Below are 144,179 nucleotides of genomic sequence, written 5' to 3'. Positions count from 1 at the left end.
AGAGTCTCCGAGTTGTGTCTTCACGGAGAGCGTCATTGGCATCGCCGGACGGTTCATGGACGGCTGGTTCGAGGGTTAGGCTCTCGTTGTCACGAGGCCCTTGATCCCCAATCTGGCATGCCCAGCTTCCTAAGGTGTATCTTGAGCTAGTCGCGTGGTCGGCCGCGGAGGTGACGGGCAATTGACTCATCTATCAAGAGTTTTGCCATCAAAGGTAGAAGAGGAGTATTAGAGGGAATGTGTCTCAAAGGTTGAGAGATCCCCTCCGTCTAGCACCAAAATGGTGTCGCTCGTTTTCGAACAACTATTTAGAAACCTCAAACGGTTCAACACAAGGCCTGACCGAGTATTCGGTTTGGGCTTGAGCATGTCGGAGTTGGTATCCCAAGTCGTCCATTAGCTTGAATGTTGGTAGTATTCGTTGGAACACCTGAAATAAGAGAAAAAAACACGTGAACTACAAAAGGGAACATAGGGGGTGCCTCTGTTTACCTCTCCAACGCTCAACATTAGGAGGATTGAGGTGTAGTATAGAGGTGTTTAGAGGTTCGTCGCTCACGTTGAGTGAAACGAGTGAGTTAGGATCTCAGCAGCGTTTTAGGTAGTCAAGGACGAGGAGAAATTGGTTACCATTTGGTGAGGGCTGAGCCTTGTATTTATAATGATGGGTTGGATCCTTGGAGGAGGCCATGAGGACGAGAGGCCAGGACACCGGGAGGGCGAGAGGCCGGGAGGGTGAGAGGTCAGGAGGCCATGAGGCCGAGAAGATAGGAGGCCGGGAGGCCGAGAGGATAGGAGGCCGAGAGGCCAAGAGGCTAGGAGGCCGGGAGGCCGAGAGGCCAGGAGGCTGTGAGGCCGGGAGGCTATGAGGCCGGGAGACCGAGAGGCCAGGAGACCGATCGGGAACCGTGGTCGATCGAGCCGGACGGGAGAAGGCCGGACGGACCTTGGCCGGTCGGGAGATGGCCGGACGGACCTTGGCCGGCAGGGAGATGGCAAGACGAGCCTTGGCCGACTGAGAGAAGGCCGAACGGGCCTTGGCCGGCCAGGAGACGGCCGGACGAACTTTTTCTGGCCAAGAGATGGTCGCACGGGAGAAGGCCGAACAGGGCCATGGCTGGCCGGGAGCCGAGAGATATTGTGACGGTCTTACCCTTTTTGGTTCGGGACGGGCCAACAACACCTGGCCCGCGCCTGCGACGTTGTTGAAATCTTTGCCCTGTCAGTCGTTGACGGGCCGACAACAGTTTGATTCAGAAGCAGCCATTGCATGGATATAGGAAACAGGGTCATCCATGTAAGAGACGGTTATGAGAGTGTCCCCGTAAGACATGTACCTGTCAGGCTTCTAAGAAGCCCTCCCACTACATCAAAGTACTACCTGACAAGATTCTAATGAGTTAGGTTGTGTTTCAGTTGGGGTAAGAACAGTTCTTACGAATGAGGTAGAAGCATCATCACCCAACTTTTCTTCAAGCTCAATTTTGCTTCTAGGTTTTACATCTTCATAAAGTCCTCCTCAAGGAAATAGCGTTCGTGCTAACAAATGTTTTGTTGTCCTCAGGATTATAGAATGTGAAACCTTTGGTTTCCTTCGGATATCCAACAAACAAACAATATTCTGAACTACTAGCCAACTTGCTAGTCTTTTGCCTTAGCACATATGCAGGGCAACCCCAAAGTTTTATGTGGCCTAGATTTACTTTACGACCAATCCATCGTTCATAAGGAGTACCGGAAACCGTTTCAGACGGGACTTGGTTCAGAATGTAAGCTGCTATTTCGAGGGCATATCCCCAAAAAGGAAAGAGGGAGTGATGAGTAATGTTGGAATTGATCTAGGGTCTAAGAAAAAGTTTAACGCTTCAGTAAGCGGCGGAATTTAAAAAAAAATTCTTTTAACTAGTAACACGTTTTTACTAACCTAGAAAAAGAGCCAGCACATGTAAATAAAAACTATTATGAGCATAAAAGATAACTAACCTTTTAGAAGGTTGAACGTTGAGAAGCTTTTGGAAAGTTGCAACGTTCGTCTCCCCCTTCGAAGCACATCTCTCTTCTTTCGTCGGCAACTCGAGCAACCACGAAAGTTTCTATCACTAAATCACTCGAGAGAAAAGGAATAAGTGAGTGGAGACTTTTAAACACGACGACTCAAGAACAAGTCTTAGAGTCGAAGAGCTAAAAGACTAGGTCAAATGTGGACCTAGGTGCCAAAAAAAACGAAATTGACTAGAGGAGTCGGCCAAGCTAGAGAGAGAAGCTCTCAAATCTCTTAAACTTGGATGATGAAATGAGGAGAATAAGGCTCCTATTTATAGGAGAGGTCTCACCTTTAATAAGGTAGTTTCCTCTTCTATAGAATATCACATATTCATGAGCAAATATTGCCTTATTCCCTCATGAGTCACACGGCCAAGGCAGCCTTCTTGAAGGCTTGGATTTGTTTCCTTTTTTGTTCCTTGCCTTGCCTTTGACTCTCTTGGCCGAAATTCCCTTATGCATGCATGGGAAATTTGTTTCCTCTTTTTCTTTTGGCAAGTATCTTGATACATTTATGCACAAAATATTCTCTCTTTTCCCTTGGGTAGTAGGCGCCCAACATCATCTAGAAAAGGCTTCTAGAAGCTTTTCCATTTGTTCATGACAACATGAAAAAGGCCCATTAAGAATTTTCAATAAAATTCTTATGAAATGAAATTAATCCACAAGGCCCAATAAAATTCTTATAAAACTAATATTGGCCGAGTGATGCATGACATCAAATGACCATGTCAAAAAATTTATTGACATTCATTTCATCCTATGTCTCAAAAGACAAAAATACCCTTTTGACAATATTCGTAAAACTTGTTTCGTTTTTGTTTTGACTTAGCTTCTAGTTTAACTTTTCCTACTCGATGTGATTTATGACAGTGACCTCATGGATCCAAATGAACAAAGCTTGAGCTAAACACTTGGACTCAAAAGTTCACAAACCTGTTCCAAGTTTAGCTTAATGTCAACTGACTCCACTAAAGAGTTGACACTGAAAATCTCTCTGTTCAAATGAATTTATTTTCTACTCAAGAATTCAACCAGATTATAATGAGCGGATCCACTGAATATTATCTATGTTTACCCTTCATGAATATCATCAGCTAGTCGGGATTTCGAAATTACCATTTTACCCTTCTAGCTTTTATTTCCTCAATTCCTTTGTCGCTTGTGAATAAGTTAGAAACAATGTATTGACGAGGAGTTAACAAGTCACATTGTTTCATCCAAAAGAGTCAGGACTCAATTTGGACACTGGCCAGTTCATTTATTCACGTTCCAAGGAACAAAGCATGAGGTGATATACATTGCATTTCAACAATCTTGTACATGAATTACATATCTATGAGAACTTCACAAAGTTACTCACGACATTCACACAACTTAGTACTTCACCAATAGGCCCTGTTCAGAATCACATAGTGAGTCCGAACTCTGACTTTCTCAAATGAGAATACGTAAGTTGTGAAATGGCATGTCTCATTTCAGGATTAAGGTAAGCACGATGCAATTCATACGTAGTGACTTCGAGACATAAGAGGTTAAATGGTTTGTTCTTATTTTGTCTCTAGAAGTGCACGGGTCAATTCAGTACCTTCGGAAGATACCTAGAAGAACTATAGAGTCTCCAACTCTCAATGTCCCATAACCAGACATCATAGATTCTCCTAACAATCGTACTCAGGTCAATAGTCCTTTGACCCTTAGATTGCGAATTTATCGTTTTAAGCAAACTACGAAGAGTTTGTTCATGCAAATCTACATTTGTCTCTTCATAAGTTGTTATGTTTGTTTATGGACTAAAGAATAATGTTTTATCATAAAGCTTCAAACAGACAAGGAAGACTGGATGAACGTTTCAACTTTTAATTAATGAATAAGCAATTACAAGCAAGAGTCTTCGTGAGAGTTTATTACATCAAATGTACAAAATAATGACTACAACTCTTCTTGTGGGCACCATTGACAACAAGTAACTCATCATTAATCATACATCTCCATTGGAGTTCGGTTCCTTCTCTCTGACATTCCGTTTTGTTGAGGTGTGCCAGGTGCTGTAAGCTAAGAAGCGATACCTTTTTCTTTAAGAAAGTCATCGAACTTTCAATACATATACTCACCACCTCAATCAGATTAAAGATTTTTGATCTGTTTTCCAGTTTGCTTTTCCACCAAAGCCCAAAAGACCTTAAATACGTCAAATGTCTCGGATTTTTGTTTGAGTAAATAGACAAAACCATATCTTAAGTAATCATCGGTGAAGATAACGAAGTATTCGTATCCTCCCCGTGCCTGTATACTGAGAAGACCACATACATCAGAATGTACGAGTTCCAACAACTCAGTGGCTCTTCGACCCTTAGCAGAGAAAGGTCGTTTAGTCATTTTTCCTTGTGTACAAGATTGACAAGTAGGCACTGAACCTATTGCAGAGGCTTGGAGTGGACCGTCCCTCATCTGAAGGAGAAGTCACATTCCTCTAAGCTTTTGCTTTGAGGTGGGCAGGACAGTTCCTGCGCCAGTGTCCGGGCTCATTGTAGTGGTGGCATTTGTCGTTAGACTTGTCCACCTTGATTTCTCAGGGCTTCTTCTTCTTTTGAACCTTGCCTTGGTTCTTCTTCTTGGCCTTGTATGGTCTCTTCTTAGATCCAGAGGTCTAGGCTTTGTGCTCAGTAGCATGTGCCTCTCCATGGTTCTTCTTTCTCTTAGTGAGACCTTCAACAGTCTGAAGCTCCTTCATAAGCTCTGCAACAGTGTACTCTAGCTTCTTCATGGAGTAGTTCAACTTGAAGGTATCGAAAGATTCGGGGAGAGTTTCCAAGATCATATCTATTTTGGTCTCCTCGTCAATCTCAGATCCTAGGATTTCCATCTCATTCAGGTAACTAATGATCAGCATCATATGGTCCCTGATAGGAGTCCAAGCCTTCATACGACAGTTCATAAACTGTCGAACTACTTGCTGTCTGGCCTGACGCCCTTGCCCTCCAAACATCTCATGGAGAGTGTAGAGAATGTCGGCGGCTGTCTCAATATCAAGATGTTGATGCTGGAGCATATTGTTCATAAATGCTAAAATATAGCATCTCGCAATCTCATCGGAACGGAGCCAGGCCGTCAAGGCGTCTTTTTCCTCTTGAGTCGACTCATCATTCGTTTGAGGACGACATGGGTTGGTGAGTACCCACTTGTGCTTGTCAACGGTAAGGACGATGTCGAGGTTACATTTTCAATCAACGTAGTTTTAGCCTTCGAGTTTATCTGAGGAAAGGATGGTTGAGAGACATCGTGCTGAAGTTAAGTTGAAACAAGTTTATGATTAGTATTTTGGTTTAGGATTTAAGTTTGTTTAAGCTTTTAGCATGCACAAGACATGAAAAATCCAAAGGTGTTATGAACGAACTGACACTTTACTCCTTCGACGGAAGGCCGCAAAGAGTCTCATTTCATAAGTAAATTACTCGTCATTAATGCATAACCAAGATGTCAATACATCAAATATGACTAGCCACCTTGTAAAAAAGTTTGATCACTCAGATCCTTTCGCATGGCCTCGAGGGGGGATTACTAGGGATTGAGCCTAAGTGTGTAACCAACCACTTAGTCCAAGAGATCGACTTTGAACAACAATCCACCGATGGGAGGTGTTGTCTAAGTGTGTAACCCTCTCACTTAGTTTTTAGAGTTGGAACATCATCTCTTATAGGTTCGGAAACACATTTCCTAGCGTATAGAGAGATAGAGTGGAATTCTAGAAATTGAATCTTAGATCGTCATGTTTGAGATTACACATCTTCTTGCATCCTTTTTCGACTGGTCTACGAGGAGACCTCCCACTTAAATTTTCAAGAGCAAATAGATTTTGAACATAAGTGATAGAGATATAGTTTTGAAATTTTTTTGAAAACATATTTGATTTAGATGACAAAACATTTTCAAGTTTGAAAGTGAAGCAATTTTTCAAAATTCAAACTAGATTTTGTAAAATCTCAATTTCAAGTAAATATTCAAAAATCAAACATTTTCAATCTTACACATTATGTTTATAATACTTAGAAAAACATTTTTTCTCAAGTAAATTTTTCCATTTGAGTTCTAGAACTCTTGGAGTGGGATCTGGGATTCGGAATCAAAAAAATGTTAGAAATCCTCGAATCCCGGGCACGAACACCTCGGAGTAAAAATACCATATACGGGGATTCCAATGTCCCATTGAGCTAATTCCAACTGTTTTGGAAAGTAGACTCACATGCCTTTAATTTGGTTCAAGAACCATTAAATCTAAGTTCTGAGCAGAGAGATACGTCCCTTTTACATAGCTATTCTTAAGCTCAAAAAATTATGGACAGAAATTCGGCCGGGACTTAAGTGCAAAAAATTTAATTGTAACGGAATGTTTTATTGAGTTGTTAAGTCTTTTAGATGTGTCTTATTAACAAGGTAATAGTATAGCATAAGAAAAAATAATAACTAAAATAAAACGAGCGAGTAACTAAACAAAGCAAGCAAGACTATATTACTTGTTCATGAAATTACCCGAAATTTTTCAAACTTATCAAAACGCGATTTTGATTATGAAAAAATTAAAAAAAAATTTAGAACTGATTCTAATGTATTTTAATATAATCCCAATAGTGTATAAAATCGACATGCTTTTTAATTTAAAGGTCCAAGCAATAAATTTAAAAAAATCTAAAAAAAAATTCTAACAAATTTATTACTCGAGTAAAATTAAGAAAATGATTTTCAAACTCATATTTCAAATTATATGCACATGATTAAACTTTGACCATAGCTCTGATACCATTTGTTGGAATAGATCTAGGGTTTAAGAAAAGATTATCGCTTCTAGCAAGCGGCGGAATATAAAAATTTCTTTAAAAACTCGTAAAACGTTTTTACTACCTAGACAAAGTGCATTAGCGTATAATTTAAAATTTTAAAACTACTTTGAGTCTTCACTCGGTACCAACCTTGAATGGAACTTGAGGGTTGAGAAGCCTCAGGAAGGTTGAATAGCTCGTCTCCCCACTCAGATATCCTCCCACTAGTCTTCTTGAACTTGTGAGTAACCACGAACATTTCTACCACTAGAGTCTTTCGAGTATGGTTAGGATTTAGTGTGTGGACACTTTTAAACACTATGACTAAAGAACTAGACTTCGAGCCAAAGAGCTAAAACAAAAAAGGTAAGAACAGAGAGAGAGAGAGAGAGAGAGAGAGAGAGAAGCTCTCAATTATCTCTAAAACTCGCGTGTTCAACATTGTGAATGACGTGGGGTATTTATAGGAGGAGGGATTGCCTTGTAGAGGTAGTTTTATTTTTTCTATTGAATATCAAATATTCATGAGCATAATCTTTATTTCTCATTCCTATCAAAATACCAAGGTTGAAAGAAGTTTCCTCTTTTCTCCTAGTTGGCCGCCCAAAGCTATTGCTCCATGGGGAAAATTTGTTTCCTCTTTTTTCTTTTGGCAAGTATCTTCATACATCAATGCACAAAATAATTTCATCTTTCTCTGTTTGGTATGCATGAAATTTAGAGCTTCTAGAACATGTTTCTAGATGTTTTTTTTATTTCTTCATGACAATATAAGAAAAAGCACATGTAGAATTTTCACATAAAATTCCATGAAATGAAAATCAATCCTCAAGGCCCAATACAATTTTGTTGGCCATGTGACTAAATTCATTGTCATCATATGACAATGTCAAAAAACTTATTTATTGAAATTTATACCATCTTATGTCCTAATGGACAAAATTACCATTTAGACAATTTTCGTAAAACTTGTCTAGTTCAACATTTGAGTTTGTTTTGACTTAGCTTTCTTGTTTAACTAATCCTACTCTAACGACTTGTGGTAGTGATCTCATGGATCCAAATAAACAAAGCTTGAGCTAGCATACTTGGACTCAAAAGTTCACAACCCTTTTCCAAGTTCTAGCTTAATGTCAACTGACTCCACTAAAGAGTTGACACTGAAATCTCTCGGTTCAAATGAATATATTTTCTACTGAAGAATTCTTCTTAATTGTGATGAGTGGATCCATTGAATATTATCTATGTTTACCCTTCATGAATATCATCAACAAGATGGGATTTATAAAATTACCATTTTACCCTTCTAGTTGTTATTTCCTCAACTCCTTTGTCGCTTGTGAATAAGTTAGAAACAATGTATTGACGATGAGCTAACAAGTCACATTGATTCATCCAAAAGAGTTGATATACATTGCATTTTAACAATCTTGTACATGAATTCCATATATATGAGATCTTCACAAAGTTACTCATGATATCTTCATAACTTAGTACTTCACCAATAGGTCTTGTCTATTTCACGTAGTGAATCTAGAACTCTGACTTTCTCAAATGAGAATACGTAAGCTATGAAATGACATGTCTCATTCAAGGATTGAGGTAAGCATGATGCAATTCATACTTAGCTACTCAGAGACAGAAGAGGTTAAATGGTTTGTTCTTACAATGTCTCTAGAGGTGTACTAGTCAATTCAGTATCTTCAAAAGATACCTAGGAAGAACTACAGAGTCTCTAACTCTCTATGTCTCATAACAATACATCATAGATTCTCCTAACAATCATACTGACATCAATAGCCCTTTGATCCTTAGATTGTGAATATGTTGTTTTAAGCAAACCATGAAGAGTTTGATCATGCAAATCTATATTTGACTCTTCATTTGTTGTTAGGTTTGTTTAAGGACTAAAGACTATGGTTTATCATAAAGCTTCAAACACACAAGGAAGAATGAATGAAAATTTCAACTTTTATTAATTATTCAGCAGTTACTAGCAAGAGTCTTCGTAAGACTTTATTACATCAAATGCATATAAGTTATGACTACTACTCTTCTTGTGGGTACCAATGCCAACAAATATTACCGTCGTTTAATAATTTATATTAATAATTAAAAGAAAATTTTTGGTCTGGTTATGTCACGTCTGAAATTTTTCTTTCGCGACCTAACCTGATTAAACGAGGAAAGTATAATCTGTCGTTGAATAATTTAAATACATATTGAAGATTAAAAATTCATTCTATTTCAGCCGCGACATAAAATAATGTCCAGATCGACCTAATCAGATTATGCAACAAAAAGAATGACCTTTTGTGTTTTTGAAGTTCGCATCACGACCATATTTTTTCACACTATGACGAAACGATTTTAAATAGTTTTCCGCCGTGACAACCCACACTACTACAAATTTGCATTTCTGGTGCAAAAGGGTATTAGGTGCGACATGTCGCAATTAAATGTCACACCTAAGCACATATTCGGTGCGACATGTCGCATCGGATACTCATCCAGATGATTAAAAATGTTGCTAATGTTTAGTGGTATTCGGTGCGACACTGTCGCACCGGATATGAAAACGTCGCACCTAAAACTTTTAGGTGCGACTCTGTCACACCTAAAGGTTTTAAAATTTAAAACGGTCACGTAAATCCCCCGAAATTTTTTTGGCTGTGTGATTTCATATTCGGCACGATATTTGGTGCGACATGTCGCACCGAATATTGTTATTAGGTGCGACACTGTCGCACCTAATAGTTTTAGGGTATTATAAAAATCCGAGCCTTCTTCTTCCTCGCCCGAGCCTCCTCTATCTCTACCTATCTGCCCAGCCCCGCCCTGCCCCGTCTCTCTCTGCAACTCTGGCGAGTTCGACCTCGGCCCAGCCCCGCACGCCACCGTCCTCCGCTGTTAACCTTCCCGTACACCTCTCTCTCTCTCTCTCTGTCTCACCCTCTCTCTCAATCTCACTCTCTCTCTCCGACCCAGCACGTCCCCTCGGCCCGTCTCCGGTGACCAGCCCCCATTCCGCCGTGAATCTCGCCGTCCTCCTCCGGTACGTCCCTCTCTCTCTCTCTCTATATCTCACCCTCTCTCTCAATCTCACTCCCTCTCTCTCCGACCAGCGCTCCGACAAGCCACCCGTCCCCCGCTCGCCTACCGTCCTCTGCACCACCTGCAAGGCTGTCCTTTACACCGTCGTCGCCGCCAGGAACCGCGCCCTCCGACCAGACCCACTGCTCCTTCAAGAAGACCGCCCAGATCACCGACATCAACATACGCCTCCTGCCATCGCCCTTCTACCGCCACCCAACCTGCCTCAACCCTTCCTCGGCCCAGCCCCGGCCCGCTGCCGCCAAACCGCCCTCGACCGAGCCCCGACGTGATCAGCCTTAACGTCTCAGCCCCGACATCGTTAACTCGCCGTTGAAGGTTAGTGACAATTTTTATCTAATTATTACTTAGTAGTTTAGTTTGTTAAGTTGAATTGAAATGTTTAATTTAGTTTAGTTTTAGATTATTGTAATTATTTAAATTGAAATTAAAATTGAATTTGAAATTGGAATGTTTATGTGATTTAATTAGTTAAGTTAATTTACTATTTTTCGTCTGCTAATTAGTTTTATGGATATATGTTGAGTTAAATTGTTTGTTTAAGTTTATTGCAATTTGTTGAAAATTTGGTTAATTAATTAATTAGTAACATGTTTAGTTAGATTAATTACTAATATATATGAAAATATTTTAAAATGAATTAGTAACATGTTAAATTTAATTTAAACGTATTGAAAATTTATTGCGACCGAGCCACAGAGGCTCAATTTAATATTTAGTATGTTAATAGGATAGTCCTGGTTGGTTATATATGTGTTTTTTTAAATTGCTGATTTTGGTTAGTCAATATTTTAGGGGAAACTCTACCGAATTTTTGGTAGAATAAAACGTATTTGTCAAAAAATTAACTCTTTCAATAATATATTTAAACGAACTAGCTAATTTATTGAAATTCGTTAACTCGTTAATGAAATAAGTGCTGAATTTGTATATAATAACGAATTCTAACAATTTTTAAAAATTAATACATGTCTTTCACAATTTCTCTTTCACTCTTATAAATTCGCTTTCGACTCTTTCAAATATTAACGATTCACTCTCAATTTCCTAACAATTCTTCACTCTCAATTTCCTAACAATTCACTCTCAATTTTAAATAGTAACGATTCATTCTCAATTTCCTAACCATTCATTTTTACCTCTCAATTTCCTTACAAAATGAATACTAACGATTCAATTTTATCTCTCAATTTCCCCTCTCATTCATCAGAATGTCAAATCCAAGTAGATATTGGATTACTGAGAACAATCGGTTAAGTTTGCATTATAAAATAGGGGTTAACGAGTTTATCTGCCTTGCAAGCAGATTCCCGAACGAAAATCGTCAATGTCATTGTCCTTGTAAGTCTTGCAATAACGTGAGATGGCAGGACATCGGTGTCGTAAAGAATCACCTTTTGAACATGGGGTTTATCTCGGGATACACCGAATGGTATCATCACGGCGAACGTCATGTGCTTTTCCAAGTAGAACATGCCAACGAAACTAACCCGAGAGGAGTCGGTGGATTGCACTACGCTCTCGATGATATAATGGATCACGAGGACTTTGACGACTTTGCAGATCCGACTCTGAGTGAAGTGCGTCCAGAGGAGCAAGTAGAAGACTTATTCATTGAGTTGGAAGCGAAATTATTCCCTGGATGCAAAGAATTTTCGTCTTTGTCGTTCATTATTTTGTTGATGCACATCAAAGTCACGAACCACTGGACGAACAAGTCGTTTACAGAATTGTTGCAGCTCTTAAGGAAGTCTAATCCAATTGGTAACCGAATTCCGGAAAAACACTACGAGGCCAAGGCAAAGCTGAAGCGTTTCAGCATGGGATACGATATGATCGATGCGTGCATCATCAATTGTGTGTTATTTCGAAAAGATCTCGAGAAAGCTGAAGTGTGCCCAATTTTCAATGAGAGCAGATGGAAGCCAACCGGGAAGAATATATCATAAAAGATATTGCGATACTTTCCCTTGAGCAAAGACAACGGTTTACCGAGTTTCTCCAATCTGTCAAATTCCCAAACGGGTTCGCTGGAAATTTGAAGAAAAATGTGAATGTTGACGGGAAGCTCACATGTTTGAAGTCGCACGATTGTCACGTGATCCTGCAGATGGTGTTGGCTGATGGTATTCGCCCTTTTTTGTCAAAACCGATACAAGAGACGGTCTCTCAGCTTTGCAACTTTTTCAAGTTGATAAGTTCTAGAACCCTGATAGTGGAAGATCTTGAAAAAGCGCAAGATTCCATCATTGAGATAATGTGTAAGCTTGAGATGATATTTCCGCCAGATTTTTTCACGATCATGGTTCACGTGGCAATTCATCTACTAGATGAAGTGTTGTGTGGCGGTCCGGTGTATGTGCGATGGATGTACCCAGTTGAGAACCTTTGAACGTTAAAACATTTTTTCAAAAATAGGGCTATGCCAGAAGGCTCCATTACGGAAGCATACATTGTCGAAGATGCATTAACATTTGTTGCAAGGTATCTCAAAGAGAAGAAAACTGTCGATGAAGTTCAAGTGCGGGAACCTTATGTTTTCCGGTCCGAAAACTGTGTGCCTTACAGGATGATGAAGCCGATAGTTTTAGACGACGACCAGAAAGAGAAGGCGGAGTGGTACATTTATACCAATTATCAAGAATTCGATCCGTATTTGATGTAAACGAATCTTTCATTTAAATATGTATATTACCTCATTGAATTACATCTAATTACGTAACGTTAACAGTGAGCATTTGGAACTTATTCAAAATAACTCTGAAGCGGGAACTGGAGATTCTGATATCGAAGAAATGCATAGAAAATAATTCAAAATTTGATTTGCGTAAAAGTAAAATGAAAGAATTCATTTGCAGAAAGCATACTAAAAATGCTAATAAAATATTCATTTGCCGTGTTTCGAATCCAGATTTATGACATGAAAGTTAGTGGCTCCAACGAGTCCGAAGAGCTTTATGCATTGTTTGCCGGATCCTTGCAAATTTCTCGTCAGTATCTGTGCTGCTTTGTGAATGGCGTGAATTTAATCGCTCATCGTCGTGATAACCAACGAATCACCCAGGACAGCGGTGTTTGTGTGCCCGTGAACGAGTACATTTTTTATGATCGAATGGAAGACGTCATCGTGCTGAACTATAGACATAACTGTAGTGTCGTACTGTTTAAATGCATATGGTATGTTGACAAGTACAATGCAGGGCGTATAGTGCATGTTGATAAGACCACCGGAGCAACGAGTTCGTATACAGTCAAAGAGTGGTTTACAGAAGAGCCGTATATACTCGCGACTCAGGCGAAGCAAGTGTTTTATATCCAAGATCTCGTTAAGGGTCGCCAATGGGAAATTGTTCAGGAATGCAATCATTGAGGGATATGGGACATTCCCGAAGTTGATCCGACCACTTCAGCATCGATTACGTTGACAATAGAATTGTCAAATATCGACCGTCTTAATCATCGACACGAAACTGTTGTCAATGGTGCCCACAAGAAGAGTTGTAGTCTTTATTTTGTACATTTGATGTAATAAAGTCTCATGAAGACTCTTGCTTGTAATTGCCTATTCATTTAATAATAAAGTTGAAACATTCATTCATTCTTTCTTTGTTTGAAGCTTTATGATAAAACCTTAGTCTTTTAGTCCATAAACAAACTTAACAACTTACGAAGAGACAAATGTAGATTTGCATGGACAAACTCTTCGTAGTTTGCTTAAAACGATATATTCGCAATCTTAGGGTCAAAGGACTATTGACCTCAGTACGATTGTTAGAAGAATCTATGATGTCTGGTTATGAGGCATTGAGAGTTGGAGACTCTATAGTTCTTCTAGGTATCTTTCGAAGGTACTGAATTGACCAGTGCACTTCTAGAGACAAGATAAGAACAAACCATTTAACCTCTTATGTCTCGAAGTCACTATGTATGAATTGCATCATGCTTACCTTAATCCTGAAATGAGACATGCCATTTCACAGCTTAGTATTCTCATTTGAGAAAGTCAGAGTTCGGACTCACTATGTGATTCCGAACAGGGCCTATTGGTGAAGTACTAAGTTGTGAGAGTGTCATGAATAACTTTGTGAAGTTCTCATAGATATGGAATTCATGTACAAGATTGCTGAAATGCAATGTATGTCACCTCATGCTTTGTTCCTTGGAGTGTGAATAAATGAACTGGCCAGTGTCCAAATTGAGTCCTGACTCTTTTGGATGAAACAATGTGACTTGTTAGCTCCTCGTCAATACATTGTTTCTAACTTATTCACAAGCGACAAAGGAGTTGAGGAAATAACAGCTAGAAGGGTAAAATGGTAATTTAGTAAATCCCGACTAGCTGATGACATTCATGAAGGGTAAACATAGATAATATTCAGTGGGTCCGCTCATCATAATTAGGTTGAATTCTTGAGTAGAAAATAAATTCATTTGAACCGAGAGATTTTCAGTGTCAACTCTTTAGTGGAGTCAGTTGGCATTAAGCTAAACTTGGAAAAGGTTTGTGAACTTTTGAGTCCAAGTGTTTAGCTCAAGCTTTGTTCATTTGGGTCGATGAGGTCACTGTCACGAATCACATCGAGTAGGAATAGTTAAACTGGAAGCTAAGTCAAAACAAGAACGAAAATTGTCAAAAGGGTATTTTTGTCTTTTGAGACATATGATGAAATGAATGTCAATAAATTTTTTGACAAGGTCATTTGATGACAAGTAACACTCGGCCATAATATGATTAATTGGGCCTTGTGGATTAATTTCATTTCATAAGAATTTTATTGAAAATTCTTAATGGGCCTTTTTCATATTGTCATGAACAAATGGAAAAGCTTCTAGAAGCCCATTCTAGAAGGTGATAGGCGCCCACACCCAAAGAGAAAGAGAGATTATTTTGTGCATAAATGTATGTAGATACTTGCCAAAAGAAAAAGAGGAAACAAATATCCTCCATGAGGAAAGTAGAATTTCGGCCAAGAGAGAGTCAAAGGCAAGGCATGGAATAAAAGAGGAAACTAATCCCTTGGGGATGTGTTTGATGTAGGCACCCATTTAGGAGATTTGGGCAATAAAAGATTGCTCAAAAAGGCTTGGAAAATAAGAGGAAACTACTTCTTTCCAAGTCCAACCCTTCTCCTATAAAAAGGACCCTCATTCTCTCATTCTATTCATTCCACATAAGTTAGAGATTGAGAGCCTCTCTCTCTAGAACTTGTGGCCGACTCCTCTCTCTCTCTCTAGTTTATTTTCAATTTTTGTTTTGGCTCCTAGGTCCTCATTCGACCTAGTGTTTAGCTCTGCGACTTCAAGACTCGTTCTTAAGTCGTAGTGTTTAAAAGTGCCCACTCACTAATTCATTTTCTCTCGAGTGATTTATTGATAGAAACTTTCGTGATTGCTCGAGGCCCCGAGGAAAGAAAGAGGGACGTGCTGCGAGGGGAGACGAGCGTTGCAACTTTCTAAGAGCTTCTCAAAGATCAAGCTTCAAGAAAGGTTAGTAAACTTCTATACTCATAATAGTTTTTAATTACGTGTACTTGCTCTTTGTTTAGGTTAGTAAAAACTGTTTTTACTTGTAAAAGAAAATTTTTAAAATTCCGCCGCTTACCGAAGCGTTAATTATTTTCTTAAACCCTAGATCGATTCCAACAAATGGTATCAGAGCTATGGTCAAAGATTAGCATGTACATGTCTTTAAAAATATGAGCTTGAAAATCGTTTTCGAAAGTTTACTAATTTTGTGACAAGTTAGAATTGTTATCTTAGATTTTTTTTAATTTATTGCTCTTGCCTTTAAATTAAAAATCATGTTGATTTTCTATGAGTTTGGGATGTTATTAAAACACATTAAAATCAGTTCTAAAAGTTTTTAATTTTTTATATCGAAAAACGTGTTTTAAAGGATTGAGAAATTTCGAGTAAAATTTTGTGACTAGTTTTCTTGTCTTACTAGTTTCTTATTTTTACTTGAATCATTTTATGCTTGTTGTTATTTCTTTTATGCCTTGTTATTACCTTGCTAATAAAACACAAATAAAAGTTTTAACAACCTTCATAAAACGTTCCGTTACACTCGATTCTTTTTCGCACCTAAAAAGGACCAAGCTTTAATTATTTCTTTTTCTTCGAGCTGGAGTAAACCCGCATTAAAAGTGGCATAACTCTCTGCTCAGAAATCGAAATTTAATGATTCTTGAATCAAATTAAAGCTCAGTCTGTCCTCTATCCAATTCCACCAGTTTCGGCTCAAAACGACATTGGAGCCGCCAGTTATGGCGATTTTACTCCGAGGTGCGCGGCTGTTCCGAAACTCCAGTTTTTTAGAATTCCGGATTTTCAGCCCCACTACCATGAGTTATAGAACTCTAATGAGAAAAATTTCTGGAGCAAAAATGTTTTTCATAAGATTATAAACATGATGTGTAAGATTAAAATTTTTTGATTTTTGAAAGTTTAATTGAAATTGAATTTTTACAAAACTAGTTTGAATTTTGAAAAACCGTTTTCGCTTTCAAACTTGAAAATATTTTGTCATCCAAATCAAATAAGTTTTCAGAATGTTTTCAAAACTATATCTATATCACATATGTTCAAAATCTATATGCTCTTGAAAGTTTGAGTGGGAGGTCTCTTTGTAGACAAGCCGAAAAATAAAAAGATGTGTAATCTCAAACTTTCAAGTGTTCGAATGAGTTGATGTTCACACTTCCCTCATGCACTTTCCCGAAATAGAAAATAGGAAAAGATCCGAGTATGTCCCTTGTGCCTTTATGCACTAACACACTGCTCTGAACATGAATATCTAGGATTCTCTTCTAGTTGTCCGCTCTATCGCTCTATAACTATGAAAACCGTTTCCGAACTTATAAGAGTCGATGTACCAACTTCAAAAACTAAGTGGGAGGGTTATATTTGTTGTTTGTAACCCACGATCCCCAACACTAATGAAAGACGCAATTAACGTGGGACTAAGAGCCGCTCTTGCGACCCTCTCTTAAATGGGAGTACTCCAAGGCGTTTTTGCTTCGATCATTGCTCAATGAGCTACGTCCGAGAGTGAGACGATGATGACAAGGCCTCCCCTTGGGGGATTGTTTTTCAAAGTTGACCTTTTGGACTAAGTGGTTGGTTGCACACTTAGGCTCAATCCCTAGTAATCCTCCCTTGAGGCTCTGCGAAAGGATGTGAGTGATCAAACAAATTTAAAAGGTGGCTAGTCAAAATTGATGTATTGACATCTTGGCTAAGCATTAATGATGTGTCATTTACTTATAAATGGAGATTTTTTGCGGCCTTCTCTTGAGGGAGTAAATTATCGTTTGGTTTATAACACCTTTGGATTTTATAAATGTCTTAATAAAACTTAAATCCTAAACCAAAGACTAATCATAAATTTGTTTCAACTTTTATAGGCAATATGTCTCTCAACCATCTCTCAACCATTCTTTCCTCGAAAAAACTCGAAGGCGACAATTACGTCGACTGGAAACGTAACCTCGACATAGTCCTTACTGTCGACAAGCACAAATTGGTTCTCACCACCCCCTGTCCTCAAACAAATGAAGATTCGACGCAAGAGGAAAAAGACGCCCTGGCGGCCTGGCTTCGATCCGATGAGATTACGAGGTGCTACATTCTGGCATCGATGAACAATGTGTTGCAACAACAACATCGTGATTACGAAACTGCCACCGATATGCTCTACAATCTCCATGAGATGTTTAGCGGGCAAGGACGTCAAGCTAGGCAACAAGCGGTCCGACAATTCATGAACTGTCGTATGAAGGCTGGAACTCCCATTAGAGATCATATGATGCTGATCATTAGCGATCTAAACGAAATGAAGATCCTTGGATCCGAGATTGATGGGGAGACCAAAATAGATATGATCTTGGAAACTCTCCCCGAAACCTTTGATACCTTCAAGTTGAATTATTCCATGAACAAGCTGGAGTACACTGTTACCGAGCTCATGAAGGAACTTCAAACCGCTGAGGCACTCACTAAGAAAAAGAGGGCTCAAGGAGAAGTACATGCTACTGCCTCGACCTCTGGATATAAGAAGAGACCTCGCAACGCCGGGAAGAAGAACCAACCTAAGGTTCAAACGAAGAAGAAGGCGCCAAAAGCTCCGAAGGTGGACAAGTCTAAAGACAAGTGCCACCACTGCAATGAGCCTGGTCACTGGCGTAGGAACTGTCCTGCCTACCTCAAAACCAAAGTAAAAGGTATTGTACTTGTTACTGAAGCTTGTTTAGTAGCTGATAATGTATCATCGTAAATTATTGACTCCGCTGCTACTAACCATATTTGTTGCTCCTTGACTGGTTTTAGGAAAAGCAAAAGCTTAGAGGATGGCGACTTCTGCTTCAAGTGGGGTGATGGGAGCGTGGTGTCTGCGAAGGCCGTGGGATCCGTGACGTTATCTTTTGAAGATCGAACTTTAAATTTGAATAATGTTTATTATGTTCCTTCCTTTGGGAAAAACCTAATATCTGTTGCTCAACTTTTCGAGCAAGATTATTATTTAAAGTTTATAAAGAATGGAATTCGTATTTCTTTTTCTAATTCTTTTGTCACTGATGCATGTATGAAGAGTGGTCTTTTTAACATTTATCCCACTCAACCTTCCATCTTAGACACCGAAATAGATAATAATCTAATTAGGGAGCCAAAGAGGATCAAACTTTCTGAATCCTCCGATCTAACAAAATCAACATACCTATGGCACTTAAGACTTGGTCATATCAGTCTAGATAGGATTAAGAGACTTGTGAGGGATGGTCTACTCCAAGCCTCTGCAATAGGTTCACTACCTACTTCTGAATCCTGCATAGAAGGAAAAATGACTAAGCGACCTTTCTCCGATAAGGGTCGAAGAGCCACAGAGTTACTGGAACTAATACATTCTGATGTATGTGGTCCGCTCAGCCAACAGGCACGTGGAGGATACGAATACTTCGTTACCTTCACCGATGATTACTCGCGATATGGTTCTGTCTATTTGCTCAAACACAAATCCGAGACCTTTAACGTATTTAAGGTCTTTAGGGCTTTAGTGGAAAAGCAAACTGGCAAAGTGATCAAAACCCTTCGATCTGATCGAGGTGGTGAGTATATGTCTGGAGAGTTCGATGACTTTCTTAAAGAAGAAGGTATCGCTTCTCAGCTTATCGCACATAGCACACCTCAACAAAACGGAGTGTCAGAGAGAAGAAACCAAACTCTTATGGAGATGGTTAGATCAATGATGAGTTACTCATCACTCCCTCTTTCCTTTTGGGGATATGCCCTCGAAACAGCCGCTTATATTCTGAACCAAGTTCCGTCCAAAACGGTTCCTGGTATTCCTTATGAACGATGGACTGGCCGTAATGTGAATCTTGGCCGCATCAAAATTTGGGGTTGCCCTGCACACGTGCTAAGGCAAAAGACTAGCAAGTTGGCTAGTAGGTCAGAATTGTGTTTGTTTGTGGGATATCCAAAGGAAACCAAGGGTTTCATCTTCTATAGTCCCGAGGACGATAAGACTTTCGTTAGCACGAATTCTCGTTTCCTTGAGGAGGACTTTATGAAGGATGCAAAACCTAGAAGCAAAATTGTGCTTGAAGAAAAGTTGGGTGAGGAAGCTTCTACCTCATCTGTAAGAACTGTTCTTACCCCAACTGAAACACAACCTAACTCATCAGAATCTCGTCAAGTAGTACTTAGACGTAGTGGGAGGGCTACTTAAAAGCCTGACAGGTACATGTCTTATGGAGACTCTCTTGTAGCCGTCTCTGACATGGATGATCCTGTTTCCTATAGCCAAGCGATGGCTTGTTCTGAATCAAACCTTTGGCTTGACGCCATGAAAGTTGAAATGCACTCGATGTATGTCAACTATGTCTGGAAACTTGTAGACCTTCCTGAAGGGATTAAACCCGTAGGGTGTAAGTGGATATACAAGAAGAAAATGGGTCCTGATGGGAACGTCGAGACGTTCAAAGCAGGACTTCTGGCGAAGGCGAAGGGTTATACCCAACAAGAAGGGATTGACTATGAAGAAACCTTCTCGCTAGTCGCGATGCTTAAATCCATCTGCATACTCCTATCCATAGCTGCAGCTCTCGGCTATGAGATCTGGCAAATGGATGTCAAGACAGCCTTTCTGAATGGCAATCTTGACGAGCGCATTTACATGGCTCAACCAGACGGTTTCGTGGAAGAAGGTCAAGAGACCAAGGTTTGTGAGTTGCTTAAGTCCATCTATGGATTAAAGCAAGCATCTAGGTCATGGAATATTAGATTCGATGAAACTGTAAAGAGCTTTGGCTTTGAACAGTCAATAAAAGAGCCTTGTGTTTACAAGTTAATACACAAAGGTAAAGTTGTGTTTCTGGTACTATATGTCGATGATATACTACTCATTGGTAATGACGTGGGTAAGTTATCTAAGGTTACGGTCTGGCTAGCAAAGCAATTCGATATGAAGGATCTAGGAGAAGCCGCGTACATTCTGGGAATCCAAATCTTTCGAGATAGGAAATACCGGACCCTGTCGCTCTCTCAAGCATCTTATATTGATAAGGTGATGGATCGCTTCTCGATGCAAGACTCCAAGAAGGGTCAAACACCCTTTAGGCATGGAGTTTCACTCTCTAAGGACCAGTCTCCCAAGACTGCACAAGAGATTGAAGACATGAGGAAAATTCCTAACGCCTCTGCTGTAGGAAGCCTCATGTATGCTATGCTTTGCACTAGACCTGATATATGTTTCGCCGTTGGCGTAGTTAGCCGTTTCCAATCCAACCCTGGACCCGAGCACTGGATTGCTGTTAAGCATGTTCTTAAGTATCTTCGAAGAACTAGGAATTTGATGCTTACATACTCAGGTACTGACCTGACTATGACGGGATATACCGACTCCGAATTTCAAGCGGATAAGGATTCCAGGAAATCCACTTCGGGATCTGTGTTCATCCTTAATGGTAGAGCTGTTGTGTGGAGGAGTATTAAGCAATATTGCATTGCTGACTCCACAATGGAAGCAGAATATGTGGCTGCTTGTAAAGCATCCAAAGAGGCTGTATGGCTTAGAAAATTCCTTAAGTATTTAGAAGTTGTTCCAAACGTCGACGAGCCCATGACCCTTTATTGTGATAATAGTGGGGCTGTCGCTAACTCAAAGGAACCTAGAAGCCATAAGCGCTCTAAGCATATTGAGAGGAAATACCATTTGATTCGAGAGATCGTGCAGCGCGGAGACGTGGAAGTGAAGAAGATCTCAACGGTGGACAACCTCGCAGATCCATTCACCAAGGCCCTAGCGAACAAGGTCTTCGACCAACATCATGAGGGATTAGGCATGAAGGACTACACACATCTTCTTTGAGTCAAGTGCGAGTTTGTTGTCAATGGTGCCCACAAGAAGAGTTGTAGTCTTTATTTTGTACATTTGATGTAATAAAGTCTCATGAAGACTCTTGCTTGTAATTGCCTATTCATTTAATAATAAAGTTGAAACGTTCATTCATTCTTTCTTTGTTTGAAGCTTTATGATAAAACCTTAGTCTTTTAGTCCATAAACAAACTTAACAACTTACGAAGAGACAAATGTAGATTTGCATGAACAAACTCTTTGTAGTTTGCTTAAAACGATATATTCGCAATCTTAGGGTCAAAGGACTATTGACCTCAGTACGATTGTTAGAAGAATCTATGATGTCTGGTTATGAGGCATTGAGAGTTGGAGACTCTATAGTTCTTCTAGGTATCTTTCGAAGGTACTGAATTGACCAGTGCACTTCTAGAGACAAGATAAGAACAAACCATTTAACCTCTTATGTCTCGAAGTCACTATGTATGAATTGCATCATGCTTACCTTAATCCTGAAATGAGACATGCCATTTCACAGCTTAGTATTCTCATTTGGAATTCATGTACAAGATTGCTGAAATGCAATGTATGTCACCTCATGCTTTGTTCCTTGGAGTGTGAATAAATGAACTGGCCAGTGTCCAAATTGAGTCCTGACACTTTTGGATGAAACAATGTGACTTGTTAGCTCCTCGTCAATACATTGTTTCTAACTTATTCACAAGCGACAAAGGAGTTGAGGAAATAACAGCTAGAAGGGTAAAATGGTAATTTAGTAAATCCCGACTAGCTGATGACATTCATGAAGGGTAAACATAGATAATATTCAGTGGGTCCGCTCATCATAATTAGGTTGAATTCTTGAGTAGAAAATAAATTCATTTGAACCGAGAGATTTTCAGTGTCAACTCTTTAGTGGAGTCAGTTGACATTAAGCTAAACTTGGAAAAGGTTTGTGAACTTTTGAGTCCAAGTGTTTAGCTCAAGCTTTGTTCATTTGGGTCCATGAGGTCACTGTCACGAATCAAATCGAGTAGGAATAGTTAAACTGGAAGCTAAGTCAAAACAAGAACGAAAATTGTCAAAAGGGTATTTTTGTCTTTTGAGACATATGATGAAATGAATGTCAATAAATTTTTTGACAAGGTCATTTGATGACAAGTAACACTCGGCCATAATATGATTAATTGGGCCTTGTGGATTAATTTCATTTCATAAAAATTTTATTAAAAATTCTTAATGGGCCTTTTTCATGTTGTCATGAACAAATGGAAAAGCTTCTAGAAGCCCATTCTAGAAGGTGATAGGCGCCCACACCCAAAGAGAAAGAGAGATTATTTTGTGCATAAATGTATGTAGATACTTGCCAAAAGAAAAAGAGGAAACAAATATCCTCCATGAGGAAAGTAGAATTTTGGCCAAGAGAGAGTCAAAGGCAAGGCATGGAATAAAAGAGGAAACTAATCCCTTGGGGATGTGTTTGATGTCGGCGCCCATTTAGGAGATTTGGGCAATAAAAGATAGCTCAAAAAGGCTTGGAAAATAAGAGGAAACTACTTATTTCCAAGTCCAACCCTTCTCCTATAAATAGGACCCTCATTCCTCTCATTCTATTCATTCCACATAAGTTAGAGATTGAGAGCCTCTCTCTCTAGAACTTGTGGCCGACTCCTCTCTCTCTCTCTAGTTTATTTTTTATTTTTGTTTTGGCACCTAGGTCCTCATTCGACCTAGTGTTTAGCTCTGCGACTTCAAGACTTGTTCTTAAGTCGTAGTGTTTAAAAGTGCCCACTCACTAATTCCTTTTCTCTCGAGTGATTTAGTGATAGAAACTTTCGTGGTTGCTCGAGGTGCCGAGGAAAGAAAGAGGGATGTGCTGCGTGGGGAGACGAGCGTTGCAACTTTCTAAGAGCTTCTCAAAGATCAAGCTTCAAGAAAGGTTAGTAAACTTCTATACTCATAATAGTTTTTAATTACGTGTACTTGCTCTTTGTCTAGGTTAGTAAAATTGTTTTTACTTGTAAAAGAAATTTTTTAAAATTCCGCCGCTTACCGAAGCGTTAATTATTTTCTTAAACCCTAGATCGATTCCAACAGAAACTGCTACGGCCGAGCTTGTTACTATTGTTGACGATGATGAAGAAGTGGATGAAGAAGATGAGGCATGCGCCGTTTTTGAGGGAGACGATGTTGATGTTGATACTAACATTACATTGAGTGAAGATGATGAATGACTAACACCATGTAATAACCACGGTCGCTGAATACTAAATAAATAATAAATACTAACTACAATTCATTTTGCAGGATGTGCCGAGGAAGAAGCGGGGACCAGCGACTGGCCTCGTTTCTGCAAGAGCTGATGTTTGGACTCCTAGAGCGAACATAGTTCGTTATGATCAGACACAGCAGGCGTTCTACCAAGACATCAGGGAGCAAAACCCATTGATCGGTACGTTCCAAAACCGCATAGGAAACGTGATCAAGAGTACCATTCCCGTCGACCTCCCTGAGTGGAATCACGTGCCTACTCAGAGTGTGGTGGCTCTTATGAGCTCGATTCATAATGAGTACCACGTCATGAAAGCTCATTCTCACACTGGCGAGCTTGTGTTCACAGATCCTGTTCGCAACGAGATTGATATGGCTATCATTCACGATGTGAAGAGGATGCACCGTGGCCAGAAGTCGAGATTGTTGCAGCTCTTCTTCAAGATGTTTTGCGGGACTAAGGATCTCGCTAGAAATGAAACTATTGAAGGCTATAACAAGGAAGCCTGGTTAAAGGCAATAGAGACGTTCGACTCGCCGGAGCATAAGGTATGAGTTGAAATTCCTAGGGTTATTTCAATTTCTTAATATTGAATTAATGAATTTATGTCTCGCAGGCGAAGTCTCTCCGCAACCGGGAAAATTCGAAGAAGATGAAGAAGACGAAGGCGAGACAAAGGTCGCTTAGCTTTTTTTAGTCATCGCTCGAAGAGCGTCAGTCGCTTAATATTAAGATGCAATATATATATATATATATATATGTGTGTGTGTGTGTGTGTGTGATTCTTATTTTAACATTGAAAAATTACAGCGAAAGGAAGACGGGAGTATGGGCTCGGCTTTAGCAATATGGTCAGAAAAACACCATGATGCTAAGGGATCGTGGACGATAGACTTCGCGAAGTCGCAATTTGGAAGTTATTTGTTTTATTTACTATATTTAATTACTGACATTATTCTTATCTGATAAGATTTTGTGGTTTTTATGTGAAGGATCAAGTCACTACCATGGCGATAGATATTTTGTGAAAAGCGGAGGAGCAAAACACCGTGATCTCCCAAGAAGATGCAGAGGAGTATGCTATGCGTGAAGTTCTGGGGGTACGCAGAGACTAGGAAGTCGGGATAGGGCCTTCGATCCTAAGGCCATTGCTGGGTGTGGCCCAAGCGCTAGATAAAGGCTCGCCAAGTTCGTCATCTCAGATCGATCCATTGGTTAGCGAGATGCGAGCTCAGATGGATGCCCAACAAGTCAAGCTGTAGGAGATGCGGTAACAGATCGCCTTCCTCACCCAGATGCACAACCAGCCTCCCACGACTCCCAACCTCCGCCTGCACCGCAACCATGTGACATAGATCAGCAGACGCCATGTTCTACGATGGGTTCTACGCCTGGTTCTATGGATTTCTTATGAGACCGTCCTTACGGAAGCAGCGGAACAAGCGGCAGCGCGTCAGGCAGCGGCGGACGAGGACGAGGAAGTGGTTCCCAAAGTTCTGCCAACTTATTTGGTAGAGGAAATTCTACTATCGAGAAGTTGTATAGGAAAAAAATTAGGAATTTACTTTTTTGTATTTATTAATCTGGATTTGTATGTATAATTCAGAATTATATTTTCAAAATATTATTTCTAATTTATAATTTTGTTAATTAATTTTTATTTAATTATAGATTAATTTTTTATTATATTACTAATATATAAATTGGTAATTTTTTTTAATTAAAATAACATATTCGGTGCGATAGGTCGCACCGAATATGATGGCGGGAAGATTATTCGGTGCGACATGTCGCACCATATATGAAATCACCCACCAATTTCAAGAATTTTGCAGCAAAATAGATTGGGCGTTAGGTGCGATATGTCGCACCGGATTATGTCGCACCTAATATGGAGTCCTTTAGGTGCGACATGTCACACCTAATAGCTTTAGCGACGGACTTTTAGGTGTGACAAGTCGCACCTAATAAACTATTAGGTGCGACTTTTTGGGCATTAGGTGCGACAATTGTCGCACCGGATGCCTTATTTGTTCTAGTGCCAAACTCTCTCTCTCTCTCACCACGTCCGCATCTGACCCGACCCTGACTCCGCCTTCACCTCCTCCTCTGCCTCCTCTCTCCGCCTCCACCTCCAACCATTCTCTCCCTCTCTAGTTTTCTCTCTCCCAACTCCGACTTGCTTGTCTCTCTTCCTGTCGGTGCTTCTCTTTGCCGTGCTTCACTCTTCCTCTCCTTGCTTCTCTTTTCTCCAGGCCGTGCTTCTCTCGCCGTGGGTCTCTATCTCCTCTCTCTCTCTCTCTGTCTCTCTCTCTCCCTCTCTCTTCGTCCTCGCATTTGTCTACAATGGTAAGAAATCCAAAAACGTTTGCACTCAATTTGTTAATTTTGTTGTAATTAGAATGTGATTAATGGTTTTAGGATGAGATTTATAGGGTTTTAATTTTTGAAATGTGAGTTTTTGTCCGAATTAGGTTTTAAATTTTGGAGTTTTCATGTTGCATGATCTTAAATATTTGAACTGGTAATTGGTTCTTAGTTTTGTATTATTCATTTGATGAATCGCATGTTCAATTTTGTATTCCCTACTTAAGTTATGGTTTCAGGCAAATTTGTTTGAAATTAGGGGGTTGAGAATTACAATTTTGTTTCTTAAGTAGTGTTGAATTGATGAATTACATGTTTGCTTGTGAGTGTAAGATGTGTATGCTGAATTGCTTTTTTATTTATGTTTTATGGTAAATTGCTTAGTTAGGATTGTGAGACTTAGTGAAATTTGAAAATTGTGTATAAGTTGGTAATATTTGTAGTGAATTGAAAATTGTGTTGAGTATGGTTTAATTATATTATGAATTTGGTTTATGAAATAGCTTATGGCTATTATGATAAGCTTGTTGTTATATTGGTATGATTGAATTGTAACTAAGTTAGTTTATGTTTACTCTGGAAAATTGATTGAATTTTGATTATGGTTTGATAGAAATTTGAAAGTGGTATCATTGCCTTATGAATTTTGTTTATAAAATAGTTTGTGTAACTGAATTGAAAATTGGTATGATTGAATTGTGACTAGGTTAGTTTTTGTTAAGAGAATGTGGTTTGTGAAATAATTTAAAGTGTGTTATTTTGTTTAAGCTCAAAGGTGTGAGTAATGCCTCCTTGGAAAAATCAAACGCAACTCCGGTAAATTCTCAGACCCAAAAGTATAAAGGAGAAACGTCAAGAGGGTGAGGCAAACGTCGGGCGGACGTAAAATATGACAATGAGGATGTTGTGATGTGGAATGATCGAGTTTTTGTTAGTGAGGAGGCTCAATCTTGCTATATGAGGTTCAAAACACGTCTGGTCATCCTCAAATGGGCATCGACCCCCTCGGGACTAAACTCTCATTAGTGAGCTCCTTGGAAACATCATTCAAGAGCAGAGGTGGGAGAAATTGTACAAGAAAATCGAGTATGAGGCTAACATCAACCTCACCCTCGAATTTTACGCGAACTTACCTGAGCACAAGAAGGGGTGCGTGTTTGTCCGAGGAAAGATTGTGTATTTCACCCCGGAGGATATCAACGATAACTTAGAGTGTCTGATGGTTGTGTACGCCAATTTCCTTATGGGAGGGGAGAATGGAAAAGTTGACTACGCAGCCGTGGCTACTGCTATTGGTGTTCCAGGTGCGGGGTTCATAAACAACGGGCGAAACAAAGCAAAATTAGAGCGAGTGAATTTGACTACGTTCGCTAAAGTCTGGATGTACTTTATATGGTGTTGATAGTTGCGTTTCATACGAGTTAAACTCCTATTTCCCGGCTTAAATTTAGCGAGTTCTCGAGCGTTTTAGATGAGTTTAGTGCGTTTATAAGGATTTACAGGTTTAGAGGAGTAAAAGAGTTTTTGTAAGCTATTAGGAGTCATTTACAGTAAAAAAAAAAAACGAAGCATTCGGGAGTCAAAACGTAGCAAGATGGATACATTGATAAATAATTTCCTAAAGTATGCACCGCGCGGGATGCTTCGCCAATAACTGAGCGACAGGCGTGTTCCACGCACTATCGAAAGTGCAAGTGCGCGCCGCGAGGTCTTGTTTGCGCGCTGCGAGGTTCGCACAAATGATTTTGTCTGTCTCTGAGCATTAGGGGAAAAACGGGCGCTCCTCTGATTTTTAAAGGGTGTCGCGCTACTTTGCTTGTGCGCCAGTTTTAATGACTGACATCATTCCAAAAATTAGACAGAAACTCATATAATCAGACCTAGACTCCTATAAAACACATCGTAACCTGTTTTTAGATCACTTTATTTTTTTCTCTTAAATTGTGTGCGCTTGGGAGAGATAGAGAAGTTTGGAGAGCTGTTTTTCATCGATCACTACATACAATTACAGTTTTATTCTCTTCTACACTTCTCTCGAACTCTTTTTTTATTTTATGATTATTATTATGGCTATGTTTAATTCTTCTTCTTCTTCTTATTCTTCTTCTTCTTCTTTGTTGTTTTTTCTCTACGTCATGAACTAATCCTCTTAAGGGCTATGGCATGGCTAGTCTAGAATATGGTTGTGGATTCAATTTAATTATTTATTGAAGTATTTATTCATTCTATCTTCCTTTTCTTAATTTAATTCTATGCTTAATGCTTGAGAAAGATTAGGTTGTTAGTGTGCGTGATTTGAATTATGGTGATTGATTCCTAAGCTAGAGATAGTAAGGTTGCTATGCAGTCGTTTATACGTTCTTTGTTCAATGCTTGCCTTGTTTTTACAAGTTGAGATCGAGAGATAAAATTTTGGCATATGTTTAAGTTTCTAGATGCTCGAGAGAGATTTAATGATATCATTGTGAATGTCCTTCGTATAATCGTAAAACCATCGTTTAACTGGCTTAATTTATTTTCTTGTTAAAAAGTTTTGTGACATCTTTTCCCCTCATCTTTGGAGTTCAATTCGGTCTAGTTAATTTACTTATTAATTAAGCTTCGTCCTCGAGGGTTCGATATTCGTACTTCCATATCTATATTACTTCGGCAACTACGTGCACTTACGTACGAAATATCGCAACAAGTTTTTAGCACTGCTGCTGGTGATTAAGTTTTTAATTATTATTCGACTAACTAGTTTCAGTTTGGACTTTCTTTTATTTATTTTTTCTCATCTATTTCATGTTATCCTTTGATATTTTGAAGGTTTATGCGAAAAGACGGTGAATTTAACCTTCTTCCGATCGATCCTGTGATAGATAAAACTTGCAAAAGAATCTGAAAAGCGATGAAGAACAATACCGAAGAAGCGATCATGTCTGACGAAGAAAAAGCCTCTCATTGACTACGTGCTACCACGACTCATGGGTACCGACCGGCCATCGTCAATTCAGCCATGAGAGGGAACTAATTGTTCTCGTTCTCCCTTCGCACCTGAGCCAAGAATTGGCTAAAATCGCTACCCGCGAATGCCATCAACTCATGGGAAACTCTCTGCAACAAGTTCCTCGCAAAGTTCTTCCCCTTCGATAAGAAGGCCCATCTAAGAAATGAGATCCATAGTTTTGGGCAACAGGATGGAGAGTCACTACACGAGGCTTGGGCGCGATTCAAAGAGATTTTGATGAAGTGGCCACAGCACGGGATCACACCTACAACGACTTTAGTCAACAATGCCACGGGAGGCACGGTGTTGACTAAGAGACCCTCGGAGTTCTACGCACTCCTTGAGGAATTGGCACGCTCCAACAATTAATGCTCGGTGGAGAGAAAATTGATGAAAGCAAACCCCGCCACCGCGAATGCAACCACTTCCAGGTTCGATGTCAAAGCCATGAAAGAGATGTCAACTCGAATGGCGGACCTCAAAATGCAAATGAAGGAGATGCAATTCAGAGCCCATGCCATGCACACCACCAGAACTATGCTTTTGGTGCAACGGACCTCACCTCACCGAGAATGCGAACTACATGGGGAACTACAATCGACCTACGTTCCAAAACTCTAACAGCTACAACATCGAAGCGAGGAACATCCACCCCAATTTTGCATGGAGGGCACCACAACAACAACAATGGTTCTTGAAAAACCGACCACCATCGGCGTACCCGAATATACAACAAGGCTATCACCAAACAACAAGGGTTCCAACAATGGCACAACAAAATCAGCCCGCCCCAAAAGTCAACATTACAGACCTCCTTGCCACCTTCATCACCGAGCCCGAAACACCTTTAAAAGCCAATCGGTGCAAATTTAAAACGTCGAGACTCAAGTGGGGCAAATGACCAACTCCATCAACGCGCGACCATAAGACACTCTTTTTAGCAACACCGAAGTCAACCCGAAGCACCAATGCAACTCAATCACTCTTCTAGCATGTTGGCCATCGACAACTCCGACAAAGGGGAGGCTAAAGAAACGAGCGAATCCTCATTATCAGCGCCCTCGGAAGCTCCTATAACACCGCCTATGACCAAGCCAATCTGAGTGATATTCTCATAGCAAGTCAATAATTTGAAGCTCGACAAAGAATTCAGGAAATTCTTAGATGTATTAAAGCAAATCCACATCAACATACCGTTCGCCCATCAAACGATTCGGGAAACTCTTAGATGTGTTCAAGAAACTCCACATCAACACCCCGTTCGCTGATGCCATCGAACAAATGCTGAGCTATGCAAAGTTCTTGAAGGACAACATCACGCACAAGCAAAAAATCAAGAATCATAACACCATCACTCTTTTAGAGGAGTGTAGTGCAATAATCCAAAGGAAGCTCCCACCAAAGTATAAGGATCCGAGAAGCTTTACCGTTCCATGTGCGATTGGGGACTCTTTCTTCAAGAGAGCACTATGTGACTTGGGAACAAGCATCAACCTCATGCCATACTCCATCTTTCAAAAGCTTGGCATCGGAGAGATGACGCCTATGAGAGTGACGCTCAAAATGGCGGATAGGTCGATCAAGCATCTAGGACATCATGGTCGAGGTGGACAACTTCATCATCCCGTCGATTTTGTGGTGCTCCACATGGAAAAGGATAAAGACATTCCCATCATATTGAGAAGACCCTTCCTAGTGACCGGATTTGCCTTGATCAATGTCCAAAAAGGCGAGCTAAAGTTGAGGTTTAAGGCGAAGAGGTCATCTTCAATGTCTTCAAGTCCATGAGGTATCCAAAGGCGAACTATGACATTTTTCGGGTAGATATTTATGACGCACCCATCGACGACTACTTGTGCTGCTCGGAAGAGCCTCTTGAGGTATGTCATCTTGACTCATGTGAATTCGCTAATGAGTTTCTTAAATGTGTAGCAATAGAACATGGGAGTTACATGGACGACTTCGAAGCCAATCAGAGGGCGTATATCAAAGTACTTGGGGGAAGCAACAAGCGAGTCAAATCATCCATAGAGGAGCCTCTAGAAGTCAATCTCAAGGAGTTGCCCGAACATCTCCGCTACGCATACCTCGGTGAAAAGAAGACTCTCATAGTCATTATCTCTGTGCACCTCAATGCCGAAAAAGAGAATAAGTTGTTGCGAGTGTTGCAATCCCATATGCTTGCAATCGGATGGAATCTTGTCGACATCAATAAGGAAGAAGTCCCATATTATTGTGCGCATCGTATTCTCATGAAAGACAACTCTCGGCCGTCATTCTCACATCAACGAAGGCTAAATCTGGCAGTATTGGTGGTGGTGCCCAAGGAAATATTGAACTGGCTAGATGCCAGGGTGATCTACCCAATCACCGATAGTTTATGGGTTAGCCCGGTCTAATGCATCCCAAAGAAAGACATCATGACAGTGATAAACAACAACAACAACAAGCTCATCCCGACTCGCACAGTCACCGGTCTCTAGATCTACATGGATTACTACAAGCTCAACACCGCCACCCGAAAAGAATTCTTCCCGTTCCCATTCATCGAACAAATGCTCGATCGGCTCACTATCCACGAGTACTATTGCTTCCTCGATGGCTACTCCGGGTACGACAAAATTTCCAACACCCTCGAGGACCAAGAGAAGACCATTTTCACATGCCTGTAGGACAACTTCACTTTCAGGAAAATGCCCTTCGGGTTGTGTAACGCACGAACCACATTTCAACAGTACATGATTGTTATCTTCTCCAACATGATCGAGCACACAATCGAGGTATTCATTGACGACTTTTCTGTTTTTGGTGCAACTTACGATTCGTGTCTTGAGAATTTGTCTAAAGTAATGGGTCGATGCGTGGAGATGGACTTGGTGCTAAATTGAGAGAAGTTTAATTCTATGGTATAAAAGAGCATCGTGTCGGACCATCACGTATCATCACAAGGGATGAAGGTAGACTGATTAAATACATCAACGATCGAAAAGCCACCTCTTCCGATCTCGCGTTAAAGGCACATGAACCTTCCTCGAGCATGTGGGTTCACTACTACAAATTGTTAATTTTACAACACTTAAAGGCTGCTGTGAAATGATTCTACAACACTTATGTACCGTTGTGTAATCCAGTATTGTAGAATCATGGGTACTCTACAACGCTTAGCTAGCCATTGTGTAATCTAGTATTTTACAGCGGTTAACTAAGCGTTGTAAAAGCTTTTACAACGGTCCTAGACTGTTGTAAAATGCATAAATTTTTTCACTTCCTCACCGCAGCGATGTATAACTTCCGCTGCGGCGAGATCTTTACACAACGGAACTAGTCCCGTTGTATAATGACTGACTAATGTTTGTTAAAAAACTCGCTGCAGCGAGACTATTGTCACACCGTGGCGAGAAGAGACGTGCGCCGAAGAATGTGCGCGCGGATGAGGAGTGAGGAGAGGACGCACACGCGGTTGAGGACGCACGGTTGAGAGGACCGATCGGATGAGGAGAGGATGCGCGGGGAGAAGACCGACCAGCCGAGGAGAAGACGCACGGCGGAGGAGAGAGGCACAGGCGGCGGCGGCGGCAAGGAGAGGGATGGACGGTGGTGACAAGAGGACGCGCATGGAAAGAGAATAGAGAGTGAGGGAGAAAGAAAAAATGAAGAAGAAGAGTGAAGAAAGAGGGAAATAAAGTCTGAAATTCGGAGGGAAATTTCAGAAAACTTGAAATTTTAGGTTTTTTTTTAACTCTTCTACAACACTTAAGTAAGCGTTGTAGAATCCTCCGTGCGGCACAGGCGATCTCTCGCTGCGGCGAAGGTTTCAACAATGGATCAGTTAAGTGTTGTAGAGGACCTTGCTGCAACGATGTATATTTTTTCGCCGCGGTGAGAAAATGCTGGAAAATCAAAAAAATTATCTCGCTGTGGCGAGAACAACATATCGCCGTGGCGAGAATGCCTTGTAAAAAAAAGGGTGCTCTCGATAACTTTCCTAGCGCGGCTAAGACCATTTCTCGCCGCGGCAAGATGATTACGCCGCGGCGATAACAACTTCTTAAAATAAGTGACCTCTGAGTAACTTTTCGCCGCGGCGAGATAATTCTGGGTTATATAAATCTTGGTTACCGCTGCTATTTATGTTCGTCGCCGCGGCGAGAATTCTGAGAAAACAAAAATAATTTCGCGCCGCGGTGGAGGATATTTTTTGTCGCGGCGAACATCTATCTACAACGTTTTAATAATTTCAAAACCTCACTCGGAAAATAATTTCAAACACCATTTCGACTACGCGTCGTCCTTGTTTACAAAGCTCAACTACACGTCCAAATTTTGAAAGTTCTTCGTTAACTTTTCATAAATGTTGTTCTCTTGTATAGTTTATTAATCAGAATGGGTATTTTTTTGCAAAATCAAGGGTTTTGTTTCAATGAAGACTAGAACATGGATTTGGGAGAATCGATTAAATGAGATATATCGAAAAGGTGTAGATGAGTTTTGTCATTTTGCTAGAGAGAATATGATGGACGTGAAATCTATTCGTTGTCCTTATATTCGATGTGGAAATCATAGGCATTTTTCGATGATGTTTTTGGACCCATTTGTTTGCGTATGGAATAATGACCTCGTGACTAATGTGGTGCTACCATGGTGAGGTTTTTCTTGCCGCAATAAACAATGATGATGATGATGTTGAAGATGATATTGATGATATGTGCGGAATGATAAATACCCTCTCTCATTCAGGTGGAGAGATACATCCATTCCTCTCAAAGATTACTCGCTCTAAGAGTTCTGAAACATTGTCGGAGACTTGGTCTAGAGCGCAAGCCGCTCCAAGGATTTTCTACTAAAAATCCCCTACGCGTCTAACACACAAGACGCGTCCATGATTTTCCACTGAAAATCGCTTACACATCCAATGCACCAGCCACGTCCACGATTTTCTACTCAAAATCCCCTACGCGTCCAAGACGGCCCGAATTCTCCACTGATAATCTCCTACATCTCCAAAAGAGAGAAAACACACGTTATCTCCCGGGTAACTCGATCCTAGAGTCCTGAGACATCGCAGAGATATACTCCGCTCTGTCTCCTCTGTCGAGCACATTCCCTAGGCTCCGCGTCTCATACGGCGTTACATACACCTTGAACTACGTTCTCACCTGATCCCGCACACGGGTACGTAGGTAGCTTATACAAAAAGCAAGGTCACTCCCTCTATTCACCCATTCTCTCCTCAGAGAAGCCCTCCGACTAGAGGAAAACCTCAGCTCAAGAATTTTGAATACACCTACGCACGGGTGCGGCCACTTGGTCGGCCCTTCGATCGAAGCGCCCGAAGCTTTAAATCGTTGTTCATTTTCGTGCGACAATATTTTATCCTAACCCAAAAGAAGTGACATGTTCGCTCAGGAACAAGGACGTGAACCGTACAACGATTCACATATCTCAGGCCAAACCCCTGCAAAGACAATGAGCCAAATTGCTAAGGGGAGAGGAGCCAAATCCTGCCAAGGAAGAAGACTTGACGAAACAATCAACAAGGATGCATACCTACCCAAACACACCACGGCCAATCGGAATGAGAATGCGCAATCAAAATGAGCAGACTTGTTCAAAATATCAAAAATATATATATTTCATAAAAAAAGGGCAACTGCTCCAAAATTCCTACAAAAAGTAAGTGCTAAGACAAGTGCGCCAAAAAAGGGAAAGTCCTAAAAAAAACAAACGCTAAGACAAGTGCACTAAGAAAGGAAACTCCTAAGGAATGCAATGCGCTAAACCCTTGCGCGAAAAACTACTCAAACACGACTTGTTCGTCTTCGCCACTAGTATGCTCGGCCCTGTCAATCGATGGGAATAGAGAGTCCAAAAAGACAAAAGTGATCCTTCGAGAGACATTCTTGGTAGCGCGCCTCGTCTCCTCAACCCCAACATCAAAGTCGTCATGCAAGTCGGAAGCAACTGCTCCGCTGCGGTCTTCTTCATGGTAAGTCGAGCTACTTCCTCCGCCAAAGAGCCGCGCTTGCGCTCTGCTCGGACGCGGAGCGCCTCGCTTGACAAAATCTTGCCCTATATGATGTTCACCTCATCTGTCCACATGTCCAACTGGCGACGAAGGTTGCGGACCATGCTCCAGAAAACTTCCATCGATCGAGTCACCACCTCTAGAGCGTATTGGGCCTTGTGGATTAATTTCATTTCATAAGAATTTTATTGAAAATTCTTAATGGGCCTTTTGCATGTTGTCATAAACAAATGAAGGAGCTTCTAGAAGCTCCTTCTAGAGTTTAAATGGGCGCCTACTACCCAAGAGAAAGAGAGAATATTTTGTGCATAAATGTATCAAGATACTTTCCAAAAGAAAAAGAGGAAACAAATTTCCCAAGGAGGGAAACTATTTGGGCGGCCAAGACAAGCAAAGAAGAGGAAACAAATTAGGAAACAAATCCCTTAAGGGAATAGACATGTTGGGCGCATATGGAGAAAATGGACAATAAGAAATTGCTCATGAATGCTTGGAAAAAATAGGACACTCCCATTTCTAAGGCTAACCCTTCTCCTATAAATAGGGCCCTCATTCTCATTGTTTTCTTATCCCACATAAGTTAGAGATTGAGAGCTTCTCTCTCTAGACCTTGTGGCCGCCCATCTCCTCTCTCTCTCTCTCTCTCTCTCTCTCTCTCTCTAAGTTCTTTTCGTTTTTGTTTTGGCACCTAGGTCCTCATTCGACCTAGTGTTTAACTCTGTGACTTCAAGACTCGTTCTTAAGTCATAGTGTTTAAAAGTGCCCACACACTAATTCCTTTTCTCTCGAGTGATTTAGTGATAGAAACTTTCGTGGTTGCTCGAGTTGCCGAGGAAGGAAGAGAGACGTGCTGCGAGGGGAGACGAACGTTGCAACCTTTTTCCAAAAGCTTCTCAACATTCAAGCGTCTAAAAAAGGTTAGTAAACTTCTATGCTCATATTAGTTTTTATTTACATGTGCTTGCTCTTTGTCTAGGTTAGTAAAAACTGTTTTACTTGAAAAAGAAAATTTTTAAACCCTAGATCAATTCCAACAAATGGTATCAGAGCTATGGTCAAAGATATGCATGTACATGTATTTAAAAATATGATCTTGAAAATCGTTTTCGAAAGTTTACTAATTTTGTGACAAGTTAAAATTGTTTTCTTAGATTTTTTTTAATTTATTGCTCATGCCTTTAAATTAAAAATCATGTTGTTTTTCTATGAGTTTGGGATGTTATTAAAACACATTAGAATCAGTTCTAAAAGTTTTTATTTTTTTATATTGAAAAACGTGTTTTAAAGGTTTGAGAAATTTCGAGTAAATTTTGTGACTAGTTTTCTTGTCTTACTAGTTTCTTTTATTTACTTGAATCGTTTTATGCATGTTGTTATTTCTTTTATATCATGTTATTACCTTGCTAATAAAACACAAATAAAAGCTTTAACAACATCCTAAAACGTTCCGTTACACTCAATTCTTTTTCGCACCTAAAAATGACCTAGCTTTAATTATTTCTTTTTCTTCGAGCTGGAGTAAAACCCGCAGTAAAACTGGCATAACTCTCTGCTCAGAAATTATAATTTAATGATTCTTGAATCAAATTAAATCTCAGTCTGTCCTCTGTCCAATGCCACCGGTTTCAGGTCATAAGAACATCGGAGCCCCCAGTTATGGTGATTTTACTCCGAAGTGCGCGGCTGTTCCGAAAGTCCAGTTTTTTAGAATTCCAGATTTTCAGCCCCACTACCATGAGTTATAGAACTCTAATGAGAAAAATTTATTGAGCAAATTTTGTTTTCATATGATTATAAACATGATGTGTAAGATTAAAATGTTTTTATTTTTGAAAGTTTAATTTAATTTAATTTTAACAAAACTAGTTTGATTTTTTAAAAACCGTTTTCATTTTCAAACTTGAAAATATTTTGTCATCCAAATCAAATAAGTTTTCAAAATGTTTTCAAAACTATATCTATATCTAATATGTTCAAAATCTGCATGCTCTTGAAAATTTGAGTGGGAGGTCTCCTTGTAGACAAGCCGAAAAATAAAAAGATGTGTAATCTCAAACTTTCAAGTGTTCGAGTGAGTTGAAGTTCACACTTCCCTCATGCACTTTCCCGAATAGAAAATAGGAAAAGATCGAGTATGTGCCTTGTGCCTTTATGCACTAATAATGCTCTGAACATGAAAATCTAGGATTCTCTTCTAGTTGTCCGCTCTGTCGCTATCTAACTAGGAAATCCGTTTCCGAACTTATAAGAGTCGATGTACCAACTCCAAAAACTAAGTGGGAGGGTTATATTTGTTGTTTGTAACCCACGATCCCCAACACTAATGAAAAAAGCAATTAACGAGGGACTAAGAACCGCTCTTGCGACCCTCTCTTAAATGGGATTACTCCAAGGCGTTTTTGCTTCGATCATTGCTCAATGAGCTACGTCCGAGAGTGAGACGATGATGATAAGGCCTCCCCTTGGGGGATTGTTTTTCAAAGTTGATCTTTTGGACTAAGTGGTTGGTTGCAGACTTAGGCTCAATCCCTAGTAATCCTCCCTTGAGGCTATGCGAAAGGATGTGAGTGATCAAACCAATTTAAAACGTGGCTAGTTAAAATTGGTGTATTGACATCTTGGCTAAGCATTAATGATGTGACATTTACTTATAAATGGAGATTTTTTACGGCCTTTTCTTGAGTGAGTAAATTATCGTTTGGTTTATAACACCTTTGGATTTTACAAAGTCTTAAATAAAACTTAAATCCTAAACCAAAGACTAATCATAAACTTGTTTCAACTTAAATAAGCAACATGTCTCTCAACACTCTCTCAATCATCTTTTCCTCGAACAAACTCGAAACCAAAAACTACGTAGATTCGAAACATAACCTCGACATAATAGTTACCGTTAACAAGCACAAATGGGTACTCACCACCCCGTTTCCTCCTCTGACGAATGATGATTCGACTCAAGAGGGCAAAGACGCCTTAGCGGCCTGGCTTCGATCCGATGAGATTGTGAGGTGCTATATCTTAGCATCTATGAACAATATGCTGAAAGAGCAACATCGTGACATCGAGACTACCGCCGACATGCTCTACAATCTCCTTGAGATGTTTGGAGGGCAAAGGCGTCAAGCAAGGCAAAATGCAGTCCGACAATTTATGAAATGTCACATGAAGGCTAGGACTCCTGTTGGAGACTTTATGATACTGATCATTAGTTTTCTGAATAAAATGGAAACCCTAGGATCTGAGATTGATGGGAAGAGTGTCATAGATATGATCTTAGAAACTCTCCCCGCATCTCTTGATACCTCCAAGATGAACTACTCCATAAACAAGCTAGAGTACACTGTTACCAAGCTTATGAAGGAACTTCACACTGCTGTAGGTCTCACTAAGAGAAAGAGGAATCAACGAGAGGCACATGCTACTGAGCAAAAAGCCTCCGCCTCTGGAACTAAGAAGAGACCTCACAAGGCCGATAAAAAGAACTGTCCTGCCTATCTCAAAGCAAAGGAACATAGTGTTGTACTAGTTACTGAAGCATGCTTAGTAGTGATAATGTATCAACGTGGATTCTTGACTCCGCTGCTACAAACCATATTTGTTGTTCCTTGAATGGTTTCAAGAAAACCAAAAGCTTAGAGGAAGGCGAGTTCTGTTTCAAATGGGGTGATGGGAGCCTGGTGTCTGCGAAGGCTGTGGGATCCGTGACGCTGTCTTTTGAAGACCGCACTTTAAACTTGAATAATGTTTATTTTGTTCCTACCTTTGGGAAGAACTTAATATCCGTTGCTCGTCTTCTTAAGCAAAATTATTGTTTAGAGTTCATTAAGAATGGAATTCGTATTTCGTTTCCTGATAATTCTTTTGTCACTGATGCATGTATGAAGAATGCTCTTTTTTACATTTATCCCACTCAACCTTCCATCTTAGACACCGAAATAGATAATGATCTAATTAGGGAGCCAAAGAGGATCAAACTTTCTGAATCCTCCGATCTAACAAAATCAACATACCTATGGCACTTAAGACTTGGTCATATCAGTCTAGATAGGATTAAGAGACTTGTGAGGGACGGTCCACTCCAAGACTGTGCAATAGGTTCACTACCTATTTGTGAATCCTACATAGAAAGAAAAATGACTAATCGACCTTTCTCCGACAAGGGTCGAAGAGCCACTGAGTTGCTGGAACTAGTACATTCTGATGTATGTGGTCCGCTCAGCCAACAGGCACGTGGAGGATACGAATACTTCGTTACCTTCACCGATGATTACTCACGATATGGTTTTCTCTATTTTCTCAAACACAAACCCGAGACCTTCAACGTATTTAAGGTCTTTAGGGCTTTAGTGGAAAAGCAAACTGGCAAAGTGATCAAAAGCCTTCGATCTGATCGAGGTGGTGAGTATATGTCTGGAGAGTTCGATGACATTCTTAAAGAAGAAGGTATCGCTTCTCAGCTTACCGCACCTGGCACACCTCAACAAAATGGAGTGTCAGAGAGAAGAAACCGAACTCTTATGGAGATGGTTTGATCAATGATGAGTTACTCATCACTCCCTCTTTCCTTTTGGGGATATGCCCTCGAAACAGCCGCTTATATTCTGAACCAAGTTCCGTCCAAAACGGTTCCTGGTACTCCTTATGAACGATGGACTTGCCGTAAAGTGAATCTTGGCCGCATCAAAATTTGGGGTTGCCCCGCACACGTGCTGAGGCAAAAGACTAGCAAGTTGGCTAGTAGGTCAGTATTGTGTCTGTTCGTTGGATATCAAAAGGAAACCAAGGGTTTTACTTTCTATAGTCCCGAGGACGATAAGACTTTCGTTAGCACGAATGCTCGTTTCCTTGAGGTGGACTTTATGAAGGATGCAAAACCTAGAAGCAAAATTGTGCTTGAAGAAAAGTTGGGTGAGGAAGCTTCTACCTCATCTGTAAGAACTGTTCTTACCCCAACTGAAACACAACCTAACTCATCAGAATCTCATCAAGTAGTACTTCGACGTAGTGGGAGGGCTACTCAAAAGCCTGACAGGTACATGTCTTATGGAGACTCTCTCGTAGCCGTCTCTGACATGGATGATCCTGTTTCCTATAGCCAAGCGATGGCTTGTTCTGAATCAAACCTTTGGTTTGACGCCATGAAAGTTGAGATGCACTTGATGTATGTCAACAAATTCTAGAAACTTGTAGACCTTCCTGAAGGGATTAAACCCGTAGGGTGTAAGTGGATATACAAGAAGAAAAAGGGTCCTGATGGGAACGTCGAGACGTTCAAAGCACGACTTGTGGCAAAGGATTATACCCAACAAGAAGGGATTGACTATGAAGAAACCTTCTCGCCAGTCGCGATGTTTAAATCCATCCGCATACTCCTATCCATAGCTGCAGCTCTCGACTATGAGATCTAGCAAATGGATGTCAAGACAGCCTTCCTGAATGGCAATCTTGACGAGCGCATTTACATGGCTCAACCAGACGGTTTCGTGGAAGAAGGTCAAGAGACCAAGTTTTGTGACTTACTTAAGTCCATTTATGGACTCAAACAAGCATCTAGGTCATGGAATATTAGATTCGATGAAACTGTGAAAAGCTTCGGCTTTGAACAGTCAATAGATGAGCCTTGTGTTTACCAGTTAATACACGAAGGCAAAGTTGTGTTTCTGGTGCTATGTGTCGATGATATACTACTCATTGGTAATGACGTGGGTAAGTTATCTGAGGTTAAAGTCTGGCTGGCAAAGCAATTCGATATGAAGGATCTAGGAGAAGCCGCGTACATTCTGGTGATCCAAATTTTTCGAGATAGGAAACACCGGACACTGTCGCTCTGTCAAGCATCTTATATTGATAAGGTAATGGATCGCTTCTCGATGCAAGACTCCAAGAAGGGCCAAACACCCTTTAGGCATGGAGTTTCACTCTCTAAGGACCAGTCTCCCAAGACTGCATAAGAGATAGAAGATATGAGGAAGATTCCTTACGCCTCAGCCGTAGGAAGCTTCATGTATGCCCTGCTTTGCACTAGTCCTGACATCTGTTTCACCGTTGGCGTAGTTAGCCGTTTCCAATCCAACCCTGGACACGAGCACTGGATTACTGTTAAGCATGTTCTTAAGTATCTTAGAAGAACTAGGAACTTGATGCTTACATACTCAGGTACTGACCTGACTATGACGGGATATACCGACTCCGATTTTCAAGCGGATAAGGATTCCAAGAAATCTACTTCAAGATCTGTGTTCATCCTTAATGGTGGAGCTGTTTGTGTGGAGGAGTATTAAACAATCTTGCATTGCTGACTCCACAATGGAAGCAGAATATGTGGCTGCTTGTGAAGCATCCAAAGAGACTGTATGGCTTAGAAAATTCCTTAAGTATTTGGAAATTGTTCCAAACGATGACGAGCCCATGACCCTTTATTGTGATAATAGTGGGGCTGTCGCTAACTCAAAGGAACCTCGAAGCCATAAGCGCTCTAAGCATATTGAGAGGAAATACCATTTGATTTGAGAGATCACGCAGTACGGAGACGTGGAGGTGAAGTAGATCTCTGGCAGATCCATTCACCAAGGCCCTAGCGAACAAGGTCATCGACCAACATCGAGAGGGATTAGGCATAAACGACTACACACATCTTCTTTGAGTCAAGTGGGAGTTTGTTGTCAATGGTGCCCACAAGAAGAGTTGTAGTGTGTATTTATGTACATTTGATGTCATATAGTCTTACGAAGACTCTTGCTTGTAATTGCTTATTCATTGATAAAAAGTTGAAACGTTCATTCATTCCTCCTTGTCTGTTTGAAGCTTTATGATAAAACATTAGTCTTTAGTCTATAAACAAACTAAACAACTTACGAAGAGACAAATGTAGATTTGCATGAACAAACTCTTCGTAGTTTGCTTAAAACGATATATTCGCAATCTAAGGGTCAAAGGACTATTGACCTCAGTATGATTGTTAGAAGAATATATGATGTCTAGTTATGAGGCATTGAGAGTTGGAGACTCTATAGTTTTTCTAGGTATCTTCCGAAGGTACTGAATTGACCAGTGCACTTCTAGAGACAAGATAAGAACAAACCATTTAACCTCTTATGTCTCGAAGTCACTACGTATGAATTGCATCGTGCTTACCTTAATCCTGAAATGAGACATGTCATTTCACACCTTAGTATTCTCATTTGAGAAAGTCAGAGTTCGGACTCACTATGTGATTCCGAACAAGGCCTATTGGTGAAATACTAAGTTGTGAGAAGGTCATGAGTAACTTTGTGAAGATCTCATATATATGGAATTCATGTACAAGATTGCTGAAATGCAATGTATATCACCTCATGCTTTGTTCCTTAGAGTGTGAATAAATGAACTGGCCAGTGTCCAAATTGAGTCTTGACTCTTTTGGATGAAACAATGTGACTTGTTAGCTCCTCGTCAATACATTGTTTCTAACTTATTCACAAGCGACAAAGGAGTTGAGGAAATAACAGCTAGAAGGGTAAAATGGTAATTTTGTAAATCCTGACTAGATGATGATATTCATGAAGGGTAAACACTGATAATATTATGTGGATCCACTCATTACAATTAGTTTGAATTCTTGAGTAGAAAATAAATTCATTTGAACCGATAGATTTTCAGTGTCAACTCTTTAGTGGAGTCAGTTGACATTAAGCTAAACTTGGAAAAGGTTTGTGAACTTTTGAGTCCAAGTCTTTAGCTTAAGCTTTGTTCATTTGGATCCATGAGGTCACTGTCCCGAATCACATCAAGTAGGAATAGTTAAACTGGAAACTAAGTCAAAACAAGAACGAAAATTGTCAAAATGGTATTTTTGTCTTTAGAGACATAGGATGAAATGAATGTCAATAAATTTTTTTGACATGGTCATTTGATGACAAGTAACGCTCGGCCAAAATTAGATTTATTGGGCCTTGTGGATTAATTTCATTTCATAAGAATTTTATTGAATATTCTTAATGGGCCTTTTTCATGTTGTCATAAACAAATGAAGGAGCTTCTAGAAGCTCCTTCTAGAGTTGAAATGGGCGCCTACTACCCAAGAGAAAGAGAGAATATTTTGTGCATAAATGTATCAAGATACTTGCCAAAAGAAAAATAGGAAACAAATTTCCCAAGGAGGGAAACTATTTGGGCGGCCAAGACAAGCAAAGAAGAGGAAACAAATTAGGAAACAAATCCCTTAAGGGAATAGACATGTTGGGCGCATATGGAGAAAATGGGCAATAAGAAATTGCTCATGAATGCTTGGAAAAAAGAGGAAACTCCCATTTCTAAGGCTAACCATTCTCCTATAAATAGGGCCCTCATTATCATTGTTTTCTTATCCCACATAAGTTAGAGATTGAGAGCTTCTCTCTCTAGACCTTAAGGCCGCCCATCTCCTCTCTCTCTCTCTCTCTCTCTCTCTAAGTTCTTTTCGTTTTTGTTTTGGCACCTAGGTCCTCATTCGACCTAGTGTTTAGCTCTGCGACTTCAAGACTCGTTCTTAAGTCGTAGTGTTTAAAAGTGCCCACACACTAATTCCTTTTCTCTCGAGTGATTTAGTGATAGAAACTTTCGTGGTTGCTCGAGTTGCCGAGGAAGGAAGAGAGACGTGCTGCGAGGGGAGACGAACGTTGCAACCTTTTTCCAAAAGCTTCTCAACATTCAAGCGTCTAAAAAAGGTTAGTAAACTTTTATGCTCATATTAGTTTTTATTTACATGTGCTTGCTCTTTGTCTAGGTTAGTAAAAACTGTTTTACTTGAAAAAGAAAATTTTTAAAATTTCGCCGCTTACCGAAGCGTTAAACTTTTTCTTAAACCCTAGATCAATTCCAACATTAGGTTGGGTTTCAGTTGGGGTAAGACCAGTTGGGGTAAGAACAGTTCTTACAGATGAGGTAGAAGCTTCCTCACCCAACTTTTCTTCAAGCACAATTTTGCTTCTAGGTTTTGCATCCTTCATAAAGTCCTCCTCAGGGAAACGAGCACTCGTGCTAACGAAAGTCTTATCGTTCTCGGGACTATAGAAAGTAAAACCCTTGGTTTCCTTTGGATATCCAACGAACAGACACAATTCTTCTGACCTACTAGCCGACTCGCTAGTCTTTTGCCTTAGCACGTGTGCAGGGCAACCCCAAATTTTGATGCGGCCAAGATTCACTTTACGGCCAGTCCATCATTCATAATGAGTACTAGGAACCGTTTTGGACGGAACTTGGTTTAGAATATAAGCGGCTGTTTCGAGGGCATATCCCCAAAAGGAAAGAAGGAGTGATTAGTAACTCATCATTGATCTAACCATCTCCATAAGATTTCGGTTCCTTCTCTCTGACACTCCGTTTTGTTGAGGTGTGCCAGGTGCGGTAAGTTGAGAAGCGATACCTTCTTCTTTAAGAAAGTCATCGAACTCTCCAGACATATACTCACCACCTCGATCAGATCGAAGGGTTATGATCACTTTGCCAGTTTGCTTTTCCACTAAAGCCCTAAAGACCTTAAATACGTTAAAGGTCTCGGATTTGTGTTTGAGCAAATAGACAAAACCATATTGCGAGTAATCATCGGTGAAGGTAACGAAGTATTCATATCCTCCGCGTGCCTGTTGGCTGAGCGGACCATATACATCAGAATGTACTAGTTCCAACAACTCAGTGGCTCTTCGACCTTTATCGGAGAAAGGTCGCTTAGTCATTTTTCCTTCTATACAGGATTCACAAGTAGGTAGTGAGATATTGCAGAGGCTTGGAGTGGACCGTCCCTCACAAGTCTCTTAATCCTATCTAGACTGATATGACCAAGTCTTAAGTGCCATAGGTATGTTGATTTTGTTAGATCGGAGGATTCAAAAAGTTTGATCCTCTTTGGCTCCCTAATTAGATCATTATCTATTTCGGTGTCTAAAAGAGAAGGTTGAGTGGAATAGATGTAGAAAAGAGCATTCTTCATACATTCATCAATGACAAAAGAATTATCAGGAAACGAAATACAAATTCCATTCTTAATGAACTTTAAACAATGACCTTGCTCAAGAAGACGAGCAACGGATATTAAGTTCTTCCCAAAGGTAGGAACAAAATAAATATTATTCAAGTTTAAAGTGCGGTCTTCAAAAGACAGCATCACGGATCCCACAGCCTTCGCAGACACCAGGCTCCCATCACCCCATTTGAAACAGAACTCACATTCCTCTAAGCTTTTGGTTATCTTGAAACCATTCAAGGAACAACAAATATGGTTAGTAGCAGCGGAGTCAAGAATCCACGTTGATACATTATCAGCTACTAAGCATACTTCGGTAACTAGTACAACACTATGTTCCTTTGCTTTGAGATAGGCAGGACAGTTCTTTTTATCCATCTTGTGAGGTCTCTTCTTAGTTCCAGAGGCGGAGGCTTTTTGCTCAGTAGCATGTGCCTCTCCTTGATTCCTCTTTCTCTTAATGAGACCTACAGCAGTGTGAAGTTCCTTCATAAGCTTGGTAACAGTGTACTCTAGCTTGTTTATGGAGTAGTTCATCTTGGAGGTATCAAGAGATGCGGGGAGAGTTTCTAGGATCATATCTATGACACCCTTCCCATCAATCTCAGATCCTAGGGTTTCCATTTTATTCAGAAAACTAATGATCAGTATCATAAAGTCTCCAACAGGAGTCCTAGCCTTCATGTGACATTTCATAAATTGTCGGACTGCATTTTGCCTTGCTTGACGCCTTTGCCCTCCAAACATCTCAAGGAGATTGTAGAGCATGTCGGCGGCAGTCTCGATGTCACGATGTTGCTCTTTCAGCATATTGTTCATAGATGCTAAGATATAGCACCTCACAATCTCATCGGATCGAAGCCAGGCCGCTAAGGCGTCTTTGCCCTCTTGAGTTGAATCATCATTCATCAGAGGAGGACACGGGGTGGTGAGTACCCATTTGTGCTTGTTAACGGTAAGAATTATGTCGAGGTTATGTTTCGTAGTTTTTGGTTTCGAGTTTGTTCGAGGAAAGGATGATTGAGAGACGTTTGCGAGACATGTTGCTTAAAAAAGTTGAAACAAGTTTATGATTAGTCTTAGGTTTAGGATTTAAGTTTTATTTAAGACTTGATAAAATCCAAAGGTGTTATAAACCAAACGATAATTTACTCCCTCAAGAGAAGGCCGCAAAAAATCTCCATTTATAAGTAAATGACACATCATTCCTGCTTAGCCAAGATGTCAATACATCAATTTTGACTAGCCACCTTTTAAATTGGTTTGATCACTCACATCCTTTCGCAGAGCCTCAAGGGACGATTACTAGGGATTGAGCCTAAGTGTGCGACCAACCACTTAGTCTAAAAGATTGACTTTGAAAAATAATCCCCCAAGGGGAAGCCTTGTCATCATCGGCTCACTCTCGGACGTAGCTCATCGAGCAATGATCGAAGCAAAAACGCCTTGGAGTACTCCCATTTAAGAGAGGGTCGCAAGAGCGGCTCTTAGTCCCACGTTAATTGCGTCTTTCATTAGTGTTGGGGATCGTGGGTTACAAACAACAAATATAACCCTCCCACTTAGTTTTTGAAGTTGGTACATCGACTCTTATAAGTTCGGAAACGGTTTTCATAGTTATAGAGCGATAGAGCGGACAACTAGAAGAGAATCCTAGATATTCATGTTCAGAGCAGTGTGTTAGTGCATAAAGGCACAAGGGACATACTCGGATCTTTTCCTATTTTCTATTTCGGGAAAGTGCATGAGGGAAGTGTGAACTTCAACTCACTCGAACACTTGAAAGTTTGAGATTACACATCTTTTTATTTTTCGGCTTGTCTACAAAGAGATCTCCCACTCAAAATTTCAAGAGCATGTAGATTTTGAACATATGTGATATAGATATAGTTTTGAAAACATTTTGAAAACTTATTTGATTTGGATGACAAAATTATTCAAGTTTGAAAACGAAAACGGTTTTTCAAAATTCAAACTAGTTTTGTAAAAAAATTAAATTTCAATTAAACTTTCAAAAATCAAAACATTTTAATCTTACACATCATGTTTATAATCTTATGAAAAACATTTTTTCTCAAGAAATTTTTCTCATTAGAGTTCTATAACTCATGGTAGTGGGGCTGAAAATCCGGAATTCTAAAAAAATTGGACTTTCGGAACAGCCGCGCACCTCGGATTAAAATAACCATAACTGGTGGCTCCGATGTCTTTTTGACCTGAAACTAGTGGCATTGCACAGAGGACATACAGAGATTTAATTTGATTCAAGAATCATTAAATTTCGATTTCTGAGCAGAGAGTTATGCCACTTTTACTGCGGGTTTTACTCCAGCTCGAAGAAAAAGAAATAATTAAAGCTTGGACCTTTTAGGTGCGAAAAAGAATCGAGTGTAACGGAACGTTTTAGGAGGTTGTTAAAGCTTTTATTTGTGTTTTATTAGCAAGGTAATAACATGGTATAAATGAAATAACAACATGCATAAAACGATTCAAGTAAATAAAAGAAACTAGTAAGACAAGAAAACTAGTCACAAAAGTTACTCGAAATTCTCAATCCTTTAAAAAACGTTTTTCAATATAAAAAATTAAAAACTTTTAGAACTGATTCTAATGTGTTTTAATAACATCCCAAACTCATAGAAAATCAACATGATTTTTAATTTAAAGGCAAGAGCAATAAATTAAAAAAAAAATCTAAGAAAACAATTCTAACTTGTCACAAAATTAGTAAACTTTCGAAAACGATTTTCAAGCTCATAATTTTAAAAACATGTACATGCATATCTTTGACCGTAGCTCTGATACCATTTGTTGGAATTGATCTAGGGTTTAATAAAAAGTTTAACGCTTCGGTATGCGGCGGAATTTTAAAAATTTTCTTTTACCAGTAAAACAGTTTTTATTAACCTAGACAAAGAGCAAGCACATGTAAATAAAAACTAATATGAGCATAGAAGTTTACTAACCTTTTTAGACGCTTGAACGTTGAGATACTTTTGGAAAAAGGTTGCAACGTTCGTCTCCCCTTGCAGCACGTCTCTCTTCCTTCCTCGGCAACTCGAGCAGCCACGAAAGTTTCTATCACTAAATCACTCGAAATAAAAGGAATTAGTGTGTGGGCACTTTTAAACACTACGACTTAAGAACGAGTCTTGAAGTCGCAGAGCTAAACACTAGGTCAAATGAGGACCTAAGTGCCAAAACAATAAAACGAAATTGACTAGATAGAGAGAGAGGGGCGGCCACAAGGTCTAGAGAGAGAGTCTCTCAATCTCTAACTTATGTGGAATGAGAAAAATGAGAAGAATGAGGCTCCTATTTATAGGAGAGGTCTCACCTTCAATAAGGTAGTTTCCTCTGTTGGAATTGATCTAGGGTTTAAGAAAATGTTTAACGCTTCGTTAAGCGGCGGAATTTTAAAAATTTTCTTTTACAAGTAAAACAGTTTTTACTAACCTAGACAAAGAGCAAGCACATGTAAATAAAAACTGTTATGAGCATAGAAGTTTACTAACCTTTTAGGATGCTTGAACGTTGAGAAGCTTTTGGAAAAATGTTACAACGTTCGTCTCCCCTCGCAGCACGTCTCTCTTCCTTCCTCGGCAACTCGAGCAACCACGAAAGTTTCTATCACTAAGGTCTCGGTTTCTTCTCCATAAGAGTTCGGTTTCTTCTCTCTGACACTCCGTTTTGTTGAGGTGTGCCAGGTGCGGTAAGCTGAGAAGCGATACCTTCTTCTTTAAGAAAGTCATCGAACTCTCTAGACATATACTCACCACCTCGATCAGATCGAAGGGTTTTAATCACTTTGTCAGTTTGCTTTTCCACTAAAGCCCTAAAGACTTTAATACGTTAAAGGTCTCAGATTTGTGTTTGACCAAATAGACAAAACCATATCGCGAGTAATCATCGGTGAAGGTAACGAAGTATTCTTATCCTCCACGTGCTTGTTGGCTGAGCGGACCACATACATCAGAATGTACTAGTTCCAGCAACTCAGTGGCTCTTCGACCCTTATCGGAGAAAGGTCGCTTAGTCATTTTTCCTTCTATGCAGGATTCACAAGTAGGTAGTGAACCTATTACAGAGGCTTGGAGTGGACCGTCCCTCACAAGTCTCTTAATCTTATCTAGACTAATATGACCAAGTCTTAAGTGCCATAGGTATGTTGATTTTGTTAGATCGGAGGATTCAAAAAGTTTGATCCTCTTTGGCTCCCTAATTAGATCATTATCTATTTCGGTGTCTAAAAGAGAAGGTTGAGTGGGATAGATGTAGAAAAGAGCATTCTTCATACATGCATCAGTGACAAAAGAATTATCAGGAAACGAAATACGAATTCCATTCTTAATAAACTTTAAACAATAATCTTGCTCAAGAAGATGAGCAACGGATATTAAGTTCTTCCCAAAGGTAGGAACAAAATAAACATTATTCAAGTTTAAAGTGCGTTCTTCAATAGACAGCGTCACGGATCCCACAGCCTTCGCAGACACCAGGCTCCCATCACCCCATTTGAAACAGAACTCGCCTTCCTCTAAGCTTTTGGTTTTCTTGAAACCATTCAAGGAACAACAAATATGGTTAGTAGCAGCGGACTCAAGAATCCACGTTGATACATTATTAGCTACTAAGCATGCTTCGGTAACTAGTACAATACTATGTTCCTTTGCTTTGAGATAGGCAGGACAGTTCTTCTTTTCGGCCTTATAAGGTCTCTTCTTAGATTCAGAGGTGGAGGCTTTGTGCTCAGTAGCATGAGCCTTTCTTTGATTCCTCTTTCTCTTAGTGAGACCTTCAGCAGTGTGAAGCTCCTTCGTAAGCTTGGTAACAGCGTACTCTATCTTGTTCATGGAGTAGTTCCACTTGAAGGTATCAAAAGATTCGGGGAGAGTTTCCAAGATCATATCTATTTTGGTCTCCGCGTTAATCTTAGATCCTAGGATTTCCATTTCATTCAGGTAACTAATGATCATTATCATATGGTCCCTGACAGGAGTCCCAGCCTTCATACGACAGTTCCTAAAATTTCGGACTGCTTGTTGCCTTATTTGACGCATTCGCCCTCCAAACATCTCAAGGAGATTATAGAGCATGTCGGCGGTAGTCTCGATGTCACGATGTTGCTCTTTCAGCATATTGTTCATAGATGCTAAGATATAGCACCTCACAATCTCATCGGATCGAAGCCAGGCCGCTAAGGTGTCTTTGTCCTCTCGAGTCGAATCATCATTCGTTTGAGGAGGACACGGGGTGGTGAGTACCCATTTGTGCTTGTTAACGGTAAGGATGATATCGACGTTACGTTTCGAATCTACATAGTTTTTGTTTTCGAGTTTGTTCGAGGAAAGGAAGATTGAGAGACGGTTGAGAGACATTTTGCTTAATTAAGTTGAAACAAGTTTATGATTAGTATTTTGGTTTAGGATTTAAGTTTGTTTAAGACTTGATAAAATCCAAAGGTGTTATAAACCAAATGATAATTTACTCCCTCAAGAGAAGGCCGCAAAAAATCTCCATTTATAAGTAAATGACACATCATTAATGCTTAGCCTAGATGTCAATACACCATTTTTTACTATCCACCTTGTAAATTGGTTTGATCACTCACATCCTTTCGCAGAGCCTCAAGGGAGGATTACTAGGGATTGAGCCTAAGTGTGCAACCAACCACTTAGTCTAAAAGGTCAACTTTGAAAAACAATCCCCCAAGGGGAGGCCTTGTCATCATCGTCTCACTCTCGGACGTAGCTCATTGAGCAATGATCGAAGCAAAAACGCCTTGGAATACTCCCATTTAAGAGAGGGTCGCAAGAGCGGCTCTTAGTCCCACATTAATTGCTTCTTTCATTAGTGTTGGGGATTGTGGGTTACAAACAACAAATATAACCCTCCCACTTAGTTTTTGAAGTTGGTTCATCGACTCTTATAAGTTCGGAAACAGATTTCCTAGTTAGAGAGCGATAGAGCGGACAACTAGAATAGAATCCTAGATCTTCATGTTCAGAGCAGTGTTAGTGCATTAAGGCACAAGGGACATACTCGGATCTTTTCCTATTTTCTATTTCGGGAAACTGCATGAGGGAAGTGTGAACTTCAACTCACTCGAACACTTGAAAGTTTGAAATTACATATCTTTTTATTTTTTGGCTTGTCTACAAGGAGACCTCCCACTCAAATTTTCAAGAGCATATAGATTTTGAACATATGTGATATAGATATAGTTTTGAAAACATTTTGAAAACTTATTTGATTTGGATGACAAAATTTTTCAAGTTTGAAAGCGAAAACGGTTTTTCAAAATTCAAACTAGTTTTGTAAAAATTCAATTTCAATTAAACTTTCAAAAATCAAAACATTTTAATCTTACACATCATGTTTATAATCTTATGAAAAACATTTTTGCTCAAGAAATGTTTCTCATTAGAGTTCTATAACTCATGGTAGTGGGGCTGAAAATCCGGAATTCTAAAAACTGGAGTTTCGGAACAGCCGCGCACCTCGGAGTAAACTCGCCATAACTGGCGGCTCTGATGTCCTTTTGACCTGAAACCGGTGGCATTGGACAGAGTACAGACAGAGCTTTAATGTGATTCAAGAATCATTAAATTTAGATTTCTGTGCAGAGAGTTATGCCACTTTTACTGCGAGTTTTACTCCAGCTCGAAGAAAAAGAAATAATTAAAGCTTGGTCCTTTTTAGGTGCGAAAAAGAATCGAGTGTAACGGAACGTTTTATGAAGGTTGTTAAAGCTTTTATTTGTGTTTTATTAACAAGGTAATAACATGGTATAAAAGAAATAACAAACATAAAACGATTCAAGTAAATAAAAGAAACTAGCAAGACAATATGTGTTTTAATAACTTAAAAACACGATTTTTAATATAAAAAATTAAAAACTCTTAGAACTGATTCTAATGTGTTTTAATAACATCCCAAACTCATAGAAAATCAACATGATTTTTAATTTAAAGGCAAGAGCAATAAATTAAAAAAAAATCTAAGAAAACAATTCTAACTTGTCACAAAATTAGTAAACTTTCGAAAACGATTTTCAAGCTCATATTTTTAAATACATGTACATGCATATCTTTGACCATAGCTCTGAGCAATGGATTGTTTGTTGTCAATGGTGCCCACAAGAAGAGTTGTAATCTTTATATTGTATATTTGATGTAATAAAGTCTCATGAAGACTCTTGCTTGTAATTGCTTCTCATTAATAAAAAGTTGAAACGTTCATTCATTCTTTCGTGTCTGTTTGAAGCTTTATGATAAAACATTAGTCTTTAGTCTATAAACAAACTAAACAACTTACAAAGAGACAAATGTAGATTTGCATGAACAAACTCTTCGTAGTTTGCTTAAAACGATATACTCGCAATCTAAGGGTCAAAGGACTATTGACCTCAGTATGATTGTTAAAAGAATCTATGATGTCTGGTTATGAGGCATTGAGAGTTGGAGACTCTATAGTTCTTCTAGGTATCTTCGGAAGGTACCGAATTCACCAGTGCACTTCTAGAGACAAAATAAGAACAAACCATTTAACCTCTTATGTCTCGAAGTCACTACGTATGAATTGCATCGTGCTTACCTTAATCCTGAAATGAGACATGTCATTTCACAGCTTACGTATTCTCATTTGAGAAAGTCAGAGTTCGGACTCACTATGTGATTCCGAACGAGGCCTATTGGTGAAGTACTAAGTTGTGAGAATGTCATGAGTAACTTTGTGAAGTTCTCATAGATATGGAATTCATGTACAAGATTGCTGAAATGCAATGTATATCACCTCATGCTTTGTTCCTTGGAATGTGAATAAATGAACTGGCCAGTGTCCAAATTGAGTCTTGAATTTTTTGGATGAAACAATGTGACTTGTTAGCTCCTCATCAATACATTGTTTCTCACTTATTCAGAAGTGACAAAGGAGTTGAGGAAATAACAGCTAGAAGGGTAAAATGGTAATTTTGTGAAACCCGACTAGCTGATGATATTCATGAAGGGTAAACACTGATAAAATAAATTCATTTGACCGAGAGATTTTCAGTGTCAACTCTTTAGTGGAGTTTAGGGGTGGCAATTTGGTCCGGACACGAAACACGAAACGGTTACGACACGATTTAAAGCGGATTTGGATCTCAATAAATGGATCGGTTCTTAATTGGATCGAACACGCTAACACGATTAAATAATGGTTTAAAACGACACGATTACGATAACACGATAAAAAGCCGATTAACACGATTATTAAATGGTCGACACGAAACACGATTACGACCCGCACGAATATGATCCAATTAACACGATTGCGAGTAATAGCACGATTACGATCCATTTAAACACGATTAATATTATATATGTAAAATTATAAATTTATAATTAAAATTATAAATTTATAATTATAAATATAAAATTATAATTATAAACATAAAATTGATATTAGAAAATATGATGTAATAAAATAAAGTATATTCGTATAAATATCAATTCACGTATGATAACATATAGTCAATAGTATACCAATTGACTTAACCGGAGCAATAAGAATCACAATTCATATCAAACAATCACAAATACATAGTATCATAATAACGTATTAAATTCAATTTTATTTTATTTCAATTTTAATTCAATTCATATCAAACAATCACGATTCCCAATCACAATAGTTTCATAATAATGTATCATATTCAATTTTATTGAATATCAATTCAATTAAGATCATATTAAAAAATCATAATTATAATTGACAATCACAATAATTATTATATCATAATAATGTATCATATTCAATTTTATTTTATTTCAATTTAATTCATATCGAATAATTTCAATTCACAATCACTATCATCTTATAATAATGTACCATATTCAATTTTATTGGACTTCAATTCAATTCATATTGAAAAATCATAATTTAAAATTCACAGTCACAATAACTATAGTCTCATAATAACGTATCATATTTAATTTTATTTTATTTCAATTCATATCGAACAATTACAATTCACAATCACAATAACTATCATCTCATTATAACGTATCATATTCAAGTTTATTTGATTTTAATTCAATTCAATTCACAATCACAATAACTATAATCTCGTAATAACGTTTCATATTCAATTTTATTTGATTTTAATTCAATTCAATAACTATCATCTTATAATAACGTATCATATTCAATTTTGTTTTATTTCAATTCATATTGAAAAATCACAATTTAAAATTGACAGTCATAATAACTATAGTCTCATAATCACGTATCATATTCGAATCTTGTTTTATTTCAATTCAATTCATATCGAACAATCACAATTCACTATTAACAATCACAATAACTATCATCTCATAATAACGTACCATATTCAATTTTATTTGATTTTAATTCAATTCAATTCACAATCACAATAACTATCATCTCACAGTATCATATTCAATTTATTTGATCTCAATTCAATTCAACTCACAATCACAATAACTATTGTATCATAATAACGTATCATATTCAATATTATTTTATTTCAATTTAATTCAATTCATATCGAACAATCACAATTTCAATTTGACTATCACAATAACTATAGTCTCATAATAACGTATCGTATTCAATTTTATTTGTATCGTATTCAATTTTATTTGATTTCAATTATAGTAAAATGACTTGTTACCTCCATTTCTTTTCAAATTCAATATCTAATTTTTATCCAAATAAAACATTCATATAATTATAAATTTCTATTATTATTTCATGAAACTATAAATAATTAGACTATTATTTAGATTTGATATCCCTCCATAAAATTCTCTCCATATTCTCCAAAAAATATTATTTCATAAAACTATAAATAATTAGACTAATATTTAGATTTGATATCCCTCCATAACATTCCATCCATATTCTTCATAAAAATTTCAGTTTAATATTTTGTTTACATTTACCCTTCATTATTTTCCCTCCTTTTTTTTATATTTTGCCAAAAATTTTTGTGTGAAAAAATAAAGAAAAGAATAAAGGAAAAACAAAAGTATTAGTTAGCCATGTGACTCAGTGTCGATGTATCAGAAGTTAGTGCAAAAAGAAAGAGGACAATTTTGATCTTATGAGTATTATGTTTTTGATAATTATATCGCAATTAATTGAGTCCGAATGTCTAAACACGGTTAAAACACGATTAAATACCCATTTAACACGACTATTAAATGGTTTAATTTAAACGGTTATGGATCTGTAAAAAATAATAAACGGTCGGATTTGGATCTAGATTTCAAACACGATTAATAAATGGTCGGATTTGGTTCTAGCAATTATTTATGCAAACACGATTAACACGACACGATTACGACACGAACACGAAATTGCCATCCCTAGTGGAGTTAGTTGAGATTAAGCTAAACTTGGAAAAGGTTTGTGAACTTTTGAGTCCAAGTATTTAGCTCAAGCTCTGTTCATTTGGATCCATGAGGTCACTGTCACGAATCACATCGAGTAGGAATAGTTAAACTGGAAGCTAAGTCAAAACAAGAACGAAAATTGTCAAAAGGGTATTTTTGTCTTTTGAGACATAGGATGAAATGAATGTCAATAAATTTTTTGACAAGGTCATTTGATGACTCAATAACACTCGGCCATGACTTGATCATTGGGCCTTGTGGATTAATTTCATTTCATAAGAATTTTATTGAAAATTCTTAATGGGCCTTTTTCATGTTATCATGAACAAATGGAAAAGCTTCTAGAAGCCCTTTCTAGAAGGCCATAGGCGCCCAACATATCCAAAGAAGGAGAGAATATTTTGTGCATAAATGTATCAAGATACTTGCCAAAAGAAAGATGAAACAAATCTCCTCAAAGAAGAAAGAGGGTAATCGGCAAGGCAATGAACAAAAAAGGAAACAAATCCAAGCCTTCTAGAAGGCAGCCTTGGCCGAGTGAATCAAAGGGGAAATGGGCAATATTTGTCTCATGAATATGTGATATTCTATAGAAGAGAAAACTACCTTATTGAAGGTGAGACCTCTCCTATAAATAGGAGCCCCATTCTTCACATTTCATTCATCCAAGTTTAAGAGATCTGAGAGACTCTCTCTCTAGAACTTGGCCGATCCTCTCTCTCTCTCTGTAGTTAATTTTCGGTTTTTGTTTTGGCACCTAGGTCCTCATTTGACCTAGTGTTTAGCTCTGCGACTTCAAGACTCGTTCTTAAGTCGTAGTGTTTAAAAGTGCCCACACACTAATTCCTTTTCTCTCGAGTGATTTAGTGATAGAAACTTTCGTGGCTGCTCGAGTTGCCGAGGAAAGGAAGAGAGACGTGCTGCGAGGGGAGAAGAACGTTGCAACCTTCCGAAGGCTCATCAACGTTCATGTTGTCGCACGAAAATGAACAACTATTTAAAACCTCGGGCGGTTCGATCCAAGGCCGGACCAAGTGATCGCACCCGGGCTAAGAGTGGGAACTCGATAGTCTCGAGCTAGGGTTCTCTCCGATCAACCCGCCTCTCGGGAGAGGTAGGGGGTGAGGAGGAGGAGTGACCGTGCCTTGGTTGTCGGCTGCCTACGTACCCGTGTGTGGGATCAGGTCAGAACGTAGTTCAAGCGTGTAGGACGCTGTATGAGGCGCGGAGCCTTGGTGGAGAAGCGTGCTCGACGAAGGAGACGGGGCTCGAGGAGTCCTCGGCGGCGTCTCAGGACTTCGGAGATCGTGAACGCGAGAGAGAATGTGTGTTTTCTCTCTTTTGGAGACGTGGAAGACTCTAAGTCAAGAGTTCCTTGTTGTGGCGGAGATTCCGGACGCGTAGGCGATTCCTAGTTGGAAATGCCGGACGCGTAGGCGATTTCTTGTCAGAAATGGTGGATGCGTCTAGGAGGCTAGACGCGTAGGCGATTTTCAGTAGAAAACCGTTAGAGCACTCGTGGGCTCAAGATTAATCGCTCGATCGAGAGAGGCGGCACTCGGGAGTCCCCGGAAAGCGCTTCAGAATCTCCGAGAGCGAGAAATCGTGGAGAATCCGCTTCAGGCCAAGGATGGCATCTAGAGAAGCGGAGAGAAGTCTCAAGTTCCTTGAGAATGAATGGGATGGCTTTCCCCTCAATGGGAGGGGGTATTTATAGGTGTTTGGGGGCCTTAGAAGGCTTCTTTTTCGTCCATGTGGGACTAGGAACGCATGTGGCATCAAGTGGAGGCGCACGGCGCGCGCGGCGCACAAAGTGCGGCGCACAACGCGCGGCGCGCGGCGCGCGGCGCAGGGGGCGCGGCGCGCGGGTCACCAGGCGCGGCGCGCGATGCGCGGCGCTGGATGTGCGGCGCGAGCGTGTCATCGCGCGGCGCGCGGTCTGCTTGGCGTGGCGCGCGGCCTGTCTGGCGCGGCGCGCGGGCTGCTGTGCTTGGTTGGCCGGCGCGGCTGCGCGCGCGGCGCATGGCCCGTTTCGTCGGGCTCTTGCGAGCCTTTGAATACCATTCTTGCCACATGAAATATGAAGGTTTCCATTTGACGAGAGTGACTCGACTCGAGGAGCAAAGCTCGACTCGAGGAGACTGACTCAAGGCTCAACTCGAGGAGTGAAGCTCGACTCGAGGAGACTGACTCAAGGCTCAACCCAAGGAGCGACGCTCAACTCGGGGAGCCGACTCAAGTCTCAACTCGAGGGGCTAGGCTCGACTCAAAGAGTCAAGAGTTTGGGCGAAGGCTTGAAGACTTGCCGCTCTTCAGGACCTCCGGCCTGACCATCGGCCCTTTGAGCGACGTGCCTTCTTGGCGTCTCGGGTTTTCCGAAAACGACCGACAACATTAGCCCCCCAAGTTCATTGCTCGGGAGGCCCCGGGCGGTGAACTTTTAGTTGTTTTCGCCGGGTGTTTGAGGAAAATATGCTTCCCAGGGCTTCAGTGTTGCGAAGCCTTTGTGATTATAAAGAATACTCTCACAATTGTAAGTGCTCTTTCTTGCTTTTCCGTCTTTGTCGACACGAGTGTGTGATCGACACGTGGAGGAGGATCCAAGCGGATAGGAGACGTAGCTCGACGTGGGCGAGGCAAACGCGTTGGCGTCCGTCGCTCTAGCCCGGGAGCAATGGGGATATGCGTGCACAAGTAGGGTGTGCATTTGTGTAGAGGTGTGCCGGCGCGTCGCGGCTTATTGATCTTTGGGCGAGGTCATGCCCAAGTCTATCTTCGATGGCGTTTTGTTTGATGATATCATCAACCCGGAGTCCATGGGACTCGACGGTGACTAGCAGGGTGACGATTGTGTAATCGTGACCTATTAGGGGAAGATCATGGCTTCCGTCTCGGCCAGCTTGGAAGGTGACTGCACTTTTTCATTTTGCAAAGGCGTGCTCATTCCGAGGTCTTGAAGGCGGAGGTTGATGCTGCGGGCTGATGCTTCGAGAAGACGGAGCGGCACCTGGCGGAAGGCTCTGCCGCACCGGAGGGCTTCGACTGCTCGGGGATAAACGCTAAAAGTTTGACCACGCATCAAGCATAAGTCGGCCTCACGGGGCATCCGCCATTCCCGCCTTGGTGACGCTTCTTCGTCTGCGTTCGGAAGATCGGCCCTTATTCCCCAGGCGCGAGCGCGGGTCTCTACCTTGGCTGACCTGTTCTTCAGGTCGCTCCAGGCGTTTGTTCGAGGAGTGGGACTCGACTCGAGGAGACTGACTCAAGGCTCCATTCGAGGAGTGAAGCTTGACTCGAGGAGACTGACTCAAGGCTCGACTCGAGGAGCGAAGCTCGACTTGAGGAGACTGAATCAAGTCTCAACTCAAGGAGCGAAGCTCAACTCGGGGAGCCGACTCGAGTCTCAACTCGAGGGGCTAGGCTCGACTCGGGGAGCCGACTCAAGTCTCAACTCGAGGGGCTAGACTCGACTCAAGGAGACTGGCTGGACATTAAGGAATATGACTCTACTCGAGGAGCGATGCTCGACTCGAGGTGTATGACTCAATTCGAGGAGCAAGACTCAACTCGGGGAGAATGACTTGATGAGAGGGGTGATGCTCGACTCGAGGGGGATGACTCGAGGAGAGTGACTCGACTCGAGGAGCATGGCTCGACTCGAGGAGAGCGTGACTCGACTTGAGGAGGATGTCCTGACTCGAGGAGCAAGGCTCGATTCAAGGAGAGCGGCTCGACTTTAAGGAGCGATGCTCGACTCAAGGAGAATGGCTCAACTCAAGGAGCGAAGCTCGACTCGAGGAGGATGACTCGTCTCGAGGAGCAGAGCTCGACTCGAGGAGAATGGCTCAACTCGAGGAGCGAAGCTCGACTCGAGGAGGATGACTCGTCTCGAGGAGCAGAGCTCGACTCGAGGAGAATGGCTCAACTCGAGGAGCGAAGCTCGACTCGAGGAGGATGACTCGTCTCGAGGAGCAGAGCTCGACTCGAGGAGAATGGCTCAACTCGAGGAGCGAAGTTCGACTCGAGGGGAATGGTTCGATTTGAGGAGCAAGGCTTGACTCGAGGAGAGTGACTCGACTCGGGGAGCGAAGCTCGACTCGGGGAGAATGACTTGACTCGAGGAGCGAAGCTTAACTCGAGGAGACTGACTTGATTCGAGGAGGATGTCCTGACTCGAGGAGCAAGGCTCGATTCAAGGAGAGCGGCTCGACTTTAAGGAGCGATGCTCGACTCAAGGAGAATGGCTCAACTCAAGGAGCGAGGCTTGACTCAAAGGGAATTACTTGACTCGGGGAGCGAAGCTCGACTCGAGGAGCATGACTCGACTCGAGGAGCGAAGTCTTAGCTAGTTCAGGCTGAGCGAGGTTCTTGCTCAGAGGCGGGGCTCGCGAGTTTTTGCGAGCAGCTTCAATTAACTCGCATGGAACGGGGATTCTCCCACGGTGATCGTGTTTAGTTGGCGATGGCGAAGATGGCATGAACTGCGCCTCGTACGGCGGTTCAGGTGCGTTGCGATTTAGTCATCATATGCAACACCTCGTGGCGACTCAGAGTGCGTTGTGAGAGACGGTTTTGTGCGTCGTTTAGGTGTCTTAGGCTGCGCAATGTAGGCGTCTTAAGTGCGCCATGTAGGCGTCTTAGGTTGCGCCATGTAGGCGTCTTACGTGCGCCATGTAGGCGTCTTAAGTGCGCCATGTAGGCGTCTTACGTGCGCCATGTAGGCGTCTTAAGTGCGCCATGTAGGCGTCTTAGGTTGCGCCATGTAGGCGTCTTACGGGCTGCGCCTTTACGCGTCTTACGTGCGCCATGTAGGCGTCTTAGGTTGCGCCATGTAGGCGTCTTAGGTTGCGCCATGTAGGCGTCTTACAGGCTGCGCCTTTACGCGTCTTACGTGCGCCATGTAGGCGTCTTAGGTTGCGCCATGTAGGCGTCTTAGGTTGCGCCATGTAGGCGTCTTACAGGCTGCGCCTTTACGCGTCTTACGTGCGCCATGTAGGCGTCTTAGGTTGCGCCATGTAGGCGTCTTACGTGCGTCGCGAGGGACGACTTTAGCCTGCATCTCTGGGATGTCTCGTGGGCGCGCCGCGGGGGCGTCTTTAGCCTGCATCTCGGGGATGTCTCGTGGGCGCGCCGCGGGGGCGTCTTTAGCCTGCATCTCGGGGATGTCTCGTGGGCGCGCCGCGGGGGCGTCTTTAGCCTGCATCTCGGGGATGTCTCGTGGGCGCGCCGCGGGGGCGTCTTTAGCCTGCATCTCGGGGATGTCTCGTGGGCGCGCCGCGGGTGCGTCTTTAGCCTGCATCTCGGGGATGTCTCGTGGGCGCGCCGCGGGGGCGTCTTTAGCCTGCATCTCGGGGATGTCTCGTGGGCGCGCCGCGGGGGCGTCTTTAGCCTGCATCTCGGGGATGTCTCGTGGGCGCGCCGCGGGGGCGTCTTTAGCCTGCATCTCGGGGATGTCTCGTGGGCGCGCCGTGGGGGCGTCTTTAGCCTGCATCTCGGGGATGTCTCGTGGGCGCACCGCGGGGGCGTCTTTAGCCTGCATCTCGGGGATGTCTCGTGGGCGCGCCGCGGGGGCGTCTTTAGCCTGCATCTCGGGGATGTCTTACGGCGCGCCACGGAGGCGTCTTACGTGCACGCCTGTTCCCGTTTTGTGTTCGGGTGTTTTGTTTTGATGGAGCGTGCTTTCTTTTTGTGGAGCGTACTTTCTAGAGGATTTTTAGTGTACATACCATTGCCTATAGGACTAGCCCCCCGAGTTCTGGGTTTACAAGTGTAATCTTGATGATTAAAAATCTTTGATAAAGTGGATTTTAAAAGAAAAACATCGAACTTTATTAACATTGCAAAAAATTTGAAATCCTAAAACGTTGGCTCGTAGGCCTTATTGTTTAGAAAGCAAATAAATAAATGGGGGGAGCGCTGGCTAGTGGTAGTACTCTCTTCAAGTGTTCCGCATTCCACAGGCGATAGATCGGTGTCTCGTCCATGTATGACCTGGTAGACCGTGTGGGGTCTCTGATGAGGACGCCATTACCTTGCACTTGGGTGTCATGCAGGTGTCTTTATGGACTTCGCGGAGGACCTTGGTCGACTCGACGCTATCTCTGAGCTGAGAGATCGTGTTAACCGTCTTTTTAGCGGTCTTTCCATCGATTCCCTGGATGTAACATATTCTGGCTTGGGATTGATCTCCAGCCATGATGCCGATTCCATCCTTGGTAGGGAACTTCACCAGTAGGTGGTATGTTGAAGTGATTGCCCTTAGCCGGTTCAACGTGGGTCGCCCAACGATTACGTTGTAGGGGGACTCTTGGTCGACCACTAGGAATGGGACCATGTGAACGACTTCAATGCCTCCGGGAGTTCCGAAGGTGACTGGCAGATCGATGACGCCTTCAGTCATGACTCTCTTCCCAGTGAACCCGAATAGAGGCGTTTGGGTCGGAGTTGGGCGTAGCCCCCCGAGCTTCATGCGCTCTAGGGTGGACTTGAAAATTATGTCGGCAGCACTGCCGTTGTCGATGAGAACTCTTTTCACCAAGTTATTAGCTACTTGGGCTTTGAGCACAATTGCGTCATTGTGCGGATGCACAACTCGCTTGGCCTCTTTGATGGTGAAATGCATCGTCTCGTGAGGCACGAACGGAGGTTCTTCATGCGCAAAGTTTAAGGCTCGACTCGAGGAGCGGAGCCCGATTCGAGGAGAGTGACTCGTCTCGAAAAGCAAGGCTCGACTCGAGGAGTGTGAATCGTCTCGAAGAGCGAAGCTCGAGTTGAAGAGAAGGACTCGACTCGAGGAGCGAGGCTCGACTCGAGGAGAATGACTCGTCTCGAGGAGCAAGGCTCGACTCGAGGAGAATGACTCGTCTCGAGGAGCAAGGCTCGACTCGAGGAGAATGACTCATCTCGAGGAGCAAGGCTCGACTCGAGGAGAATGACTCGTCTCGAGGAGCAAGGCTCGACTCGAGGAGTGTGACTCGACTCGAGGAGCGAGGCTCGACTCAAGGAGAATGACTCGTCTCGAGGAGCAAGGCCCGACTCGAGGAGAATGACCCGTCTCGAAGAGCATGGCTCGGCTCGAGGAGTATGACTCGGTTCGAGGAGCGGAGCTCGATTCGAGGAGAGCGACTCGACTCGAGGAGCAAGGCTCGACTCGAGGAGAATGACTCGTCTCGAGGAGCAAGGCTCGATTCGAGGAGAATGACTCGGTTCGAGGAGAGCGACTCGACTCGAGGAGAATGACTCGTCTCGAGGAGCAAGGCTCGACTCGAGGAGAATGACTCGACTCGAGGAGCAAGGCTCGACTCGAGGAGGATGACTCAACTCGAGGAGCGATGCTCGACTCGAGGAGAATGACTCGACTCGAGGAGCAAGGCTCGACTTGAGGAGAATGACTCGACTCGAGGAGCGATGCTCGACTCGAGGAGAATGACTCGACTCGAGGAGCAAGGCTCGACTCGAGGAGGATGACTCGACTCGAGGAGCGATGCTCGACTCGAGCAGAATGACTCGACTCGATGAGCAAGGCTCGACTCAAGGAGAATGACTTATCTCGAGGAGCGAAGCTCGACTCGAGGAGAATGACTCGACTCGAGGAGCGATGCTTGACTCGAGGAGAATGACTCGACTCGAGGAGCAAGGCTCGACTCGAGGAGGATGACTCGACTCGAGGAGCGATGCTCGACTCGAGGAGAATGACTCGACTCGAGGAGCAAGGCTCGACTCGAGGAGAATGACTCGACTCGAGGAGCGATGCTCGACTCGAGGAGAATGACTCGACTCGAGGAGCAAGGCTCGACTCGAGGAGGATGACTCGACTAGAGGAGCGATGCTCGACTCGAGGAGAATGACTCGTCTCGAGGAGCGAAGCTCGACTCGAGGAGAATGACTCGTCTCGAGGAGCAAGGCTCAACTCGAGGAGTGTGACTCGTCTCGAAGAGCAAGGCTCGACTCGAGGAGTATGACTCGACTCGAGGAGCGATGCTCGACTCGACCTTGCAGCCAGTCAGTTGTGATACCTCGCGTTCTTCGCCTTTAGTTGGCGGACACTCTCCTCCAACTCCATGATGCGGTTGTCCCTGCTATCAGGAGATGGAGATGGTGAGCGGGTCGAGCTCTCTTCGTGGAGCGACTCTTCGTCACCATGCGCTTGGGAGCGCAATAAGTATTTCTTGGTCCCGGTGACGTTTTCGGGGTTGTTCACGCCCTCAGAACGTACGGGTGGTTGAGTACTCATCTTTTCTCAAGTTCGAGAAAGTTGAGTTTGTAGAAGAAAAGAAGAAGATGAACAGAAGGGATTTCGGGCTGAACAGGTCGGGAAGTCCCCTCCTTCTAGCGCCAAAATGTTGTCGCACGAAAATGAACAACTATTTAAAACCTCGGGCGGTTCGATCCAAGGCCGGACCAAGTGATCGCACCCGGGCCAAGAGTGGGAACTCGATAGTCTCGAGCTAGGGTTCTCTCCGATCAACCCGCCTCTCGGGAGAGGTAGGGGGTGAGGAGGAGGAGTGACCGTGCCTTGGTTGTCGGCTGCCTACGTACCCGTGTGTGGGATCAGGTCAGAACGTAGTTCAAGCGTGTAGGACGCTGTATGAGGCGCGGAGCCTTGGTGGAGAAGCGTGCTCGACGAAGGAGACGGGGCTCGAGGAGTCCTCGGCGGCGTCTCAGGACTTCGGAGATCGTGAACGCGAGAGAGAATGTGTGTTTTCTCTCTTTTGGAGACGTGGAAGACTCTAAGTCAAGAGTTCCTTGTTGTGGCGGAGATTCCGGACGCGTAGGCGATTCCTAGTTGGAAATGCCGGACGCGTAGGCGATTTCTTGTCAGAAATGGTGGATGCGTCTAGGAGGCTAGACGCGTAGGCGATTTTCAGTAGAAAACCGTTAGAGCACTCGTGGGCTCAAGATTAATCGCTCGATCGAGAGAGGCGGCACTCGGGAGTCCCCGGAAAGCGCTTCAGAATCTCCGAGAGCGAGAAATCGTGGAGAATCCGCTTCAGGCCAAGGATGGCATCTAGAGAAGCGGAGAGAAGTCTCAAGTTCCTTGAGAATGAATGGGATGGCTTTCCCCTCAATGGGAGGGGGTATTTATAGGTGTTTGGGGGCCTTAGAAGGCTTCTTTTTCGTCCATGTGGGACTAGGAACGCATGTGGCATCAAGTGGAGGCGCACGGCGCGCGCGGCGCACAAAGTGCGGCGCACAACGCGCGGCGCGCGGCGCGCGGCGCAGGGGGCGCGGCGCGCGGGTCACCAGGCGCGGCGCGCGATGCGCGGCGCTGGATGTGCGGCGCGAGCGTGTCATCGCGCGGCGCGCGGTCTGCTTGGCGCGGCGCGCGGCCTGTCTGGCGCGGCGCGCGGGCTGCTGTGCTTGGTTGGCCGGCGCGGCTGCGCGCGCGGCGCATGGCCCGTTTCGTCGGGCTCTTGCGAGCCTTTGAATACCATTCTTGCCACATGAAATATGAAGGTTTCCATTTGACGAGAGTGACTCGACTCGAGGAGCAAAGCTCGACTCGAGGAGACTGACTCAAGGCTCAACTCGAGGAGTGAAGCTCGACTCGAGGAGACTGACTCAAGGCTCAACCCAAGGAGCGACGCTCAACTCGGGGAGCCGACTCAAGTCTCAACTCGAGGGGCTAGGCTCGACTCAAAGAGTCAAGAGTTTGGGCGAAGGCTTGAAGACTTGCCGCTCTTCAGGACCTCCGGCCTGACCATCGGCCCTTTGAGCGACGTGCCTTCTTGGCGTCTCGGGTTTTCCGAAAACGACCGACAACAGTTCAAACTTCTAAAAAGGTTAGTAAATTAATTATGCTCATATTGGTTTTTATTTACATGTGCTTGCTCTTTGTCTATGTTAGTAAAAACTGCTTTACTTGAAAAAGAAAATTTTTAAAATTCCGCCGTTTATCTAAGCGTTAAACTTTTTCTTAAACCCTAGATCAATTCCAACAAATGGTATCAGAGCAATGGTCAAAGATATGCATGTACATGTTTTTAAAAATATGAGCTTGAAAATCGTTTTCGAAAGTTTACTAATTTTGTGACAAGTTATAATTGTTTTCTTAGATTTTTTTTATTTTATTGCTGATGCCTTAAAAAAAAATTCTATGAGTTTGGGATGGTTTTGAAACACATTAGAATCAGTTCTAAAATTTTTTTAATTTTTTATATTAAAAAACGTGTTTTATAGTTTGAGAACATTTTCGAGTAAATTTTGTGACTAGTTTTCTTGTCTTACTAGTTTCTTTTATTTACTTGAATCGTTTTATGCATGTTGTTATTTCTTTTATAGAATGTTATTACCTTGCTAATAAAACACAAATAAAAGCTTTAACAAATTTCTAAAACGTTCCGTTACACTCGATACTTTTTTCGCACCTAAAAAGACCGAAATTTAATTATTTCTTTTTCTTCGAGCTGGAGTAAAACCCGCAGTAAAAGTGGCATAACTCTCTGCTCAGAAATCGAAATTGAATGATTCTTGAATCAAATTAAAGCTCTGTCTGTCCTCTGTCCAATTCCACCGGTTTCAGGTCAAAAGGACATCGGACCACCAGTTATGGCGATTTTAGTCCGAGGTGCGAGGCTGTTCCGAAAGTCCAGTTTTTTAGAATTTCGGATTTTCAGCCCCACTACCATGAGTTATAAAACTCTAATGAGAAAATTCTCTTGAGCAAAAAAAATATTTTTTAAGATTATAAACATGATGTGAAATATTAAAATGTTTTGATTTTTGAAAGTTTAATTGAAAATTGAATTTTTACAAAACTAGTTTGAATTTTGAAAAACCATTTTCGTTTTCAAACTTGAAAATATTTTGTCATCCAAATCAAATAAGTTTTCAAAATGTTTTCAAAACTATATCTATATCACATATGTTCAAAATCTATATGCTCTTGAAAATTTGAGTGGGAGGTCTCCATGTAGACAAGCCGAAAAATAAAAAGATGTGTAATCTCAAACTTTCAAGTGTTCGAGTGAGTTGAAGTTCACACTTCCCTCATGCACTTTCCCGAAATAGAAAATAGGAAAAGATCCGAGTATGTCCCTTGTGCCTTTATGAACTAACACTGCTCTGAACATGAAAATCTAGGATTCTTTTCTAGTTGTCCGCTATATCGCTGTATAACTAGGAAAACCGTTTCCGAACTTATAAAAGTCGATGTACCAACTCCAAAAACTAAGTGGGGTAATGGGAGGGTTATACTTGTTGTTTGTAACCCACGATCCCCAACACTAATGAAAAGTGCAATTGTCGCTAGACTAAGAGTCACCCTCGTGGCCCTCTCCTAAGTGAGAGTACTCAAGGGCGCTTTGCACTGATCATTGCTCAATGAGCTAAATCCGAAAGTACTGAGACAATGAGACAAGACCTCCCCTCGGCGGATTGTTTTTCAAAGTCAATCTTTTGGACTAAGTGGTTGGTTACACACTTAGACTCAATCCCTAGTAATCCTCCCTCGAGGCCCTGCGAAAGGATGTGAGTGATCAAACCAATTTAAAAGGTGGCTGGTCAAAATTGGTGTATTGACATCTTGGCGAAGCATTAATGATGTGTCATTTACTTATAAATGGAGATTTTTTGCGGCCTTCCCTCGAAGGAGTAAATTATCGTTTAGTTTATAACACCTTTGGATTTTATCAAATGTTTAAAAACTTAAATCCTAGACCAAAGACTAGTCATAAACTTGTTTCAACTTTTATAGGCAAAATGTCTCTCAACCTTCTCTCAACCATTCTTTCCTCAAATAAACTCGAAGGCGACAATTACGTCGACTGGAAACGTAACCTCGACATAGTCCTTACTGTCGACAAGCACAAATGGGTTCTCACCACCCCCTGTCCTCAAACGAATGAAGATTCGACGCAAGAGGAAAAAGACGCCCTGGCGGCCTGGCTTCGATCCGATGAGATTGCGAGGTGCTATATTCTGGCATCAATGAACAATGTGTTGCAACAACAACATCGTGATTATGAAACTGCCACCGATATGCTCTACAATCTCCATGAGATGTTTAGAGGGCAAGGACGTCAAGCTAGACAACAAGCGGTCCGACAGTTTATGAACTGTCGCATGAAGGCTGGGACTCCCGTTAGAGATCATATGATGCTGATCATTAGCTATGTTCCTTCCTTTGGGAAAAACCTAATGTCTGTTGCTCAACTTTTAGAGCAAGATTATTATTTGAAGTTTATGAAGAATGGAATTCGTATTTCTTTTTCAAATTCGTTTGTCACTGATGCATGTATGAAGAATGGTCTTTTTTACATTTATCCCACTCAACCTTCCATTTTAGACACGAAATAGATAATGATCTAATTAAGGAGCCAAAGAGGATCAAACTTTCTGAATCCTCCGATCTAACAAAATCAACATACCTATGGCACTTAAGATTTGGTCATATCAGTCTAGATAGGATTAAGAGACTTGTGAGGGACGGTCCACTCCAAGTGTAAGGACAAGTTTCTGCGTCACTCGTATTTGGAGATAATAAGCGAGTTTCCGTTGTTACAACTAAATTCTCGAGTGGGTTATATTTCAATGGATTTATCGAATTAATTTTAAATATGTTAAGGTTATGGGAAATCTCGGAATGAGTAAAGGAATTATCGAGTTTAACTCGATTAATAAATTAATTCCGAGGAAACATTCCGGAAATTAATTTAAGAAATAAATTCTCAAGGATGAGAATTAATTCCGAGAAACCTTAAATATATTTAAATTATTCGAGAACGAACGAGAAAATTCTCGATTCAAATCATATAATTATAATCCGTTCGGTGATGGATTTAATTAAATAATTATATGAAAAGGACGTGGTTGTAACAATTTTAAGGGACCCATTTGAAAGAAAACAAGAAAAAGAAATTGGTTTGAGAATAAAAGGATAATTCTTAAGCCTTGCCTCGTCATCACACATGTGTCACGCTTCTATCCTTGCCAACCCAACACTTATCTTCATCATTTTCTTTGCTATCAAGTCTCTCCAGCCGAAATAAACAAACCCACGGGAAAAAAAAAGAGGAAGAATAGAAGAAGAGAAGAGAAATAGTGAGAGACCGAGGGAGAAAGAGAGAGCTCGGGGAAGAGAAAGGCCGAGAGAGAGCAGAAGAGAGCTAGAGAGCGAGTGAGCGAGACTGAGAAGGAGAGCGACCGAGGGAGAGGACGCGTGACCACCAGCACCAGCCCGAGACCCCAACCCTACACGCGCGCCATCCAGCCAGCCACCGAGCCCTAGCGCCAGCTGCGTGCGGACGAGAAGGAGCGAGCGCCGCCGAGGACGCTGGACTGAGAGGAATCGCCGGTGATAAGAGGAGGGATTTCATCTGAGTGATTCGGTTCTTAAAGCTAGGTAAAGGGATTTTTTACCCCAATTTTAATTGAATCTGATTTAGGGTTCTGTTATTTGGAATTGGGGCTTTTGGTTGTGAGTTAGGATTTCGGTAATGATTCCTCTGATTATGGTGGTGTTCTTGGTTTTGGACAGGTTTGGGTGTGGTTTTGGTCTTGGCCGTGTAGAATGGTTCTGGCCGTGTGTTTGATCTTGATTTTTGGGACGTGATTCTGAGCTTGACTTTGTTTTTCTAGTTTGAGAATAGGAGTTAACGGTTGTTTCGTTGTTGTGCATGTGAGTTATATCTGTTGAGAGTCTAGGCTCGTTTTAGGTGGGCTGAACAGGTCTCGGGGCAGCGGCTCGGGATGGCGAAGAGGTTGTCCAAAGGTTGGCGGAGCTGTTGCGCGAGTAACGACGGAGTGGGGCTGGTCAGCGAGGTTCATCGGCTCGGTTGGGACGAGCTGTTGGGCCGGGGACGGCAGCGACGCTGTGGCGGCTCTCCGGGGGCTGTTTATGGCAGTCTCTGCCCGGTGTTAGCGAGTCGAAATTTCCCGAGTTCCGACTCGAGTCTAAGACGTAGTGAAGTAGTTTTTCTTTTAGTTAGTTGCGAAGTTTTGATGGTTTGTATGAGTGCTCGGAGTTAGTGCGTTATTATATTTTATGTATAGTGTTGTTATGTTTTATTGTTTGACAATGGTTTTATTTTCCAAGTTGGTTTCGTTTGAACCGTTAAAATTAGTACGTTATTATTATCAAGAATTAATACGTTATAATTAGTATGTTTTATAATCGAGCTCGTTTTATGTAAGTCGTTAAGAAAAAAAATAATTAATATGTATTATTATTAAACTCGTTGATTATTCACGTAATTATTTAGTATATTTATCTTAATTATGTATTAAAAATTGAGTTCGACTATAAGCTCGACTCTTTTAATTTGGAAAAAGAATATCAACGAGAAATGTTTTATTTACGTTCTCAAACGTTATAACTTGTCAATAAAAAGAGACAAGTCATAAAATATTTTTTAAACCACATTTGAGAAGTGTCGGTTTGAGTTATTTTCATATAACTTACGTATTCTATAGATTGTTAGTAAGAGTTTCTTTATACGTTTTTTTCTTTTAGTTTCGACCTTCGGGAACCTATCCTAAGCAATGGGCTTTGTCCCGTCAAAATAATAGGTGGTCGAATAGCGGGACGTTTCTTAGCCTAGATCAGGGAAGTTGTTAAGGCCTTGTTCTTAGGCATCGATTCTTTCCCGTCTCTGTTCTGTCATGTATTCCCTGATGTTTGTTTTTTTAGACGCTCTGAGTAGCGTGACTAGGAGGACGTTTTGAACACGTTCCTTATGAGCTTTCTTTTAGTAGAACTGTGTACGTTAGTAGATCAATGGACGAGATACTGAGTATGCTCGATGTTCGATCTTTCTCTTCCATAGATACGTCCAGATTGCTATAAGGATTAGCAGGAGAAGCTTACGAGGACTGGGTTATACGTGAAGTTAAGAAGAAACCTTTTATCTGGAAGAGAAGATCTCAGGATTCGAAAGAATCGTTATCCGGGTAAGTGGATTTTAGGCACCTACAATATCAAGAAATATTATATATATCTTTATATATATACATATATTGTACGTGCATTTTCTATATGCTTTTTAGTAAGCAAGAGTAAGATCAACCAAAAGACAATTCACTATCAAGATTAAGGGCTTTAAGCCGCTAACGAATTGGGAAACGGAATTAGTCCGGCTAACAAAAACGACTAGAGGTAACTAGGAACCCGAGCCTTTGCTATGTGTTTAGTTAGCCACCTTCCAGAGATCCAGTCCTAGTGAACTAGATTATGAGAGACTGAAGTTAAGACTCGTATTCAAAAGCGAGAATATTATGATAGGATCTTTGGGAGTCGCATCTCAAGATCTTATAAGTCACGAGTTAATAAGCGAAAAGAATATATGTTAAGATCGGGATTAAACCCGAATTAAGCAGTCTCTCATGTTAAGTTAATTAAAGAGAAAACACATAATGATACCGCCTCCGACATATACTCCTTGTTAGCAGGTACCTATTATGCTTCGTGCTGGTACCACATGGGGATTAGGCAGGAGACTGTGCACCCTCCTGTCTGGCGCCAATAAGACATGTGTCGTGCGGATATCATTAAGGGATCCCGAGCAGGAAATGTATTGTATGATGGGAATTGCCGGGACCTAAGCTGTCATATTCTCAAGTAAGAGGAGTTACCGGGACCTAAGCTGGTAATTCCATAGTTATGATTAAAGCAAGTATGTTTATGATGTGAATCACCGGGACCTAAGCTGGTGAATTCTTAAGTAAGAGGAATCTCTCGGGACCTAAGCTGAGTGATTCCTAAGTAAGATGAATCGATCGGGACCTAAGCTGATTGATTCTTATGAAAGGTGAATCTATCGGGACCTAAGCCGATTGATTCTAAAGTAAGGTGGATTTATCGGGACCTAAGCCGATATTTCCGCAAGTTATAAAAAGATATGAACTCATGTTATGTATTGCTTATGTGTTATGTGCATTGTGCATTAGATATGTAGATATCCGCTTACTGAGTCTTTCGACTCACAGTTATTATCTTGATATTGTAGATAAAGGAAAGGCTAAAGAAGACTGAGCAGAGCATCAGCGAAACTGGTAAGTAAGTAGGCGTGTGTATGTACGGCTGCCGACCTGTGGCTAAGTCAAGGGCGAATGAGTCTGTTTTGTTTTTAAAAGACGAGTCTTTTGTTTATAAAGTTTTGAATAGTATGTTTTAAGAAAAACGAAAAATTCTCCCATATTTTTTAGACGTTTATATAAATCTTTTAAAAGTTTTTCTAGAAAATGTTTTCCGGAAGCGCTTCCACCAAGGTTTTTATGGATTTTATTTTATGTTAAGTAAGATGCGGAGAAATCTACCGCGGCTCGCGGGCGAGCTAAGGTTCGCGGGTCGTGACACCAAGCCTCTGCAATAGGTTCACTTCCTACTTTTGAATCCTGCATAGAAGAAAAAATGACTAAGCGACCTTTCTCCGATAAGGGTCGAAGAGCCACTGAGTTGCTGGAACTAATACATTCTGATGTATGTGGTCCGCTCGGCCAACAGGCACGCGTGGGATACGAATACTTCGTTACCTTCACCGATGATTACTCGCGATATGGTTCTGTCTATTTGCTCAAACACAAATCCGAGACCTTTAACGTATTTAAGGTCTTTAGGGCTTTAGTGGAAAATCAAACTGGCAAAGTGTTCAAAACACTTCGATCTAATCGAGGTGGTGAGTATATGTATGGAGAGTTCGATGGCTTTCTTAAAGAAGAAGGAATCGCTTCTCAGCTTACCGCACCTGGCACACCTCAACAAAACGGAGTGTCAGAGAGAAGAAACCGAACTCTTATGGAGATGGTTAGATCAATGATGAGTTACTCATCACTCCCTCTTTCCTTTTGGGGATATGCCCTCGAAACAGCCGCTTATATTCTGAACCAAGTTCCATCTAAAACGGTTCCTGGTACTCCTTATGAACGATGGACTGGCCGTAAAGTAAATCTGGGCCACATCCGAATTTGGGGTTGTCCTGCACACGTGCTAGGGCAAAAGACTAGCAAGTTGGCTAGTAGTTCAGAATTATGCTTGTTTGTGGGATATCCAAAGGAAACCAAGGGTTTCATCTTCTATAGTCCCGAAGACGATAAGCCTTTCGTTAGCACGAATGCTCGTTTCCTTGAGGAGGACTTTATGGAAGACGCAAAACCTAGAAGCAAAATCATGCTTGAAGAAAAGTTGGGTGATAAAGCTTCTACCTCATCTGTAAGAACTTTTCTTACCCCAACGGAAACACAACCTAACTCATCAGAATCTCGTCAAGTACTACTTCGACGTAGTGGGAGGGCTGCTCAAAAGCCTGACAGGTACATGTCTTATGGAGATTCTCTCATAGCCGTCTCTGACATGGATGATCCTGTTTCGTATAGCCAAGCGATGGCTTGTTCTGAATCAAACCTTTGGCTTGACGTCATGAAAGTTGAGATGCACTCGATGTATGCCAACAAAGTCTGGAAACTTGTAGACCTTCCTGAAGGGATTAAACCCGTAGGGTGTAAGTGGATTTACAAAAAGAAAATGGGTCCTGATGGGAACGTCGAGACGTTCAAAGCACGACTAGTGGCTAAGGGTTATACCCAACAAGAAGGGATTGACTATGAAGAAACCTTCTCGCCAGTCGCGATACTTAAATCCATCCGCATACTCCTATCCATAGCTGCAGCTCTCGACTATGAGATCTGGCAAATGGATGTCAAGACAGCCTTTCTGAATGGCAATCTTGACGAGCGCATTTACATGGCTCAACCAGACGGTTTCGTGGAAAAAGGTCAAGAGACCAAGGTTTGTGAGTTACTTAAGTCCATTTATGGACTAAAGCAAGCATCTAGGTCATGGAATATTAGATTCGATGAAACTGTGAAAAGCTTCGCTTTGAACAATCAATAGATGAGCCTTGTGTTTACAAGTTAATACACGAAGGCAAAGTTGTGTTTCTGGTACTATATGTCGATGATATATTACTCATAGGTAACGATGTGGGTAAATTATCTGAGGTTAAGGTCTGGCTGGCAAAGCAATTCGATATGAAGGATCTAGGAAAACCGCGTACGTTCTGGGAATCCAAATCTTTCGAGATAGGAAGAATCGGACTCTGTCGCTCTCTCAAGCATCTTATAATGATAAGGTGATGGATCGCTTCTCGATGCAAGACTCCAAGAAGGGCCAAACACCATTTAGGCATAGAGTCTCACTCTCTAAGGACCAGTCTCCCAAGACTTCACAAGAGATTGAAGACATGAGGAAAATTCCTTACGCCTCTGCCGTAGGAAGCCTCATGTATGCTATGCTTTGTACTAGACCTAATATATGTTTCGCCGTTGGCGTAGTTAGCCGTTTCCAATCTAAACCCTGGACCCGAGCACTGGATTGCTGTTAATCATGTTCTTAAGTATCTTCGAAGAACTAGGAACTTGATGCTTACATACTCAGGTACTGACCTGACTATGACGGGATATACCGACTCCGATTTTCAAGCGGATAAGGATTCCAGGAAATCCACTTCAGGATCTATGTTCATCCTTAATGGTGAAGCTGTTGTGTGGAGAAGTATTAAGCAATCTTGCATTGCTGACTCCACAATGGAAGCAGAATATGTGGCTTCTTGTGAAGCATCCAAAGAGGCTGTATGGCTTAGAAAATTCCTTAAGTATTTGGAAGTTATTCCAAACGTCGACGAGCCCATGACCCTTTATTGTGATAATAGTGTGGCTGTCGCTAACTCAAAGGAACCTCGAAGCCATAAGCGCTCTAAACATATTGAGAGGAAATACCATTTGATTCGAGAGATCGTGCAGCACGGAGACGTGGAAGTGAAGAAGATCTCAACGGTGGACAACCTAGCAGATCCATTCACAAAGGCCCTAGCGAACAAGGTCTTCGACCAACATCGAGAGGGATTAGGCATGAAGGACTACACACATCTTCTTTGAGTCAAGTGGGAGTTTGTTGTCAATGGTGCCCACAAGAAGAGTTGTAGTCTTTATTTTATACATTTGATGTAATAAAGTCTCACGAAGACTCTTGCTTATAATTGCTTATTCATTAATAAAAATTTGAAACGTTCATTCATTCTTCTTTGTCTGTTTTAATCTTTATGATAAAACATTTGTCTTTAGTCCAAAAAAAAACTTAACAACTTACGAAGAGACAAATGTAGATTTGCATGAACAAACTCTTCGTAGTTTGCTTAAAACGATATATTCGCAATCTAAGGGTCAAAGGACTATTGACCTCAGTACGATTGTTAGGAGAATCTATGATGTCTGGTTATTTGGCATTGAGAGTTGGAGACTCTATAGTTCTTCTAGGTATCTTCCGAAGGTACTGAATTGACCAGTGCACTTCTAGAGACAAGATAAGAACAAACCATTTAACCTCGTATGTCTCGAAGTCACTACGTATGAATTGCATCGTGCTTACCTTAATCCTGAAATGAGACATGTCATTTCACAGCTTACGTATTCTCATTTGAGAAAGTCAGAGTTCGGACTCACTATGTGATTCCGAACGAGGCCTATTGGTGAAGTACTAAGTTGTGAGAATGTCATGAGTAACTTTGTGAAGTTCTCATAGATATGGAATTCATGTACAAGATTGCTGAAATGCAATGTATATCACCTCATGCTTTGTTCCTTGGAATGTGAATAAATGAACTGGCCAGTGTCCAAATTGAGTCTTGAATTTTTTGGATGAAACAATGTGACTTGTTAGCTCCTCATCAATACATTGTTTCTGACTTATTCACAAGCGACAAAGGAGTTGATGAAATAACAGCTAGAAGGGTAAAATGGTAATTTTGTAAATCCCGACTAGCTGATGATATTCATGAAGGGTAAACATAGATAATATTCAGTGGATCCGCTCATTACAATTAGGTTGAATTCTTGAGTAGAAAATAAATTCATTTGAACCGAGAGATTTTCAGTGTCAACTCTTTAGTGGAGTCAGTTGACATTAAGCTAAAATTGGAAAAGGTTTGTGAACTTTTGAGTCCAAGTGTTTAGCTCAAGCTTTGTTCATTTGGATCCATGAGGTCACTGTCACAAATCATATCGAGTAGGAATAGTTAAACTAGCAGCTAAGTCAAAACAAGAACGAGACAAGTTTTGTGAAAATTGTCTAAAGGGTATCTTTGTCTTTTTAGACATAGGACGAAATGAATGTCAATAAATTTTTTGACATTGTCATATGATGACAAATGAAATTTAAATCACACGGCCAACTTAAAGAATTTGGGCCTTGAGGATTAATTTCATTTCATAGAATTTTACTTGAAAATTCTTAATGGGCTTTTCTTATGTTGTCATGAACAAATGAAGAAACATCTAGAAGCTCCTTCTAGAAGCTCAAATTTCGTCCAACCCAAGGAAAATAAGGCTGAATTTCGTTCATGCCATAGTGGGAAAGAGAGTTTATTTTGTGCATTAATGTATGAAGATACTTGGCAAAAGAAAAAGTGGAAACAAATTTCCTCTAGAAGGAAAGTGCATTTTCGGCCAACTAAGAGAGAACGAATGAGGAAACAAATCCGAGGACTTGCATGATATGTCATGAACGTCCAACATGGGTAGAAAAGAGGAAATGAGATTTGCTCATGCCTCCCCTATAAATAGAGACCTCATTCCTCTCATTCTAGTCATTCCACATAAGTTAGAGATTGAGAGCTTCTCTCTCTAGACCTTGTGGCCGATCCTCTCTCTCTCTCTAGTTATTTTCGGTTTTTCTTTTGGCACCTAGGTCCACATTTGACCTAGTGTTTTAGCTCTTCGACTCTAAGACTTGTTCTTGAGTTGTCGTGTTTAAAAGTGTCCACACACTAATTTCTTTCTTTCTCGAGTGATTCTTGTGATAGAAACTTTTGTGGTTGCTCGAGTTGGCGAGGAAAGAAGAGAGACGTGCTGCGAAGGAGACGAACGTTTTCAACCTTCCGAAGGCTCATCAACGTTCAAGCTTCTAAAAGGTTAGTAAATTATTTATGCTCATAATAGTTTTTATTTACATGTGATTGCTCTTTGTCTAGGTTAGTAAAATCGTTTTACTTGTTAAAAGAAAATTTTTAAAATTCCGTCGCTTACCGAAGCGTTAATTTTTTTCTTAAACCCTAGAGCAATTCCAACAGCTCGTGGCTCATGGGGCCTATTCTTGCGCGCTGGGCCTCGTCCATCGTTTGGCTGCCGGCCTCGTTTGAGGGCGATGGTGGTGGTGGAGAGTGGTGGTGGTAGTAGTAGCTTTTAAAACTAAGCGTCACTTCCTGTTTTTGTAGTAGTGCTCGCTGGAAGCCCGCGAGGCCTGACCTTTTGGGCCGGGCCTCGCCAGAGGCTCGCGAGGTCCACCTGGGACTCGCCTAGGAATATCGGCCGGAGATTGGCTTTGTGGCGGCGAGGAATGATTGCTTTCTTCATATTCCATCGTATTTTATCTTCTTCCGAGAGTCGATTTTGACCCTGTAACAATAATATTATACTTAAATGTAAATTACTTAAGAGTAAATTTGAGTTCTCTACAATAATTTTTGCTGACTAATATATGTATTAAATATTTGCGAGTACTGTTTGACCTCTTGGTTTCTTTTTTAGTCTGAATTTTTTATTTATAAATATTTTTAAAATCCATGATTTAAAAATTCTCGTTTATTTTTCGTGCGCTAGCTCGATGTTATCTTCCTAAACCAGGTTTAGTTTGCGTGTGTACTTGCTTGAATTGTATACATTTGCTACAAAATCAATACTAGAAAGAGGAACAAAAGAAGGATAGATTTCGAGATAGCAATTAGTACAAAAGGCAGTAAAAATCTATCCTTATTGACTCAAACCTTGAAAAATAAGGTACAACAGTATACAAACAAAAGTTAGAAGAAAGAAAAAGAACAAAATAATAGCAGTGATGATATAGAGATCACAAAAAATTGATGTCTTTTTGTACAAATAATTTACTTGTAAACTTCTAAAAGTACTCAAAATCAATGTAAGAAGACGAGTCGTCATGAGGGCTACTAGGGCTAGGACTATGACTAGTACTACTGTTACTAGTTTTGTTCGGCTTGGGAGTAGGGCCCGGCGCAAACTGCGAGAAGTCGAAGGGGTCGGGAACGTGAGGCGGGACGGCACTCCTTACCAAGGCCCAATTAACACCCTCGAAAAATGGGTGCTGCTTAATCTCCGTAGCACCTCGTTTGTACGCGATCCTCTTTTGGGGCTCCTTGACAAGGAGGCCCCGGATGAGATCCCGAGCCACGAAGCTGGCTTGGGGAGCCTCTGGAAAGCGCAAGGGCTGCCCCACCACGTTGAACAGCGTGGCACGGTTCCCTGCCCCTTTGAAAGGGGTGGTCCCATGGAGTAGCTCGTAGAGAAATATCCCGAAGGTCCACCAGTCCACCGCGCTCCCGTGGCCCTCGCCACGGACAATCTCAGGCGCCAGGTACTCGTGGGTCCCCACAAAGGACATGGACCGTACGTTGGTGGGCTCGGCCATGAGCTCTGGCAGGGTGCCAGGCCCAGACCCTCCAAGCCCCGTTCCAAAGTCGGACTTGGACTTCCGGCCCTTCTTTCCCGGGAGGATGCGGGGGAGGAAGTTGGCGGGCTGGATGCAGCCGCCGCCGGTGGTGGGGCCTGCGTAGTCATCGTCAAGGATTCCTCCCGCGGGTTGGACGGAGGAGGACTTCACGAGGGTAGGGCTGACAGAGCAGCGGAGAGAGAGGTCGAAGTCGGAGAGCATGATATGGCCTTCTTCTCTAACCAGAACGTTTTCGGGTTTGAGGTCTCTGTACACGATTCCCAGCATGTGGAGGTACTCCAGTGCCAGCAGTACTTCTGACGCGAAAAACCTTGGGCACCCACAAGAACAACAGGTTGGAGTTTGCAGTTTGATGATTGATTGTGTCATTTATCACAGAGTACTTGATAGATAAATAAATAAAAAAAGAGAGGATGTGCGTGCTGACCTGGCGGCGTCCTCAGAGAAGCACTTGTTGGGCTGCTTCTGGCGGAGGGAGTGGAGGTTGCCTCCGGAGCAGAAGTCCATGAGGAGGCAGTAGAACTTGTCGGTGTGGAAGTGGGAGTAGAGCGTGGGGAGGAAGGGGTGGTCCAGCAGGCCCAGAATCTCTCTCTCCATCTGGGCCCGCAGAAGCTTGTTGCGGCTCGCCAGCGACGCCTTGTCCATCACCTTCATCGCAAAGTGGGCCCCGGTCCCCCGCAGCTCCACCAGGTAGACGCTCCCTATGTCCCCGTACCCCAGCCTCTTCAGAAGCCTGAAGTTGCCCAGGTTCAGGCCGCCTTCCCCCGTCGCCGCGCTCACCGCCTCCCACCGCATGTCACCCCCTGTGTGCGGCCTCTCGCTCCCTCCTCCCCTCCCGCGATCGCACATCTCACCCTTATTTGACGACATGCCTCGATCCACACCGTTTTCTGATGAGACAAGAGCTAGCCCTTGAAAGAGAAATATACTAAGTCAAATTGTGTCATGGTGACCACGTATAGCAATCCTTGGAAGAGAATAATAATTTAATAATCAAAGCTTGACAAATATTATAATCCTATCTGGTGGAGTTGTGTAGTCCATGTTATTGTTACGTGACACACAAATCCACAAACAATTCCTTACGTACTATTTCAATTTTTTTTTTTTTTTTTCTATTTTCATTCTGAAGAAAGATACATGTCAAGGTTGATAGTATTATTATACCAGAGTTCGAAAGCCACCCTTTTGTTGCATCAATCTCTTCTTCTTCTTCTTCTTCCCTTTTCCTTTTTCCAAGATAAATTACACGACGACCATTGGCGTAGTTTAGCTGGAATTGATTCTTTGGATTTTAAAGAGAAAATAAGAATAATAATGTGATCAACCAACGAACCGAAAATGTTCACAAGGCTGTGCGGAAAATCACGGAATAAAACAAAACGAGACTTACGACTACATTCAGGATGATTATATTATTTTGTTTATGGAAGGAAAAAGAAGAAGAAGAAAAAAAAAAGTGAAATAAAATAGTTATACGATGCAATGAAATAATGATGATTGGTCGAGCGCTTAATCCTAGGTTGTCTAAATTTAAGTGACTTGTAAATCTTTCTCTCTCTTTTTCTATTTCTATCCCTCTATTCAAGCACACAATCAAACTTCAAAAATAGAAATTTAAGGAGTTATGTTTGGTTGACTCTCTCTGGCACCACCACTATTTTTCTATCTATAGTATATATATTCATTTATTTACTTTTTTGCTAGCACCTTACAAGCTGTTGTTGGATGTTATGTTAGGTCCGATCTAATCGGAGTTTAGTCCTGAATTATTAGCCCCCATAATAAATAAATAAATTAATTAAAAGTACATAATCGGCAACAATAATATTAATAGTACTTATGTTTTCTTTTCATTTTAATCAACTGGTTAGTTGGGCGTTTGCTTTTTTTTCTTTCAACATGATGTATTATTGTATTGAAAAGGTAAACGAAGGAAAGATGAATTTCAATGATGCGTGTATGTAATTTATGTATTATTTGCTGACGTGTGCATATTATTATGGAAGCATAATAGGTCAGAAATTATTTGCAATTATATCTGCAAACATGGTAGCAGGTATTTTACATATAGTTTTAGATATTACAAGTTTTATATGTAATTTCTTACAAGAAATAAATATATTAAAAATATTCCATTTTTTACATTTTATTAAATGTATGTCATTCCATGCCAATATCTTCTAGAGCATAACTACTAAATAAGAGCTTTGTAAGTTAAAATTAACTGACAGATTCTTTTTAAAACAATCCAGCCGTTGAATAATTATTCATCACAACACAGTTAGCTACTACATCCTATATGCATACAAGCATTATGTCCAAGCAATTCATCTAGGCATCACATTTAATAACAAGAGAGGAAACAAACGATAAGTGTGAAAAAGAATTGATATTGTGAACTGAAAAAAGAGATATTTTTAGAGGAAACAAACGATAAGTGTGAAAAAGAATTGATATTTGTGAACTGAAAAAAGAGATATTTTTCGTTTCTTTATACGGTTAGAAGTTCCTTCAACGAATGATATAATCACTACTAGAAATCATGCTTTTCACAACACATGTTTTCACGGCGTTTGACAAAAAAACGCTATCAAAACATCATTTTTTTTATTGTCGAATCGTAAGATGACAGGTGGCCTGTGAAGATAAACGCTGTGGAAAAAATAAGACAACGTTTATATATAAACGCTTTCATTTTATTCCCTCGAATTACAAGAAGCCATGTGGAGAAGAAGCGGTTTGAAAAATAAAGTTTTGACAGCGTTTATATACAAACGCTGTGAAAAGTTAATTTACAATTATAACTTGACACGTGTTAGTTTCATAATTTAATTTAATTGTATTTGTTTAGTTTTTGTTTCACAGCGTTTATGGGAAAACGCTGTAAAAAATATGGCAGTTTATTCTTAATTTCATTCTATTTCTAAGTATAGAAAAAACCCCTAAATCTGAGTACAACCCCTTCTTCTCCATTTCTCCAAATACTCGAGTAATGTCAAGCCATTGACAACCATTACCGAATCCTCCACCCTGTCAACGACGCCTATGGCCTCTGGCTCACCTCCATCATCTGCGAGACTCGACCGCCTCTCGCTCAGGTCTGTATCTCTCTCTCTCTCTCTCTCTCTCTCTCTCTCTCTCTCTCTCTCTCTCTCTCTCTCTCTCTCTTCCCTTCCCTTCTGACTCCGCTGCTTCCACAGGTACGAGAAAGAAGGCAAGCCCTCTGAGCTCGCCAGCGTCCCCCTATCGCCTCCGTGTCGTCATCATCTGCCTCTTCTTCCACTACCGAATCCTCCACCCTGTCAACGACGCCTACGGCCTCTAGCTCACCTCCATCATCTGCGAGATCGGGTTCGCCGCCTCCTGGGTTCTCGACCAGTTCCCCAAGTGGTGCCCCATCGTCCGCAACACCTATCTCAACCGCCTCTCTCTCAGGTCTCTCTCTCTCTCTCTCTCTCTCTCTCTCTCTCTCTCTCTCTCTCTCTCTCTCTCTCTCTCTCTCTCTCTCTCTTGCAACGCACCCCACCCTCTTTGCTCAGCTTCCTAATCTCAATTCCATATCCACGGTTTCGTTGGTCGGGGCTATTAGCTTCCGTCTCTAACCAAAGCCAAGCCGAGCGGGGTTTCCCACGAGCCCCTTGGATCATCTCTTTTCAATTATTGTCCACGATTTCTATTAGATTAGACTACGATTCCAAGCAAAAAGTTGGGTCTTGATTTAGATTCATGGCATGAGGTTTTTTTTTTTTTTTGCCTAATGTAATGGGTTTTGCTTCACACAAAACAACCAAATAAAATAAAACCGCCCAGAACCTGAAAATCAATATTGAGAGCCACATATTAATTTTCTCGAACAATCACAAAGAAAAAAGATTACGAGACCTTCGAAAGAGAACGAAGTGCCGGTGGCATAATGGCTCTTGGTCAGCGAGAAATTCGGGCCGTGGGGTGTGAATTGTTTGGAAATGACTGGAGATACTGAGGTTTACAACATATCGAATGTACAAGAAGCGGACATTATTCTATCCACTCCTAAGGTGACGAGAGGATTTCTTTGTTTTAACTCTGACATGGATATGAGCAAAAGAAGAAGCAAGTTTGTGTTTGATATTTTATTCTTTTTTAACTAGAAATTTGACGCGGTAACTCGACATGGAATTAAAGACGGGGGATTAAGCTTCTTTAGTGACATAGCGCTGCTACCTATTGATGAGGTTCATCTTTAGAACGATCTACGTGGAGCAGCTTTGGAGGTGATCGTCAGTCGGATTAAAATGCTTGGTCGAAGGTCTGATATGAGTTCAAGTTCCCTGGCTCGAGTTCGTCTACTCGCTGTGTCTGCCACAATTCCAAATGTCGAGGACCTTGGTAGGATTGATTTGGAATATATGAATCCTTTGTGTTTCAAAGCAATGACCAATCTGATTTTTTTCACTCCTTTCACGTTTGAAATTCAGCTGAATGGCTCGAGGTTCCTCCACAAGGAATCAAAAGGTAACTTTCTTTCAAGTATTATTACGACGCATAGAAAGATACATAGATACAGAAATACATGTATATGTGAACATTGGTGAGACGTTGGGGCATTAAAGATTTGAGGTCATGTCTTCACAGGTTTGGGGAAGAAATGAGACCTGTGAAGTTGACTACTAAAGTTTTTGGTATGCCTGTTCTCTGCTGTGACCAACTTAGAAAAAGCTTTAACCCATTAATAATACAAGTAGGAGAATGAAAGATATTCATTTTATGATCCAACTGCATGGTATTAGGCATATCCCATACAGGGTATTTTGTTGTCAAAATAGAGTCCTCATAATCCCAATTCATGTATGTACTTCTTATACACCAGCAAAAAATGACTTTCTATTCGAGAAGGTAAGCTTTTAGTCTGGAACTTTTTATAGATAAATTTCTTGTTTTCCATCAGTCACTATTTCTGATGGTTTGTTCATGTCCGTTGTTCAGCGCCTTCAAAAATTTATATTCGGTAAGAAGAGAACTTCAACTTTTTCTTATTTAATATATAAATTATGGTATGAAAAAATGATTTATACATGTTTCTCCAATCATATGATATTACATCTACATATATATTCTCATGCTGTATTCAAAAGGTATTCTTATATTAACTTTAAAACATTTTTAAGTATAATAACATTGATTTTATTATAGCTTCTGTGTTTTTTCTTTTCCTTTTGTAGACATTTACGTTATCATATGCGGGTTGTTATAACTTTTATATACATGTGTAGAGCATTCGATAGCTTTGTCGGTAACAAGAAATTTTCATGGAAAATTCCAAAGATATATATACGCACAATTAAACTAGTATATCAATTACTATATATTTCAGTCTAACATATTTTTACAGGTACCGAAACAACCTTCGACAATTGAATGTGGCTATTTTGTTTCAATGATGATGAAAAACATTGTTGAAACTCGAGATTTTCATAAATGTTTGCAAGAGGTATGTACACATTTAAATACACATATTCAATACGTAATATATTGTTTCACTCACAAACAACTCGTTTTTATATATTATTAGTTTGAAAAGTTGAAGAGTTGTACGGATGAGGCAATAGATGCGTATCGAGACGAATGGTACCAAATGGTGTTAAACTTTATGGACACGGAAGTCAAATCGTCAAATGTGAATGTAAAGTGAGTGTGTTTCCGGTGCATGAATATTCGTTTACATGGTTTGATATCTTTCGGTTTAAATATACGGTACAAAGTACGAATAATAAAATTTGATTTTGAAATTATTGAATGGATTATTAAAAATTCGTATCGGTACGTTTAGGTTCGGATTTTGGAATATATATTGAAACTGTGTGCATGAATTTTTTGTAATATTCAAATTTTTATATATAAAAAAAAGAAATTACATTACACAGCGCTTGTAAATAAACGCCTTCAAAATTTATCACCTACCAAAACGACACGTGGATGACACTTTTGAAAAGAATAGACAAACAGCGTTTGTATATAAACGCTGTGAAAACTTCTCACCTGCCATGAAGACACGTGAATGCCACGTTGGAAAAGAATAGACAGCGCTTATATACAAACGCTGTGAAAAACATTAGACAGCGCTTATATACAAACGCCGTGAAAACTTTATCGCCTAGATTCTTACGTGGCTCCTACGTGGCACTACTTTAGACAGCGTTTATTTTAGGCGCCGTGGAATATTTTTAAGGGTAATATAGCTAAATAGCCTCCTATAAATATACAGTTTTGGATTTAGCCAACATTTTGTTAATTTCGGGTAAATGGCCAACCCAATTTATTAACACGTAAAAAAGTACCAAAATACCCTGTAAACCGTTCCCGCCCATACATCCTGCGAATTAATTAATTAACGCAATATTGAGTACGATAACTTCTGCGGTTATCGAGGCCATCATTACGCTTTACAATTAATACCAAAGATACACTAAATCTTCGGTCTGATACAACCGAATACACAAACAAGAAATCCCCAAATTGAAACCCAAAATATACGCGACCTCTGAATCTACACAGCCAAACCTTCTTCCTCACCGAAACTAAAGATTCCTTACCATAAGAGACGTTCAAATCATCAAATCGACGGCGAGTCGCGTCGGACGGTCGGAGAGCGGGCGTGACCTAGGTTCTAGGTCGGGATTTTGCGGCGACCTAGGGCACGGCGGCAGAGCAGCGTGGCGACTTGGAGACCCGCCGGCCGGAGGAGATCCAAGGCATGGAGTCTTGCAGAATCTCTAGCCCGAGTCCATTCCGAAGCCGAGCGCACCAGATCGGCACACCAGATCGAGCGCACCAAAATCGGCGGGCGCGTCCACGAGCGAGCGGACCAGATCGGGCGACGGAGACTGGTTCGACGGCCGGGTTCACTCTCCAGATCTGCGAGCGCACCAGATCACTCTCCAGATCTGCGCGACGGAGACTGGTTCGACGGCCGGGTCTGCTCCGCCGGGTTTGTCTCCTTATTTATGGACTGAGAGCTCGTTTTTAAATCAAGCAATTGAATGTGGTAGTTCGGGTGTAGATTGAAGAAATGTGTTAATTTGGGGTTTTAAAATTTCGTCTTTTTTTAAATGTTTCTGCATTTTGTTTGTATAAATGTGTTCGAGTGTTGTTCTGTTTTTCATGCGTATTGTTTGTCGATCCGTGTAGAGAGGAATAAATGTATTAACTTGGGGTTTGGCAATATAGTCATTTTGAAATGTTACAGTCTCAAGTTACTAAAGAGTATTGTGTTTCTTATGCATTTTGTTCGTCGAAATGCGTACAGAAGAAGAAATGGATTATTTTCAAGTTTGGAATTTTAGTAAGGCTTTGAAATGTTACGGTTTTAAGCGCTTTTAGTGTTGTTGCTGTAAGATATGTGTCATTTTGGGGTTCGGAAATCTAGTCATTTCGAAACTTTGTTGCAGTCAAGCTTTTCACGAGAGTTGTGTTGCTTGTGCATTTTGTTTTATATAAATCTGTACACAAGAAGAAGAAATGAACTATTTGCGGGTTTCGAATTTCAGTCTTTTCTGTGTTGTGTTTCTTATAGGGTTGTGTTTGTTTGTGTACAGAACCCGTTTGTGCTTTGCCGGTTGTTCAAGAAACACAACGAGACTGTCGAAGGTTGGAACTGCGAAGACGAGGCATCGCCGAACATGAAGTCTTGTGTTGAGGACACGAAGTCCGATCTCGAAACTACTCTGGTGACGCCTTGCGACGAGGAGGGTTGTCTCTCCCGCGCCTCTCCGGGCGACGGCGCCCGACGACTCAGACCGACAATCGCCGCCCCCGATTCGTGCGACTGGTCTCCGTCCCCCGGCGTTCCTTCGTCGGCGCTCGCTCTTCTCTCGATGTACAACGACGAAGAGGGAGCGAAGAGATCTTCTCTCGCGCTGGACGGGGAGGTGGACGACCATGTCGCAGGCGGCGGCGCGTGTGTTTCCGGCGACGGAGGTGAGGGCGACGAGGACGCCGCGGGATCGGGCGGAGGAGAAGAAGATCGGCCAGTTAATGACAAATTGAAACTGCTTAGTTAATGACTAGCTTTCTCTGTTAATGTTTACACATACCATACACTCACTTCATTTCACGTTTCAACTAATGATTGTTAAGTAAAATGATATGTATGAATTGTAAATTGGCAATTTACAAAAGCATAAGTTGTTCTTATTTTACAGTAATATGGACAGAATAAATTGTTTATCAATTTACAGTCAATACGTTAATTGATAACTTCTCGCAAGATTTTCTCAAACTAGGTCCAGCGTCATAAATTAATGCGTTTTAAATAATAAAAAACACACACATCCAAAATAACTACTTTCCTATTCAGTTTATTTTTTAAAATTTAAAAAACTGCCACATATAATAAGTCACAACAATTAATAAGGGCAAATTAGTAACAAAAAAACAGTTAATATCATGCCACGTAGGCGCAATGGCCATTTACAAAAAATTAACCAAACGTTGGCTAAAAATCAATTGCCACTGTTTTTAAGGCTTATCTGGCCAATTTTTTGTATTTTTAACCTCATGCGATACAACAGCATGCAAAAAACGCCTTCAATCATATTTCACAGCGTTTAAAAAACACTCTTAATCAATGTTTTTGTAGTAGTGAATGATACCTCCTTCTATACTGGTATTCAATAAAGAACTTCAAGAACTATTCCTCCTTGAAATACTGGCGTTAATTAGTCACATAACAACGCTGCTGATATAGCAAGGCTTTACTGATCATTACATACATATAAAATGATAGAGCTAGTTACCACATTAGAAACGCTATGATATCATTAAATTATCGAAAATGATAGAACTAGTTACCACATTAGAAACGCTACGATAAAATTATCGATCCACCATGCAAAAGAGGACCGGTCAAGCTTTCGCAATTTGCACCCGTATAGCAACAATTTGAAACAAAATCAACAGAAAAAACTTATCACAATATTATATATCCGACCTTGTTTGTATGCACAATACTTTTGATTATCAAGTATTATTTGCTTGCTAATCGGATTATTTATTTTAAATAAGTGTGATTAAAGGTATAAAAAATAAAAAAAATAAAAAATAAAAAAAAGCTGATTATCTTCCATATGTGAAATGGACAGCCTTAATATTAAAATAATTCATTACTGGCGGGTGAAACAAATAGCCATATAACAGTTTTACCGGAGACGCCATTAAATTTGTCTTACCTAATAAGTAGAAGGAAAAGTAGATTTAGCTAAATGAACTTAAGAAGAAGCTAAAGTAATCTAATAATGAGAATAAAAAAGAAAGATATCTAATAATGAGAATAAAAAAGAAAGATGGTCTTATATATATAATTTGAATTGAAGTTTTGGACCTCATCATTAGTTTCTGATATAATCCAAGAGCGTAAAAAGATGATATTGTAATTGGAAAAGAGAGATTTCAAGGTCCATTTTTCAGATGTTTCGCAAATGTTAAAATCAAGTTGCGAATCTTGCAAATGAAATTTTTTTGAGCTGTAATGATCTCGATAAACCAGTGTAATTTATTTTGGACCAAAGTGGGTGAACAATTTGTATTAATCTGAGGGAAGAATATGGATAAAAATCATGGCTCAAGGAAATCTGAGAGTTCCTGGGCTCTCGCTGCTAGGAACTCGCAAAAGCAAATAAATTCCTGATAATACTATAAAATACAGAATAGTACCATGTATCCACGAATCGTATTCATATTTATCAAATCCACGGAGAACACCATATCATCATGTTACTCACATACCAATAATGTACTCGGACGATCCGAAAACAGAAGATATTCAGCACCGAGTTCGAGTCAAATAGGTCCGAAAACTATTGAAAGTTAAGGAACGATCTGTAACACGTTCTGGGAGCGGTTATTCTATGTCAAGGACGTTTGAATGATCACCCCACGTACTCAACTCAAAATGTCTATAAATAGAAGAGGAGCTCGCTGGAGAAGGATAATTCATTTTTTGACGCACAAAGCAAGAGTTCAAAGTTTCACCTATCGTTCAGCACCCTCGCTTGCTTACTCTCTTCTAATAGATTAGTTTGTATTAGAGAAAGTCTTGCCTAGTTAAATGGAACTCTCGGGACTGCTTCTCGCTACCAAGTTGTAATTCGTGAGATAATTGTTGTACTAATTTTACTTGTCAACAATTTGGCGCTATAATAAGGGGATAGCGTTTAAGATCTATGGCTAGCTCATCAATTCCAATCGAAAACAACACCACTAATGGTTCTGATCCTCAAATTGAACACCACAACCGTACTCTGTCGCTCACGCCAGAGGAACTTGCCGAGTATCTCCCCCAACCTAGCCTGGCTGAACAGTTCAAGAAAATGCAAGAGCGTCTCCTAGTCTTGGAAGCCAGCAACAAGGAAATGGAGGGAAGACTCTCAGCAAAGAAGGTCACACTGCGAAGCATAGTCGTAATCCCCGAAGAAGAACCCTCGCATCGATTAGGGAAAGAACCTATGGAGCAAGAACGGCGGATTAAGAAATTCCGAAAACATGCAAAGGATTGGTACGAAAGGGAAGAAGAAAATTTGGAATCAACAAGGTACCAAACCAGTCAGGGAAAAACTCATGGTAGGTGTTGTCGGCCCGTCTCAAACCGACGAGGACAAAGGCGTCACTTCGACCCGCACGGCCGGTGCGAAGCCTCGGACGGCCACCGGGCGGCAAATCCTTGCCTCGGCAATTTGCCGGCCCAAACTGGTGGCCGGCCCAACCTTGCCTCGGCCCTTGGCCGGCCTAAGCCAATGGCCGGCCCAAGGTTGACTCGGCCTTTGGCCGGCCCAACCCTTCAGCCGGCCAATGGCCGAGTGAACCTCCCAGCAGTTCACTCAGCCAATGGCCGAGTGAACCACCCAACAGTTCACTCGGCCAATGGCCGAGTGAACCTTCATCCAGCCCAAGCTCCACTCGGCCATTGGCCGATCAACTCATTCAGCAAATGGCCGACCCAAGAGGCTCACTCGGCCAAAGGGTTCCCCAAACACCCCTTGGTCGCCTATAAATAGAGAGGTCCGCCCTCTCCCAAAGGTAATCCAAGTTTGAGTCCCGAAACGCTGTCGAACTCGTACCTCGCTCGTTTCGCTCATCTTTGGCCTCTAAACACCTAAACCCTCTATATTCCACCTCAATCCTGCTAATGTTAAACGTCGGAGAGGTAAACAGAGGCAACCCCTCTGTTTCCCCTTTGTAGTTCACACCTCTTTTCTGCTTTTCAGGTGTGTTGACGAGACAGGCATCATCAACAGCTAAGAGAAGACTTGGGATACCAAGTCCGACAGGCTCGAGCTGGAGCGAGACCACTTGGTCCGGCCTTGGGTCTGACCGCTTTCGGTTCCTAAATCGTTGTCCGAAAACGAGTGACAACAGTAGGTATCAACCATTGACTGGAAAAAGCAGGTCCCAGACCATAAAAGGTCCTAAGGAAGATTCAGAATCTGAGGACAGCGCGAGCACAAATGAGACTCACTTCAAAAGCTTGGAGGGTCGCATAGACGAAGTGGCCCTAGGATAGAAAGAGCCGACTCCAAATATCGAGGATGTTGTCTCCCCTTTCACGACACGGGTTTAGAACACTCGTTACCTGATCGTTTCAGGATGCCAAGCATCCCAACATACGATGGGAAGACTGATCATGGAGACCACCTCGACACATTTTCATCATGTTTGCTTTTGCAGGTAGCAAGTCCCGAGTTAATGTGCCGAGCATTCTCTATCACCCTAGCAGTCTCAGCCAAAAGGTGGTACATGAAGCTAAGGCCAAATTCAGTAGGATCTTGGAAACAGTTGGCTCAAAAGTTCATGGAACACTTCGTCGGATCGAGTTCCAGAAAAACTCCCAAGGAAAGGTAGCTGGCAGGCTCACAATGAATCAGTAAAATACTACATCAATCGCTACTCGGAGCGAGCATTGCAAGTAGACGATCTCGACGAAGACTTTAAGCTCTTCGGGATCACCTTGGGAATCCTAAAATAGTCAAAATTTTGGTGGTCACTTCATAAAACAACTCCTCGAGACTACAACGATTTCTTGAAGAGAGCTCAAAAATACATCAATGCTGAGGAAGCAAGGTTGGCAGCCAAGAAGGTCGAGCCCCCGAAGACTCGACAAGAAGAGGAAAGGGGACAGAAGCCCGAGGATACTCGTCCCCCGAAGAAGGGCCAGTCAGGAGCTGGACCACAAAAGTCTTTTTCCAATATATCTGATAAATATCATCCTCTGAATACTTCAATAGAAGAAATATTCAGCCTTACTCAGGATCTAGAGAACTTCCCAAAGCTAAACCGAATCAAGAAAGATATCTCGAAGAGAGATAAAACAAAGTACCGTGCCTTTCACCACGTTGTTGGCCACAAGACTCCAGACTTCTTCAATTTGAAAGAACTGATCCGAATAGAGTCATTGAAGAGATTATGAGTTGTCCAGGAAGAGCACATCAAACAAAAGAAAGAAGCATATGGGGAAATCTCTTTGATCGTAGGCGGGCCACATGTGGGAGGAAACACAAGAAGTGCCCAGAAAAACTCTGTCAGATAGGCTCAAGCGGGACATCGACAAATCCTCTTCACAGTAAGACAGAGGCCGAACAAGATCATCAAGCCATGCTCAGAACCCATTACTTCATGACAGAAGATGCTCGATGGGTAATGTTCCCACAAAACAACGCTCTAGTGATCTCGGCCCTTGTCTGGAATAGGACTGTCCACGGGATCATGGTAGATAAGGAAGCGCATTCGATGTTCTTTAGCCCCTTCTAGAGGAAACCTCTACGGATTCACAAGCGACTCAATCAAGCCAAGAGGTATCATCTCGGTCCGAATAACTTTGGGAGAAAACCCAAGAACCATAACTATCAACACCAAATGGGTGGTAGTTACGGGTAAATCAGCATTCAACGTAACTATTGGGAGACCGACCCTACAAGCACCCGGAGCCATCACATCAGTAGAGTACCTAAAGATGAAGTTCCTGACCGATCAAGGAGTCGGAGAAGTGCAAGGTACCCATTTACTTGCAAGAAGTTATTACGCCGACAATCTCAAGAACAGCCAGGACAAGAATGCCCGTACGGTGATGGTGATCAACATGGATTTTGACCCACATCTCCCGAGCCAAAGAGTTATCGGTCTAGGCGAGTAGGTGGAAGTAATTTTCCCAGATCCCGAGCAACCAAAAAAGAAGCTCATAATCGGAAAATACCTCGAATCAAGTACAAAAAATAATCGGATCTCTCTTCTGTCTATAAAATTAGATATCTTTGCGTGGTCTCAGGCTGATATGTTACGAATAGATCCCGAACTAACATGTCATGAGATAAATATAGATCCCAAGAAAAAATTTATTAAACAAAAGAGAAGAGCTCTGAATACAAAGAGATACAGTGCTTTAGAAGAAAAAATACACAAGTTAATCTCAAATAGGTCGATCAGGGAAACCAAATATCTGAGTTGGGTAAAGCCTACGTCAATTTGGCATGAAATGCACTATATATCGGTGTCTCTACAGGTAAACTTTAAGGTTTCATCCTCCACGAGCAAGGAATCGAAGTAAAGCCCGAGAAGATAACAGCACTTCAGGATACGAGGCCACCTCGACGCATCAAAGAAGTCCAGAAGCTGACAGGATACATCGTTGTTGTCAATGGTGCCCACAAGAAGAGTTGTAGTCTTTATTTTGTACATTTGATGTAATAAAGTCTCACGAAGACTCTTGCTTGTAATTGCTTATTCATTTAATAAAAGTTGCAACGTTCATTCATTCTTCTTTGTCTGTTTGAAGCTTTATGATAAAACATTAGTCTTTAGTCCATAAACAAACTTAACAACTTACGAAGAGACAAATATAGATTTGCATGAACAAACTCTTGATGTCTGGTTATGGGGCATTGAGAGTTGGAGACTCTATAGTTCTTCTAGGTATCTTCCGAAGGTACTGAATTGACCAGTGCACTTCTAGAGACAAAATTGTTGGAATTGATCCAGGGTTTAAGAAAAAGTTTAACGCTTCGTTAAGCGGCGGAATTTTAAAAAATTTCTTTTTCAAGTAAAACAGTTTTTACTAACCTAGACAAAGTGCAAGCACATGTAAATAAAAACTATTACGAGCATAGAAGTTTACTAACCTTTTTAGATGCTTGAACGTTGATGAGCCTTCGGAAGGTTGATAACGTTCGTCTCCCCTCGCAGCACGTCTCTCTTCCTTTCCTCGTTAACTCGAGCAACCACGAAAGTTTCTATCACTAAATCACTCGATATAAAAGGAATTAGTGTGTGGGCACTTTTAAACACTACGACTTAAGAACGAGTCTTGAAGTCGCAGAGCTAAACACTAGGTCAAATGAGGACCTAGGTGAAAAAACAAAAAATCGAAAATAAACTAGAGAGAGAGAGAGAAGAGGGGCGGCCACAAGGTCTAGAGAGAGAGGCTCTCAATCTCTAACTTATGTGGGATGAATGAAATGAGAGGAATGAGGCTCCTATTTATAGGAGAGGTCTCACCTTCAATAAGGTAGTTTCCTCTTCTATATTGAACATCACATATTCATGAACAAATCCCTTGTTTCCCTTTTTCTTTTTGGGCGTGTAAGGCATTACTCATGCCACATGGATTTGTTTCCTCATTTATTCTCTCCCTCTTTGGCCGAAATTCTCTATGCCATGCATAGGAAATTTGTTTCCTCTTTTTCTTTTGGCAAGTATCTTGATACATTTATGCACAAAATATTCTCTCTTTCTCTTGGGTAGTGGGCGCCTAAAACATGCTAGAAAGGCCTTCCAGAAGCTTTTCCATTTGTTCATGACAACATGAAAAAGGCCCATTAAGAATTTTCAATAAAATTCTTATGAAATGAAATTAATCCACAAGGCCCAATAAGACTAATATTGGCCAAGTGATGTATGTCATCAAATGACCATGTCAAAAAATTTATTGACATTCATTTCATCCTATGTCTCAAAAGACAAAAATACCATTTTGACAATTTTCGTTCTTGTTTTGACTTAGCTTCCAGTTTAACTATTCCTATTCGATGTGATTCGTGACAGTGACCTCATGGATCCAAATGAACAAAGCTTGAGCTAAAATACTTGGACTCAAAAGTTCACAAACTTTTTCCAAGTTTAGCTTAATGTCAACTGACTCCACTAAAGAGTTGACAATGAAAATCTCTCGGTTCAAATGAATTTATTTTCTACTCAAGAATTCAACCTAATTGTAATGAGTGGATCCACAGAATATTATCAGTGTTTACCCTTCATGAATATCATCAGCTAGTCGGGATTTACAAATTTACCATTTTACCCTTCTAGTTGTTATTTCCTCAACTCCTTTGTCGCTTGTGAATAAGTTAGAAACAATGTATTGACGAGGAGCTAACAGGTCACATTGTTTCATCCAAAAGAGTCAAGACTCAATTTGGACACTGACCAGTTCATTTATTCACACTCCAAGGAACAAAGCATGAGGTGATATACATTGCATTTCAGCAATCTTTTACATGAATTCCATATCTATGAGAACTTCACAAAGTTACTCATGACATTCTCACAACTTAGTACTTCACCAATAGGCCCTGTTCGGAATCACATAGTGAGTCCGAACTCTGACTTTCTCAAATGAGAATACTAAGGTATGAAATGACATGTCTCATTTCAGGATTAAGGTAAGCACGATGCAATTCATACGTAGTGACTTCGAGACATAAGAGGTTAAATGGTTTGTTCTTATCTTGTCTCTAGAAGTGCACTGGTCAATTCAGTACCTTCGGAAGATACCTAGAAGAACTATAGAGTCTCCAACTCTCAATGCCTCAAAACCAGTCATCATAGATTCTTCTAACAATCATACTGGGGTCAATAGTCCTTTGACCCTTAGATTGCGAATATATCGTTTTAAGCAAACTACGAAGACTTTGGTCATGCAAATCTACATTTGTCTCTTTGTAAGTTGTTTAGTTTGTTTATGGACGAAAGACTAATGTTTTCTCATAAAGCTTCAAACAGACACGGAAGAATGAATGAACGTTTCAACTTTTTATTAATGAATAAGCAATTACAAGCAAGAGTCTTCATGAGACTTTATTACATCAAATGTACAATATAAAGATTACAACTCTTCTTGTGGGCACCATTGACAACAAACTCGCACTTGACTCAAAGAAGATGTGTGTAGTCCTTCATGCTTAATCCCTCTCGATGTTGGTTGAAGACCCTGTTCGCTAGGGCCTTTGTGAATGGATCTGCTAGGTTGTCCACCGTTGAGATCTTCTTCACTTCCACGTCTCCGCGCTGCACGATCTCTCGAATCAAATGGTATTTCCTTTCAATATGCTTAGAGCGCTTATGGCTTCGAGGTTCCTTTGAGTTAGCGACAGCCCCACTATTATCACAATAAAGGGTCATGGGCTCGTCGACATTTGGAACAACTTCCAAATACTTAAGGAATTTTCTAAGCCATACAGGCTCTTTGGATGCTTCACAAGCAGCCACATATTCTGCTTCCATTGTGGAGTCAACAATGCAAGATTGCTTAATACTTCTCCACACAACAGCTCCACCATTAAGGATGAACACAGATCCCGAAGTGGATTTCTTGGAATCCTTATCCGCTTGAAAATCGGAGTCGGTATATCCCATCATAGTCAGGTCAGTACCTGAGTATGTAAGCATCAAGTTCCTAGTTCTTCGAAGATACTTAAGAACATGCTTAACAGTAATCCAATGCTCGGGTCCAGCGTTGGATTGGAAACGGCTAACTACGCCAACGGCGAAACAGATGCCAGGTCTAGTGCAAAGCATTGCATACATGAGGCTTCCTACGGCAGAGGCGTAAGGAATTTTCGTCATGTCTTCAATCTCTTGTGCAGTCTTGGGAGAATGGTCCTTAGAGAGTGAGACTCCATGCCTAAAGGGTGTTAGGCCCTTCTTGGAGTCTTGCATCGAGAAGCGATCCATTACCTTATCAATATAAGATGCTTGAGATAGCGACAGGGTCCGGTTTTTCCTATCTCGAAAGATTTGGATCCCAGAATGTACGCGGCTTCTCCTAGATCCTTCATGTCGAATTGCTTTGCCAGCCAGACCTTAACCTCAGATAACTTACCCACGTCATTACCAATGAGTAGTATATCATCGACATATAGTACCAGAAACACAACTTTGCCTTCGTGTATTAACTTGTAAACACAAGGCTCATCTATTGACTGTTCAAAGCCAAAGCTCTTTACAGTTTCATCGAATCTAATATTCCATGACCTAGATGCTTGCTTTAATCCATAAATGGACTTAAGCAACTCACAAACCTTGGTCTCTTGACCTTTTTCCACGAAACCGTCTGGTTGAGCCATGTAAATGCGCTCGTCAAGATTGCCATTCAGAAAGGCTGTCTTGACATCCATTTGCCAGATCTCATAGTCGAGAGCTGCAGCTATGGATAGGAGTATGCAGATGGATTTAAGCATCGCGACTGGTGAGAAGGTTTCTTCATAGTCAATCCCTTCTTGTTGGGTATAACCCTTTGCCACAAGTCGTGCTTTGAACGTCTCGACGTTCCCATCAGGACCCCTTTTCTTCTTGTATATCCACTTACACCCTACGGGTTTAATCCAAATGTTTGATTCAGAACAAGCCATCGCTTGGCTATAGGAAACAGGGTCATCCATGTCAGAGACAGCTACGAGAGAGTCTCCATAGGACATGTACCTGTCAGGCTTTAGAGTAGCCCTCCCACTACGTCGAAGTACTACTTGACGAGATTCTGATGAGTTAGGTTGTATTTCAGTTGGGGTAAGAACAGTTCTCACAGATGAGGTAGAAGCTTCGTCACCCAACTTTTCTTTAAGCACAATTTTGCTTCTAGGTTTTGCATCTTTCATAAAGTCCTCCTCAAGGAAACGAGCATTCGTGCTAACGAAAGTCTTATCGTCCTCGGGACTATAGAAGATGAAACCCTTGGTTTCCTTTGGATATCCCACAAACAAGAACAATTCTGACCTACTAGCCAACTTGCTAGTTTTTGCCTTAGCACGTCTACAGGGCAACCCCAAGTTCGGATGTGACCCAGATTTACTTTACGGCCAGTCCATCGTTCATAAGGAGTACCAGGAACCGTTTTGGACGGAACTTGGTTCAGAATAAAAGTGGTTGTTTCGAGGGCATATCCCCAAAAGGAAAGAGGGACTGATGAGTAACTCATCATTGACCTAACCATCTCCATAAGAGTTCGGTTCCTTCTCTCTGACACTCCGTTTTTTTGAGGTGTGCCAGGTGCGGTAAGCTGAGAAGCGATTCCTTCTTCTTTAAGAAAGTCATCGAACTCTCCAGACATATACTCACCACCTCGATCAGATCGAAGTGTTTTGATCACTTTGCCAGTTTGCTTTTCCACTAAACCCCTAAAGACCTTAAATACGTTAAAGGTCTCGGATTTGTGTTTGAGCAAATAGACAAAACCATATCGCGAGTAATCATCGGTGAAGGTAACGAAGTATTCGTAACCCCCACGTGCCTGTTGGTTGAGCGGACCACATACATCAGAATGTATTAGTTCCAGCAACTCAGTGGCTCTTCGACCCTTATCGGAGAAAGGTCGCTTAGTCATTTTTCCTAGGGATGGCAATTTCGTGTTCGTATTGTAATCGTGTCGTGTTAATCGTGTTTGCATAAATAATTGTTAGAACCAAATCCGACCATTTATTAATCGTGTTTGAAGTTTAGATCCAAATCCGACCATTTATTTTTTTTTACAGATCCATAACCGTTTAAATTAAACCATTTAATAATCGTGTTAAATGGTTTATTTAATCGTGTTTTAATCGTTTTTATGAACTTAAACTTAATTCACTATTTCAAGATGATTTAAATCTTGTAGTCAGGAAAATCTAAATAACGTAAAGAGAAACTGCGTAAATTCAAGTATTCTCCCTCACTTCTGTCAAGTTAACGTCTCACTCAGAGTGAGTCACTCTTCACCACCACCACTCTATCAAGATTCAATATATTAGTATTGCTCAAACTTATACACTTTTTATACATACACAGCTTAGGTTTTTAAATCAAATATAACTAAGAGCTAGATTGACATCAAACCAATGCCACCAAGAGCCTCTAAATGAAATGACGTGAACCATCACCACCCTATCACCAAGCTTGTCGGCCAATGATACACGGTGATCATAAGAGACACGGCAATAAATATATAGCTGATTGGGATCTTTAATGAGATAGCTCAATGCTAAACCAAATATATGCTAACTTGTTTAGTAACCACAACAAACAAAACTAGCGATGAACTAAAATATGGCAAGTCTTCTTGTTAAAATAATTAAAACAACATAACCTCAGCAATCAACAACCACCTCAGAACAATCAACAATCAATAATCAACAAACGAAAATTGGTAGCTTGATATATTGAATCATAGAATCATGTCGACAATCACCCAAAGCACAAATAATTACATAACCTCGGAGTATGAAGAAAGAAAAAAAACTCTCAAGAGACAAATATTTCCTAACTGTGGGATCCACAAATTCAAAATCCCAAACAAAATCAGAATTCTTTAAGCAATAGTCTATGGTTAAAACAAAAAAAAAATTAAATCAAAACCTTTACCTTGAAGGGGGAATTCCCGACGAGCGACGAGGAAAAATTCACGCATAGAGGAATAGGCTAGCTTTGGAGAGTGATGGAGACAGAGGGAATTAGAATGAAAGAGATGGAACAAAATAAAGAGAAAACAAACATTTTTCAAAATAACATGGAACATATACAAATCAATGAAAAAAACAGTCTAGACAATTAAACAGTTAGTATTGGCGATGGCTCGGCTCATGCCACAAAGCAACGACGTTGTACGGCGTTCGAGTTCTGCAACAGAAAAAAGGGGAGTGATGTACCTACCTGGAGTGAATGTTGCAAGAGTAGTTGAGGAGGTGAGGAGTGGTGTCCGTGCGGCCGCTGAAGCTTGGCAGGGACATGTTGATGGACGGTCCCAACCACTTCCACGTGTCACCTCTTGTGAGGTTGAGATCGAAGGACGAGTCATGTGGAGTAACTCGAACAGCATTACTCATTCCCGAACTCCTCCTTCGACCCGCCGTGCTCTGTTCACATCACACTCATCAAACCTCCTTTGGACTGAACAGAATCGGAATGTATGTGCTTGCCATGGAATGGAATAGAGTTATTACCTTCGAAGAAGATGAGAAGGTGGCTGGGGAGTCCGACTTCGTGTCGGCCGTGTTTGCAAGCTTCGTCGCTGTTCACAAACACCTTTGTAGCCCATCTACACACCCACACACTCTTCGCAATCAACTCTCAAATTTGTTTGATGCCATGTAAATTAAAATAATGAGTGTACTAACGTGTGTTGTGATTTAAAAAGAAAAGAAAAGAAGGTATTAGTGGAAGTATTTGGAAGACGGAATCGTTGGAATAAGAAGACATATGTGCAGTACTTACGCGCAAGACGTTGGAGGGTTCCACACGAGGCCAGCGATCACCACAATGACTCCGAGAGGAGAGGCGGTGAGGTAAGAGACAGACCAATCATGGAAAATGTAGGGATCGCCAGCGAAAGCAACGGTGGAGAGCGAGGTCAGGAAAGCAAGAACGAAGCTTAAGAAGAAGCGACCGTGTGATGATGATGAGTGCATTTGAAGAGGAAAGAAAGCAGAAGCCCTTAGTTTGTTAGACTACTAGAGTGGGTTTTGACGATAAGGGGGAGAGAGAGAGAGAGAGAGAACCTTGCTTGTTGCTTCAATGTTGTGGCGTTGATGTTTTATATTTTTAGCAATAAAAATGGAAACGAAAACAATATAGGGAATTTAGGTGAATCTAAAATATTTGGAGGGAAATTAAGAAAAAGGGAAGAAAAAAAAAGCCGGAAAGTAAGAAAAATGGAACAAAAAAATAGAGGGAAAGTAAGAAAAAAATAGAGGGAAATTGAATACCCTATTTTGGTGTATTTAATTTAAATAAGTTGAGTATGATATATTTAATTTAAATAATATGGTTTATGACCCTTTAAGTTAACGGCAGATTAAACTTAAATTTTATGGAGAATATGGAGGGAATGTTATGGAGGGATATCAAATCTAAATATTAGTCTATAATAAGTCATTTTACTATAATTGAAATCAAATAAAATTGAATAGGATACAAATAAAATTGAATACCATACGTTATTATGAGACTATAGTTATTGTGATAGTCGAATTGAAATTGTGATTGTTCGATATGAATTGAATTAAATTGAAATCAAATAATATTGCATATGATACGTTATTATGAGACTATAGTTATTGTGATTGTGAGTTGAATTGAATTGAAATAAAATAAATTGAATATGATACGTTATTGTGAGATGATAGTTATTGTGATTGTGAATTGAATTGAATTAAAATCAAATAAAATTGAATATGGTATGTTATTATGATATGATAGTTATTGTGATTGTTAATTGTCAATTGTGATTGTTCGATATGAATGGAATTGAAGTAAAACAAAATTTGAATATGATACGTGATTATGAGACTTTATTGTGACTGTCAATTTTAAATTGTAATTTTTCAATATGAATTGAATTGAATTGAAATAAAACAAAACTGAATATAATACGTTATTATGAGATGATAGTTATTGAATTGAATTAAAACCAAATAAAATTGAATATGATACGTTATTATGAGATAATAGTTATTGTGATTGTGAATTGAATTGAATTAAAATAATAAAAAAATTGAATATGATACGTTATAATGAGATGATAGTTATTGAATTAAAATTGAAATAAAATAAAAATTGAATTTAATACGTTATTATGATACTATAGTAATTGTGATTATTCGATATGAATTGTGATTCTTATTGCTCCGGTTAAGTCAATTGGTATACTATTGACTATATGTTATCTTACGTGAATTGATATTCATACGAATATACTTTATTTTATTACATCATATTTTCTAATATCAATTTTATGTTTATAATTATAATTTTATATTTATAGTTATAAATTTATAATTTTACATATATAATATTAATCGTGTTTAAATGGATCGTAATCGTGCTATTATTCGTAATCGTGTTAATTGGGTCATATTCGTGCGGGTCGTAATCGTGTTTCGTGTCGACCATTTAATAATCGTGTTAATCGGCTTTTTATCGTGTTACCGTAATCGTGTCGTTTTAAACCATTATTTAATCGTGTTAGCGTGTTCGATCCAATTAAGAACCGATCCATTTATTGAGATCCAAATCCGCTTTAAATCGTGTCGTAACCGTTTCGTGTTTCGTGTCCGGACCTAATTGCCACCCCTAATTTTTCCTTCTATGCATGATTCACAAGTAGGTAGTGAACCTATTGCAGAGGCTTAGAGTGGACCGTCCCTCACAAGTCTCTTAATCATATCTAGACTGATATGACCAAGTCTTAAGTGCCATAGGTATGTTGATTTTGTTAGATCGGAAGATTCAAAAAGTTTGATCCTCTTTGGCTCCCTAATTAGATCGTTATCTATTTCGGTGTCTAAAAACAGAAGGTTGAGTGGGATAGATGTAGAAAAGAGCATTCTTCATACATGCATCAGTGACAAAAGAATTATCAGGAAACGAAATACGAATTCCATTCTTAATGAACTTTAAACAATAATCTTGCTCATGAAGACGAGCAACGGATATTAAGTTCTTCCCAACGGTAGGAACAAAATAAACATTATTCAAGTTTAAAGTGCGATCTTCAAAAGACAGCGTCACGGATCCCACAGCCTTCGCAGACACCAGGCTCCGATCACCCCATTTGAGACAGAACTCGTCTTCCTCTAAGCTTTTGGTTTTCTTAAAACCATTCAAGGAACAACAAATATGGTTAGCAGCAGCGGAGTCAAGAATCAACTACTAAGCATGCTTCGGTAACTAGTATAATACTATGTTCCTTTGTTTTGAGATAGGCAAGACAGTTCTTTTTATCGGCCTTGTGAGGTCTCTTCTTAGTTCCAGAGGCATAGGCTTTTTGCTCTGTAGCATGTGCCTCTCCTTGATTCCTCTTTCTCTTAGTGAGACCTACAGCAGTGTGAAGTTCCTTCATAAGCTTGGTAACGGTGTACTCTAGCTTGTTCATGGAGTAGTTCATCTTGGAGGTATCAAGAGATGCGGGGAGAGTTTCTAAGATCATATCTATGATATTCTTCCCATCAATCTCAGATCCTAGGATTTCCATTTTATTCAGAAAACTAATGATCAGTATCATAAAGTCTCCAACATGAGTCCTAGCCTGCATATGATAGTTCATAAACTGTCGGACTGTTTTTGCCTTGCTTGAAGCCTTTGCCCTCCAAACATCTCAAGGAGATTGTTGAGCATGTCGGCGGCAGTCTCAATGTCACGATGTTGTTGTTGCAACACATTGTTCATTGATGCTAAGATATAGTACCTCACAATCTCATCGGAGCAGAGCCAGGCCGCCAAGGCGTCTTTGTCCTCTAGAGTTGAATCATCATTCATCAGAGGAGGACACGGGGTGGTGATGTCACGCCCCGGGAAAATATGAGGCGTGATTAAAGAATATAAAATAAACTAATAAACTTTACAAAACTAACCCACGGTGCATACTCAGTTATTTACTTTACAAGTCCAAAGATAAAAGGAAGAAAACGAAAAATAAAACCAACCTTCGACACTTGATAGTCTATCCAGCGAAAACCTTCAAACTCTCGACCACACTTAATCCCGAGGTCTTTCTAACCCTTCTTCTCACTTCCTGATTACAAGAAAAATTTGAAGAAATAGGGATGAGCCTGAGGCTCAGTAGGTGTTATAGTAATGGTTTGATTTTTTAAAAGATTTTCGAAAATAATACTTACTGTATAATAATAATATTCTTGTCACGTGTAAATCACCATACACGTACAAGTATACCTTGCAGAAATGTAAATTGCAGAAATGTAAATGACAGAAATTTAAATTGTGTCTCTAGATACTTCTAAACGTGTACTATCTCCTGAGCCACCTGCCAACTTAACTCGTGACAGTCCTCTGATCAGAGCAAGGTGCACTCTCCGCACCGTAAACATGTGTGTGAAACCGGCTTGTCCAGGATATACGAAACTTTTCCTTTCGTACATACGGGATATATGAATAATATTGAAAATATTCTCAACTTCATTATCGGATATACCGAATTGAAGTTCCGCCACATTTTCTAAAAAACGGTTATGGGTTACGTGGCACGTTCACAAACATTTTCATTTCGAAAATAATATATACTTGAAGCCAAACCATAAAATCAGGAAATAAGGGTTATAATAACCTACCTCGAGAGTAAGCGTCTATGTCGCTCTTCCACGAGACGTTCGCTCGTCCTGTGAACCTGAACGTTCACCAAAACCGAGAATCCAGACGTTCACTTATTTCGTGAACCCTCTAAACAACTTTCACTCTTGAGTCCTATCACAGTAAATCAAACCGATCCTGAATCAGAATCCTATGAGTAATTCACGATACTCAAACTCAAACGTACGATTTAAAAATCGTAAGATCCAAAGGCGTATCCACTATAAAGAATCCAAGTTCTCAGAACAAAACTTCAAACGATACGAGAAAGTGTAAACTCGAAAGAGAAACTACGATAATTCTCAAAACCGAGAAATAACTCTAATAAGCGAGCTTGTGCTTCCTTGAATAAAACTAATTTCATTTATCCAAAATGAGATTAGAAAATAAGTCCAACAAAATAAAGATCGTTTCTTTTCTTTTCCGAATCTCAAGGAAAACATAGTCAAATTTCTTATCGCGACGCTGAGTAACCGAGATACCAAACGTTAACTCAAGTCGAGTCTTACTTTCTAAAAAAACCATTAAACGAGCTTTCACGAAATTAATAAGCTCATTTACAATAATACATTTTTTTTCTTCCTTTTTTATTTACATTCGAACTCGCATAAAAAAACGTCTTAACGTGCTAACTCGGAACCGATCTATACAAAATAACTTAAACGTCGCGATTTACAAGATAATAAAATAAATAATCCGCTAATCCTAAACGAATACTCCGCGAGTCTCCGAGCTAAACCAAAACATCGTTATTCACCCGACGTTCCCTCGGTCCTACCCGGCCTCGCCTCGTCGACGCTCGTGCGGCAGCTCCGTCATATCTCGGACCGCGTCCTCGTCGTCCCGAACCGCCGCTGTGGGCTCTGCGTAGCCCGTCCTAATCGAGTCTAGACCCTCGATAAAAAAACTCACAATCAAAAGCCAAACGATTCATCAAACCGAAATTCCTATACAAACCTGAAACTCAACTCAGATAAACAATAATCCATAACATTCATTCTCATTCTCGAATCATTAACTACCCCAAATCAGAATATCAGATCAACATCACACGGCCAAAACTCACGGCCAAACCACGTCACGTCCAAAAATCCAAAAACAAACCATCTTAAACATAATTTCGAGCACAATCTCAAACCAAGGATCATCAAACCTCGTTCAAAACAAAAACCCCCAAAATCCGAATTTCAGCAAAAGATGGAGAAGAATTTCAAAATTACCTTAAATTATTGTTATCTTGTTGCAGCTCCTTCTTCTCCAAAAATCCCACCAAAACCGAGAAAAGAAAAAAACCCCAATTGATAGTTGAAGCCAAACCCTAGAAATCAAAAATTCCCGATTTGATTTCATGAATCCAAAACAAATTCGAACCAAGAAAGAGATGGATTCGAGATATTTCCATTACCTCGAGATAAATACTAACCTCCGGCGAGAATCTCTTTCTCTCGGCTGACCGACGACGCGCGCAACCCCGGAGGAGACAACCTGCCAAGCCTTCGCCGGCCTCTTCTTCCTCGGCGTGACTCCGACCGCCTCGGCCTCGCTTACTCGCCTGTCGCTCGTTCTCTCTCTCGCTCACGCTCTTCCTCTCCCTCGGTCTTTCTCTCTTTCCTTTGTTCTCTGCGTTTTTTTTTATTTTGTTTTGCTTCTTTGTCTCAAGCGGCTAGGAAGAAAGAAGAAGAGTATAGAAGAATCGATTAGGATAAGGTTGAAGTTATTTTCCGGAAATTGCTAATAAATCCCTCCTTATTTCCATTTATTTTATTAACCCCGAACCCAAGATTCATTTTCAAACAACTCCACAAAACATGACAACCACGTCCTTGTCACAAAATTTTGTGACTAAAACCGTAACCGAACGAACATTTAATTAAATGATTTCAAACCGAGAATTTTCTCATCCATTCTCGATTAACTCAAATATATTCAAGGTTTCTCGGAAATAATTCTCATCCTTGAGAATCTATTTTCTTAAATTAAATTCCGGAATATCTCCTCGGAAAATAATTTATTATACGAAACGAACTCGATAAATCCTTTATTTTATTCCGAGATTTCTCCATACCTTGATATATTTAAAATTAATTCGATAAAATTATCATCCCAAACCCAAAAATATTGGAAATACTTCTTAGAAAATTAATTTACATAATTTTCTCGTCCTTTGATTACCTTAATTTACAACATTAATCTTAAATTTCAAGTCGCTACAGTTCTCCCCTCCTTAGAGAAATTTCGTCCCGAAATTTAAGATCTAACTGGCGCATGGAATAAGTACAGATATTTTTCCATCATATCACTTTCCAGTTCCCAGGTCGCTTCTTCGCTTCCGTGATGTGTCCGCAAAACTTTCACCAATGGACTCTCACGGTTACGAAGACTTTTTATTTTCCTATCAACAACTTGGGTTGGCACTTCATCGTAAGTGAAATCCTCTTGAATTGGTACATCTTCAAGTTGCATGACAGTTGTAGGATCGGGTTCACTCTTCCGAAGCATTGACACGTTGAAAACATCATGCACAAATGCTAACTCCGGAGGTAGAGCAAGTCGATAAGCCACAAGACCTACTCGTGCAGTAATCTGAAAAGGTCCTACATATCGAGGAGACAATTTCCCTTTCTTTCCAAAATGGGAAATACCTTTACGTGGAGTACTTTCAAAAGTACGTAGTCTCCTACCTCAAATTCGAGTGGCCTTCGTCTCTTATCAGCATAGCTCTTCTGTTGACTCTGAGTTGTCTTAAATCGCTGCTGAATGATCGCGATCTTCTCATTAGTTTCTTCAATAATCGTAGCTCCTTTCTGAACACGATCTTCTGGTTCAATCCAGCACACAGGAGATCTACACGGTCTTCCATACAGAGCTTCAAATGGGGCCATGCATATGCTGGACTGAAAACTGTTGTTGTATGCAAACTCAGCAAACGAGAGATTTTCTTACCATTTGTTACCAAAATCCAAAGCACACGCTCTCAACATGTCTTCCAGGATTTGAATAACTCTTTCAGATTGCCCATCTGTCTGAGGATGAAAAGCAGTACTAAAATTCAATATAATTCCCATGGCTTCCTGGAAACTTCTCCAATAATGAGCCGTGAATCACGTGTCACGATCTGAAGTAATGCTCAGAGGAATACCGTGATATTTCACCACGTTTTCTAGATATACTTCAGCTAGTTTCCTCTTGGAATATGTTACCTTGATGGGAGTGAAATGCGTAGACTTTGTGAGTCGATCTACGATTACCCAAATCGTATCAAAACCTTCTTGTGACTTCGGTAGGTTTGTGAGAAAATCCATGGTTATCTCTTCCCATTTCCATTCCGGTATGGGCAACAGGTGTAACATTCCTCCTGGCTTCTGTCACTCAGCTTTCACTTTGAGACGATTCTGACAACTCCTGACATAGTCGAGGACATCTCTTTTCATATTGCGCCACCATAATTGTTTCTTTATATTATGATACATCTTATTGGCTCCACAGTGAATGGCATAATGAGACTTATATGTTTCTACCATAATCACTTTCCTGATCTCGTTTACTCGTGGAAATGTTAAGCGATTCTTGAAATACAAGCTTCCATCCCCTCGAGCATTCCAATGCTCTAGCGTCTCACCATTCAGATTGTAAATCACCGCTGAATCACGATTCTCAAAGAGTTTGAGATTGTAATCCCCAATTACCATCTCTCTCTCTTCCAATCCAGCAATGCTAACGATGCTAAAACACCTGCACCTTTCCTACTCAGTGCATCAGCTACAACGTTAGCTTTGCCAGAATGATACTTGAGAGTAAAATCGTAATCTTCCATGTACTCAATCCATCGTCGTTGTCTCAGGTTCAGATCTCGCTGAGTGAAGAGATATTTCAAACTCTTATTGTCAGAAAAGATTTGAAATCTTACCCCGTGAAGATAGCATCTCCATATCTTCAACGCAAAGATTATGGCTACTAACTCCAGATCATGAGTTGGGTAGTTCTTCTCGTGAGGCTTTAATTGACGAGAAGCATAAAATACTACGCGTCCATTTTGCATCAGAACGCACCCCAAACCTTATGTAAACCAAAAATCACATTCCTTCTTAGCATATAATTGATGTTCCCGAAGAGTCTGTAAAATGATTCTAAGATGCTGCTCATGCTCTTGCGCATCCTTCGAGTAAATCAAAATGTCATCAATGAAAACAATGACGAACTGATCCAAGAATGGTCGAAAAACCCGATTCATCATGTCCATAAAAGCTGCAGGAGCGTTCGTTAATCCAAAAGGCATTACCAGGAACTCAAAATGACCATAACGAGTCCTGAAAGCTGTCTTGGGAATATCCTCTTCATGAACTTTCAGCTGGTGATATCCGGATCTCAGATCTATCTTGGAAAAGAATCGAGATCCACCCAATTGATCAAACAACTCGTCAACCCTTGAAAAGGTATCGAGGATAAGATTAATACATAACTCTATCTCCCGATCAGGCGGCAGACTAGTTAACTCTTCTGGAAAACGTTGGCAAATTCATCCACAACAGAAATAACTAATCATGTATTAGCATCTTCTACGTCGACTTCTGATACCAAAAGAAGTGCATAACATGAAAACTTTCTTCGTCCTCCAACGTAGGACTTCATAGTATAAGTCTGCATCCTATTACCTTGGCATCCCTGATAAGGAACTATCTCCCTAGATTCCATACGTAGCTTAACTCTTTGCCAATGGAAATCTAGCTGAACTCTATACGTTGACAACCAATCTATGTCAGAACATTACCTTTCACGTACATAGGTTGTCGACGTATTTTACCAATTCAGCCAACATTTCTAGGCCATATCCTAGAAGACTTTCCATATCCAGCTCATCCTACGCTTGGCTATCTTTAGACAAAAACCTCCAAATCATCCTCAAACCTTATGCACTTCATGTGCTTGGTTTCGATAGAGAAAGTGCAAAACGCACCCAGTCGTAGCCTTGTCTCTTATTGAGACGCTATCATCTTCCTTTATCAAGGTCCACCAACTTTCATCCAGAAAGCATTGTTCGTAGAACTATCCCTTTATTTGTTCTCACGTCATGAGTATCGTACGTTTTCGTGAGCAGTCCTAACGTTAAAGTAGCACGAGCTTCGTGCTTAGTTACCATGAACTCTACGTAATACTCTAGTGGAGTTCTGACTATATCCAACTGCATTACGATATTCTGAACCCAAAAACCTGCAACTTGCAGAACCATATATACTTAAATGCGTGAATATAGAAGTCCTAGAACTTTCAAAGATATCGACTTCTAAACGTACTAACACGTGCTTTATTCCGAACACGTGTTGTCACTTCCTGAAAAATGATTCATTACTTGGCCATACTCAAGAGGCTCAAGTGGATAACAAGGATCCTTGTAACAAAGGAACATTCAAAGGACTCGCATCTGGCGACCTTCTAAAACGACTATCGATGGACTATAAGTGTAAAGTAAACCGAGTGTGCATTCCCTAGAGACTCTTAACCTAGAGCTCTGATACCACCCTGTCACGCCCCGGGAAAAGATGAGGCGTGATTAAAGAATATAAAATAAACTAATAAACTTTACAAAACTAACCCATGGTGCATACTCAGTTATTTACTTTACAAGTCCAAAGATAAAAGGAAGAAAACGAAAAATAAAGCCAACCTTCGACACTTGATAGTCTATCCAGCGAAAACCTTCAAACTCTCGAGCACACTTAATCCCGAGGTCTTTCTAACCCTTCTTCTTCTCACTTCCTGATTACAAGAAAAATTTGAAGAAATAGGGATGAGCCTGAGGCTCAGTAGGTGCTATAGTAATGGTTTGATTTTTTAAAAGATTTTCGAAAATAATACTTACTGTATAATAATAATATTCTTGTCACGTGTAAATCACCATACACGTACAAGTATACCTTGCAGAAATGTAAATTGCAGAAATGTAAATGACAGAAATTTAAATTGTGTCTCTAGATACTTCTAAACGTGTACTATCTCCTGAGCCGCCTGCCAACTTAACCCGTGGCAGTCCTCTGATCAGAGCAAGGTGCACTCTCCGTACCGTAAACATGTGTGTGAAACCGGCTTGTCCAGGATATACGAAACTTTTCCTTTCGTAAATATGGGATATATGAATAATATTGAAAATATTCTCAACTTCATTATCGGATATACCGAATTGAAGTTCCGCCACATTTTCTAAAAACGGTTCTGGGTTACGTGGCACGTTCACAAACATTTTCATTTCGAAAATAATATATACTTGAAGCCAAACCATAAAATCATGAAATAAGGGTTATAATAACCTACCTCGAGAGTAAGCGTCTATGTCGCTCTTCCACATTTTCATTTTGCTCGTCCTGTGAACCTGAACGTTCACCAAAATCGAGAATCCAGACGTTCACTTATTTCGTGAACCCTCTAAACAACTTTCACTCTTGAGTCCTATCACAGTAAATCAAACCGATCCTGAATCAGAATCCTATGAGTAATTCACGATACTCAAACTCAAACGTACGATTTAAAAATCGTAAAATCCAAAGGCATATCCACTATAAGGAATCCAAGTTCTCAGAACAAACCTTCAAACGATACGAGAAAGTGTAAACTCGAAAGAGAAACTACGATAATTCTCAAAACCGAGAAATAACTCTAATAAGCGAGCTTGTGCTTCCTTGAATAAAACTAATTTCATTTATCCAAAATGAGATTAGAAAATAACTCCAACAAAATAAAGATCGTTTCTTTTCTTTTCCGAATCTCAAGGAAAACATAGTCAAATTTCTTATCGCGACGCTGAGTAACCGAGATACCAAATGTTAACTCAAGTCGAGTCTTACTTTCTAAAAAAAACTTTAAACGAGCTTTCACGAAATTAATAAGCTCATTTACAATAATACATTTTTTTTCTTCCTTTTTTATTTACATTCGAACTCGCATAAAAAAACGTCTTAACGTGCTAACTCGGAACCGATCTATACAAAATAACTTAAACGTCGCGATTTACAAGATAATAAAATAAATAATCCGCTACTCCTAAACGAATACTCCGCGAGTCTCCGAGTTAAACCAAAACGTCGTTATTCACCCGACGTTCCCTCGGTCCTACCCAGCCTCGCCTCGTTGACGCTCGTGCGGCAGCTCCGTCATATCTCGGGCCGCGTCCTCGTCATCCCGAACCGCCGCTGTGGGCTCTGCGTAGCCCGTCCAAATCGAGTCTAGACCCTCGATCACAAAACTCACAATCAAAAGCCAAATGATTCATCAAACCAAAATTCCTATACAAACCTAAAACTCAACTCAGATAAACAATAATCCATAACATTCATTCTCATTCTCGAATCATTAACTGCCCCAAATCAGAATATCAGATCAACATCACACGGCCAAAACTCACGGCCAAACCACGTCACGTCCAAAAATCCAAAAACAAAGGGTGCGTTTGGTTATCAACTCAAAAACTGTTTTTGAGTTTTCAAGAAGTGAAAATAAGAAACAAAACTGGAAAATGTGTTTGGTAAGGTGTTTTCGGAAAAAAATTTCAAAAAATTTTGAAGTTGTTTTGGAAAAAAGTAAAGAAAACTGAAAACAAATAAAAGGTGTTTTTGAAAAAAAAAATTCTTCTCTTCTCTCATCTTTCTCCTCATCTTCTCTTTTCATTATTTCAAAAACAAAAATGAAAACTATACCAAACACTGTTTTCAGTTTTTTCACTTTCTCAAAAACAAAAATGAAAACTTTACCAAACAGCTTTTTGAAAACAACTACAAAACAGTTTTTCAGTACAACTAAAAAAATTAGAAAACAAAAAACAGTTTGAGTTAACTACCAAACACAACCAAACCATCTTAAACATAATTTCGAGCACAATCTCAAACCAAGAGTCATCAAACCTCGTTCAAAACAAAAACCCCCAAAATCCGAATTTCAGCAAAAGATGGAGAAGAATTTCAAAATTACCTTAAATTATTGTTATCTTGTTGCAGCTCCTTCTTCTCCAAAAATCCCACCAAAACCGAGAAAAGAAAAAAACCCCAATTGATAGTTGAAGCCAAACCCTAGAAATCAAAAATTCCCGATTTGATTTCATGAATCCAAAACGAATTCGATCCAAGAAAGAGATGGATTCGAGATATTTCCATTACCTCGAGATAAATACTAACCTTCGGTGAGAATCTCTTTCTCTCGGCTGACCCACGACGCGCGCAATCCCGGAGGAGACAACCTGCCAAGCCTTCGCCGGCCTCTTCTTCCTCGGCGTGACTCCGACCGCCTCGGCCTCGCTTACTCGCCCGTCGCTCGTTCTCTCTCTCGCTCATGCTCTTCCTCTCCCTCGGTCTTTTTCTCTTTCCTTTGTTCTCTGCGTTTTTTTTTTCTTTTATTTTGCTTCTTTGTCTCAAGCGGCTAGGAAGAAAGAAGAAGAGTATAGAAGAATCGATTAGGATAAGGTTGAAGTTATTTTCCAGAAATTGCTAATAAATCCCTCCTTATTTCCATTTATTTTCATTAACCCCGAACCCAAGATTCATTTTCAAACAACTCCACAAAACATGACAACCACGTCCTTGTCACAAAATTTTGTGACTAAAACCGTAACCGAACGAACATTTAATTAAATGATTTCAAACCGAGAATTTTCTCGTCCATTCTCGATTAACTCAAATATATTCAAGGTTTCTCGGAAATAATTCTCATCCTTGAGAATCTATTTTCTTAAATTAAATTCCGGAATATCTCCTCGGAAAATAATTTATTATACGAAACGAACTCAATAAATCCTTTATTTTATTCCGAGATTTCTCCATATCTTGATATATTTAAAATTAATTCGATAAAATTATCATCCCATATCCAAAAATATTGGAAATACTTCTTAGAAAATTAATTTACATAATTTTCTCGTCCTTTGATAACCTTAATTTACAACATTAATCTTAAATTTCAAGTCGCTACTGGTGAGTACCCATTTGTGCTTGTTAACGGTAACTATTATGTCGAGGTTATGTTTCGAATCTACGTAGTTTTGTTTTCGAGTTTGTTCGAGGAAAGGATGATCGAGAGATGGTTGAGAGACATGTTGCTTATATAAGTTGAAACAAGTTTATGATTAGTCTTTGGTTTAGGATTTAAGTTTTATTTAAGACTTTTATAAAATCCAAAGGTGTTATAAACCAAACGATAATTTACTCCCTCAAGAGAAGGCCGCAAAAAATCTCCATTTATAAGTAAATGACACATCATTAATGCTTAGCCAATATGTCAATACATCAATTTTGACTAGGCACCTTTTAAATTGGTTTGATCACTCACATCCTTTCGCAGAGCCTCAAGGGAGGATTACTATGGATTGAGCCTAAGTGTGCAACCAACCACTTAGTCCAAAATATTGACTTTGAAAAACAATCCCCCAAGGGGAGGCCTTGTCATCATCGTCTCACTCTCGGATGTAGCTCATTGAGAAATGATCGAAGCAAAAACGCCTTGGAGTACTCCCATTTAAGAGAGGGTCGCAATAGCGGCTCTTAGTCCCACGTTAATTGCTTCTTTCATTAGTGTTGGGTATCGTGGGTTACAAACAACAAATATAACTCTCCCACTTAGTTTTTGGAGTTGGTACATCGACTCTTATAAGTTCGGAAACGGTTTTCCTAGTTATAGAGCGATAGAGCGGACAACTAGAAGAGAATCCTAGATATTCATGTTCAGAGCAGTGTTAGTGCATAAAGGCACAAGGGACATACTCGGATCTTTTCCTATTTTCTATTTGGAAAGTGCATGAGGGAAGTGTGAACTTCAACTCACTCGAACACTTGAAAGTTTGAGATTACACATCTTTTTATTTTTCGGCTTGTCTACAAGGAGACCTCCCACTCAAAATTTCAAGAGCATATAGATTTTGAACATATGTGATATAGATATAGTTTTGAAAACATTTTGAAAACTTATTTGATTTGGATGACAAAATATTTTCAAGTTTGAAAACGAAAACGGTTTTTCAAAATTCAAACTAGTTTTGTAAAAATTCAATTTCAATTAAACTTTCAAAAATCAAAACATTTTAATCTTTCACATCATGTTTATAATCTTAAAAAATATTTTTTTTGCTCAAGAGAATTTTCTCATTAGAGTTTTATAACTCATGGTAGTGGGGCTGAAAATCCGGAATTCTAAAAAACTGGACTTTCGGAACAGCCGCGCACCTCAGAGTAAAATCGCCATAACTGGCGGCTCCGATGTCCTTTTGACCTGAAACTTGTGGCATTGGACAGAGGATAAACAGAGCTTTAATTTGATTCAAGAATCATTAAATTTAGATTTCTTAGCAGAGAGTTATGCCACTTTACTCTGGGTTTTACTCCAGCTCGAAGAAAAAGAAATAATTAATCTTGGTCCTTTTTAGATGCGAAAAAGAATCGAGTGTAACGGAACGTTTTAGGAGGTTGTTAAAGCTTTTATTTGTGTTTTATTAGCAAGGTAATAACATGGTATAAAAGAAATAACAACATGCATAAAACGATTCAAGTAAATAAAAGAAACTAGTAAGACAAGAAAACTAGTCACAAAATTTACTCGAAAATTCTCAAACCTTTAAAACACGTTTTTCAATATAAAAAATTAAAAAAATTTAGAACTGATTCTAATGTGTTTTAATATCATCCCAAAATCATAGAAAATCAACATGATTTTTAATTTAAAGGCAAGAGCAATAAATTAAAAAAAAAATCTAAGAAAACAATTCTAACTTGTCACAAAATTAGTAAACTTTCGAAAACGATTTTCAAGCTCATATTTTTAAATACATGTACATGCATATCTTTGACCATAGCTCTGATGTACATGCATATCTTTGACCATAGCTCTGATACCATTTGTTGGAAATGATCTAGGGTTTAAGAAAAAGTTTAACGCTTCGTTAAGCGGCGGAATTTTAAAAAAAAAAAATTTCAAGTAAAACAGTTTTTACTAACCTAAACAAAATGCAAGCACATGTAAATAAAAACTATTACGAGCATAGAAGTTTACTAACGTTTTTAGATGCTTGAACGTTGATGAGCCTTCGGAAGGTTGATAACGTTCGTCTACACTCGCAGCACGTCTCTCTTCCTTTCCTCGTTAACTCGAGCAACCACGAAAGTTTCTATCACTAAATCACTCGAAATAAAAGGAATTAGTGTGTGGGCACTTTTAAACACTACGACTTAAGAACGAGTCTTGAAGTCACAGAGCTAAACACTAGGTCAAATGAGGACCTAGGTGACAAAACAAAAAATCGAAAATTAACTAGAGAGAGAGAGAGAAGAGGGGCGGCCACAAGGTCTAGAGAGAGAGGCTCTCAATCTCTAACTTATGTGGGATGAATGAAATGAGAGGAATGAGGCTCCTATTTATAGGAGAGGTCTCACCTTCAATAAGGTTGTTTCCTCTTCTATATTGAATATCACATATTCACGAACAAATCCCTTGTTTCCCTTTTTCTTTTTGGGTGTGTAAGGCATTACTCATGCCACATGGAATTGTTTCCTCATTTATTCTCTCCCTCTTTGGCCGAAATTCTATATGCCATGCATAGGAAATTTGTTTCCTCTTTTTCTTTTGGCAAGTATCTTGATACATTTATGCACAAAATATTCTCTCTTTCTCTTGGGTAGTGGGCGCCTAAAACATGCTAGAAAGGCCTTCTAGAAGCTTTTCCATTTGTTCATGACAACATGAAAAAGGCCCATTAGTCTTACGAAGACTCTTGCTTGTAACTGCTTATTTATTAATAAAAGTTGAAACGTTCATTCAATCTTCCTTGTCTGTTTGAAGCTTTATGATAAAACATTAGTCTTTAGTCCATAAACAAACTAAACAACTTACGAAGAGACAAATGTAGATTTGCATGAACAAACTCTTCGTAGTTTGCTTAAAACGATATATTCGCAATCTAGGGGTCAAAGGACTATTGACCCCAGTATGATTGTTAGAAGAATCTATGATGTCTAGTTATGAGGCATTGAGAGTTGGAGACTCTATAGTTCTTCTAGGTATCTTCCGAAGGTACTGAATTGACTAGTGCACTTCTAGAGACAAGATAAGAACAAACCATTTAACCTCTTATGTCTCGAAGTCACTACGTATGAATTGCATCGTGCTTACCTTAATCCTGAAATGAGACATGTCATTTCATACCTTAGTATTCTCATTTGAGAAAGTCAGAGTTCGGACTCACTATGTGATTCCGAACAGGGCCTATTGGTGAAGTACTAAGTTGTGAGAATGTCATGAGTAACTTTGTGAAGTTCTCATAGATATGGAATTCATGTAAAAGATTGCTGAAATGCAATGTATATCACCTCATGCTTTGTTCCTTGGAGTGTGAATATATGAACTGGCCAGTGTCCAAATTGAGTCTTGACTCTTTTGGATGAAACAATGTGACCTGTTAGCTCCTCGTCAATACATTGTTTCTAACTTATTCACAAGCGACAAAAGAGTTGAGGAAATAACAACTACAAGGGTAAAATGGTAAATTTGTAAATCCCGACTAGCTGATGATATTCATGAAGGGTAAACACTGATAATATTCTGTGGATCCACTCATTACAATTAGGTTGAATTCTTGAGTAGAAAATAAATTCATTTGAACCGAGAGATTTTCATTGTCAACTCTTTAGTGGAGTCAGTTGACATTAAGCTAAACTTGGAAAAAGTTTGTGAACTTTTGAGTCCAAGTATTTTAGCTCAAGCTTTGTTCATTTGGATCCATGAGGTCACTGTCACAAATCACATCGAATAGGAATAGTTAAACTGGAAGCTAAGTCAAAACAAGAACGAAAATTGTCAAAATGGTATTTTTGTCTTTTGAGACATAGGATGAAATGAATGTCAATAAATTTTTTGACATGGTCATTTGATGACAAGTAACACTCGGCCATAATATGATTAATTGGGCCTTGTGGATTAATTTCATTTCATAAGAATTTTATTGAAAATTCTTAATGGGCTTTTTTCATGGTTTCATGAACAAAATGGAAAAGCTTCTAGAAGCCCCTTCTAGATGGTGATAGGCGCCCATAATACCCAAAGAAAGAGAGAATATTTTGTTCATAAATGTATCATGATACTTGCCAAATGAAAAAGAGGAAACAAATTTCCCAATGTGGGAAACTATATGGGCGGCCAAGACAAGCAAAGAAGAGGAAACAATTTAGGAAACAAATCCCTTATGGGAAAGGAAATGTCGGGCGCATATGGAGATAATGGGCAATAAGAGATTGCTCATGAATGCTTGGAAAAAAGAGGAAACTCCCATTTCTAAGGCTAACCCTTCTCCTATAAATAGGGCCCTCATTCTCATTGTTTTCTCATTCCACACAAGTTAGAGATTGAGAGACTCTCTCTCTAGACATTGTGGCCGCCCCTCTCCTCTCTCTCTCTAGTCAATTTCGTTTTATTGTTTTGGCACATAGGTCCTCATTTGACCTAGAGTTTAGCTCTGCAACTTCAAGACTCGTTCTTAAGTCGTAGTGTTTAAAAGTGCCCACTCACTCATTCCTTTTATTTCGAGTGATTTAGTGATAGAAACTTTCGTGGTTGCTCGAGGTGCCGAGGAAAGAAAGAGAGATATGCTGCGAGGGGAGACGAGCGTTGCAAACTTTCCAAAAGCTTCTCAAAGTTCAAGCTTCAAGAAAGGTTAGTAAACTTCTATGCTCATTATAGTTTTTATTTATATGTACTTGTTCGTTGTCTAGGTTAGTAAAAACTGTTTTTACTTGAAAAGAAAATTTTTAAAATTCCGCCGCTTTGCGAAGCGTTAAACTTTTTCTTAAACCCTAGATCCATTCCAACATTAGGCTCGACTCGAGGAGTATGACTCGACTTGAGGAGTTATCTGGACTCGAGGAGTTTTGACTCAATTCGAGGAGTGAGGCACAATGACTCGACTCGAGGATTTGTTAATCAACTCGTGGACACGATGACTTGACTCGAGGAGTGATGCTCGACTCGAGGAGTATGACTCGACTCAAGGAGCAGGGCTCGACTAGAGGAGTGAGGCTCGACTTGAGGAGCTGAAAGTTTGGCACGAGGACTTGCCAGTCGACTCGTGACGGAAGGCATGCCGCTCTTCAGGACCTCTGCCCTGACCATCGGCCGTTTGAACGACGTGTCTTCTCAATGTTTCGGTTTTTCCAAAAACGACCGACAACATTAGCCCCCCAAGTTCATCGCTCGGGAGGCTCCGGACGGTGAACTTTTAGTTGTTTCAGTTGTGTGTTTGAGGAAAATTTATTTCCCAAAGCTTTGTCGTCGCAAAGCCTTTGTGATTACAAAGAATGTTCTCACAATTGCTAGTGCTCTTTCTCGCTTTTCCGTCTCTCTCAACACGAGTGTGTGATCAATACGTGGAGGAGGATCCAAGCGGACAGGAGGCGTAGCTCGACGTGGGCGAGGCGGACGTGATTGCATCCGTCTCTCTAGCCTCGGAGCAAGGGAAGATGCGCGCATAAGCAGGCGGACGCGTGTGCAGAGGCGCACCGGCGTGTTGAGGTTGTTGATCTTTTGGCGAAGTCACGCCCAAGTTTTTCTTCAATGGCGTTTTGTTTGATGATATCTTCAAGCCGGAGTCCGTGGGACTCGTCGATGACTAGCATGGCAATTATTGTTTAATTGTGACTTGTTAGGGGAAGATCATGGCGTCCGTCTCGGCCAGCTTTGAAGGTGACTGTACTTTTGCATTTTGCAAAGGCGTGCTCACACTGAGGTCTCGGATACGGAGGTTGATGCTGTGGGCCGATGCTTCGAGAAGACAGAGTGGTATCTGGTGGAAGTCTATGCCACTCCGGAGGGCTTTGACTACTCGGGGATCAGCACTAGAAGTTTGATCACACATCGGGCATAAGTCGGCCTCATGGCGGCATCCGCCATTCCGAATTTGGTGGCGCTTCTCCGTCTGCATTCGGAAGATCGACCCTTATTCCTCATACGTGTGTGCGGGTCCCAGTTGAGGCCTTTCGAGCAGTGTCACTCCGATTCTGGCTGACTTTTCTGCCAATGTGGGGGCAGATAGTCGCCGTTGAAGACGTGAAGGGACATCGTAATGAGTAGCAATGTGGACTTCTTCTGTCATGGCGTTTTTGACGCCCAGAAGGTAAGTTTCCCTCTGTTTGTTTTTTCACTTTGTTTTGCGAACATCTTGCACTTGCTAACCTGCTCTTCAAATCGCTTCAGGTGCTTGGTCGTGCAACCCGAGGCGAGAAGATTCAACACGACCTCAATCGTCGCATGGGACTCTTCTAGGAAGAGCTTGCTCGAGCGTAGTCTCAGCTAGCTCAGGCCGAGCGAGGTTCTCGCTCAAAGGCGGAGTTCGCGAGTCTTCGAGAGCAGCTTCAAATTAGCTCGGGTGGAATGGGGGTCTCCCAAGGCGAGTGTGAGCGTGCTCAGTTGGCGGTAGCGAAGATGACTGGAGAGTTGACTTATGGGGCGTCAAACTATATAGGTGGCGACTCGGTCGACGGAAGTTTTCCGGAGCGAGGTACGTGACCTCTGATGCTAGTTGGACATGTGGAAGGATGATGTGTCATCATACGGGGCCAGTCTTCCGTCAAGCGGGCTGCCTGCGTTCATATTCCGATTAGCTATGGCATGTCTTAGTAGATACGCGTTCTTTTTTTTTTTTGTCGATAGTTTCGACAAGTCTTCTACCTTCGCAGGGTTTGGCTTTCCTTCCCATAACAGCTTGGCTTGTCACTTTTGGGGGTTCAGGCATAGATGTGTGAACCGTTGTATGGTTCGCGTCGGGCGAACGTGTTGCTTTCTCTGGGTCGGGACAAGTCCGTCGCAGCTATGATGACATGGGTGCATCGTGTGACATGGCCTGAATTGCGCCTAGTATGGCAGTTCAGGTGCATCTTGTGGCGGCTTTGAGTGCGTTATGATTAGTCATCATACGTAGTGCCTTATGAGAGACGGCTTTGTGCGTTGTGTTGACGTCTAACGTACGCCATGTAGGCGTCTTACGTGCGCCATGTAGGTGTTTTAGGTGCGCCATGTAGGCGTCTTAGGTGCGTCGCGATGGACGACTTGGTTGCGCCATGTAGGCGTCTTACGTGCGCCATGTAGGCATCTTAGGTGCGTCATGTAGGCGTCTTAGGTGCGTCGCGAGGGACGACTTGGTTGCGCCATGTAGGCATCTTACGTGCGCCATGTAGGCGTCTTAGGTGCGCCATGTAGGCATCTTAGGTGCGCCATGTAGGCGTCTTAGATGCACCATGTAGGCATCTTAGGTGCGCCATGTAGGCGTCTTAGGTGCGCCATGTAGGCGTCTTAGGCGTGCATCTCTTGGATGTCTTATGGCGCACCGCGGAGACGTCTTTAGCCTGCATCTCTTGGATGTCTTATGGCGCGCCGCGGAGGCGTCTTTAGCCTGCACCTCTTGGATGTCTTATGGCGTGCCGTTGAGGCGTCTTTAGCCTGCACCTCTTGGATGTCTTATGGCGCACCGCGGAGGCGTCTTTAGCCTGCACCTCTTGGATGTCTTATGGCGTGCCGCAGAGGCGTCTTTAGCCTGATCTCATGGATGTCTTATGTCGCGCATAGAGGGAGATAATAAGGTAATTATGGAGGGTCTCGAAGCAAAGAGAAACTACTCTCCGGATTGGCCTTGTACTCCTATTTTTTAGCAGATTTTATCTTTAGTTGGTGATTTTGATGAGTGTAATTTCAAATGGGTTCCAAGAGAAAGTTATAAAGTTGCTCACTCTCGTTGTCAAGAATTGATGATTTTTGTGAGTTAAGGGAGATCTCGTCTCTTGTGCATGATATGATTATGGCTGAAGCCGATGTTCAATAAGAGGCATGGGATGCGCTATCCTTCTCATCGCACCTTCTTAGGGGGACGAGAAGGTTTTATGCGGGCCATTTTATTAAAAAGAAAAAAAAAAGGCACTTTTGCTCAAGTTTTACGTAACCTTTCTTTTCACTCCATGCGTTGAATGCTTGAACATTTCAACAGTAATACGATATATAAAAATTAAAATGAACGAACAAAATCAATGTGCAAGTAAACTATAAGATTCATTACAAAAAAAAAAAAAAAAAAAAAAAAGAATCTTATTAACCTCAGAAATCGGCCCCATGTTACCCGATCTCTTAGCACCTCTCACGTATATATTTATATTTTTTTCATTTTTGAAACTACGTATATATTTATATGTATACATCAATATCATATAACAGGGACAAACAAAAGCATAACTAACATAACTCAGAACAGAAACTTAATCGATTCGACTTAGCCACCGAAAATCTCAACCCCCTTTAAAATAAAATGTCGTTTCTTCACAAAGAACCGTCTCTTTCGGTCTTCAACGTCACAATCTGCGATGGGTCTTGCGAAGACGGCGAGAAAGATCAAGGCTTGGAAAGAAGTGTGACCATCGGAGAGAGCATAGAGAGAGAGTTCAGTTTTGAAAGAAATAGCATGGGTTTGATCGAAGAGGAATTAGAAGACCAAGACCAGGCTTTGGAAGCTGTTTATGCTGAGCCTCTAGGATTTGGGATTGGGTTTGACGAGTCTAATATCCCAAATTTGGATGAAGAGACTGATTCCGAAGAGTATTACAAGAACATGGTTGAGCAATGCCCATTTCATCCCTTGTTTCTCAGGAACTACGCTCAGATTTTGCAGGTAAGTTCTGTTTTTATTTATTTTTTTTTCATTTTTAATTTTTTTTTTTAGAGAGAAGCTGAAGATGTATTTTTTAGAGTGAAGCTGAAGATGTAATGACATGTGGGTCAGGTTTCATAGGATGTTTCTTTGCATAATGAATAAGCAATTACAGTAACCAATCTGGAAGACTTAATTACTTTTTTTTTTAATAAAAAAGACTAGATCTTATTCAACATGTATAAAGAGGACATATTTTAATGAAAGGAGTAGCTTTGATCTTCGATAACAGTCAAAGGGCGACCTTTATGGAGCCGAGGAATACTATTCCCGTGCTTCGTCAGCGGACCCAGAAGACGCCGAGCTATGGACACAATACGCCAAGCTGGTTTGGGATCTCCGTCGCGACAAAGACCGAGCCTTGAAATACTTCAAACTCGCCATGGAAGTTGCTCCTAACGATTGGTTCGTGTGACTTTGTTCTTTTTCTTGTGAGATCAAATGAGATTTTATTACTTAAACCAGTTTTTTTTTTTATCTTTTTATTTTTATTTTCAATTTTTATCTTATTTTACATTGATTTTCAGTAATGTTCTCGCCGCTTATGCTAGTTTCCTTTGGGGAATAGACGACGGAGAGGAAGATGATGAAACACGGCAAGATCAGGTATCTCGTGTTTTTTTTTCGATTTTTGAGACACTTTCTTTTACTTCAGAGAACTTAATTCTTTTTTTTTTTTAACTCTCGATATAGGTTGAGCCAAGAGAATCTGCTGCTAAGCTCGACTATTTGTCCCCCGAGATGAAAACTGAAAATATTGAAGGATATTATAGGAAGGTCATTGAAGACAATCCCAATGACGCTTCGGGTTTAGGGAACTATGCCAAGTTCTTGTGTGAGGTGAAATATTCTTGAATGAGTTGACGTGATTACTTTTTGGTCTTTTGCTTGTGTTCTCTAAGCTATCATATTGTGGACTTGGCATTAGTGTAAAGGAGATCTTCAAGGGGCCGATGAATACTATTCGCGTGCCGTGAAAGCTGATCCAGGGGACGGGGAAGTCATGGCTCGATATGCTAAGCTTGTGTGGGATCTTCATAGGGATGATCACAAGGCCACCGTTTTCTTTGAACGAGCACTTCAAGCTGCTCCTGAGAATAGGTATAAAAGATGTGAAAATCTTAGATCATTTCGTATAATAAATTCGAAAGGTTTTTTATTTTTTTTTTTTTTTTCAGAAGTTTGACTACATGATAGAGCATTCTAAATGGAATCATTTCAGATGATACTGTGCTAATCGTTATGATCCATTTTAATTAAAGAAATAGCTCTGTATAATAAACGAAGTTGACTGGCCTGAGAATTTTTTTTCTTTTCATAAAGCGACGTTCTTGCGGCATATGCCAGTTTCCTTTGGGAAAAGGGAGGTGAAGAGGAAGACTAAATAAGCAGGAGAGAAGATCGGGTTCAAGTTTGGCATCTTCAGAAACAGTCTGTTTGGCATCTTCAGAAAGTCTGCAGTGTGGAAAAGGATGAGCTGCTGATGGAATTTTGATGCTTTTGCTGGTTCGAGAACATTAAGTTCACACGGAATGCTTAATCTTGATGTGTATAATTTTTTTTCAAACATTATGGAAAAAGACAACTCCAAATAAACCAACGACGAGATAGAGCTAGAAAAGAAGAGCATAATGGAAACCGAAATGATAGACTTGCCACTTCTGTGATAAAAATAGGAAAGTAGAACCAGTCCCCATATTTATATGCAATTACTGATTATCTCTTAATCCAAAATAAAAAATAAAAAAACAAACAAACAAAAACAAACTTGATCTACAATTTATATCGACGGTAGCTAGAAACGCACAATACGAGTATGGTAAAAACACGTATAGAATGGACAGTTCAATTCTATGGACCAAAGAATGTCAAAATACATCTTGTTCAAGGATCTCAATGAGATTTAATAAGCTCAAAATTGCAGGCGACTACATTTATTTGGATTTTGGATTAATAGTTCAGGAGAGGGACAAACATGAAAACCCTTTTAATAAAAAAAAAAAAAAATGAAAAAAAATAAATACCACTTCATTTTTTTCTTCTTTTTCTTCTTTGCTCCCAATATTATCTAACTACTGATTCCTTGCATGACTAATGTTACATAATTCTTTCAAATAATAGCTGGTCTTCTAAATAGAACCAGCTGAACCAAAAAAAATTCTTTTTTTCTTTGAGCTAATCTAATTTGTCAACTCTGTTTCACTTCTTGTTCCGGGGTTCCCTCTGTCTTGCCGGGCTGTTGGTTTGTAGAAACCATTTGCCCGAGGTCGGTTGTATTCTCGGTCACCTCCTTCGTGGCCGCTGTTACGTCCGAAATTCCGAGCCCCAAAACGCCCTCTTGGCGGCTCTACTTGGTAGCTTCCCCTTCCACGACCCCTCCCTGTTTATCGTAATTTAAACGTAAAAGTCAAATTATTTATGGGTTCTGAATATGTAACAGATTCTTAACGAAGCAGTTCTCTTGTCAAAGCAAAATTGCTATCCTAGAAAAAATAAATATGCACACCCTGGAACTTTTATAGATATAAATGGATAGACCAACTTTTTTGAGGTTACTAAATGCACATATAACATAAATGTAAATGTAGCTATGAACATACTTGATAATCGGGACGGGATGTTGCTGTTTGCTCTCCGTTCTTCGATGTATACTTGTCGTCCAGCCACCTGAAGAGATCCAGCCTGCAAGTACAGATTTCTGAGTTTTGGTTATAAAAGGTGTGATCTTTGCAAAAAGCTGCAATATTTTTCCAAGGAAAAAGTGGAAAAAAAAATAAAATACTGGCATGACAATAGATTCGTTTGTATCACTTTAAAGCACACAAAGTACCTTGACTGCATTTTGGACGCCAGAAATGTCTTCAAACTCAACAAATGCGTAGCAAACACCAACATCCTGCACAAGTCTCCCAACATGTCAGCATATAAACAAAAATTCGGAAATATAGCAAGGAACCAAATGAAAACATAGAATGCAGACCTTTCGACTCCTAATGACCACGCCTTCAGTTTGCTTAAGTTTACCGAAATTCTTAAACTCCTCCTCAATTTCCTCAGGTGTAACAGTAGGCGGTAAGTTTCTCACGTACACAGATTTGATTTCACCTGAGACGATACCACATACGATACAAGTCAGTGATCATCTAGTGAATCCCACGAAATGCGATATAACACAAAAAATACAGAAAGAAACAATTCTAAATAAAATATCATTTTCCCACCCATAATTCTAAATATGTCATATATTTTTTACTAAATGGGTTTGAGAGTCAACCATCGTCATTGTCTAGCGAGGCAACCTCATCTGCTGGTTCTGCAGCAGAGCTTTCAATGGCACTCGATGAAATGGCGGGTTGACGGGAAGCGGACTGTGGAGAATGATTCCAATCTGAAGCCAGAGGAGCATTCTTATTCGCAGCATTTTGAGAAGCGAGATCTCCTTTAGCGACACGTAACTTCCAGCCATAATTAGATAAATAAAATCAGTATATATGTCAATGAAGATTACGTAATCTTAAATAATACATAGTTGTACGTATATGCAGAAGTTAAGAGCATACAATTGATGCATAGGTGTGTTTTTGGGGCTCCCCAACTTGGTCGTCAACGGACGAGAAGTGTTCTGGTAAGGAATTCACTGTATTCTGAAGAGACTCATTTGGCTGATCAGCAGAATTGTCCTCTAAAATGTTTTCAGGCTCGCTAACTTGCTGAAGTCGTTCAGTAAAACCATAGTTGTCAACCGGTCCATTTTCTTTGACATCCGAAGGAGAGTTGACATATTCTCTACTATGAATTTCTCCACCCAGCATATAATTGGACACTAGAAAAATATGAATTCCATCAAGAGATTGAAAAAAAAAAAAAAAAAAAGGAACCTTGTGATTTTATCAATCAAAGCATGAACCTTTTTCAATTCCAAGCCAAATTAAAGAATTAAGCTTTTCTAGAATACAGAATCTAGTCAACTTAGAACATTCTCTCGCATCGATAAATAAGTCTGGAACCACCAAACGACCACTTGAATACCTTTTCTTTTCTATTTAATTTTGTTTTCTTTATCTCTTTGGCCATAGGTCATCACAGGAATATTTTTTCAAAAAAAAGAAGATATTTTATAGTTGAACCTAGATACTAAATTTGGTTACATAAAATACTCATTCAGTCTTGTATCGAAATAAAGTGTAAATAATGCAACAAAATGCTGAACCAGATGTCTGATGCTTAACTCTCTCCATGGCACCAAACTTAACAAGGACTGGCTAAAATGAAATTGTTGAACAAATATAAATATGATTACAGAAATGATACCTGGCTCAGGACTCCGATTGGAATCAAGATTACTCTGAGCTAACATAGCTGCTTGATGATGATGATGGTGAAGAATACGTTCGTCGTCAAGGAACTGAAATATATCATTTAGCACAAAGTATCCTTTTTCTTGGGGGGCAAGGAAAAATGTCTGAGCAAATTTCCTCCGGGTGGTGAAATCCTTCAGTTGCACTGAGCCCGAGACCATAACGAGCACACCCGCGTTCCAAGATTCCAGGGAATGTGCAGACCTGATCTCGATTCCCGTATAATTTAGAGCCATGATGAGTCCGTGAATTTGCTGTAATAAAACAAAAATTAAGGGAGGGTGTTCTCGGTCATGTAAAAAGAATGAACTCCCCATAGTCAATCTCAATACAATCCATCAACTTGAGGAGTATGATGTGTTACCAAATCGTCCGATAATAATCGTCGAGTTTTTATTTTACACTATCGAGCAATATTCATCATTTCGTTAAATGTCACTAATACGAACTCCTAATGGCATACTTTTTTGTATCTCTTATCAATGAGAAAAAAAAAAAAATCAAACTTATCAACTTTTAAAACGGGGAGGAAATCTTTCGCACCCATAAAGGCTTGAGTCACCTCTAAATCTACATACACGGAGAACCATTCCTCCTTCCAATCCCAAATTACACATTTATAATTCCAAAAAAGAGTAAAAACCAAAGTTTATATCTTCTCTAAAAAAGAACTTACAAGAACTCTCAAAATCCATATCTTGTGATTCAAATTCACAAAACACAACTATCAAAAGAAAACAAGAACCAAGAACTTTCAAGTGCTCTCAAAATCTGAGAAATTAAAAGAAAAGTACCAGCATTGCTGTGGCAGTGTCTCTGATGTTACCATCGATTCGAATCATAGTGCTCGCGTCGGAGTAGAATTGGTGAACGAATTCCGGTTGCTGCTGAAGAACTTGGTAGTACTGCCCCACAAAGTACGTTCCCACCTAAATCCAAACACATACATTAACATGAGCAAACCCACTTGAAGGAAGGCTTCGAGGAAGGGTTCAAGGACGGCCTAGTCTCCGGCGAGGAAGAGGATAGAGATACAGAAGGAAATGCATATACTATATATATATATATATAGAGAGAGAGAGAGAGAGCGAGATAGAGACCTGAGCGGCGGTGACAGGAATGGGGTACGGTGTAGCCATGATCGTGGAAAACCCTCCCTAAAACCCTACTGGAATTAAAACCCTAGATCTGCCATTCACGAAACACAGAGATTTTATTATTCGCCAGGGGAAAGAAATATGAGAACAAACGAGTACCTAAGTAGACCTATTCGCATACATACACAAAGATCTGAGTAAAGATGAGAATTTTTTTAATAAGGGGGAAGAGATATACATAGATATATAGATAGAAATATACCTTCGATGGAGTAATTTAGATGGATGGAGAGTCTCAACTCAACAACGCTGGTCCTTTCTTCCTCCACTGGTTTTTATTCTTTATTTTTATATTGTTTTTTGTTTTTTTTTTATTATTATTCCGGAAACAAAAGGAGTGGGCTTTGTGTGAAATTTCCGAAATCGGTATTTTGTCCGAAATAGAGCAATCTATATAGTTTTATAAGTCATTTCTCATTTTTTAAGAAAAAATGTAAATTTGGACAATTATATAAATATTATTTTGGACAATTCTATTAATACAAATAAAAATGAAAATATTTTGTATTCATTTTTATCTTTTATTTTTTTTTTTACTTTTATTCTTTTTTTTTTTCTCTGAGCATATGTGTTAATAAATCGTTCAAATAAACTCAAATTTGTTGATATGCTATGAGAAAAAATAATAGAATAAAAGTAAAAAAAATAACAAATGATACAATTTGTGTGTGTGTGTGTCAACGAATGACATGATTTATTGACATAATTTTCATGTTTTAACATATTCACTAGAGTTTGTCTTTAGATAATAATACTCACAAATAAATACACACATGTGTCTACATATCAATTTGTCAAACAATTAATAGTCTCTGTACTCATATATATGTTAACAAATGACACGTCTCTCTACAAGCCTACTTTATTTTGTATTTTTACATTACATTTAGAGAAATTGCCACAACTACTACCAAAACAATAACTTTTTCCAATTTCTCACCAAAACCATAATTTGGCCAAAAATGCCATTAACTGAAATGTACAACTACATTTTTACCCTCCACTTAAATTTTTTCTTACAACCTACACTAACTCTCCATATCCCGCTCATATCTCACATTAATCCATGACTCTCTCTCTCTCTCTCTCTCTCTCTCTCTCTTTCTCTCTCTTCGCGTCAGTCTGATCTCTCCTCCTTCTTATTCTCTCGTTCCCGTCAATCTATCTCTTCCTCTCACTCTCTCTTCTCTCTTCTCTCTTCCCGATCTCTCTCTCTTTCTATTTCTTTACCCCAAAGTCACTAGACCCAAGAAACCCAGGAGCCCGAGGACCAGCTCTCTTTCTCGCACTAGCTCTCTAAAACCCGAGGACCCAAACGCCGACGAGATCCAAATGCCAAACTCAAAACTCCATATTTAGTCCAAGGTCAGGTCGCGCACAAGGTTTGTTTCGCTTTTTAGGATATTGTTTGGGTATGTTAAGAATCTTCAGAGTTCATCAGTTGTTTGGGTATGTTAAGAATCTTCAGAGTTCGTCAGTTGTTTAGGATATTGTTTGGGATATTGTTTGGATGAACTTTGTGGTTAAGATTTTAGGATATTGTTTGGGTATGTTAAGAATCTACAGAGTTCATCAGTTGTTTAGGATATTGTTTGGGATTTTGTTTGGATGAACTTTGTGGTTAAGATTCTAGGATATTGTTTGGGTATGCTAAGAATCTGCAGAGTTCATCAGTTATTTTCCGGATTCCAAACGGAGCTTTATCTTCAATTCTTGAATTCGAGTATCGATTTATTATGATTGATGAACCTTGAATTCACGTCGATGATGCTCGAATTCAAGAATTGAAGATAAAGCTAGAAATAAAGTACGACAATAATAAATTGAAAAATAAATTTGCGAGTAAAACAATGAATATGGAGGTTGTAATAAAGACATACATTTTTTTTATTGATACATGTTTATTTAGAGACAACAAAAATATTTAAATTCCTAGATCCTAAAAGATAGGAAGATGATGTGGCTATACCCATTTTTTTTCTCTGTCATGCTTGCTCCACACAATTGTAAATAGATATGAACATCAGACCGAAAATAGAAACACTAAAAATTGACGAATAAGCAAGTCTCATAATTGTAAACACAAAGACACAAAATTTCTAAACTAAATCCTCGTTGAAATGACATACCAATAACAGACCACCTTGAATATGGAGATTGTAATAAAGTAACATACTTTTTTTATTGATGCATGCTTATTTATAGACAACAAAAATATTTAAATTCTTAGATCCTAAAAGATGGGAAGATGATGTGGCTATACCCATTTTTTTCACTCTCATGCTTGCTCCACGCAATTGTAAATGGATATGAACATCAGACCCAAAATAGAAACACCAAAATTGACGAATAAGCAAGTCTCATCATTGTAAACGCAAAGACACAAAATTTTTAAACTAAATCCTCGTTGAAATGAAATACCAATAGCAAACCACCATACCCCCCCTCCCAAGTTGTGGTCGGAAAATATCATACGGCACATCGAACAACTGCAAAAAAAAAAAAAAAATGGATTAGAAAGTTCAATTGCACTTTCTTAAGCAACGTGAGAGTTAGGATAATTCCTTAGAATTATCAAAACAAGAATATGATTTTAGGACGCCCAAAAGTGTGTTTACACCAGGAAATCTAGAACTTCCATAAACCCAGCCTCATAATGCTTCAAACTTTGCACTTGCGGAATTAATAAGTAATCAAAAGCAAGTAGAGAAAGCTTGCTAATCTTTTCAGACTTGTAAAGCAAAAATGTTCTTGGTTTAAGTCACACATATGAAGAGACAAATAGATTTGCATTAACAAACTCTTCATGGTTTGCTTAAAACAATATACTGATCTCTGTACGATTGTTAGGAGAATCTATGATGTCTAGTTATGGGGCATCGAGAGTTGGAGACTCTATATTTCTTCTACGTATCTTCTGAAGGTATTGAATTGACCAGTGCACTTCTAGAAACAGAATAAGAACAAACCATTTAACCTCTTATGTCTCGAAGTCACTACGTATGAATTGCATCATGCTTACCTCAATCCTGAAGTGAGACATGTCATTCCATAGCTTATGTATTCTCATTTGAGAAAGTCAGAGTTCGGACTCACTATGTGATTCTGAACAGGACCCATTGGTGAAGTACTAAGTTATGAAGATGTCATGAGTAACTTTGTGAATATCTCATAGGTATGGAATTCATGTACAAGATTTTTGAAATGCAATGTATATCACCTCATGCTTTGTTCCTTGGAATACGAATAAATGAACTGGCCAGTATCCAAATTGAGTCATGACTCTTTTGGATGAACTTGTTAGCTCCTCGTCAATACATTGTTTCTAACTTATTCACAAGCGACAAAGGAGTTGCAGAATAACAGATAGAAGGGTAAAATGGTAATTTTTTAAATCCCGACTAGCTGATGATATTCATGAAGGGTAAACATAGATAATATTCGGTGGATCCACTCATCACAATTTAGTTGAATTCTTGAGTAGAAAATAAATTCATTTGAACCGAGAGATTCTCAGTGTCAACTCTTTAGTGGAGTCAGTTGACATTAAGCTAAACTTGGAAAAAGTTTGTGAACTTTTGAGTCCAAGTATTTTAGCTCAAGCTTTGTTCATTTGGATCCATGAGTTCACTATCACAAATCATATCGAGTATGAATTGTTAAACTAGAAGTTAAGTCAAAACAAGAACGAGACAAGTTTTACGAAAATTGTCTAAAGGGTAATTTTGTGTTTTTGGACATAGGATGAAATGAATGTCAATAAATATTTTTGACATTGTCATATGATGACATATAGACACTCGGCAAAGTTAAATAAATAGGGCCTTGTGGATTAATTTCATTTCATGGAATTTTATATGAAAATTCCTAATGGGCCTTTCTTATGTTGTCATGAACAAATGAAGAAAATCTAGAAGCTCCTTCTAGAGGCAATGTGGCCGTCCAACCCAAGGAGAAAAATGGAGATTATTTTGTACATTGATGTATGAAGATACTTGCCAAAAGAAAAAGAGGAAACAAATTTCCTCTACAAGGAAGAGGAGAATTCGGCTCAGGGTAAGGGAGAACAAAAGAGGAAACAAATCCAAGGCTTCTAGAAGCCCCCTCTTGGCCGTGTGACTTAAGGAATATAAGGGCAATATTTGAGCCCTCATTCCTCTCATTTTATTCATTCCAAAGTTTTAGAGATTGAGAGCTTCTCTCTCTAGACTTGGCCACCCAACTCCTCTCTCTCTCTCTCTCTAAGTTCTTTTCGTTTTTGTTTTGGCCCCTGGGTCCACATTTGACCTAGTGTTTTAGCTCTTCGACTCTTAGACTTGTTCTTGAGTCGTCGTGTTTAAAAGTGCCCACACACTAATTCCTCTCTTTTTCGAGTGATTCTTATGATAGAAACTTTCGTGGTTGCTCGAGTTCCCGTGGAAAGAAGAAAGACGAGCTACGTGGGGAGACGAACGTTTCAACCTTCCTAAGGCTTCTCAACGTTCAAACTTCACAAAGGTTAGTAAACAAATAATGCTCTTTGATAGTTTTAATTTAAATGTACTTGCTCTTTGTCTAGGTTAGTAAAATCGTTTTACTTGTTTTAAAGAAAAATTTTAAATTCCGCCGCTTGCTCGAAGCGTTAAATCTTTTCTTAACCCTAGATCAATTTCAACACCCAGGTTTTGAATGACATATAAAATGAGGAGAGGAGACCCATATTTATAGGTTGATGGACTCAAACTGTGTGTGGCACGATTCCCGAAAGGCCTTGGGTGGGACCTCTCTAGGAGAGAGGCCTAGCCCGTGTGTTGGGAGGTCAAAGATGGGTTTCCCGTTGAGAGGGTGGAGCTCCCCATTAGACGGTGAGGCTATGGGCCACGAGGCGGGCCGTGTTGTGGATGGTGCCTTCCGGGCCCGCGCTTGGGCGGGGCCTTGCCGTGGCTTGTGGAGCCTGCATCTGGGGCTGGGCCTCACTTGAAGCTCGTGGGACTTGCCCTTTTAGCTAGGTCTCGCTTAAGGCTCACAGGGCCTTAATTCCTCGATCGGTTGAGTCCCGCTTGTAGCTCGTGGGGCCTGCCTCTTAGGTGGGCCTCATCCGGGGCTACCTAAAGAGGCCATGACTTGCCATCTTTGAGGGGGCTCGCAAGGGGCTCACCCTAGCTTGGTCGGAGACTGAGTTTGTGGCGGCAATGAATGATTTCATTCCTCGTATTCCATTGCATTTTGTCATTTTATGAGTGTCGGATTTTCACCTGTTAACGGATCCAGTATGAAGAACACGAAGATTATCAACCGGTGTGGGAAATCAAACAGCGGAATATCATGTGAGTTTACTAATATTCTTATGTCTTATGGTTCTTTTGTTAGTCGCTTATTCATCTAGATTAATTAGATTTTCTTCAGAGCTAAAACAACAATAAAAGCTAAAACTTCATGAACTCGTATTAAAAGTTTAAAAAAAATTTGTAGAGTGAAAAGAAAACCACCAACAACATCCATATACATTTCTTCGAAAAGTTCACCATTAAATAAAGCATTATTAATGTCTAATTGAGCCAATAATTAATTATGTGAAAAAGCTAAAGTTAAGAGAACTTTTACAGTCACAAGTTTAGGAACCGGAGAAAAGATATTAGTAAAATCGACGTCCTCTTGGACACTAATCTAGCTTTGTGGCATACTAGAGTACCATCTGAGTTATACTTGTTAGTACAAATCCATTGACATCGAATAGATTTTTTTTAAGGTGGTATATTAGCAATGGATCATGTTTTGTTGTCCACTATAAGTTTTAGGTCGTCATCCATAGCTTGAATCCAATGTCGATGTTTACAAGCTTGATGGTAATATTGAGGCTCAAAGTTATATGAAATAGACAACACATAATTGTGAAACTTACTAGACAAGTTGTCCTAACTCTGGACATTTGAAATAACATAAGGATAATGAAAGTGTATAGTTAAGTTATTTTTGAGTTGATTGTAGTGAAAATATTTCAATCTCGTGGATGGAATTCCTGGCCTATCTGATCTTCTGATTGGATCATGACGTGCTACTACTTCTCGGACATCATTGTCTACAAGATGTGACTTCTCTCGAAAAATTTGTAACTGTTGTGATGCTTTCTTGTGCAGGTTGTACATGGTCACCACATTGTGAATGAGCAGGTATACCTATATTTGTAACATGGATATTAGTATGTGATATAACAATATCAAGAAAAGGATCAATAGTGGTAGGTTTTGATTTGATATAATGAAAAGTATATAAGTGTCCATGGAATACAACATCACGAGAAATAAAGACTTCACGTGTTATCAAATCCAATAATTTGTAACCCTTCACACAAGGAAGATAGCGATGAAAGGCACATGTGCGTGCTCTTGGTTGAAACTTGGTTCTATTTGCTTTTAATGTAGAAACAAAAGCCAAAGAACCAAAGACTCATAAAGTGATAGTCAACTTCCTTTTTGAAGAGAATCTTATAAGGACACTAATTTGATATGAGAAGACTTGGTGTCGTATTTGTCAAATACGCACCTGATAGAACACAATCACTCTAACAATCTATTGGAATTTGTGATTAGAAGTATATGGATCTAGCCACAATGAGTAAATATTGGTGTTTCCGTTCCAGAACAGAGTTATGTTGTAGTGTTTCTACACATAAAAATTGGTGTAGAATCCCGTTCTTAGAGAAAAAAATATTGGAGAACATATTAGCTCCTTAGCATTCTCAGAACATAACTGTTTAATAGAAGCAGAAAGCTAATTAAACACCATGGCACAAAAACGAATTATGATTATGTGATCATCAAATTTATTTCTGATTACGTAAATCCAACAGAATATACTACAATCGTATACTAAGGTCAAGAAAAATCTAAAACCACGATGAGAAATGACAAAATAAGAACCCAAAACATTACAATGTATGAGGTCAAAGACGTTAGTTGAGGGATGATTGTGAGAAACAAAGGGGATCCTATGTTGTTTAGCTAAGGGACATATACAACATGGCATGTTCTTATTATAAGAAGTATAGGAAAGCTTTCCAACCTTTTGAATGAGAGGTGTCCGAGTCTGTTGTGCCAAGTTTGAGATGTAATGTTATTGATCAATACGTTTGAATCTTGGCTCAGCACATACAAATCTTATCTTCTTTTACCCTTGTCAATCTTCCTCTTTGATATCATATTATCAATAACAAAACCTCCATGTGAGATAAATAAAACAATATATGAGTCTAAAGTTAATGAGCTCATTGGTACTAAGTTAAATTTGAATCCAGACAGAAACAACATATCTTTAAGAATAAGGTCTTGATCAAGATGAATATCACCATAGAAATGAGCATGTATTACCTTGTGGTTTGGTAGAGTGACTATGGAATTATGCAATCTTGAATAGACTTTTGTGCACAAATATGACATGATGCACCAGAACCCAAAAGAGCTCTATAACCAACTAGCCAATAGCAAATTTGAGTTTTGCTAGATAGCAAGTGTTTTGTTACTTTTGCAAAATAGCCATTAACGAGGATCAAATATCCAAAATACCCGTCATTAAATATTTCATATTTAAAATAAAAAAATGAGTCGTTAAATGAGTTGTCTATAGTCACATTTAATGACCCTTCTTATATATCTCTCTGTATCTCTCTCTCATAAAACCACATTGGAAAGACTACATGACAAATACTCCACACATATTCGTCAACGCGAAGAACACCATTGACAAGCCATACTATAAATTTGGTAGTACTGTTAATGTATATAGTTTTTCATAAATAATGGTCAATTTTAATAAATAAAAAATATTATGTTTCAATTTAACAAAAACAATGACAAGTTATGAAAAAAAGGGAATTTATTTTTCAACAAAATTATGTGTCAAATTAACAAAAATAAACATATACAAGTTTTGAAAAGAAAAAAAAATCTCAGCTACAACATATCATAACTTAGAATTCTAAATTTAAGAACATTCAAGACCAATTTCCAGAAACCCAACAATCATCAAATAAATATACAAATCTGGAAACCAAGAATCTTCAATCCAATTCGATTTCAGATTTTCAAAACAACAACATCAACAAAGGAGAGCCTTAATTTTCATCTTCAAATTTGGACCAATCAAAGAGGATTTATTTACGTCGATCACAAACACCCCAATTTGTTCAAACCTTGAAAATTTCAACTCTCACCTTGTCTGTTGCCCATCTCATGAAGATCTTCATCTCCACTTGCATCCACACCACCGATTCCAGCAATTCCACCAACAACAACAAAATCACCACAAACAACAAACCAACTCCGACAACGAAGAGTCCAGCGACGGCCGCGGAGCCAACCGCGGTCAAAAGCGTGATTGCGGCCGTGAAAATTCAAGTACAACAGAGTTCACAACGAGGCCTTCAGGGTCAAATCATCACGCGCTGCCTCGCCGCTAAAAAGAGAAAGGAAGGGCTGGATTTAGTGTTCTGTTTAAGAGAGAAAGAATTGAGTTTTTAACATTTAAAAGAATAAATTTGGGTATTTGGTTAATATCTTGCATGATGTTATCAATACGGGATTGATGGAATTTGAAAATTTGATCGCTAGGGTCATTTATTTTGTTTCCTTCTAAATTGTTTGTTAATTTTTTTAATTTTATTTATATAAAATGTAGGAGAGGTAAAAGCAGCCAACTATACTATTTTTGTAAATGTATATATGTTATTAGCAAATAAATTCGGTATAGAATTTTGTAAAAATTACCATATATATTGAAATTGGCTATTTTTTAAGATTCTTGAATTATTGGTTATTTTGAAATCTCAGCGTTTCAAGTGACCTACTCTGTATAATTTTTCAATCCAAAATCCCCATTCAAACACTACCAGAAAAATAACATGTACTGTTTTTAAAACAGGAAGAACCTGTAGTAAAGGATGTCATGTTGATGTCGCTTGAGTGGCCAGAGGATGATGGAGCGGTGAGTTGGCTTCGTCAAGGTTATAACCTTCTTCAGTTGTGTTGGCTTGTCCCTTGACTCGTAGCCTTGTATCCTGGTGGAAATCCATTTAACCTGTAGCAATTGTCAAATGTGTGCCCTTCCATCTTGCAATGAGTGCACACCAAACAATCCTTCCTATTCCCAGTTCTTTGGTCATCGTTGAACCTTCTTTGGTCATCTTTAACTGCTATGGAAACTGAGTTGACAAGTCTTGGCCTCCAAACTCATCAGCACTAACAGCTCTTTGTTTTTCTTCTTGTGAGGCCATTGCAAATACCTTATTGATTGATGGAAGTGGATCTATCAACAATACTTCACCACGAATGGTGGTGAATGACTCATTCTCCCAAAGAGTTTTTAAAATGGTGAAGTAAACACCTACATGAAGCTGATCTTAGACCAAGTTCATGATTTCTCGTCGGAGTTTAAAAACTCTTGTTCTGTTGCTCATCTCAAACCTTTCTTCGAGATCTTTCCACTTATCTCTCGCAGATTCTCCATATAGAGCACTCGCATAAATCTCGTTCGTAACAGAATTCAAGATTCAAGAAATCACCATATTATTTTTTCTTTTCCATGAATTTATACGACTTACATCGTCATTACTAGGCTTTTGGACCGATTTGTCGATTAATCCGAGTTTGTTCTATGTGGAGAGTGCGATCTTCATCAAGCGGCTCCAAGATGGATGATTGTAGCCATTCATGAGTTTTGTGACTAGGATCATTCTTGGAGAGCCAGATTGATGCAAGAATAACATGTAGAGATTCTTGTCCACTGCTGTTCTTCGAGAATGAGAGAGAGAGAGAGAGAGAGAGAGAGAGAATTGAAAAAAGGGAAAAGTTATAAAAGTGAATGGTTTGAATTAATTAAACCAATAAGCAAATTGTAGTATTTAACGATAATAACAACCTCTACTAATGTGAGGTAAAAAGAAACAAATGCCATTCATAGGCTAAAAACAAACAGCTAGTTAAACATCTCCCAAACCATAAATACACTTTTACAAACACAAAATCTCGCTAAGATTGAGCTTGCGTGTAGTACACGTAAGCATATACACTATTCTAAATTCCAATATTAAATAATTATTGGCCTTGGCTCATAAACAAGAAGGAACGCGCCGGAGAACACGTATTGGAGAGCGTGGAGCTCAATTTCTGAATAGGTGTTCACGATGACGCCTCTAGAATCCCTTATCCTCTTGGCTTAGTTAAGGATCACTGGTGCGGCCATGTCAAAAATCATGGAAGGAAAGACTCGGCTAGGGACGGGCTTGGTGAATCCCTAGAAACCAATGACAGGCGTCCAAGTCCATGCTCTCTCGTCTCTCGCTCTCAATTTGAGATGGAGATGGAGCCCTAAATAGGCTGCGCTGGAGGGCCAAAACATGTATGATGAGGCGGCGAGCTCTTCCGCCACCAGACAAGCATACTGCATCCATCACGATCCCCGCAAGTTGGGGCCGGGAGAGGAACACATTTTTGAACTTGGACCGCTGTCTCAAGATGAGTATCGATCATCCACGAGGAATGGGGTGAGTTTTGTTGTCAATGGTGCCCACAAGAAGAGTTGTAGTCTCTATTTATATGCATTTGATGTAATATAGTCTCACGAAGACTCTTGCTTGTAACTGCTTATTTATTAATAAAAGTTGAAATGTTCATTCATTCTTCCTTGTCTGAAGCTTTATGATAAAACCTTAGTCTTTAGTCCATAAACAAACCTAACAACATATGAAGAGACAAATGTCGATTTGCATGAACAAACTCTTCATGGTTTGTTTAAAACAATATATTCACAATCTAAGGATCAAAGGACTTTTGATCTCAGTACGATTGTTAGGATAATCTATGATGTCTGGTTATGGGACACGGAGAGATCTTCTGAAGGTATCGAATTGACCAGTGCACTTCTAGAGACATAATAAGAACAACCCATTTAACCTCTTATGTCTCGAAGTCACTATTGCATCATGCTTACCTCAATCCTGAAATGAGACATGTCATTTCATAGCTTACGTATTCTCATTTGAGAAAGTCAGAGTTCGGATTCACTATGTGATTCTGAACAGGACCTATTGGTGAAGTACTAAGTTATGAAGATGTCATGAGTAACTTTGTGAAGATCTCATAGATATGGAATTCATGTACAAGATTGCTGAAATGCAATGTTTATCACTTCATGCTTTGTTCCTTGCAATGTGAATAAATGAACTGGCCAGTGTCCAAATTGAGTCATGACTCTTTTAAATGAATCAATGTAACTTGTTAGCTCTTTGTCAATACATTGCTTCTAACTTATTCACAAGCGACAAAGGAGTTGAGGAAATAACAGCTAGAAGGGTAAAATGGTAATTTTGTAAATCCCGACTAGCTGATGATATTCATGAAGGGTAAACATAGATAATATTCAATGGATCCACTCATCACAATTGAGTTAAATTCTTGAGTAGAAAATAAATTCATTTGAACTGAGAGATTCTCAGTGTCAACTCTTTAGTGGAGTCAGTTGACAGTAAGCTAAACTTGGAAAATGTTTGTGAACTTTTGAGTCCAAGTATTTTAGCTCAAGCTTTGTTCATTTGGATACATGAGATCACTGTCACAAATCATATTGAGCAGGATTAGTTAAACTAGAAGCGAAGTCAAAACAAAAACGAGACAAGTTTTACAAAAATTGTCTAAAGGGTAATTTTGTATTTTTGGACAAAGGATGAAATGAATGTCAATAAATTTTTTGACATAGTCATGTGATGACATATAAACACTCGGCAATGTTAAGGAATTTGGGCCTTGAGGATTAATTTCATTTCATGGAATTTTACTTGAAAATTCTTAATGGGACTTTTCTTATGTTGTCATGAACAAATGAAGAAGCATCTAGAAGCTCCTTCTAGATGGTGTGGCCGTCCAACCCAAAGAGAAAGAGATACAAATTTTGTGCATTAAAGTATCAAGATACTTGCCAAAAGAAAAAAGAGGAAACAAATTTCCTCTAAGAGGAAATAAATATGGGCGGCCAAACAAGTCAAGGGAGAAGCAAAATAAAAAGAGGAAACAAATCCAAATGAGTCATGAAGACTCTCTTGGCCGTGTGACTCTAAGGAAATAAGGGGAATATTTGCTCATGAATATGTGATATTCTATAGAAGAGGAAACTACCTTGTTGAAGGTAATTCCTCTCCTATAAATAGAGCCATCATTCCTCTCATTTTATTCATTCAAAAGTTTTAGAGATTGAGAGCCTCTCTCTCTAGACTTGGCCGCCCTCTTCCCTTTCTCTCTATAGTTTTCTTTCGTTTTTATTTTGGCACCTAGGTCCACATTTGACCTAGTGTTATGCTCTTCGACTCTTAGACTTGTTCTTGAGTCGTCATGTTTAAAAGTGCCCACACACTAATTCCTTTCTTTCTCGAGTGATTCTTGTGATAGAAACTTTCATGGTTGCTCGAGTTCCTGAGGAAAGAAGAAAGACGAGCTACATGGGGAGACGAACGTTTCAACCTTCCTAAGGCTTCTCAATGTTCAAACTTCACAAAGGTTAGTAAACAAATAATGCTCTTTAATAGTTCTAATTTTAATGTACTTGCTCTTTGTCTAGGTTAGTAAAATCGTTTTACTTGTTTTAAAGAAAAATTTTAAATTTCGCCGCTTGCTCGAAGCGTTAAATCTTTTCTTAACCCTAGATCAATTCCAACAAATTTCTGGGCGCATGCATGTCAATCTCGTCGGCAATCAATGAGATATCAAGGAACTTGATTCGTTCATCGGAAAAAAAGGCGACTAGTCACTCGTCGTAGGCTGGGTAGTTTGTTGGGTCTCTGATATTCTTTATAAGGAGGAAAACGATACAAAGCTTATGGCTACGAGTGACGAATAGCATCGCATACTCTAGTGCGGCGTTTATGATGACCTCTTATTGCGAAGGGGATCAGAATCAACTCTGCTTTCAATTTTGCATCTAACACCTTGTGTGTACTATGTACATACACGCAGAAATGGACGTAAGAGAGCTTGGCACAATCATGAATAATATTGACTCACAAATTTTTTGACGTTCTAGTCATCACATTCAAAGTCTTACTTAATATATACATATATAATTGAAACTAGCCCATTAGCCCACCCTCTTTTTAAAAATAGCCAAAGTTTCATTTTATTAAGAAAATAGCCTACCGAGCCGAAGTAAACTGAATTAACTATTTTAGTTAATTTAATTTAGTTTGGTATGATTGACTATTTTCTTAATAAAATGAAACTTTGGCAAATATCTTAAAAAATGTGAACAATAGACTAGATTTAGATATTATGTACTGCAGTACACATTATGTAACCATGAGTCCTAACTCATCAAGAGTATTTAAGTGTAATGGACCACATTGTGGAATTAGATGAGTGAGTAATAACAATTAACTCAGCTCATTCATTCTATCTCTATATAATCGTATTCTCTCTCATCTTCTTGCGTCTTCTTCACGCTTTCATGGTATCAGAGCTCCGAGGTCTTTCAAAGGCCGCTCAACCTAACTCAACTCAATTTCTAGTGGTTGATCCAGAGGGTATTTTCTTTGATTTTTCAAGTTTGTGACAAGATTTGGATTGTTGAAACTTAATGAAGCTATAGGGAAGCATTTAGGACAATTAGGAAACATTTCAGAAGTTACGGAGCATCGAAGCATTAAGACTGCACGTCGGGCTAGTCACACGTGCATCGTGCTAAGACGCATTTCTTTCTCCGAGTAGCACGCCCGGCACGCTATCCTCAGCATGGTGCATTGCCTTGTGCTTTGTGATAAGTGCGTATTTTACACATTAATCGTGCACTTTAAAGCTTGAATTAAAGTGACTACCTAACTTTTTTGTTGTTGATATTTTTGTAGTTTCCTTTGTTTTAATAGGTCATTAGTGAGCTACAAGTGTTTTGAGGAAAGTGGAGCAATTTCGTGTTGATTGGAGACTCTTTAGACAAGTTAGAGCAAAACAAGAAATATGGCACTCTCTTATGTACGATTTGGAGATTCTAGATTGACAATTTTGGATGAGTTATTTCCATAATAGAGTAAATATTTTTATTAGCTTATCAACGCATATCCATTTTCCAAAAGCCTACATTGGAGCAAGAAGTTATGGCTTATTCAAATTTGTTACGTTCTGTGCAGAAGCTCACCTGACGGTCGCGTTGAGGTCAACACGGCGCGTTGATGACGCGACTTGTACTTAAAATTTTGCGTTTTTTTAGCTAATCTTGATCATTGAATCACATACAAGGGTCCAGAATGCTCTGAAAATACCAATTGAAACACCAAATACTCTTTGTTAGATCTAATTTAATTAATTGCACAACACACAACATTATATTTGAGAGTTCTATTCTATACTTTTGGGTATTTTGAGGAAGAAGAAGCCATTTCAGGCCTTTAAGAAGGAAGAAGAGGAGAGTGACTTCTAACAAGTGGCAGGGGGAGGAACTTAACTCAAGGACTTAATTCAGGGGGTACATAAAAAAAAAAAATTGAACAAAATAAAAGTTACAAAATGCATAATTAAAACACCAAACTCAGCCAAAATATTACAATTTCACGACGAACTCTCAAATTCTAAAAATGTTGCATGAGAACTTTATTTTGAAATGTTAGAGGCATAATTTATTATTTTTAAAACACAATTTAAAAATAAATTTGAACTTTCGCCAAACACATTGCACATACGAATTAGAAAACTGAAACAATGTAAAATGATAATAAAAAATGCATTCAAATATAAAAAACTTGCTTTGTTAATGATAGTAAGTGGAAATAGTGTGGATGACAAAAATAGGAAGAACACTGAAATTGTGAGTATTTAAGTATTTTGTGTAAACAATAAAGATACTTGAGTTTTTTTTTTTTTTTTTTTTTTGAATAACCAGCCCTTCAAAACCTCTCACTCATTCCTGGGAGGAAGAGATGTAGAGGAGGAGAGGCCAAAAACTTCATTAAACTTAACAGAGTTCTCCAATAAAGCCCTCCGCACAGGGGGCGGAGACTCCCCAACACCGTAAAAACCCGAACTCCGGGACCTCACCGACCATTGACTTAGGCTATGAGCTGGGACATTCTCAGCCCGACTAACCCAAACAAAATCTAAAGAAGTAAAACTGCTACATAAACTCAGAACCTCCTGGTACAGCGGAATCAATTCCCACCTAGGACACATTCTATTCAAAGCTAGACTGTCCATTAACAGTTTGTTATCATTAACTATTACAACATACTCAAAATTCAACAATTTAGCAATACGAACAGCAATCAAAACACCGTTCAATTCCGATTCTTTTGCCGATTCCGAGCTGACTTGCCCACGCCAAAGCCACTTCACCAGTCCGAGCCGTGTTCGCGCCACTAGACCCACCGCCACACCATCAGACCTGAAAGCAGCATCGGAATGAATTATAACCGAGTCACTCCTTATCCTGAGGGGAATGGTCTCCCTCCGGATGGAGCTTCCTTCCCCGCTGGCCGTCCTCCACCCCTGCGTATTCAGGTGATCGCATATGCTTCTCTTGATTCTGCGAATCGAATTGGCCACATCTACCAGCTCTCCTGAGAAAATCAATCTGTTCCTGCAGTTCCAGATTTCTTCGCAGATGCACCAAGTCCGTATCACGAACTCGACACTACCTCCTCCCCTCGCCGCCACCTCAGAATTAGCCTCCATGACCGCCGTCAAAATCTCTCGACCTCCGACGTCTAGGGGTAAATTCCACTGTTTCCCTAAACCTTCCAGGCCCCAAAAGACTCTCACCGGAGCGCAGCGGAAGAACATATGCGCTAGAGATTCTTTTTTCGACCCACAAATCCGACATCGATCATCGCCGCTCATTCCTCTCCGAAGCAGCAAAGGGCCATTTAAAAAACCCTCATTACCGATATGCCAGAGGAACAATTTCGCTCTCTCGTGAATTTTAAGCCGCCATAACTGGGACCACACCGTCATCGGATGGCTATCTCGTACCCCTTGGATACATTTCAAAGCTGATTTAACCGAGAACTCCCCATCACGATTGGGCTTCCACACAAGCAAATCCGGTCTCGGCTCTGGGAGTGTACGAATCTTCAGTATCGGCTCTACAAAGTCTTCACCCAGAACGTCTAAAATGATCCCAGGATCCCATTCTCGGCTATTGGCCTTGAATAAGTAATTGACTTTGAAATCCACACCCACACCGAGGCTAATACCCAATCTCTCTACCCCCTCAACACGCCACTGATCCTGAAATATACTAGCTTCCTTCCCATCGCTATAAGGTAGCACGAATTTTCTTTTAAGAGATCTCTAGAGGAACAAATATCATGCCAACATCTCGAGTAATGACTTTTCAGTTTCGCCTCAAGAAAATTAGAATGAACACAGTATTTCGACGAAAGTATATCAACCCACTTCGCCTTAGATTTAACTGCCATGTGCCATCCAAGCTTTGCAAGGAGTGCTTTATTCACATCTTCAAATCGTCGAAACCCCAATCCCCCCGCATACTTAGGCTTACACAAGACTTCCCAACTCACCGAGGCCACAAACCTGTTCCCCTCGTTCGCCCCTTTCCACCAGAATTTCCTCGTGATTTTGTCGAGAGATAGACAAAAGGTCTTCGGGAGCTTATATGTCGACATCGTATAGACGGGAAGACTTTGGATAACCGACTTAATCAACGTGGTCCTCCCGGCCTTGGATATCGTACGAGCCATCCACCCTTCAAGTTTATCTAACATTTTCCTCTTTATGAAACCAAAGCTTTTAGACTTATTCTTGCCCAACAAGAGGGGATTTCCCAAGTGAAACACGTCATCCTGGCATTCATGGATCCTCAAAAAGGCACTTATTTCCATCTTTCTCTCTTTCGAGCAATTGTTAGAGAAAATAAGTCCGGATTTGTGATTATTAACCACTTGTCTGGACCAAGCAAGATATTTCTCCACACACTTCCACACGACTCCAATTTCCTTCTCCTCCGCTTTACAAAACAAAATAGTGTCATCGGCGAACATAAGGTGTGAAATACTATGAGCATTTCTACCGATTTTCACTCCATGGAATTCTCCTCTCTTCTCTTCCCTCACTAAGAGCCGACTAAGGACCTCCGAGGCTATGACATACAAGAACGGCGATAGTGGGTCACCTTGTCGGAGGCCTCTTTCTAGATTTAACTTCTCTAGAGGGCTCCCATTAAAAAGTATCGCGCTCGCTGCCGAACACAAACACTCTTTTATGAGATTGACCATCTTTTCCGACATTCCGAAATTACGAAGGACCTTCACAATAAACCCCCACTCCATCCGGTCGTACGCTTTGCTCATGTCAATTTTGATACCGAGGATCCCTTCTTTGCCTCTTTTTTGCTTCATCTTCTCCATAACCTCTCGGGCTAAAATCGTGTTCTCGGCAATCCATCTACCCGGGATGAAAAGGCCGATTGGAAAGGCGACACCATCTTGTCCAAAACCACCCGAAGTCTTGCCGTGATGATCCTCGTAATCACTTTGAAGCTAAAATTACAAAGACTTATAGGTCTAAAGCTATCAACCGAATCCGCATCCACGACCTTCGGAATGAGGACCACATGGGCAAGACTCAACTCTTTATTTAAACCTCCTCCATCGAAGAAATTTTTAACCATCTCACACATCGATCCTCCTACTATCTTCCAAAAAAGTAACCTCTTTTGTTTTGTTATGCGAAAGATATTTATAAATACTAAAGATTTTAATTTTTTTTTTATAAATTCGCATTTGAGAGTGATAAAAATTGGAAGAAAAATTTAATGGTAGGTATTTAGAGATTTTGTGTAAACAATGTAGATAGTAGAGTTATAAATGCAAATATATAATATAAAAATAAAGTTAAAAAAAATTGGAAGCAAAATAAAATTGTAGGTATTTATGAGTTTTGTGATATAAAATTTAGGTATTTGGGAGTTTTGTGAAAATAATAAAAATAGCATAGTCATAAATGCTAATAGGGAAATAAATACCAGAATTTTAAACAAAATTGGAAAAAAAAACAGACAATGAGATTTGAACCCTTGTCCTATAGGCTGAAAAAAGTCACACAACAACAATAGATCAAATGAGCTAGATTAACTTTATATCAGCTTATGTTAATTTATCGTTATTATTAATGTATAATTATTTTTATTTATATCTCCTATTTTTTTTCATCCCAAGCTAGTGAAGATCTGTGCACCCATCCCCACATGGTTCCGCCCCTACAAACTTCTTCTAATCTTTTAAAAAAAAATTCGTCTTGATTTAATTGTTTAATTTAAAGTATTTTTATCTTTGTTCTAGAGTGAATCTTGTTTAATCGATTTGAGACAGTTAATTTCATTTTGTTCTTGATCGAGACTAGTTAAGATTATTGATTTGGAATTGGATGTGGCTTTAGATTATTGTTGTTATTGTAGATTGGATTTGGATTTGAATTTGGAATTGGTATATTGTCTATGATTGTTGAGTTTATGTATAATGTCTTCATTTCTTATTGCTTTGTTGATTTTACATATTTTACATTTGTTTTGCTTAGTTAAAGTCATGATCGTAACTAAGCTTTTTCCATAAGATAATCGAATTTATAGGACGAAAAGGTATGTCATACCATCCTTTTAGAGTTGGAAGTTTATCTATACAAATCACTGGCGACCATTATTGACAAATGAATAGGAATAGCTTTTTCAATAAATCAAAATCTATAAACAAACACTCAAATGTAGAATCTGGTCAATTTGTTGCGCTATTAACATATATTTCATGCTATAGAGCTTAATTACAAATAATT

The 144,179-nt window shown here is 40.0% G+C and overlaps 6 protein-coding genes, 2 long non-coding RNA genes, 1 other non-coding gene and 2 pseudogenes across 11 annotated transcripts in view; 3 read left to right on the top strand and 8 right to left on the bottom strand.

Moving 5' to 3' along the window:
- Positions 1-29,109: 29,109 nt before the first annotated feature.
- LOC149393620 (small nucleolar RNA R71) lies at positions 29,110-29,215 on the bottom strand. The gene has a single exon (XR_016299979.1). It is a non-coding gene; the product is annotated as a small nucleolar RNA R71 (small nucleolar RNA).
- Positions 29,216-77,188: 47,973 nt separating this feature from the next.
- Positions 77,189-80,791, bottom strand: LOC149393619 (serine/threonine-protein kinase AGC1-7-like; annotated as a pseudogene).
- A 555-nt stretch (positions 80,792-81,346) lies between these two features.
- On the top strand, positions 81,347-83,096 carry LOC149393618 (uncharacterized). The gene is made up of 5 exons (XR_016299877.1): positions 81,347-81,855; positions 81,949-82,186; positions 82,276-82,312; positions 82,433-82,479; positions 83,020-83,096. It is a non-coding gene; the product is annotated as an uncharacterized LOC149393618 (long non-coding RNA).
- Positions 83,097-84,216: 1,120 nt separating this feature from the next.
- Positions 84,217-86,016, top strand: LOC149393617 (uncharacterized). Its single transcript, XM_089617621.1, has 2 exons — positions 84,217-84,785; positions 85,393-86,016. The coding sequence occupies exons 1-2, from the start codon at positions 84,552-84,554 to the stop codon at positions 85,855-85,857; spliced, it is 699 nt and encodes a 232-aa protein (XP_089473747.1). The 5' UTR covers positions 84,217-84,551; the 3' UTR covers positions 85,858-86,016.
- An 11,524-nt stretch (positions 86,017-97,540) lies between these two features.
- LOC149393616 (protein NEOXANTHIN-DEFICIENT 1 pseudogene) lies at positions 97,541-98,575 on the bottom strand (annotated as a pseudogene).
- A 3,985-nt stretch (positions 98,576-102,560) lies between these two features.
- On the bottom strand, positions 102,561-103,816 carry LOC149393615 (uncharacterized). Of its 2 annotated transcripts, none has more exons than XR_016299822.1 (3): positions 103,575-103,816; positions 103,390-103,487; positions 102,561-103,126 (listed from the first exon to the last, which is right to left on the bottom strand). It is a non-coding gene; the product is annotated as an uncharacterized LOC149393615 (long non-coding RNA). The 2 variants fall into 2 exon arrangements; XR_016299823.1 differs by having other exon boundaries at positions 103,593-103,816.
- Positions 103,817-104,416: 600 nt separating this feature from the next.
- Positions 104,417-110,484, bottom strand: LOC149393614 (uncharacterized). Its single transcript, XM_089618092.1, has 10 exons — positions 110,329-110,484; positions 110,126-110,223; positions 109,275-109,403; positions 106,369-106,593; positions 106,226-106,325; positions 105,902-106,022; positions 105,697-105,809; positions 105,113-105,192; positions 104,851-105,070; positions 104,417-104,752 (listed from the first exon to the last, which is right to left on the bottom strand). Exons 1-10 carry the CDS (start codon positions 110,482-110,484, stop codon positions 104,417-104,419), a joined length of 1,578 nt encoding a protein of 525 aa, XP_089474218.1.
- An 8,835-nt stretch (positions 110,485-119,319) lies between these two features.
- On the top strand, positions 119,320-121,571 carry TPR4 (Tetratricopeptide repeat (TPR)-like superfamily protein). The gene is made up of 6 exons (XM_089616913.1): positions 119,320-119,834; positions 120,106-120,278; positions 120,401-120,479; positions 120,567-120,713; positions 120,802-120,974; positions 121,197-121,571. Exons 1-6 carry the CDS (start codon positions 119,475-119,477, stop codon positions 121,255-121,257), a joined length of 993 nt encoding a protein of 330 aa, XP_089473039.1. The 5' UTR covers positions 119,320-119,474; the 3' UTR covers positions 121,258-121,571.
- Positions 121,572-121,705: 134 nt separating this feature from the next.
- On the bottom strand, positions 121,706-125,718 carry LOC149393612 (nuclear transport factor 2-like). 2 transcript variants are annotated; one of them, XM_089616912.1, is made up of 10 exons: positions 125,591-125,718; positions 125,332-125,419; positions 125,026-125,160; positions 124,185-124,485; positions 123,434-123,696; positions 123,148-123,328; positions 122,854-122,978; positions 122,704-122,769; positions 122,474-122,571; positions 121,706-122,253 (listed from the first exon to the last, which is right to left on the bottom strand). In XM_089616912.1, exons 2-10 carry the CDS (start codon positions 125,368-125,370, stop codon positions 122,178-122,180), a joined length of 1,284 nt encoding a protein of 427 aa, XP_089473038.1. In that variant the 5' UTR covers positions 125,371-125,419; positions 125,591-125,718; the 3' UTR covers positions 121,706-122,177. The 2 variants fall into 2 exon arrangements, with proteins under 2 accessions (XP_089473038.1, XP_089473037.1); XM_089616911.1 differs by having other exon boundaries at positions 122,474-122,555.
- Positions 125,719-140,291: 14,573 nt separating this feature from the next.
- On the bottom strand, positions 140,292-143,003 carry LOC149393611 (uncharacterized). Its single transcript, XM_089618091.1, has 3 exons — positions 142,995-143,003; positions 141,785-142,891; positions 140,292-141,683 (listed from the first exon to the last, which is right to left on the bottom strand). Exons 1-3 carry the CDS (start codon positions 143,001-143,003, stop codon positions 140,292-140,294), a joined length of 2,508 nt encoding a protein of 835 aa, XP_089474217.1.
- Positions 143,004-144,071: 1,068 nt separating this feature from the next.
- LOC149393610 (28 kDa ribonucleoprotein, chloroplastic-like) overlaps positions 144,072-144,179 on the bottom strand; it is a 2,360-nt gene continuing 2,252 nt past the window's right edge. Inside the window, exon 4 of the mRNA XM_089617810.1 lies at positions 144,072-144,179. This exon is cut by the window's right edge and continues 354 nt beyond it. The gene's annotated coding sequence lies outside the window, so the exon portion shown is untranslated.

Source organism: Urtica dioica, chromosome 6, assembly GCF_054948205.1.
Source record: "Urtica dioica subsp. dioica isolate 48M chromosome 6, U.dioica_male_clone48M_v1_H2, whole genome shotgun sequence".
Taxonomy (NCBI): Eukaryota; Viridiplantae; Streptophyta; class Magnoliopsida; order Rosales; family Urticaceae; genus Urtica; species Urtica dioica.
The sequence above is the reverse complement of the archived record's forward strand: the minus strand, read 5'-3'. Positions and strand labels throughout refer to the sequence as shown.

Bases quoted from the DNA above. Each gene is read 5' to 3' on its own strand.
- LOC149393617 (XM_089617621.1), top strand. From the start codon at position 84,552: ATGGAGTCTTGCAGAATCTCTAGCCCGAGTCCATTCCGAAGCCGAGCG. The intron at 84,786-85,392 runs GTTTGTCTCCTT...GTTTGTGTACAG, and splicing joins GGCCGGGTCTGCTCCGCCGG to AACCCGTTTGTGCTTTGCCG.
- LOC149393614 (XM_089618092.1), bottom strand. From the start codon at position 110,484: ATGAGCGAGAGAGAGAACGAGCGACGGGCGAGTAAGCGAGGCCGAGGC. The intron at 105,810-105,901 runs GTGTTTTAGCAT...ATCGTGATTCAG, and splicing joins ACTGAGTAGGAAAGGTGCAG to CGGTGATTTACAATCTGAAT. The intron at 104,753-104,850 runs GTAGGAGACTAC...GGACCTTTTCAG, and splicing joins GAAGGCCACTCGAATTTGAG to ATTACTGCACGAGTAGGTCT.
- TPR4 (XM_089616913.1), top strand. From the start codon at position 119,475: ATGTCGTTTCTTCACAAAGAACCGTCTCTTTCGGTCTTCAACGTCACA. The intron at 120,279-120,400 runs GTTCGTGTGACT...ATTGATTTTCAG, and splicing joins GAAGTTGCTCCTAACGATTG to TAATGTTCTCGCCGCTTATG. The intron at 120,480-120,566 runs GTATCTCGTGTT...CTCTCGATATAG, and splicing joins ATGAAACACGGCAAGATCAG to GTTGAGCCAAGAGAATCTGC.
- LOC149393612 (XM_089616911.1), bottom strand. From the start codon at position 125,370: ATGGCTACACCGTACCCCATTCCTGTCACCGCCGCTCAG. The intron at 123,329-123,433 runs GTATGCTCTTAA...TATGGCTGGAAG, and splicing joins AACACACCTATGCATCAATT to TTACGTGTCGCTAAAGGAGA. The intron at 122,556-122,703 runs GTACTTTGTGTG...CTGTACTTGCAG, and splicing joins GCGTCCAAAATGCAGTCAAG to GCTGGATCTCTTCAGGTGGC.
- LOC149393611 (XM_089618091.1), bottom strand. The intron at 141,684-141,784 runs GTTGATATACTT...TTGTTCCTCTAG, and splicing joins TTAAATCTAAGGCGAAGTGG to AGATCTCTTAAAAGAAAATT.